The sequence below is a fragment of the Lolium rigidum genome, chromosome 6, assembly GCF_022539505.1.
Source record: "Lolium rigidum isolate FL_2022 chromosome 6, APGP_CSIRO_Lrig_0.1, whole genome shotgun sequence".
NCBI classification, from domain to species: domain Eukaryota; kingdom Viridiplantae; phylum Streptophyta; class Magnoliopsida; order Poales; family Poaceae; genus Lolium; species Lolium rigidum.
This window is the reverse complement of record NC_061513.1, coordinates 258,446,720-258,590,898: the sequence shown is the minus strand read 5'-3', so window position 1 is coordinate 258,590,898 and position 144,179 is coordinate 258,446,720. Positions and strand designations below refer to the sequence as shown.

Sequence of the window (144,179 nt, the reverse complement as noted above, 5' to 3'; positions counted from 1 at the left end):
TTGGTGCAATGCTGGTGATGATGGAGATCATGCTCATGTGCTTTGGAGATGGAGATCAAAAGCACGAGAAGAAAGGCCATATCATATCACATATTATGAATTGCATGTGATGTTAATCCTTTATGCATCTTATATTGCTTAGATCGCGACGGTAGCATTATAAGATGATCCCTCACATTAATATCATGATAATAAAGTGTTCTCCCCTCGTATGCACCATTGCTACAGTTCGTCGTTTTGAAGCATCTCGTGATGATCGGATGTGATAGACTCTACGTTCACATACAACGGGTGTAAGCCATGTTTGCACACGCGGAATACTTGGGTTTGCTTGGCGAGCCTAGCATGTACAGACATGGCCTCGGGACACAGGAAACCGAAAGGTTGAACACGAGTCATATGGATGATATGATCAACATGTTGATGTTCACCATCGAAGCTACATCATCTCACGTGATGATCGGTTTTGGTGTAGTGGATTTGGATCGTGTACCACTTAACAACCATGATGGATATTGTATTAAGTGGGAGTTCATTAGTAATTAGATTAAAACATGAACTAATTATCATGAACATAGTCTGAATAGTATTTTGAATTAAATTTGTAGAATTGGCATCCGTTATCTACCATGCGCTAGTCTTGCAATTGAGATAGAAATACTCGTTAAGTCTGACAAGTAACTTTACGGACTGGTACCGTATTGTTAAAGAATCAAGATATGATTAAGTCCTAATGCAAACTTTTAGTAAACCTCACATTGATGATTCAAAGAGCTATGGTTTCAATTAGTACCTAAAGTCATCTTGTCTCCGTGAAACTTGAAGTTCAAATCTGTTTGAAAAATAAGGAGCTGAAAACTTTGTTTTCAGAAATAAGCGAGGTATGAGATATATGTGATATCTAAGATCTTGTTGCAAGATGATAAAATATAATTTCGTGAGACTACATAAACTCATAAGTTTTATGGGAATGTATGAAGGTTGAAGACGCCAGGCGTCCCAATCCTCCAACTAGTTGGGCACTAACGATATTCGCATATCCATGAAATGATCGTCCTTAGTATGCACCGTTGCTAAGACTCGTCGTTTCAAAGCATCTCGTGATGATCGGATGTGATAGATTCTACGTGTGCATACAACGGGTGCAAGCCAGATTTGCACATGCGAATGCCAAGGTTGAACTTTACGAGCCTAGCATGTACAGACATGGTCTCGGAAAGTCGTCATGATATGATTATGAGTGAAATTGTTCATCATATTACAAAGTTACTAATAGTGAAATCTGGAACACTTGTCATATGATGATCAACTTCAAAGTAAGAACCTCAAGGTTATTGGTATTTGACCAATGGACTTAGAAGTTATTGAAAGTGAAGTGTTTTCTGAGAATGAGGAAAACTAAAAGAGAAACTACAAAAGATATTTTGGCAGAAAGAAAGAAAAGACTAGAAAGTCTAGCTCAGGTGTATATAGATGATATACATGTTATAGATGTATTCCTTGCTTGGTCACATAATAAAATTCTTGGGTATTTGTACCAGATTGGTTGGTATGAGATGTCATACAATATAACGCAATACAAGAATACAATGACCTAGGTGACTAATAAGGAATATGGTAATAATGCACGTCTGGAACATAATAAAGTGTTATTATGTTTGTCGTTGGCATTCTACCTAGCCCTTAGAATTTATAATAAAGAACTTAATAATTGTTATTTTGCTCTGGTCAAATAAAAACGATGAGTTGTTCAAATTATGACATTACTCCATATACGATGGATAAGTTATTATAAATCTTAATGGTGAAACACACATACATAACACTGACGCTAAAATGCCATAAGGCAAATGATTTGAACTCCACTTATTTGTGGAACCGTGATAACCCACAAGTATAGGGGATCGCAGCAGTCTTCGCGGGTAGTAAAACCCAATTTATTGATTCGACACAAGGGGAGACAAAGAATACTTGAAAGCCTTAACAACGAAGTTGTCAATTCAGTTGCACCTGGAAACATACTTGCTCGCAAGAGTTTATCAGTAGTAACAGTTTTATAGCAGTAGCAGTAGTGAAATAACAGCAACAGAGTAACAGAGACAAGCAGTAGTGATTATAGTAAACAGCAGGGTTAAAATATCGTAGGCACGGGGACGGATAACGGGCGTTGCATGGATGAGAGAAACTCATGTAACACTCAAGCAGGGCATTTGCAGATAATAATAAAACGGTGTCTAAGTACAAAGCAATCAATAGGCATGTGTTCCATATATAGTCGTACGTGCTTGCAATGAGAAACTTGCACAACATCTTTTGTCCTACCAGCCGGTGGCAGCCGGGCCTCAAGGGAATCTACTGGATATTAAGGTACTCCTTTTAATAGAGTACCGGAGCAAAGCATTAACACTCCGTGAACACATGTGATCCTCACATCACTACCATCCCCTCCGGTTGTCCCGATTTCTGTCACTTCGGGGCCATTGGTTCCGGACAGCGACATGTGTATACAACTTGCAGGTAAGATCATAAACAACGAATATCTTCATGAATCAATAACATGTTCAGATCTGAGATCATGGCACTCGGGCCCTAGTGACAAGCATTAAGCATAACAAGTTGCAACAATATCATCAAAGTACCAATTACGGACACTAGGCACTATGCTCTAACAATCTTATACTATTACATGACCAATCTCATCCAATCCCTACCATCCCCTTCAGCCTACAGCGGGGGAATTACTCACACATGGATGGGGGAAACATGGCTGGTCGATGGAGAAGCGTCGGTGGTGATGATGGCGATGATCTCCTCCAATTCCCCGTCCCGGCGGAGTGCCGTAACGGAGACTTCGGCTCCCGAGACGGAGTTTCGCGATGTGGCGGCGTTCTGGAGGGTTTCTGGCGACTTCGACTTCTCCCCGTGCGTTTTTAGGTCGAAGGCAATAAGTAGTCCGAAAGAGGGCGTCGGGGGCCAGCCGAGGCCGCCACACACTAGGGCCGCGCGGGTCCCTCCTGGGCCGCGCCGGCCTAGTGTGTGGGGCCCTCGTGCTCCCACCTGGCTTGCCCTTCTGGCTCCGCCAATATTCTGGGAAAATAGGACCTTCTGCATAAATTCCGAGGATTTTCCTGAAAGTTGGATTTCTGCACAAAAACGAGACACCAGAACAGTTCTGCTGAAAACAGCGTTAGTCCGTGTTAGTCGTATCCAAAATACACAAATTAGAGGCAAAACAATAGCAAAAGTGTTCGGGAAAGTAGATACGTTTTGGACGTATCAACTCCCCCAAGCTTAGCTTATTGCTTGTCCTCAAGCAATTCAGTTAACAACTGAGCGATAAAAGAACTTTCACGAACACATTTGTTCATATGGTGTAAATATTTTCATGCTATGGCTAACACTTAGGCAGTTCATAATAAGATACATGCAAATAAGATCATCTAATAGCTATGTCAATCATGGAAAGGTACCAACAATTAATAATAAGCATCATGAATCATGTATATAAGCAGGATTGCAATGTTCATAAAAGAGTATGATAGAGTGGTATCTTGCTTGCCCCTATTTGATCAGCAAAACATAAATGCTCAGGCACCTCTGAAGTTCATAGAAAGACTAGAAATAGTGATTGTCAAAGATAAAAGCATCAAAGTTATACCACAATCAATCATATTTTGAGACAAGCATATTACACTAAGAATGACAGTTGTGCTCTCAAGAAAGTACTCAAAGAAAGGATGGAGACTCAATGTAAAAGTAAAAGATTGACCCTTCGCAGAGGGAAGCAGGGATTAACATGCGCTAGAGCTTTTCATTTTTAAGACAGGAGTAAAATTGTTTTGAGAGGTGTTTGTTGTTGTCAACGAATGGTAATGGGTACTCTAACTACCTCATCAACCAGACTTTCAAGAGCGGCTCCCATGAAATTTTATTTTTGGGTGGCACTCCTTCCAACCTTGCTTTCACAAACCATGGCTAACCGAATCCTCGGGTGCCTGCCAGCAATCTCATACCATGAAGGAGTGCCTTTTTATTTTAGTTTTATTTAGATGACACTCCTCCCCACCTTTGCTTTCTCAAGCCATGGCTAACCGAATCCTCGGGTGCCGACCAACAATCACATACCATGGAGGAGTGTCTATTTGTAAATTTATGAAAGTTAGTTAATTGGGGCTGGGAACCCCGTTGCCAGCTCTTTTTGCAAATTTATTGGATAAGTGAATGTGCCACTAGTCCATTGGTGAAAGTCCGTCCGGAGTAAATGACAAGATCGAAAGATAAACACCACATACTTCCTCATGAGCTATAAAACATTAACACAAATTGAGGAGCATTTTGAAGGTTTAAAGGTAGCACATGAAAATTTACTTGGAATGGTTTGAAATGCCATGCATAGGTATTTATGGTGGACACTTTGGAACAACTTGGTTTTCATGTGTTTGGAGGCACGAGCAGCGTTCCCGCTCAGTACAAGTGAAGGGCAGCAAAAGACTAGGGAGCGACAAATCAAGAGAGCAAGAATCGTCATAATCATGCTTGCGGCAAAATAAATTAACTGAGGCATAAGAGTGATACAAGAACTCTGAAGCAATGTAAATCATTGAGGCTTAATTGACTTTTGTTCAGTCATATGCATACGTGAGCATGTGCCAAGTTAATTCAAACGAATTATTCAGAGGAGGATACCACAATATCATACCTATTTATGAATAAAACAATGCAAGCAAACATCCATGACATCCTACTCATATTAATAAATTGGAGCTTAACATGAGAGATCATGAACTACTAGACTTTCTTAAGTGACATATACCTCACATGAACCAACCAAGCATGCTAACATGGATGAGTATATGTACAAAAATGAAAACAAATAGAGTTCATACCAGCCTCTCACCACAATCAGATTGTCGTAGATCGTCATTATTGCCTTGTCACTTGTGTAGCTTGAATAATATGGAATGAAAACCACGCTCCAGCCACCGAAGACCATTGAACTCATAAAGAACTTTACAAAACCAAAGAAGAACAGCAAATATTTTTGGTGTTTTCGAATTTAAAACAAGAACAAAAGGAAACAAGCAAACAAAGCAAAATCTTTTTGGATTTTCTTATAGCAAACCAACGATAGCAAATAAAGCAAAATGAAAGCAAGAAACCAAAATAAAAAATGGTAAAGAGAAACAACAGAAATATTTTTGGTCTTTTTGTGTTTTAGGAAAGAAACAAAACAAAAACAAGAGAATGAAGACTAGAAGAAACACATAAAAGCAGGATGACAGAAATCTGCCAAAACCTGATAGCAGTACAGAAATCGATTTTTACAAAAATCTTCCGTTGCTCAGATCGAAAAGTGTTCAACTAATGAAAGTTAGATAACAACCTGGGTAACATGCACAAAAATTGGCAGCTCAAAATAACGTTCTGGCTGTGCGCACGAATATTTCTAGTAACAGTCCAGAATCTGTTTTAGGGCAGCACCTCCCCAAATATCATCTCCCTCTCATTAGAAAACCACTCAAAGAAACTAAACAAGTATATACAAGTATCCAGCAACCATAATATGCAAAGAATGAGTGATGCCGGTATACCTCCCCCCAAGCTTAGGCTTTTGGCCTAAGTGGAGATCAACCCCATGGTGCCCATGAAGAAGCACCTTCGTAGTACGAAGATGGATCATATTCCGGGTATGTGCTAGAAGAAGCACCCGGATACGTGACGGTGTAGTCGTAGGAGGGCTCGGCGTCCTCGGAGTCATGCTGCTGGTGGAAGCCTTGTATCTTCAATTGCTCATCCACCTCCTCCTTAGTGCGCGACCATGGTTTCCTGTCAATACTGAACAAATCTGGTTGCGGCAAAAGGATTTCCCTCTCTTCACCGTCGGCAAACAATATTCTATAGACAATCTTATCGAAACTAGAGTCGGTTGTAACAAATTGATGACTCTTCATAGCAGCAATATCGAGCCTCATAGGAGCTATTTTTACATCGTTAGGGTCAAGAGGAAACTCTAAATATGCTAAACGCGCGAAGCAATAATTCCTCCAAATATAGGCCCTTTGTTAGACAAGCGGCGAGCAACAAGAGCACCAAGATGATAAGGCGTGTCCCCAGTGAGTGCAGCAATTAAGAAACCAACGTGATAGCTAGATATGTTGCTAGTATTCTCCCTACGAAGAATGCTAGTACCAATGTAATAAGCAAAATACTTAATGGCGGGGAGTTGAATGTTTCTTATCTTGACACGCTGAATGGTGCGACAATCATCATTGGTGATCCCTCGATAGAGCTCCAACAATTCCCTTGGGTTGTCCTCGATCTTCCTTGCTGTACCTACAGGGACAATACCCAATGCAGCACAAAAGTTTTCTAACTTCATAGTAATAGGTTTACCATAGATCTTGAATGAAACTGTCGGGTGAAAGTGCTTATTGTTGAACTTGAAGCTCTCCACAAAGATCTTAGTGAGCGTGTAGTATTGCTCACTCTCATCTCCCACATAGGTGGTTAAGCCTCGCCTTACCGACGAGGGTCAAGAAATCATCCAACAAACCTGCATTTCTCAAAAAGTCATAACATGGGAAAGATGAAGCATTAGGGACTCCATTGTCCTCCTCGGGTGCGAAGCTTGGTGCGATGAGATCCTCATTATAGGATGGCCTGCATCGGGTGGATGACCTAGAGGGCCTCCCCGAGCTTGTTGTCTCCACTTGGAACACTTCTCCAAAGTTAAAGTTGTCCATCCCCCTTTTATGAAATTTTTCAACAAACAATATAAAATTTGATTTGGTGACATATAATCGAGAGAAACTTCCATAGGAACTTGCTAGAGTACTAAACATGCATCAAAACTAATTTCTACCATTTAGAACAAGCATGCAATCTCACTAAACATGTTACCTACAGCAGCAAAATATTCAATATATAATCCACCAAATAGAATTCTACTTGGATAATCGGAGGAGTCACATACCGGAGAGCAAATGTGCCAAATTTCAGACAGAAATCTGGGCTGAGCAAAGAGATCGAGAAATCTGGAGCTCTTGAGCAAAAACACGAGTGAGAAGAACCTGGTGCGAGTTTTTTCGGGAGAGAGAAGAGAATGGGAGGAAGGGATGATGAAGTGGGGCAAAGGGGGACCCACACACCAGGGTGGCGCGCCCCCCTTGCTGGCCGTGCCGGCCTGTGGGGTGCCACCCTGGGGTGCCCCACTGGTCATCCCCAGGTGTTCCCAGGTGCCTCATCGAAAAATAGGACTACTGGTATAATTTTTGTGAATTTTTGAAAACTTTGAAAAATGCATATTTCTGGGTGTTAAATTTATTATTACTGGGCAGAAAAAGATTTTGAAACCTCTAATTAACTAAAGAACTTTGCAAAACAAAAGTGCTACAGCAAGTAGATCAAGTGGAGGAAGAAAGAAATGTTGTTTAGCTCTCCTATGCATATAAAATGTACTTGTTAACAAGGTTGATCAAGTCTTGCCACCAAATAATTTTACATGTCATAAGAAGAAATAAACCTCAAATCAATCATATTACCTTATATTGTATTGATATGGATCCAATCATAATAGTTTGATATCCCTCTTTGAGATAATATATAGGACAATCAATAACTCCCACTTTGACAGTTCTTGAACTGGAAATTGTATTAACTCCACATATTTTATCAGTCTTCTTGGGGAAATAGACAGTATGTTCCTTGTCATCAATATTAAAAGTGACTTTTCCTTTATTGCAATCAATAACAGCCCCTGCAGTTTTAAGAAAGGGTCTCCCAAGAATAATGGACATATTATCATCTTCAGGCATTTCCAACACAACAAAATCGGTTAATATCAAGCAGTTTTGAGTAACTTGAACAGGAACATCCTCACATACACCAACAGGAATAGCAGTAGATTTATCAGCCATTTGCAAAGATATATCAGTCGGTATCAACTTATCCAAATAAAGTCTCTTATAAAGAGAAAAAGGCATCACACTAACTCCCGCTCCCAAATCACATAGAGCAGTTCTAACATAATTATTCTTAATTGAACAAGGAATAGTTGGAATACCTGGGTCGCCAAGCTTCTTTGGAACCTTACCATTGAAAGAGTAATTAGCAAACATAGTGGAAATCTCCTCATTAGGAATTTTCCTTTTGTTAGTGACAATATCTTTCATATACTTTGAATAAGGAGGCAATTTAATAGCATCAGTCAAAGGGATTTGCAAGAATAAAGGTTTCATCCAATCACAAAATTTATTATAGTGTTCTTCTTCCTTTGATTTTAATTTCTTAGCAGGAAAAGGCATTTGCTTTTGAACCCAAGGTTCTCTTTCATTACCATGTTTCTCAGCAATAAAATCTTCTTTAGTGTACTTTTTATTTTTATCTCGCTTTTCAGGTTCATCTTCAACTCCTTCTTTATCAGAAACATCATTCTTATCATTACCATTATTATTATCATGTTCATTACCACTTTCAGTTTCAGCATCAGAAATAGAAATACTATTAGGATCATTAACAGGTTCAGAGGATTCTACAACATTTTTATGTTTCTTCTTCTTTTTCTTAGATGGAGCACTAGGTTCAATGCGTTGAGAATCTTGTTCAATTCTTTTGGGATTCCCTTCAGGATATAGAGGATCCTGGGTAGAGACACCACCTCTAGTTGTTACTTCATAAGCATGTTTCTCTTTAGAATTATTTTTTAATAAGTCATTTTGCACTTTAGTAAGCTGATCAATTTGAGTTTGAACCATTTGAAAATGTTTAATAAGCATCTTAACATCATTGGAGGTTCTCTCCACAATACCATGCAATTCACCAATAGCTCGAGAATTTTCCATTAGATGATTCTCTACTCTCATATTAAAATTTTCTTGCTTGACAATATAATTATCAAAGTCATCTAAGCATTGCGCATGAGGTTTTGAATACGGAATATCTTCCCTAGTAAAGCGCTGAAGGGAGTTTACCTCAATCATGGATGAAGGGGGAATTATCTCACATATATCTTCTATGGGAGGTAGATTCTTCACATCTTCAGATTTAATACCTTTCTCCTTGAGAGACTTCTTGGCTTCCCTCATATCTTCATCATTTAATTTAATCATACCCCTCTTCTTCAGTATCGGTGTTGGGGTTGGTTCAGGCGTAGTCCAATCATCATGATTCCGGCCTATTTTAGCCAATAATTCTTCAGCTTCGTCTGGAGTTCTTTTCCTGAAAACACAACCAGCACAACTATCCAGGTATGCCCTAGACTCAATGGTTAGGCCACTATAAAATATATCAAGTAAATCATGCTTTTCCAAATCATGTTCAGGCCGAGCTCTAATAAGAGAGCAAAATCTCGCCCAAGCATCAGGCAATTTCTCTCCATCTTCCTGGTCAAAATTATAAATTCTCTGCAAAGCAATATGTTGAGCACTAGCAGGAAAGTATTTCCGGAAGAAAACATCAAGAAATTCTTTCGGACTTTTAATAGAATCAGGTGGCAAACTATTATACCAAGTTTTAGCGTCATCCTTTAATGAGAATGGAAAGATTTTAGCAACAAAGTAAGTACGCTTCTTAACATCATCAGAAAACAAGCTACTCGGAGTAGATAGCTCAATCATGTGTTCAACAGCACTTTCTTTTTGAGTACCACAAAAGGGTGTTTTCTCAACAATAGCTATATGAGATAGATCAAGAGAAAAATCATAATCTTTATCCTTAATGTTTATAGGAGATGTGGCAAATTTAGGATCATGAGACAGTTTATATCTAACAGCATGTTCTGCAAGCAACTTTTTAATTTTTCTTGCATCAGTAGTAGAATTGCATTTTTCAATAAAATCATCATCAAGTTCCACATAATCTTCATCAAGATCATCACTAGAATATTCAACGAGACTCGGGTGAATTAACAGGTGTAGCAGCATTTTCATTAGGAGTTTCAAGTATTTTCAATTTGTCTAGACCTAGCAATTGTAGCATCTAGAAAAGATCCTAACGAACCATCATTATCAAGCACAGCGAGCATCATCAAAATTATAAGAAGAGTTTTCAGATTCAGCGAAGTACCAGCATTTGAAGCTTGTGGTGGTGAAACAAGTTTACTTATCACGGATGGTGAATCAAGAGCAGCAGAGGTACTAAGAGTTGTACCTTTTCTTGTAGTGGATGGTAATATGGCGATCTTAGTATCGCGAGGTTTACCCATGATGGAGAATTTGCAGCGAACAATACCAATCCAAGTGAATTTCCAAATAAAGCTATGCTCCCCGGCAACGGCGCCAGAAAACAGTCTTGATAACCCACAAGTATAGGGGATCGCAGCAGTCTTCGCGGGTAGTAAAACCCAATTTATTGATTCGACACAAGGGGAGACAAAGAATACTTGAAAGCCTTAACAACGGAGTTGTCAATTCAGTTGCACTGGAAACAGACTTGCTCGCAAGAGTTTATCGATAGTAACAGTTTTATAGCGATAGGAGTAGTGAAATAACAAGCAGCATAGTAACGGAGACAGCAGTAGTGATTATAGTAAACAGCAGGGGTTAAAATACCGTAGGCACGGGGACGGATAACGGGCGTTGCATGGATGAGAGAAACTCATGTAACAATCAAGCAGGGCATTTGCGATGATAATAAACGGTGTCTAAGTACAAAGCAATCAATAGGCATGTGTTCCATATATAGTCGTACGTGCTCGCAATGAGAAACTTGCACAACATCTTTTGTCCTACCAGCCGGTGGCAGCCGGGCCTCAAGGGAATCTACTGGATATTAAGGTACTCCTTTTAATAGAGTACCGGAGCAAAGCATTAACACTCCGTGAACACATGAGATCCTCACATCACTACCATCCCCTCCGGTTGTCCCGATTTCTGTCACTTCGGGGCCATTGGTTCCGGACAGCGACATGTGTATACAACTTGCAGGTAAGATCATAAACAACGAATATCTTCATGAATCAATAACATGTTCAGATCTGAGATCATGGCACTCGGGCCCTAGTGACAAGCATTAAGCATAACAAGTTTTAACAATATCATCAAAGTACCAATTACGGACACTAGGCACTATGCCCTAACAATCTTATACTATTACATGACCAATCTCATCCAGTCCCTACCATCCCCTTCAGCCTACAGCGGGGGAATTACTCACACATGGATGGGGGAAACATGGCTGGTCGATGGAGAAGCGTCGGTGGTGATGATGGCGATGATCTCCTCCAATTCCCCATCCCGGCGGAGTGCCAGAACGGAGACTTCTGGCTCCCGAGACGGAGTTTCGCGATGTGGCGGCGTTCTGGAGGGTTTCTGGCGACTTCGACTTCTCCCCGTGCGTTTTTAGATCGAAGGCAATAAGTAGTCCGAAAGAGGGCGTCGGGGGCCAGCCGAGGCCGCCACACACTAGGGCCGCGCGGGCCCCTCTTGGGCCGCGCCGGCCTAGTGTGTGGCGCCCTCGTGCCCCCACCTGGCTTGCCCTTCTGGCTCCGCCAATATTCTGGGAAAATAGGACCTTCTGCATAAATTCCGAGGATTTTCCTGAAAGTTGGATTTCTGCACAAAAACGAGACACCAGAACAGTTCTGCTGAAAACAGCGTTAGTCCGTGTTAGTTGTATCCAAAATACACAAATTAGAGGCAAACCAATAGCAAAAGTGTTCGGGAAAGTAGATACGTTTTGGACGTATCAAACCGCCATTTAGGTCATGTTAGAAAGGAACGCATGAAGGAACTCCATGCAAATGGATTTTTGGAGTCATTTGATTTTTGAATCGTTTGGCACTTGCAAATCTTTTCTAAAGAGAATGACTAAAATACCGTTCATAGGCCAAGAGTTGAACGGGCAACTAACTTAGTGGAAACATACATGATGATATATGTGGTTCACTGGGCATAGTTGTGTGCGGGAGATTCTTCTACTTCATGAAAACTTCCAACAATGAATCGAGTATATATATGTGGATATATTCAATAAGGAAGAAGTTTGAAACATTTGAATGGATTCAAAGATATTTCAGCATGAAGTGGAAATCATCATAATAGAAAAGTCAAATATCTATGATTGGATCATAGTGGAAATATTTGAATTACGAGTTTTAGCGAACATCTAAGAGAGTTATGAAATTTTTCTACAACTCACGTTTCTTGGAGTATCATAGTGATGATGGAGTATCCGAGAGATGTATCCAAACCTTGTTGGGTCAATGATGAGATAAAATATTGATGCCATTATATTTTTGTGGATTATGCTTTAGTGACTACCGCTTTTACACTGAATAGAGCATCATCATGATCCGTTGAAATGACACCATACAAGTTATGGCATGGGTATAAACCCTAATAGTCCTTTCTTTAAATTTTGGTCTAAGAGTTTACAACCAAAATCGGATGAATGTCCTTGTTGGTTATCCCAAAGAATTGATTGGGAATTCTTTCCACTCTGGAGACAAAGACAAAAGTGTTTGTCGATGTTTCTTACTTATTTCCAAGAAATTGTTTCTAGCGAAGTCTTTGAGTGGGAGGACAATAGAACTTGATAAGGTTTATGAACCTGAGCATATTGATCAGAGTAGCGCAGCATCGGAATTGGTTCCGGAAGCAGCCACGACGATCATGGCTCCCATGACTACAAAGTGTTTTAGCCATGGAGATCGAAGTACATATTGAACCTTGTAGGTATGGTTTACTTTGTGATCAAATAAATGATTTGTGGACAAAGGATTGATTTTGAACAATAATAAACCAACTACAAACAAAGAAGTTATGATGGGCCCTGACTCCGTTAAAATGGCTATACGCCATGAAATCCAAGATAGATGAATACTTTTGGAAAGTAAATGGATCTATGAAATTGATGGACTTGGATGTAATATCCTTGAAGAAGCTCGACTTGTCGAAAAGTTGTTTACGACAAAGTTCAAAGAGTTGACTGCGATAAGATTAGATCTTCCGTAGCAATGCTTAAAGTCTATGTGGATTATTCTAGTAATCGCTACGTATTTCTTTTATGAGATATGCTAGTAGGATGGCAAAATACATTGCTTAACAGAAGTGTGTATTAAAGGTGTATACAAGATACAAACCAAGAGTTCTGCTAGTCTGTGGAATACTAGATAGGTATACGAACTTCAATTGGATGAAGTGAGTATCACGGAGTTGGAATCTTCACCGGATGAAATAGTCAAAGAGTTTTTGATTTGATCAGAAACGATGAAGATGCTTGCATTTGCAAGAAATTAAGTGGGAGCGCTAAGACATATTTATAATACTTTATGTAGATGACATATAGTTGGTTATAAATGATGTAATTATATACTTGATTATAAAAGGTTTCATTGAGAATTAACTCCAATGAAAGGATATGGAATGAAACATATTTTGTGTCAAGATCTATGAAGATAGATTGAAACACATAATAAGTTTGAGTCAAAGTACATAGAATAGATATTGAAGTAGTTCAATATAGAAGTATTAAGAAGGTGTTCTTTCCATGTGAAGGTTTAACAAGACTTGAGTGTATTTGACACTCGATGAGTAAAAACACATGAGTGATTTCTGATCACGAATAATATGTACAAAATCAGATGTCCTGTGCTCTAAAAGGTTAGGAGCATATACCAGAATGATTCATGTGATGATCATTGGACAAACAGTAAGAATATCCCTGTGTGCTTTAGAAGAACCAAGGATATATATATAGTTTTATATGGTGTAATGACAAACAAATTGATATAAGGTGTTGCACCGATATTTGTTTGGTCACATATAAAAATTAATTTCAAATCTCAATTAGGCTAAGTGTTGTTTAAAAGGTAGCACAATGCTGGTATTAGAAGAGTTCTAAATATTGTGACGGATTCTACAAAAGAAGGCAGAGTATGTCATTGTTTTGACAATGATTGAGGATGTTAAGTCAAGAAGTTCTTTGAGAACTTGGTGTAGTTCCGATAGTGTCAGAACTTTGAAGCTATATTGTGTGTGACAATATTAGTGACATATTTCAGACCGCGGAATTAAGGTTCCACCAGAAGACCAAACATATTTAATGCCGACTCATTCGGAAAATGAGTGATGCGTGAAGACGCAAATGAATTGCAAAATACATACGTTTCTGAGTGTGTCAGAACCGTTGACTAAAACCTCTCCCGTGAGCAAAACATGATAAAGCACCAGAAGGCCATGGTGTTATATGTTTACAAATGTAAACTAGATTATTGACTCTAGTGCAAGTGGGAGACTGTTGGAGATATGCCCAAGAGGCAATAATAAAATGATTATTATAATATATCTTTGTGTTTATGATAATGTTTGCATACCATGCTATAATTGTATTAACCGAAACATTGATACATGTGTGTTATGTGAACAACAAGGAGTCCCTAGTAAGCCTCTTGTATAACTAGCTTGTTGATTAATGGATGATCATGGTTTCGTGATCATGAACATTGGATGTTATTAATAACAAGGTTATGTCATTGGGTGAATGATATAATGGACACACACCCATATGAGCGTAGCATAAGATCAAGTCATTAAGTTCAATTTGCTATAAGCTTTCGATACATAGTTGCCTAAGTCCTTCGACCATGAGATCATGTAAATCACTTACACCGGAAGGGCACTTTGATTACATCAAACGCCATTGCGTAAATGGGTGGTTATAAAGATGGGATTAAGTATTCGGAAAGTGTGAGTTGAAGCATATGGATCAATAGTGGGATTTGTCCATCCTGATGACGGATAGATATACTCTGGGCCCTCTCGGTGGAATGTCGTCTGATTAGCTTGCAAGCATATGATTGGATCATAAGAGATGACATACCACGGTACGAGTAAAGAGTACTTGTCGGTGACGAGGTTGAAGAAGGTATGGAGATACCGATGATCGAACCTCGGACAAGTAAAATATCGTGTGACAAAGGGAATCGGCATCGTATGTAAATGGTTCAATCGATCACTAAGTCATCGTTGAATATGTGGGAGCCACTATGGATCTCCAGATCCCGCTATTGGTTATTGCTCGGAGAGGAGTCTCGACCATGTCTGCATAGTTCGCGAACCGTAGGGTGACGCGCTTAAGGTTCGATGTCGCATAAGTAGAATTGAATATGGTATGGAGACGAAGTTTTGTTCGGAGTCTCGGATGTGATCCAGGATGTCACGAGGAGGTCCGGAATAGTCCGGAGAATAAGATTCATATAAGGGAAGTTGATTTCTAGGTTTCGGAAAAGTTCGGGATTTTTCCGGTGGATGACCGGGAAGGTTCTAGAAGGTTCCGGGGGTCCCACCAGTGGGCCCACGACCCTAGGAAGCCTAGCATGGGCCGAGGGGGTGCTCCCTAGCCTAATGGGCCAAGGGCACAAGCCCCTCAAGGCCCAGCCGGCCAACCCCTAGGGTTTCCCCAAAAACCCTAGGGGGATCAACTTGGGGGGGAAGAAATCATCTTCCCCCCACTTGGCCGCCGCCCCCTAACCCTAGATGGGAAAGGGGGCCACCCCAGCCGACCTGGCCCCCTATATAAAGAGGGGAGGGGTGGCCGGCCACCACCCCATGATTTGCCCCCTCCTCTGGCCGCCTCTCTCCTCCACCATACGATGTTCCGGCTTGGCGAAGCCCTGCAGCTTTTCTTCCTCCACCACCACCACCACGCCGTCGTGCTGCTGGAACTTGGAGGAGATCTACCACACCTCCGCTGCCCGCTGTAACGGGGAGAGGAAGGGCTTCATCGACACCGTACGCGCGACCGAGTACGGAAGTGCTGCCGGATTGCAGCACTAGGGATGATCGTCTACACCAACAACGAGATCTAATCTCGTAGGCTTTGGAAATCTTCGAGGGTTAGTCTCATATCAATCTCGTTGCTCCGATCTCATAGATTAGATCTTGGCTTTTACATAGATTAGATCTTGGATTTATTCGTCTTGCGGTAGGAAATTTTTTGTTTTCTATGCTACGAACCCCCTCAAAAATTTCCAAGCGCTTGATCAGAAGACACGCGACACTGGCCACACATCCTGCACCGGTGGGCTAGGAAGCCGCCTGCGAAATGTACCGTTGGTCTAGATCATGACGATAATGCAACCATGTAGAAGCGCCGGTTTCCTCTCCGTCCCGGTAGCGTTACTTCCATGGGCCATGTGACCGACCGTATCCGACAGCACCGTTGTATAGTTCATTTACGAACGCACGTACCCCATTCATTTCTGACCCTGTCCTCAATCTCCACGCGGAATACAACAGTCTAGATAAAAGGTTCATCTGAACCCCGGAGCCAAAACTCCACTCCCGTTATGTTTGAAGCAATAAAACAGCAAGGTATGAAAACACACTAGGCTGAGGGTGAACCAAGTAACAGAACTCCATAACCAAAACTATGCAGGCTACACACCAGTCCTATGCATTATTGTTGGCTTGATATTTCTTCGAAGTATACTGATACTGCATTGGTTTGTTGCAGTAACCTAAAAATAGGAAGAACACACTGAACAAATAATTAAGTGACATAATACATGGCATAATAGCAAAAGAAGAGGCTAAACAATTGTGGAGCTGACATCAATATGCATGTAGGAACATCAGCTTACAATATTCACCATTGCTTGAATTTGGTTACTGATGTCATCTCTCGGCTCCTCTTACTTATGACCTTCCCATTTTTGTAGAACTTGTAGTTGTTTTTTATAGATTATTATGCTGTTTGCTAAGTTATGAAGACAGGAGATGCAAAATCAGTAACTGGATTCCCATATTTGTAGAGAATATAAATATAATAGCCAAAACATATGACAAAGATTCTAACCTTATTTTACAAAATTACAAACACAAGATTGGTATGCACACATATTTTCTTATTATGCAAAATTATAAACTCAAGATTGATATGTATATATCTGTAATATGAACCGGACTACATCTAACCTCCTTATATATTATTACTTGCTTCACCGTAAATTGTCAATATTCGGTTGGAACCATACTGACAACTGCGATCAAACATGATTAATGATGTGAAATTTAGGAGCATTTCCGACTTTATGTGGACACACAAAATTTAGCACGCCACCTGAATTTTGGTATGGGATAAGAAATACGGGAACTATGAGACTTCTACAATACTAACTAATTGCATTTGAACATGATATGTGAAATCTAGGAGCAGTTTTGCCTTTTCATGGACATGAAAATACAAAAGAAGGCAACATATCACCTATATTTTTAATACTAAAGAAAGTGAGGCTAGGAACTATCAGACTTGTTAGGGACATTAACAACAGTTAAACCTGACTACAGAATTTTAATGGGTAAACCATGAAATAATAACCACTAAGCTTTCTCGGATCAGAATGAAGTAAACATGCAGCTATTTAATTTTGTCTAAACACATGATGATGTCTGTCACAATCTGATGCAATTATGTAATGGAGATATAATATTGCAAAAAAATCATCCAAATTAACAGAATCATCAAACTTTGAACAAGCAATCAAGAAACTTGAAAATTGTGGAGAAAAAATTAGGCTTGCTTTTGTATAAGCTACACAATCATTTATCTCAAGCCATTAGCAGGTCAACTTATTTGCCTATAACCTACATAATGAAAAACTCTAAAAGAAAACATGCATCAGGGATAAGTGAAACATAATTTCATATACAACAAACCATGGTTTAGCATCAGATATTAGCAAAGTAGAAAGACTAAATGGACCGAGGGAGTACTGAAAAGAAGACGAATCAAGGTTGCATAATTCTATATTGATAGTGTGCATTAATTCAGATGTCATAGCAGAAAAAAGAAACAATTGTATTACTCGTTGGTTTGTTACAGCGTTAAGCAGAGACTTGAAGATTTGTTCATATCCATAGCTTTGTTGGTGAGGACAATGCACACGACCTCCTATATGGCCAACAATATGACCAAACGAATTCAGACACACCTACAACAAATTATGACAGAACAGTAAGCGAAGGATGCATACTAATTGGTTGTCCCATAGGTACCAACACCAGTGGCAGCGCCCGAGGAGGTGGCAACAGCACTAGCAGACATTAAGGCCACACACACAACCATAGTCCCTCCCAACTTATCTCGCCTCCCCCACCTCATGCTCCACGAACATCAGTAACCGCTGCTAGACATTGCGGCATGGTGTGACATTGGAGCAATTCCTGCTCGCCGGGGAGACCTGCGGTTGCAGCAAGTGAAAGAACATGTGGTGTATCAATCCTTTTGAGGTAACAACCTCAAAAAGACATCATGCCAATCCTTATCTCAACTCAAATTGTTTCCTGTAACAAAATTGGACCATATTTCAAACAAAAAAAGTAAGACTACTTGAAGTATAATGTAGAGCTATATACATTTCTTGTCCCACAACTTATCTAGGATGTGCAAATTAGTCCCACATCTTGCAAAATGGGGTACCGAAGTCCCACAACTTGCATTGCCGTGCAAAAGTAGTCCAACTAATCTCAGAAGAGGACATGTGGCGATGTTTATTTTGCAAAATGGCCCTGCATATTTCTATATGGTACATGTATTCTTAGTCTTACCACGTGGGTCCCACCTGTCAGAGGAGATTTTAAAAACTCTGAGCTAGAGGAGAATCGAGCCTGCAAACTTTTGTTTCTTAAAAGGTTGAACAAGCTAGCCACTGTGGCGGAGAAGTCTTCATGATATACACGGTCCTGTTACCCTACCTATATATTATAAACGTAATACACTTAGTGTAAGGATTCGTAGCATAGAAAACAAAAAAATTACTATAGCAAGAACGAATAACAAGCCAAGATCTAATCTAGTAGATGGTAGCAACGAGGCGAAGATCGTCATACCCTTGAGGTTTGCTAAGCGTTAATGAGATTAGATCTCATGGTTGATATAGTCGATCACTTGCCACTTACAAAAGCGCGTAGAAGATCTTGACGGTGCCACAATCGGGCAGCACCTCCGCACTCGGTCACACGTTCGGTGTTGATGACGATGTCCTTCTCCCCGTTCCAGCGGGCAGCAGATGTAGTAGATCCTCCTCGGAATCCCGCCAGCATGACGGCGTGGTGGCGGTGGTGGTGGAGATCTCTGACAGCGCTTCGCCTAAGCACCGCGGGAGAATAGGAGGAGGGGAGTGGCTAGGGTTTGGGGAGAGGGGCACTTGGGGCGCCGGTCTTGGTGCCCTTGGGTGGTGCGGCTGGTGTGGTGGCCGGCCCCCTCCCTCTCCCCCTCTTTATATAGGCGGAACCCCCTAGGGTTTGCCCAAAATCCGAATAAGAGTCCAACTCAAAACCTTCCATATGGGTGGAACCTAGGGGAAGTGGGATTGCTCCCTTTCCTTCCCCTATGGCCGGCCAAGGTGGTGGAGTCCACCATGGACTCCACCTTCCCCTTTGGTCGGCTTTCTAGGGTTGGTGGAGTCCATCCGGGACTCCACCTTCCATGGTGATTTCTTCCGGAAGGTTCTAGAACATTCTAGCGCCTTCCATAAATGCACCTGATCATTTCCAAACTTGGAAAGTGACTTCCTATATATGAATCTTCTTCTCCGGGTCATTCCGGAACTCCTCGTGATGTCCTAGATCCCATCCTAGACTCCGAACAACATTCGAATTCCATTCCTTATTCCATATCTACTTAAAACGACATCAAACCTTAAGTGTGTCAACCTACGGTTCGAGAACTATGCGGACATGATCGAGACTCCTTTTCGATCAATAACTAATAGTGTGACCTGGAGATCCATAATAGCTCACACATATTCAACGATTACTTCATGATCGAAAGAACCATTCACATAAAATAACAATGCCCTTTGTCTCGCGATATTTTACTTATCCGAAGTTTGATCGTCAGTATCTCCATACCTAGTTCAATCTTGTTACCGATAAGTACTCTTTACTCGTACCGTGATATGATATCCCTTGTGAACCAGTCACATGCTTGCAAGCTAATTGGATGTCATTCCACCGAGAGGGCCCAGAGTATATATATCCGTCGTTTGGATGGAAAAATCCCACTATTGATCCAAGTGCCTCAACCCTGTACTTTCTGAACACTTAATGCCACCTTAATTACAACCCATTTACGCAGTAGTGTTTGGTGTCATCGAAGCATCCATCCGGTGTAGGTGATTGATGTCTACGCACGCTTCTATTCCTGTAGACAGTGTTGGGCCTCCAAGAGCAGAGGTTTGTAGAACAGCAGCAAGTTTCCCTTAAGTGGATCACCCAAGGTTTATCGAACTCAGGGAGGTAGAGGTCAAAGATATTCCTCTCAAGCAACCCTGCAATTACGATACAAGAAGTCTCTTGTGTCCCCAAAACACCTAATACACTTGTCAGATGTATAGGCGCACTAGTTCGGCGAAGAGATATTAAAACGCAGGTGGTATAGATGGTGGTAATATTGCAGGAAGTAAACATGCAGTAGAACAGTAAGTAAGCGGTGTTTGCAGTATTGGAAACAAGGCCTAGGGATCCTACTTTCACTAGTGGACACTCTCAACATTGCAATCATAATTGAATATAAATAAGCACTTCATAATGCTATTCTGAATTACTCTCTGGCGGGATAACGAACACTAATTCACCGTGTAGGGCTGCAAAGCAAACCTTAAAGATGTATTCCCAAGTACTAATGAACACCCCACGCTGTCACTTTGAGCATTCATAGGAGGTACTAACACACCACAATTTCATAGAGACATCCAACTCAAATCATAACCCAGTGAACAAGTATTCTCGTGAAATATAGCCTAAGAGACCCACACGGTGCACACACTCGTCACCTTTACACACGTGGGACAAGGAGTCTCCGGAGATCACATAAGTAAAATCCACTTGAATAACATAAGACATCTAGATTGCAAAGCTCACGATCACATAGATGAACACATAAGTATTACTCTCAAACACTCTCTTGTTGGATGAAAAACACCATACATTATGTAGGGCTACAAGAGCTCCCTCAAGCCGGAGTTAACAAGCTCCACAACATACGGAATTCGTATTAAAGTAACCTCTAGAGCATAATAGACAAGAGTAACATCTACACATTCATATAGATCACATCATGGGAGAGAGAGATGAACCACATAGCTACCGGTAGAGCCCTTAGCCTCGGGGGAGAACTACTCCCTCCTCATCATAGGAGACAGCAGCGGCGATGAAGATGGTGGTGGTGTCGATGGAGATGCCTTCCGGGGGCACTTCCCCGTCCCGGCGGCGTGCCGAAACAGAGACTTCTGTCCCCCGAATCTTGGCTTCGCGATGGCGGCGGCTCTGGAACTTTTCTCGTATCGTGGCTTATTCGTGTCGAAGTTTTAGGTCACGACGACTCATATAGGCGAAGAAACGGAGTCGGAAGGGGCTGGGGGTCCCACACACCAGGGGGCGCCCCCCCTCTGGCCGCGCCGCCATACTGTGTGGGGGCCCTGGGCCTCCCCTCTGGTCCCTCTCCGGTGTTCTGGAAGCTTCGTGGAAATATAAGATCGTGGGCCTTGATTTCGTCCAATTCCGAGAATATTTCCTGTGTAAGATTTCTGAAACCAAAAACAGCAGAAAACGGGAACTGGCACTTCGGCATCTTGTTAATAGGTTAGTTCCGGAAAATGCATCAAAACGATATAAAGTATGAATAAAACATGTAGGTATTGTCATAAAACTAGCATGGAACATAAGAAATTATAGATATGTTTGAGACATATCAAGCATCCCCAAGCTTAGTTCCTACTCGCCCTCGAGTAGGTAAACGATAACAAGGATAATTTCTGAAGTGACATGCTACCAACACAATCTTGATCCAATAATGATGTAAAGCATATGAAGTGAATGAAGTGATTCGAAGCAATAGTAAAGATAATGACTAAACAACTGAATCATATAGCAAAGACTTTTCATGAATAGTACTTTCAAGACAAGCATCAATAAGTCTTGCATAAGAGTTAACTCATAAAGCAATAGATTCAAAGTAGAAGGCATTGAAGCAACACAAAGGATGATTAAGTTTCAGCAATTGCTTTCAACTTGTAACATGTATATCTCATGGATAATTGTCAACATAAAGCAATATAACAAGTGCAATAGGTAAACATGTAAGAATCAATGAACACAGTTGACACAAGTGTTTGCTTCTAAGATAGAGAGAATAGGTAAACTGACTCAACAATAAAGTAAAAGATAGGCCCTTCGCAGAGCGAAGCATGGATTACTATTTTTGTGCTAGAGCTTTTACTTTGAAAACATAGAAACAATTTTGTCAACGGTAGTAATAATTCATATGTGTTATGCATAATACATCTTATAAGTTGCAAGTCTCATGCATAGAATACCAATAGTGCCCGCACCTTGTCCTAATTAGCTTGGATTAACATGGATTATCATTGCATAACATATGTTTCAACCAAGTGTCACAAAGGGGTACCTCTATGTCGCCTGTACAAGGGTCTAAGGAGAAAGTTCGCATTGGATTTCTCGCTTTTGATTATTCTCAACTTAGACACCCATACCGGGACAACATAGAAAACAGATAATGGACTCCTCTTTTAATGCATAAGCATTCAGCAACAGATAATATTCTCATAAGATATTGAGGATTTGTGTCCAAACTGAAACTTCCACCATGATTCATGGCTTTAGTTAGCGGCCCAATGTTCTTCTCTAACAATATGCATACTCAAACCATTTGATCATGAAAAATCGCCCTTACTTCAGACAAGACGAACATGCATAGCAACTCACATGATATTCAACAAAGGTGTAAAAGTTGATGGCGTCCCCAGAAACATGGTTACCGCTCAACAAGCAACTTATAAGAAATAAGACACATAGCAACATATTCAATACCACAATAGTTTTTAAGGCTATTTTCCCATGAGCTATGTATTGCAAAGACAAAGAATAGAATTTTAAAGGTAGCACTCAAGTAATTTACTTTGGAATGGCAGAGAAATACTACATAGTAGGTAGGTATGGTGGACACAAATGGCATAGTTTTTGGCTCAAGGATTTGGATGCACGAGAAGAATTCCCTCTCGATACAAGGCTTAGGCTAGCAAGGTTGTTTGAAGCAAACTCAAGTATGAACCGGTACAGCAAAACTTACATAAGAACATATTGCAAGCATTATAAGACTCTACACTGTCTTCCTTGTTGTTCAAACACCTTAACCGAGAAAATATCTAGACTTAGAGAGACCAATCATGCAAACCAAATTTTAACAAGCTCTATGTAGTTCTTCATTAATAGGTGCAAAGTACATGATGCAAGAGCTTAAACATGATCTATATGAGCATAACAATTGCCAAGTATCAAATTATTCAAGACCATATACCAATTACCACATGAAGCATTTTCTGTTTCCAACCATATAACAATGAACGAAGCAGTTTTAACCTTCGCCATGAACATTAAAAGTAGCACTAAGAACACATGTGTTCATATCCAACAGCGGAGCGTGTTTCTCTCCCATACAAAGAATGCTAGGATCCGATTTTATTCAAACAAAAACAAAAATAAAAGCAAACAGACGCTCCAAGTAAAGTGCATAAGATGTGACTGAATAAAAATATAGTTTCACTAGAGGTGACCTGATAAGTTGTCGATGAAGAAGGGGATGCCTTGGGCATCCCCAAGCTTAGATGCTTGAGTCTTCTTGAAATATGCAGGGATGAACCACGGGGGCATCCCCAAGCTTAGACTTTTCACTCTTCTGTATCATAGTATATCATCCTCCTCTCTTGACCCTTGAAAACTTCCTCCACACCAAACTCAAAACAAACTCATTAGAGGGTTAGTGCATAATCAAAAATTCACATGTTCAGAGGTGACACAATAATTCTTAACACTTCTGGACATTGCCCAAAGCTACTAAAAGTTAATGGAACAAAGAAATCCATCAAACATAGCAAAAGAGGCAATGCGAAATAAAAGGCAGAATCTGTCAAAACAGAACAGTCCGTAAAGTCGAATTTTTATGGGGCACTTAACTTGCTCAGATAAAAAAGCTCAAATTTAATGAAAGTTGCGTATATATCTGAGGATCACGCACGTAAATTGGCAGAGTTTTCTGAGTTACCTACAGACGGGGCTGCTCAATTTCGTGACAGTAAGAAATTTGATTCTGCGCAGTAATCCAAATCTAGTATCAACCCTACTATCAAACACTTTACTTGGCACAACAATGCAATAAAATAAAGATAAGGAGAGGTTGCTACAGTAGTAGCAACTTCCAAGACTCAAATATAAAACAAAATTGCTGTAGTAAAATAAAAACATGGGTTATCTCCCAAGAAGTGCTTTCTTTATAGCCATTAAGATGGGCTCAGTAATTTTAATGATGCTCGCAAGAAATAAGAGTTGAAGCAAAAGAGGGCATCAAGAAGCAATTTCAAAACACATTTAAGTCTAACCCACTTCATATGAAAAGGAATCTTGTAAATAAACAAATTCATGAAGAGCAAAGTGACAAGCATAGGAAGATAAAACACGAGTAACTTCAAGATTTTCAGCATGTAGAGAGGTGTTTTAGTAACATGAAAATTTCTACCACCATATTTTCCTCCCTCATAATAATTTCCAGTAGCATCATGAACAAACTCAACAATATAACTATCACATGAAGCATTCTTATTCTTATGCATAAAATAATTACTACTCCCAACATAAGCATAGTCATTCTTATTAATTGTAGTGGGAGCAAATTCAACAAAGTAGCTATCATTATCACCATAATCATCAAATATAGGAGGCATAGTATAATCATAATTAATTTTCTCCTCAATAGTAGGTGGATGATAGTCATCATTATAATCATCATATATAGGAGGTAAAGTATCATCAAAGAAAAAAAATTCCTCAAAACTTGGGGGACTAAAAATATCATGCTCATCAAAATCAGCTTCCCCAAGCTTAGAATTTTCCATAGCATTAGCAACAATGGTGTTCAAAGCATTCATACTAATAACATTCCCATTAGCATGCATATAAAGTTCCATGGGTTTTTTAATTCTCTCTTCAAACACATCATGTCCTAATTCAAGATAAAGTTCATAAAGATCTCTCATTTTGTTGTTGTTGTCCATTAAGCCTTAATAGTGAAAATAAAAACAAGAGACAAAAAGACGCAGTTGCAGAATCTAAAGGAGATAGCTTCGAGCACTCACACACCGGCAACAGTGCTAGGAAATAGCTTAGTAGTCGGAGGATGTGAATACCTTTTACCTTACCTCCCCGGCAACGGCGCCAGAAAATAGCTTAGTTGCCGGGGTCCGGAGTGTGAGTGCCTTTTACCTTACCTCCCCGGCAACGGCGCTAGAAAATAGCTTGATGTCTACGCACGCTTCTATTCCTGTAGACAGTGTTGGGCCTCCAAGAGCAGAGGTTTGTAGGACAGCAGCAAGTTTCCCTTAAGTGGATCACCCAAGGTTTATCGAACTCAGGGAGGTAGAGGTCAAAGATATTCCTCTCAAGCAACCCTGCAATTACGATACAAGAAGTCTCTTGTGTCCCCAACACACCTAATACACTTGTCAGATGTATAGGCGCACTAGTTCGGCGAAGAGATATTAAAACGCAGGTGGTATAGATGGTGGTAATATTGCAGGAAGTAAACATGCAGTAGAACAGTAAGTAAGCGGTGTTTGCAGTATTGGAAACAAGGCCTAGGGATCCTACTTTCACTAGTGGACACTCTCAACATTGCAATCATAATTGAATATAAATAAGCACTTCATTATGCTATTCCAAATTACTCTCTGGCGGGATAACGAACACTAATTCACCGTGTAGGGCTGCAAAGCAAACCTTAAAGATGTATTCTCAAGTACTAATGAACACCCCACGCTGTCACTTTGAGCATTCATAGGAGGTACTAACACACCACAATTTCATAGAGACATCCAACTCAAATCATAACCCAGTGAACAAGTATTCTGTGAAATATAGCCTAAGAGACCCACACGGTGCACACACTCGTCACCTTTACACACGTGGGACAAGGAGTCTCCGGAGATCACATAAGTAAAATCCACTTGAATAACATAAGACATCTAGATTGCAAAGCTCACGATCACATAGATGAACACATAAGTATTACTCTCAAACACTCTCTTGTTGGATGACAAACACCATACATTATGTAGGGCTACAAGAGCTCCCTCAAGCCGGAGTTAACAAGCTCCACAACATACGGAATTCGTATTAAAGTAACCTCTAGAGCATAATAGACAAGGGTAACATCTACACATTCATATAGATCACATCATGGGAGAGAGAGATGAACCACATAGCTACCGGTAGAGCCCTTAGCCTCGGGGGAGAACTACTCCCTCCTCATCATAGGAGACAGCAGCGGCGATGAAGATGGTGGTGGTGTCGATGGAGATGCCTTCCGGGGGCACTTCCCCGTCCCGGCGGCATGCCGGAACAGAGACTTCTGTCCCCCGAATCTTGGCTTCGCGATGGCGGCGGCTCTGGAACTTTTCTCGTATCGTGGCTTATTCGTGTCGAAGTTTTAGGTCACGACGACTTATATAGGCGAAGAAACGGAGTCGGAAGGGGTCTGGGGGTCCCACACACCAGGGGGGCGCGCCCCCCTCTAGCCGCGCCGCCATACTGTGTGGGGGCCCTGGGCCTCCCCTCTGGTCCCTCTCCGGTGTTCTGGAAGCTTCGTGGAAATATAAGATCGTGGGCTTTGATTTCGTCCAATTCCGAGAATATTTCATGAGTAAGATTTCTGAAACCAAAAACAGCAGAAAACAGGAACTGGCACTTCGGCATCTTGTTAATAGGTTAGTTCCGGAAAATGCATCAAAATGATATAAAGTGTGAATAAAACATGTAGGTATTGTCATAAAACTAGCATGGAACATAAGAAATTATAGATACGTTTGAGACGTATCAGTGATTAACATGATCTCATGAGGATTAAGTTACTATGCATATTAAAGCTTTGAAGCATAAAAAACTAACTGACTTGATCATATACTACGCTTACTATGAGTGTATGTACATCACATCATTCACCTAATGATATGATCTTGTTATTAATAACATCCAATGTTCATGATCAGGAAACCATGATCATCTATTAATCAACAAGCTAGTTTAACAAGAGGCTTACTAGGGACTCCTTTATGTTTACAAAACGCACAAGTATTAATGTTTCCGGTTAATACAATTATAGCATGTGATGTAAACATTTATTATGAACACTAAGATATAACAATAAACACTTTTATTATTGCCTCTTGGGAATATCTCCAACACTTAGACACACGCCATGTCCAAGGCTAGCTGTTGGATAGCTTGTCGTGTCCATGACTCCATGTTCAACTGAGTTTGAATAGGACTAGACTAGAAGTTTAGTCCGTGTAGTGCTAAGTATTAGGCCAACTCCAACAGCTACCTACATACGGACATCTCTCGTTCGCTGTGGCCGAAAGCGAGGCCCAACGGCCGACCATATATGGACCGTGCCACGCGAACACATCTGTTTTGGAGCAAACACCCGACCAAAATTTAGGCCATGTTTGCGGTTGCACGGATATGCCATGAGTCCGTGATACGTCTCCGACGTATCGATAATTTCTTATGTTCCATGCCACATTATTGATGATATCTACATGTTTTATACACATTGTATGTCATATTTATGCGTTTTCTGGAACTAACCTATTAACAAGATGCCGAAGTGCCGGTCCTCGTTTTCTGCTGTTTTTGGTTTCAGAAATCCTAGTAAGGAAATATTCTCGGAATCGGACGAAATCAAGACCCAGGTTCCTATTTTTCCCGGAACCATCCAGAACACCCGAGAGCCGCCGGAGGAAGCCCCGGGGGCCCCACACCACACCCGGCGCGGCCGAGAGGGGCCGCGCCGCCCTATGGTGTGGTGGCCCCAGGCCCCCTCCGAGGCTGCCCTTCCGCCTATTTAAAGCCTCCGTCGCGAAAACCCTATTACGAACGACGAAACCCACAAAAACCTTCTAGAGCCGCCGCCATCGCGAAGCCAAGATCTGGGGGACAGGAGTCTCTGTTCCGGCACCCTGCCGGAGCGGGGAAGTGCCCCCGGAAGGCTTCTCCATCGACACCGCTGCCATCTCCACCGCCATCTTCATCACCGCTGCTGCTCCCATGAGGAGGGAGTAGTTCTCCATCGAGGCTCGGGGCTGTACCGGTAGCTATGTGGTTCATCTCTCTCCTATGTACTTCAATACAATAATCTCATGAGCTGGCTTACATGATTGAGATTCATATGATGATGCTTGTAATCTAGATGTCATTGTGCTAGTCAAGTGAGTTTTACTTATGTGATCTCCGGAGACTCCTTGTCCCACGTGTGTAAAGGTGTTATCACCAGAATTTGACCGGATCAGAGGTGGGCCATGATTGGAGATAGGCTTGAAGAGTATACATGGGAGGAATACATGAATCGGCCTTGTGTATCAAGTTTGGGCTAATTGCCCGTGTATCTGTACCATAGTAGGATACGTGTCGGTTAGAAGTTAGAGTTTTACCCGTGCACGGTTAGGTGCACACCTGAATTAGAAAGTCCCCCGGACTATAAATATGTATCTAGGGTTTATGGAATAAACAACAACCAACGTTCAACACAAACAAATCTCGGCGCATCGCCAACTCCTTCGTCTCGAGGGTTTCTATCGGTAAGCATCATGCTGCCTAGATCGCATCTTGCGATCTAGGCAGCAGAAGCTATCCATGTTGTTCATGCGTTGCTCGTGACTGAAGCCTTTTTGATGGCGAGCAACGTAGTTATCTTAGATATGTTAGGGTTAGCATTGTTCTTCGTATCATATGCTATCGTAGTGCGACCCTTGCATGTCTAGCCGCCCTTACACCTATCTCAGGTGTAGGGGCGGCACCCCGCTTGATCATTGTTTAGTAGATCTGATCCGTTACGGTTTCTCCTTGATTCTTCAAGGATTAGTTTAATATCCGCAATAGTTAGGCCTTACAAAGGGTTGGAGGATCCAGCGGCGTGTAGGGTGTAGTTTGCTAGCCCTAGACAGGATGTTCCGAGGATCAACCTCGTGTTGGTTTTTAGGCCCCGTCTAGGATCGGCTTACGATCACCGTACGCGAGCGCGAGGCCCAATCGTGAGTAGGATGATTCGATTATGCGGTGAAAACCCTAAATCGTCGTAGATCATATTAGCTTTATCTTGATCAAGCAGGACCACCATATATTCGGACACCTTGTCCGAATCATGGGTGGATCGGCTCTTTGAGCCGATTCACGAGATAACCCGAGAGCCGATCGAGGCTCGAATTTGACGTTTACGTGTGTGCCCTGCGAGGAAACTAAGCGAGGCATCATCCACACCTTCCTGACCAGGTATAGGTCGGGTGGCACGCCCTTGCGACAGCATCGGGCGTGTGACCAGAAGGCTTTGCGGGCCGTCGCTCAGAGGGACTGGGGCCAGCCGCAGCCCTAGTTGTACCCGGCTCTACGGTGTTGCCAGTCGTTGCTCGACGGTGGGTTTCTGACCGCAACACATTCTGGCACGCCCGGTGGGACGATCTCCGACATCCACCGCATCGCCATCTACATCTGAGATGGCGGAAGGCACTCCGGTCAAGTACGAGGATCTGTCTGACGAGCTCAAGAAGAAGCACGACGAGATCAAGGCAGTCCTCGATGCCGACCTCATCGGCTCTTTCCACAGAGACCCGTTCTCATGGCATCAGGTGGAACGGCTTTACATCCGAGGGTGCCCTCGACCAAGTAGATCTGTCCACCCCTTCAGAAGAACGGACCAGAGCTCTGCGCCGGGAAGTTAACTACATGGTAGCTCAATCTGTTTACCGCCATGGCAAAGACAAAAAAGAGGGCAGTCACTCTGGTGGCAAAGACAAAGAGGAGGCCGGTTCAAGCGATCGGCTTCGATATAATGATAAAAGGTACAACAATGAAGACGGTATAGAGTCTTATAATGCTTTCAATATGTCTTTTATGTGAGTTTTGCTGTACCGGTTCATACTTGTGTTTGCTTTAAACAACCTTGCTAGCCTAAATCTTGTATCGAGAGGGATTACTTCTCATGCATCCAAAATCCTTGAGCCAAACACTATGCCACTTGTGTCCACCATACCTACCTACTACATAGCATTTCTCCGCCATTCCAAAGTAAATTGCTTGAGTGCTACCTTTGAAATTTCTATTCTTTATCTTTGCAATATATAGCTCATGGAGCAAATAGCTTAAAACCTATTGTGGTATTGAATATGTACTTATGCATATTATTTCTTATTAAGTTGCTTGTTGGGCGATAACCATGTTCCTGGGGACGCCATCAACTATTTCTTTGTTGAATATCATGTGAGTCGCTATGCATGTTCGTCTTGTCTGAAGTAAGGGTGATTTATCATGATCAAATGGTTTGAGTATGCATATTGTTAGAGAAGAACATTGGGCCGCTAACTAAAGCCATGATCCATGGTGGAAGTTTCAGTTTGGACAACAAACCTCAATCTCTTATGAGAATTTTATCTCGTTGTTGAATGCTTATGCATTAAAGAGGAGTCCACTATCTGTTGTCTATGTTGTCCCGGTATGGATGTCTAAGTTGAGAATAATCAAAAGCGAGAAATCCAATGCGAGCTTTCTCCTTAGACCTTTGTACGGGCGGCATAGAGGTACCCCTTTGTGACACTTGGTTAAAACGTATGCTATGCTATGATAATCCATGTAAATCCAAGCTAATTAGGACAAGGTGCGGGCACTATTGGTATACTATGCATGAGGCTTGCAACTTGTAGGATGTAATTTACATAACTCATATGCTTTATTACTACCGTTGACAAAGTTGTTTCTTATTTTCAAAATAAAAGCTCTAGCACAAATATAGCAATCCATGCTTCCCTCTGCGAAGGGCCCTTTCTTCTACTTTTATTGTTGAGTCAGTTTACCCATTTCCTTCTATCTAAAAAAGCAAACACTTGTGTTAACTGTGCATTGATTCCTACATACTTGCATATTGCACTTGTTATATTACTTTATGTTGACAATATCCAGAAGATATACACAAAGCTGCATTCGGAGTAACGAGGTTCAGTGGGCTTGTTTGAATATGTAGTCATGACATTTGGACTGAAGAACGCTGGTGCAACGTGCCAAAGAGCCATGAACTACATATTTCATGATCTGATCGGCAAACTGGTTGAGATCTACATTGACGACGTGGTGGTCAAGTCTGTCTCCGTAGAGGGACACTTGGAGGATTTACGACGCATCCGGGACCGAACTAGGAAATTCGGTCTAAGGATGAATCCGAAGAAGTGTGCATTTGGAGTGACGGCCGGTCAATTCTTGGGCTTCTTGGTTCATGAACGAGGAATTGAGATCGGCCTAAAAAGTTAGGAGGAAGTGCGCACAATGAAGCCGCCTACCACGAAAAAGGAACTACAGTGTCAAATCGTGCAGAGAAGTTGAGAAGGCAAGGCATCATGATGAAGGATACTGCGATGGTTCTGCCACGACATGACCCGACGAAGAAAAAGCAGAGTGATTTTGGAATTATCAATTCCAAAACCAGGGGGGCATGTGTTATCACCAGAATTTGACCGGATCAGAGGTGGGCCGTGATTGGAGATAGGCTTGAAGAGTATACATGGGAGGAATACATGAATCGGCCTTGTGTATCAAGTTTGGGCTAATTGCCCGTGTATCTGTACCATAGTAGGATACGTGTCGGTTAGAAGTTAGAGTTTTACCCGTGCACGGTTAGGTGCACGCCTGAATTAGAAAGTCCCCGGACTATAAATATGTATCTAGGGTTTATGGAATAAACAACAACCAACGTTCAACACAAACAAATCTCGGCGCATCGCCAACTCCTTCGTCTCGAGGGTTTCTATCGGTAAGCATCATGCTGCCTAGATCGCATCTTGCGATCTAGGCAGCAGAAGCTATCCATGTTGTTCATGCGTTGCTCGTCTTTGAAGCCTTTTTGATGGCGAGCAACGTAGTTATCTTAGATATGTTAGGGTTAGCATTGTTCTTCGTATCATATGCTATCGTAGTGCGACCCTTGCATGTCTAGCCGCCCTTACACCTATCTCGGGTGTAGGGGCGGCACCCGCTTGATCATTGTTTAGTAGATCTGATCCGTTACGGTTGCTCCTTGATTCTTCAAGGATTAGTTTAATATCCGCAATAGTTAGGCCTTACAAAGGGTTGGAGGATCCAGCGGCATGTAGGGTGTAGTTTGCTAGCCCTAGACAGGATGTTCCGAGGATCAACCTCGTGTTGGTTTTTAGGCCCTGTCTAGGATCGACTTACGATCACCGTACGCGAGCGCGAGGCCCAATCGTGAGTAGGATGATCCGATTATGCGGTGAAAACCCTAAATCGTCGTAGATCATATTAGCTTTATCTTGATCAAGCGGGACCACCATATATTCGGACACCTTGTCCGAATCATGGGTGGATCGGCTCTTTGAGCCGATTCACGAGATAACTGAGAGCCGATCGAGGCTCGTATTTAACGTTTACGTGTGTGCCCTGCAGGAAACTAAGCGAGGCATCATCCACACCTTCACGACCAGGTATAGGTCAGGTGGCACGCCCTTGCGACAGCATCGGGCGTGTGACCAGAAGGCTTTGCGGGCCGTCGCTCAGAGGGACTGGGGCCAGCCGCAGCCCTAGTTGTTCCCGGCTCTACGGTGTTGCCAGTCGTTGCTCGACGGTGGGTTTCTGACCGCAACACATTCTGCTGTCGCAAGGGCGTGCCAGAATGTGTTGCGGTCAGAAACCCACCATCGAGCAACGACTGGCAACACCGTAGAGCCGGGAACAACTAGGGCTGCGGCTGGCCCCAGTCCCTCTGAGCGACGGCCTGCAAAGCCTTCTGGTCACACGCCCGATGCTGTCGCAAGGCGTGCCACCGACCTATACCTGGTCGAGAAGGTGTGGATGATGCCTCGCTAGTTTCCTGCAGGCACACGCGTAAACGTTAAATACGAGCCTCGATCGGCTCTCGAGTTATCCGTGAATCGGCTCAAAGAGCCGATCCACCCATGATTCGGACAAGGTTTCCGAATATATGGTGGTCCTGCTTGATCAAGATAAAGCTAATATGATCTACGACGATTTAGGGTTTTCACCGCATAATCGGATCATCCTACTCACGATTGGGCCTCGCGCTCGCACGGTGATCGTAAGTCGATCCTAGACGGGCCTAAAAACCAACACGAGGTTGATCCTGAACATCTGTCTAGGGCTAGCAAACTACACCCTACACGCAGCTGGATCCTCCAACCCTTGTAAGGCCTAACTATTGCGGATATTAAACTAATCCTTGAAGAATCAAGGAGCAACCGTAACGGATCAGATCTACTAAACAATGATCAAGCGATGCCGCCCTACACCTGAGATAGGTGTAGGGCGGCTAGACATGCAAGGGTCGCACTACGATAGCATATGATACGAAGAACAATGCTAACCCTAACATATCTAAGATAACTACGTTGCTCGCCATCAAAAAGGCTTCAGCACGAGCAACGCATGAACAACATGGATAGCTTCTGCTGCCTAGATCGCAAGATGCGATCTAGGCAGCATGATGCTTACCGATAGAAACCCTCGAGACGAAGGAGTTGGCGATGCGCCGAGATTTGTTTGTGTTGAACGTTGGTTGTTGTTTATTCCATAAACCCTAGATACATATTTATAGTCCGGGGACTTTCTATTCGGCGTGCACCTAACCGCACGGGTAAAACTCTAACTCTAACCGACACGTATCCTACTATGGTACAGATACACGGGCAATTAGCCCAAACTTGATATACAAGGCCGATTCATGTATTCCTCCCATGTATACTCTTCAAGCCTATCTCCAATCACGGCCCACCTCTGATCCGGTCAAATTCTGGTGATAACAAAAGGTGACAGTGTGTGCACCGTGTGGGTCTCTTAGGCTATATTTCACAGAATACTTACTCACTGTTATGAATGGCGTAGTGAAGTGCTTATTTATATCTCTTTATGATTGCAATGTGTTTTGTATCACAATTTATCTATGTGCTACTCTAGCAATGTTATTAAATTAGTTCTATTCCTCCTGCACGGTGTAATGGTGACAGTGTGTGCATCCGTGTTAGTACTTGGCGTATGCTATGATCATGATCTCTTGTAGATTTTGAACTTAACTATTGCTATGATAGTATTGATGTGATCTATTCCTCCTACATAGCGTGAAGGTGACAGTGTGCATGCTGTGTTAGTACTTGGTTTAGTCGTGTTGATCTTTCTTGCACTCTAAGGTTATTTAAATATGAACATTGAATTGTGGAGCTTGTTAACTCCGGCATTGAGGGTTCGTGTAATCCTACGCAATGTGTTCATCATCCAACAAGAGTGTAGAGTATGCATTTATCTATTCCGTTATGTGATCAATGTTGAGAGTGTCCACTAGTGAAAGTCTAATCCCTAGGCCTTGTTCCTAAATATCGCTATCGCTCGCTTGTTTACTTGTTTTACTTGCGTTACTACTGCTGCGCATTACTACTGCTACCATATTACCACCATCAACTACACGCCATTACTACTGCTCATATTCATTCATACCACCTGTATTTCACTATCTCTTCGCCGAACTAGTGCACCTATTAGGTGTGTTGGGGACACAAGAGACTTCTTGCTTTGTGGTTGCAGGGTTGCATGAGAGGGATATCTTTGACCTCTTCCTCCCCGAGATCGATAAACCTTGGGTGATCCACTTAAGGGAAACTTGCTGCTGTTCTACAAACCTCTCGCTCTTGGAGGCCCAACACTCGTCTACAAGAATAGAAGCTCCCGTAGACATCAAGCACTTTTTGGCGCCGTTGCCGAGGAGGAAAGGTAAAAAGGCACTCATACTCCGGTTCCGGGTAGCAGTACTTTTACGGCGCCATTGTGTTTGTGCTCGAAGCTATTTCCTTTAGATCCTGCAATTGCATCTTTTTGTTTCTTGTTTACACTAGTTTGGCATAATGGACAACAATGAGCTTCTTATTCTATTTCCTGATTTAAAACATGGATTGTTTGATGCGAAAATTAAAAAACCTATGGAATCTTATTTGCATGCTTGGTAGTAATATTAGTATGAACGCTTTGAACACCATTGTTGATAATGATATAGAAAGTTCTAAGCTTGGGGAAGCTGGTTTTCATGATCTTTTTAGTCCCCCAAGCATTGAGGAGAAAATTTTCTTTGATGATACTTTGTCTCCTATTTATGATGATTATAATAGTGGTCTTTTGGTACAACCTACTATGGAGAGTAAATTTTATTGTGATTATACTATGCCTCCTACACTTGAAGAGAATAATAATGATAGCTACTTTGTTGAATTTGCTCCCACTATTACTAATAAAATTGACTATGCTTATGTAGAGAGTAATAATTTTATGCATGAGACTCATGATAAGAATGCTTTATGTGATAGTTATATTGTTGAGTTTGCTCATGATGCTACTGAAAGTTATTATGAGAGAGGAAAATATGGTTGTAGAAATTTTCATGTTACTAAAATGCCTCTCTATGTGCTGAAATTTTTGAAGCTACACTTGTTTTATCTTCCTATGCTTGTTACTTTGCTCTTCATGAACTTGTTTATTTACAAGATTCCTATGCATAGGAAGCATGTTAGACTTAAATTTGTTTTGAATTTGCTTCTTGATGCTCTCTTTTGCTTCATACTCTATTTTTCATGTGAGCATCATTAAAGCTGCTTGAGCCCATCTTAACGGCTATAAAGAAAGAACTTCTTGGGAGATAACCCATGTGTTATTTTGCTACAGTACTTTGTTTTATATTTGTGTCTTGGAAGTTGTTTACTACTGTAGCAACCTCTCCTTATCTTAGTTTTGTGTTTTGTTGAGCCAAGTAAAGTCTTTGATAGCAAGGTTGATACTAGATTTGGATTACTGCGCAGTTCCAGATTTCTTTGCTGTCACGAATCTGGGTCTACCTCCCTGTACGTAACTCAGAAAATTAAGCCAATTTACGTGAGTGATCCTCAGATATGTACGCAACTTTCATTAAATTTGAGCATTTTCATTTGAGCAAGTCTGGTGGCCTAATAAAATCCATCTTTACGGACTGTTCTGTTTTGACAGATTCTGCCTTTTATTTCGCATTGCCTCTTTTGCTATGTTGGATGAATTTATTTGATCCATTAATGTCCAGTAGCTTTATGCAATGTCCAGAAGTGTTAAGAATCATTGTGTCACCTCTGAACATGTGAATTTTTATTGTTCACTAACCCTCTAATGAGTTGTTTCGAGTTTGGTGTGGAGGAAGTTTTCAAGGATCAAGAGAGGAGTATGATGCAATATGATCAAGGAGAGTGAAAGCTCTAAGCTTGGGGATGCCCCGGTGGTTCACCCCTGCATATTCTAAGAAGACTCAAGCGTCTAAGCTTGGGGATGCCCAAGGCATCCCCTTCTTCATCGACAACATTATCAGGTTCCTCCCCTGAAACTATATTTTTATTCCGTCACATCTTATGCACTTTGCTTGGAGCGTCGGTTTGTTTTTGTTTTTGTTTTGTTTGAATAAAATGGATCCTAGCATTCACTTTATTGGAGAGAGACACGCTCCGCTGTAGCATATGGACAAGTATGTCCTTAGGCTCTACTCATAGTATTCATGGCGAAGTTTCTTCTTCGTTAATTTGTCATATGGTTGGAATTGGAAAATGCTACATGTAGTAATTCTAAAATGTCTTGGATAAATTGATACTTGGCAATTGTTGTGCTCATGTTTAAGCTCTTGCATCATATACTTTGCACCCATTAATGAAGAAACACTTAGAGCTTGCTAATTTGGTTTGCATATTTGGTTTCTCTAGAGTCTAGATAACATCTAGTATTGAGTTTTGAACAACAAGGAAGACGGTGTGGAGTCTTATAATGTTTACAATATGTCTTTTATGTGAGTTTTGCTGCACCGTTCATCCTTGTGTTTGTTTCAAATAACCTTGCTAGCCTAAACCTTGTATCGAGAGGGAATACTTCTCATGCATCCAAAATCCTTGAGCCAACCACTATGCCACTTGTGTCCACCATACCTACCTACTACATGGTATTTATCCGCCATTCCAAAGTAAATTGCTTGAGTGCTACCTTTAAATTCCATCATTCACCTTTGCAATATATAGCTCATGGGACAAATAGCTTAAAAACTATTGTGGTATTGAATATGTACTTATGCACTTTATCTCTTATTAAGTTGCTTGTTGTGCGATAACCATGTTTCGGGGACGCCATCAACTATTCTTTGTTGAATATCATGTGAGTTGCTATGCATGTCCGTCTTGTCTGAAGTAAGAGAGATCTAGCACCTTAATGGTTGGAGCATGCATATTGTTAGAGAAGAACATTGGGCCGCTAACTAAAGCCATGATTCATGGTGGAAGTTTCGAGTTTTGGACATATATCCTCAATCTCATATGAGAATAATAATTGTTGCCACATGCTTATGCATTAAAGAGGAGTCCATTATCTGTTATCCATGTTGTCCCGGTATGGATGTCTAAGTTGAGAATAATCAAAAGCGAGAAATCCAAAATGCGAGCTTTCTCCTTAGACCTTTGTACGAGGCGGCATGGAGGTACCCCATTGTGACACTTGGTTAAAACATGTGCATTGCAAAGATCCGGTAGTCCAAGCTAATTAGGACAAGGTGCGGGCACTATTAGTATACTATGCATGAGGCTTGCAACTTGTAAGATATAATTTACATAACTCATATGCTTTATTACTACCGTTGACAAAATTGTTTCATGTTTTCAAAATAAAAGCTCTAGCACAAATATAGCAATCGATGCTTTCCTCTTTGAAGGACCATTCTCTTTACTTTTATGTTGAGTCAGTTCACCTATCTCTCTCCACCTCAAGAAGCAAACACTTGTGTGAACTGTGCATTGATTCCTACATACTTGCATATTGCACTTGTTATATTACTATATGTTGACAATTATTCATGAGATATACATGTTACAAGTTGAAAGCAACCGCTGAAACTTAATCTTCCTTTGTGTTGCTTCAATACCTTTACTTTGATTTATTTCTTTATGAGTTAACTCTTATGCAAGACTTATTGATGCTTGTCTTTAAGTACTATTCATGAAAAGTCTTTGCTTTATGATTCAGTTGTTTACTCATGTCATTACCATTGTTTTGATCGCTGCATTCATTACATATGTTTACAATATGATCAAGTTTATGATGGCATGTCACTTCAGAAATTATCTTTGTTATCGTTTTACCTGCTCGGGACGAGCAGAACTAAGCTTGGGGATGCTGATACGTCTCCGACGTATCGATAATTTCTTATGTTCCATGCCACATTATTGATGATATCTACATGTTTTATACACACTTTATGTCATATTTATGCGTTTTACGGAACTAACCTATTAACAAGATGCCGAAGTGCCGGTCCACTGTTTTCTGCTGTTTTTGGTTTCAGAAATCCTAGTAAGGAAATATTCTCGGAATCGGACGAAATCAAGACCCGAGGTTCCTATTTTTCCCGGAACCATCCGGAACACCCGAGAGCCGCCGGAGGGAAGCCACGGGGCCCCACACCACACCCGGCGCGGCCAGAGGGGGGGCCGCGCCGCCCTATGGTGTCGTGGCCCCAGGCCCCCTCCGAGGCTGCCCTTCCGCCTATTTAAAGCCCCCGTCGCGAAAACCCTATTACGAACGACGAAACCCACAAAAACCTTCTAGAGCCGCCGCCATCGCGAAGCCAAGATCTGGGGGACAGGAGTCTCTCGTTCCGGCACCTGCCGGAGCGGGGAAGTGCCCCGGAAGGCTTCTCCATCGACACCGCTGCCATCTCCACCGCCATCTTCATCACCGCTGCTGCTCCCATGAGGAGGAGTAGTTCTCCATCGAGGCTCGGGGCTGTACCGGTAGCTATGTGGTTCATCTCTCTCCTATGTACTTCAATACAATAATCTCATGAGCTGCCTTACATGATTGAGATTCATATGATGATGCTTGTAATCTAGATGTCATTGTGCTAGTCAAGTGAGTTTTACTTATCCGATCTCCGGAGACTCCTTGTCCCACGTGTGTAAAGGTCACAGTGTGTGCACCGTGTGGGTCTCTTAGGCTATATTTCACGAATACTTACTCACTGTTATGAATGGCGTAGTGAAGTGCTTATTTATATCTCTTTATGATTGCAATGTGTTTTGTATCACAATTTATCTATGTGCTACTCTAGCAATGTTATTAAATTAGTTCTATTCCTCCTGCACGGTGTAATGCATGGTGACAGTGTGTGTATCCGTGTTAGTACTTGGCGTATGCTAGGATCATGATCTCTTGTAGATTGTGAAGTTAACTATTGCTATGATAGTATTGATGTGATCTATTCCTCCTACATAGCGTGAAGGTGACAGTGTGCATGCTGTGTTAGTACTTGGTTTAGTCGTGTTGATCTTTCTTGCACTCACTACAAGAAAAGTTGCCATGGCCGACGAAGTTGAAGTCGCGCCGTGGTTGCTGGTGTACCATGGCCGACGATTTTTGGTCCCTCCGTGGTGCATGTCAAAACTTTTTTTTCTCGTTTTTGAGGCCACCTAGCCCGACGAAAGCGGCCAAAACGTCGCGTATGGTGGCCCGGGACGTGGTGCATCTCGAAATCTCGGGTTCGCCGGCCGAGTCAACGCAAATCCGCACCGCCGAGGGATGTAGGGCCCAGATGGCAGCCTCTCTGGCATTGTTTTTTTCTCGATCGCGCCATCTCGTTCAACGTTCTCCGATCGAGCCGTTTACGATGCGGGATCATGGGTCCCGCATGTCATCCTCTATGAACCAAAATTCTTTCTATTCTTGGATTTTTTTGACCCCCGATTTACGGCTACTTCCTTTTTCTTTTGATCCCTTGCCGCCTTGGAAACGTTGAGACCGCTGCTGCTAAATGGGACCCGCATGTCATCCTCTATGTGCAATCAACTTTCTTTTCTTGGAGTTTTTTTGGCACCCCAAATTTGGTCACTTGCCTTTTTCTTTCGATCCCCTGCCGCCTCTCAAACGGTGATACCGCTGCTGCTAAATGGGACCCGCATGTCATCCTCTATGTACTATAAAACTTTCTTTTCTTGAATTATTTTTGGCTCCTGATATTTTTTCACTTGCCTTTTTCTTTCGATCCCCTGCCGCCTCTCAAACGGTGATACCGCTGCTGCTAAATGGGACCCGCATGTCATCCTCTATGTACTATAAAACTTTCTTTTCTTGAATTATTTTTGGCACCTCAAATTTGGTCACTTGCCTTTTTCTTTCGATCCCCTGCCGCCTCTCAAACGGTGATACCGCTGCTCGCTAACTGGGACCCGCATGTCATCCTCTATGTACTATAAAACTTTCTTTTCTTGAATTATTTTTGGCACCTCATATTTGGTCACTTGCCTTTTTCTTTCAATCCCCTGCCGCCTCTCAAACGGTGATACCGCTGCTGCTAACTGGGACCCGCATGTCATCCTCTATGTACTATAAAACTTTCTTTTCTTGAATTATTTTTGGCACCTCATATTTGGTCACTTGCCTTTTCTTTCGATCTCATGCCACGTTTGAAACGTTGAGGAACCTGCAGGCTCATGGGACCCGCATGTCATCCTCTATGTACTATAAAAGTTCATTTTCTTGGTTTTTTTCACCCTCTGATTTTTGGCAATTTCTTTTTTCATTTGATCCCCTGCCGCCTCTCAAACGGTGATACCGCTGCTGCTAACCGGGACCCGCATGTCATCCTCTATGTACTATAAAACTTTCTTTTCTTGAATTATTTTTGGCACCTCATATTTGGTCACTTGCCTTTTTCTTTCGATCCCCTGCCGCCTCTCAAACGGTTCCCAAGTGTTGGTGTCCAAGTCTTCGAATAAGACCCGAAACCAAAACCTTCCATAAGAGGGGAAACCCTAGCCCAACTAGGACTCCCACCCAAAGGGTGGGATTTCCACCTCCCATGTGGGGGGTGGCCGGCCCCCTAAGGGGGAGTCCACTTGGGACTCCTCCCCACTAGGGTTGGCCGGCCATGGAGGTGGAGTCCCATGTGGACTCCACCTTCCTTGGTGGTTTCTTCCGGACTTTTCTAGAACCTTCTAGAACCTTCCATAGAACCTTCCGCGACATTTTATTCACATAAAATGACATCCTATATATGAATCTTATTCTCCGGACCATTCAGGAACTCCTCGTGATGTCTGGGATCACATCCGGGACTTCGAACAAATATTCCAACTCCATTCCATATTCAAGAACTACCATTTCAACATCCAACTTTAAGTGTGTCACCCTACGGTTCGAGAACTATGCGGACATGGTTGAGTACTCACTCCGACCAATAACCAATAGCGGGATCTGGAGATCCATAATGGCTCCCACATATTCAACGATGACTTTAGTGATCGAATGAACCATTCACATATATTACCAATTCCCTTTGTCTCGCGATATTTTACTTGTCCGAGGTTTGATCTTCGGTATCACTCTATACCTTGTTCAACCTCGTCTCCGACAAGTACTCTTTACTCGTACCGTGGTATGTGGTCTCTTATGAACTCATTCATATGCTTGCAAGACATTAGACGACATTCCACCGAGAGGGCCCGGAGTATATCTATCCGTCATCGGGATGGACAAATCCCACTTGTTGATCCATATGCCTCAACTCATACTTTCAGGATACTTAATCCCACCTTTATAGCCACCCATTTACGCAGTGGTGTTTGGTGTAATCAAAGTACCTTTCCAGGTATAAGTGATTTACATGATCTCATGGTCATAAGGACTAGGTAACTATGTATCGAAAGCTTATAGCAAATAACTTAATGACGAGATCTTATGCTACGCTTAATTGGGTGTGTCCATTATATCATTCACACAATGATATAACCTTGTTATTAATAACATCCAATGTTCATGATTATGAAACTAATCATCCATTAATCAACAAGCTAGTTTAAGAGGCATACTAGGGACTTCTTGTTTGTCTACATATCACACATGTACTAATGTTTCGGTTAATACAATTCTAGCATGATATATAAACATTTATCATAAACATAAAGATATAAATAATAACCACTTTATTATTGCCTCTAGGGCATATCTCCTTCGATCTCCCACTTGCACTAGAGTCAATAATCTAGATTACATTGTAATATACCTAACACCCATGGCATTCGGTGTTGGTCATGCTTTGCCCTAGGGAGAGCTTTAGTCAACGGATCTGCTACATTCGGATCGGTGTGTACTTTGCAAATCTTTACTTCTCCATCTTCGATGTACTCGCGAATCGAGTGGTAACGCAGCTTGATATGCTTCAGCCTCTTGTGTGACCTTGGCTCTTGTGCATTGGCGATGGCACCCATGTTATCACGAGTAAATGATTAATGGGTCCAATGCACTAGGAACCACACCGAGCTCTACAATGAACCTCTTCATCCATACCGCTTCGATGAAGCCTCCGAAGCCGCTATGTACTCGATTACTGTTGAAGACTTCGCCACCGTGCACATCGCTTCGAGCTTGCCCGGCTTGCTTGCAGCACCATTCAATATAAACACGTACCCGGATTGTGACTTAGAGTCATCGGGATCGGTGTTCCAACTTGCATCGGTGTAACTTGTTACAACGAGCTCTTGGTCACCTCCATAACAAAGAAACATATCCTTAGTTCTTTTCAAGTACTTCAGGATATTCTTGACCGCTGTCCGAGTGTTCCATTCCTGGATCACTTTGATATCTGCTAGTCAAACTAACGGCATGCGCTATATCCGGTCTTGTACATAGCATGGCATACATAATAGAGCCTATCTGCCGAAGCATAGGGGATCTGATTCATCCTTTCTCTTTCTTCTGCCGTAGCCGGTCCTTGAGTCTTACTCAAGACCTTGCACAGTAACATAGGTAAAAACCCTTTCTTACTTTCGTCCATTCTAAACTTCTTTAGAATCTTGTCCGAGTATGTACTCTGTGATAGCCCTATTAGGCGTCTTGATCTATCTCTATAAATCTTGATGCCTAATATATACGATGCTTCACCAAGGTCTTTCATTGAAAAACTGTTATTCAAATAACCTTTTACCTTTGCTTAATAGTTCTATATCATTCCCGATCAATAATATGTCATCTACATATAATATCGGGAATGCTACGGAGCTCCCACTCACTTTCTTGTAAATACGAGGCCTCTCCATGACACTTGTATAAACCCGAAGTCTTTGATCACCTTATCAAAGCGTCGGTTCCAACTTCTCGATGCTTGCTTCAGTCCATAGATTGAACGCTGAAGTTTGCATACTTTGTCGGCATTTTTAGGATCAACAAAACCTTTGGGTTGTACCATATACAACTCTTCCTCAATGTCTCCATTAAGGAACGCCGTTTTGACATCCATACGCCAAATCTCATAATCGAAAAATGCAGCTATTGCTAACAAAATCCTCACAGATTTTAGCTTCGCTACGGGTGAGAAAGTCTCATCGTAGTCAACTCCTTGAATTTGTCGGAAACCCTTTGCGACAAGTCGAGCTTTATAGACGGTAATATTACCATCGGCATCTGTTTTTCTCTTGAAGATCCATTTATTCTCGACGGCCTTTCGGCTATCGGGTAAGTCTACCAAAGTCCATACTTTGTTATCATACATGGATCCCATTTCGGATTTCATGGCTTCTTGCCATTTGTTGGAATACGGGCTCATCATCGCTTCTTCATACGTCGCGGGGTCCTCATCATTGTTATCCACAATCATGACATTTAGACAAGGATCATACCAATCGGGAGTGGTACGTTCCCTTGTCGATTGCGAGGTTCGATAGTTTCCTCGTTCGAAGTTTCATGATCACTATCATTAGCTTCCTCTGTTGCCGGTGTAGGCGGTACAGGTACATCTTCCGGTCTTCGCGCTACTACGATCACGCAGTATAGATTCATTAATCTCATCGAGTTCTACTTTTCTTCCGGTCACTTCTTTAGTGAGAAATTCTTTCTCAAGAAAGGTTCCGTTCTTAGCAACAAAGATTTTGCCTTCGGATCTGTGATAGAAAGTGTACCCTATAGTTTCCTTAGGGTATCCTATGAAGACGCATTTCTCCGCTTTGGGTTCTAGCTTGTCCGGTTGTAACCTTTTTACATAGGCTTCGCAACCCCAAACTTTAAGGAACGACGACTTAGGTTTCTTATTAAACCATAATTCATACGGTGTCGTTTCTACGGATTTTGATGGTGCTCTATTTAAAGTGAATGCGGCTGTCTCTAATGCATAACTCCAAAATGATAACGGCAAATCAGTAAGAGACATCATAGAACGAACCATATCTAAGAGAGTTCGATTACGACGTTCGGACACACCGTTTCGTTGTGGTGTTCCCGGCGGTGTCAATTGTGAAAGTATTCCGCATTTCTTTAAATGCATGCCAAACTCATAACTTAGATATTCACCTCCGCGATCGGATCGTAGAAATTTAATCTTCTTGTTACGTTGATTTTCTACTTCACTTTGGAATTCCTTAAACTTCTCAAAAGTTTCGGATTTATGTTTCATGAAATAGATATACCCATATCTACTCGGATCATCCGTGAAGGTTAGAACATAACGATAACCACCGCGCGATGCTACACTCATTGGTCCGCACACATCGGTATGTATGATTTCCAATAAGTCGGTAGCTCGCTCCATCATACCGAGAAAATGGAGTCTTAGTCATTTTTCCCATTAGACATGCTTCGCATCTATCAAGTGACTCAAAGTCAAGTGATTCAAGTAATCCATCGGTATGGAGTTTCTTCATGCGTTTCACTCCAATATGACCAAGACGACGAGTGCCACATATAAGTAGAATTATCATTCAATTTAATTCGCTTAGCATCAATGTTATGTATATGCGTATCACTACTATCGAGATCTAATAGAAATAAGCCATTCTTTTGTGGTGCTCGACCATAAAAGATATTATTCATAAAAATAGAACAACCATTATTCTCAGACTTGAATGAATAATCGTCTTGCATTAAACAAGATCCAGATATAATGTTCATGCTCAACGCAGGTACATAATAACAATTATTTAGGCATAAAACTAATCCCGAAGGTAGATGTAGAGGAAGTGTGCCGACTGCGATCACATTGACCTTGGATCCGTTTCCAACGCGCATCGTCACTTCATCTTTCGGCGGTTGTCGTTTATTCTTTAGTTCCTGTTTCGAGTTACAAATATGAGCAACCGAACCGAGTATCAAATACCCAGGTACTAGAACGAGAACTAGTGAGATAAACATCTATAACATGTATATCAGATATACCTTCTTTCTTCTTCTTGACAAGGCCGCTCTTCGGATCCGCCAAATACTTGGAGCAATTACGCTTCCGGTGTCCCTTCTCCTTGCGGTAATAGCACTCGGCATCGGGCTTAGGGCCGTTCTTAGGTTTCATAGGAGGCGTGGCAGCTTTCTTGCCACCCTTCTTGAATTTTCCCTTAGACTTGCCCTGTTTCTTGAAGCTGGTGGTCTTGTTGACCATCAACACTTGGTGCTCTTTCTTGATCTCAATCTCAGCAGCTTTTAGCATGCCAAAGAGTTCGAGTAACTCCTTGTTCATGTTCTGCATATTGTAGTTCATCACAAAGTTCTTATAACTTGGTGGCGGTGATTGAAGGACACGATTAATCCCCGATCTGTTAGGAATCACTATTCCCAAGTCAGCGAGTTTCTTCGCATGCCCGGTCATGGCGAGCATGTGCTCACTAATGGAGCTGCCTTCTTCCATCATACAGCTGAAGAAATGTTTCGATGCTTCATAGCATTCCACGGCCGCATGAGTCTCAAAAATAGCTTTCAGCTCATTCATCAACTCATGAGGATCGTGGTGCTCAAAACGTTTTTGAAGATCGGATTCCGAGACTGCACGAGGATGGCACACCTGAACTTGAGAGTACCGAGTTTTCCGAGTCTCGTAAACAGCTTTTACTTCATCGGTTTCGGTTTCGCAGGAGGGTCACCTAGCGGTGCATCAAGCACATATTGCAGATTTCCGCCGGAGAGGAAGATCATCACATGACGGAACCGATCGGTGAAGTTGCTACCGTTGCTCTTAAGCTTTTCTTTCTCTAGGAAGCTGGTTAAAATTGATTGAGGACGCCATCTCTACAACATATATTTGCAATAGTTTAGACTAAGTTTATGACAAATTGAGTTCAAATTTTAATTCAATATAATTAAAAATCTAGGTGAACTCCCACTCAAAACAATATCCCTCGCATTGTCTTAGTGATCACACGAACCAAATCCATCGCACCTCAAATCGATCATCACGAGAAAAGGTGTAATTTCAACGGCGAACACTCAAAGTGTTCATCATATCAATCATATGATTCATGCTCTACCTTTCGGTATCACGTGTTCCGAGACCATGTCTGTACATGCTAGGCTCGTCAAGGCCACCTTAGTATCCGCATGTGCAAAACTGTCTTGCACCCGTTGTATGTACTTATCGAATCTATCACACCCGATCATCACGAGATGCTTCGAAACGATAAGACTTGATAACGGTGCTACTAAGGATGAACACTTTATTATCTTGAGATTTTAGTGAGGGATCATCTTATAATGCTACCGTCGCGATCTAAGCAAAATAAGATGCATAAAAGGATTAACATCACATGCGAGTTCATATGTGATATGATATGGCCCTTTTTGTCTTTGCGCCTTTGATCTTCATCTCCAAAGCACGGACATGATCTCCATCATCTTCGGGCATGATCTCCATCATCGTCGGCGAAGCACCAAGGTCAATGGCGCCGTCTTCATGATTGTCCTCCATGTAGCAACTATTACAACTACTTTGAAATACTACTCAACATGAAATTTAAAAACAACCATAAGGCTCTGCCGGTTGCCACAATACAATAATGATCATCTCATACATATTCATCATCACATTATGGCCATATCACATCACCAAACCACTGCAAAAACAAGTTAGACGCTCTCTAATTTGGTTTGCATATTTTACGTGGTTTAGGGTTTTCGATATAGATCTAATCTACCTACGAACATGAACCACAACGTTGATACTAATGTTGTCAATAGAAGAGTAAATTGAATCTTTACTATAGTAGGAGAGACAGACACCCGCAAAGCCTCTTATGCAATACAAGTTGCATGTCGAACGAGGAACAAGTCTCATGAACGCGGTCATGTAAAGTTAGTCCGAGCCGCTTCATCCCACTATGCCATAAAGATGTAAAGTACTCAACTAAAGATAACAAGAGCATCAACGCCCACAAACCATTGTGTTCTACTCGTGCAACCATCTATGCATAGACACGGCTCTGATACCACTGTAGGACAACGTTGCATAGAAAACAAAAAATTTCCTACCGCGAACACGCAATCCAAGCCAAGATGCAATCTAGAAGACGGTAGCAACGAGGGGGTATCGAGTCTCACCCTTGAAGAGATTCCAAAGCCTACAAGAGGAGGCTCTTGTTGCTGCGGTAGACGTTCACTTGCCGCTTGCAAAAGCGCATAGAAGATCTTGATCACGATCGGTTCCGGCGCCACGAACGGGCAGCACCTCCGTACTCGGTCACACGTTCGGTTGTTGATGAAGACGACGTCCACCTCCCCGTTCCGGCGGGCAGCGGAAGTAGTAGCTCCTCTTGAATCCGACAGCACGACGGCGTGGTGTCGGTGGCGGTGAAGAAGTCCGGCGGAGCTTCGCTAAGCTATGCGGGCAATATGGAGGAGAGGAGCTTGGCTAGGGTTTGGGAGGGGTGGCCGGCCACTCTATGGGGGGCGGCCAGCTTGTGGTCTTGGGGTGGCCGGCCCCCTCCCTTGGCCCCTCATTATATAGGTGGATCCCAAGTGTTGGTGTCCAAGTCTTCGAATAAGACCCGAAACCAAAACCTTCCATAAGAGGGGAAACCTAGCCCAACTAGGACTCCCACCCAAAGGGTGGGATTTCCACCTCCCATGTGAGGGGTGGCCGGCCCCCTAAGGGGGGTCCACTTGGGACTCCTCCCCACTAGGGTTGGCCGGCCATGGAGGTGGAGTCCCATGTGGACTCCACCTTCCTTGGTGGTTTCTTCCGGACTTTTCTAGAACCTTCTAGAACCTTCCATAGAACCTTCCGCGACATTTTATTCACATAAAATGACATCCTATATATGAATCTTATTCTCCGGACCATTCCGGAACTCCTCGTGATGTCCGGGATCACATCCGGGACTTCGAACAAATATTCCAACTTCATTCCATATTCAAGAACTATCATTTCAACATCCAACTTTAAGTGTGTCACCCTACGGTTCGAGAACTATGCGGACATGGTTGAGTACTCACTCCGACCAATAACCAATAGCGGGATCTGGAGATCCATAATGGCTCCCACATATTCAACGATGACTTTAGTGATCGAATGAACCATTCACATATATTACCAATTCCCTTTGTCTCGCGATATTTTACTTGTCCGAGGTTTGATCTTCGGTATCACTCTATACCTTGTTCAACCTCGTCTCCGACAAGTACTCTTTACTCGTACCGTGGTATGTGGTCTCTTATGAACTCATTCATATGCTTGCAAGACATTAGACGACATTCCACCGAGAGGGCCCGGAGTATATCTATCCGTCATCGGGATGGACAAATCCCATTGTTGATCCATATGCCTCAACTCATACTTTCCGGATACTTAATCCCACCTTTATAGCCACCCATTTACGCAGTGGTGTTTGGTGTAATCAAAGTACCTTTCCGGTATAAGTGATTTACATGATCTCATGGTCATAAGGACTAGGTAACTATGTATCGAAAGCTTATAGAAAATAACTTAATGACGAGATCTTATGCTACGCTTAATTGGGTGTGTCCATTATATCATTCACACAATGATATAACCTTGTTATTAATAACATCCAATGTTCATGATTATGAAACTAATCATCCATTAATCAACAAGCTAGTTTAAGAGGCATACTAGGGACTTCTTGTTTGTCTACATATCACACATGTACTAATGTTTCGGTTAATACAATTCTAGCATGATATATAAACATTTATCATAAACATAAAGATATAAATAATAACCACTTTATTATTGCCTCTAGGGCATATCTCCTTCATCGAGCGACGTCGGTGTCCGTCACGGGTCCGACGGACTTCGTCGTCGATGGCGACGGCTACAGGACGCTCCAGGCCAAACGACCGTGTCTGGGAGGTAGCTGGAACCATGGTGGTTGTGGGTGAGAAAGGGCAGGGTGATGGGAGGTCAACAGCGATGGGGAACGTCGTGCTCTGGCGTGCGCGGTGATCGCGTCCGTGCGCGCGCTGGCGTCCCTAGGTGACGTGGGCGCGTCCTGGCCTGGGCAGAGCTGGTCTCTCCTTGGCCAGGGCGTGTACCGTCGTGCTCAAGAGAGTGAGGGTACCTCCAGGACATGGTGAGGTAAGCCAGGGATAAGAGGAGAGAGGGGTGGCATGGTGAGTGACATGGGCATGGCATTGTCATGATCACTAGGTGAGCAGTGATGCAAATGCATGGCATTATCCAGAGGGTGCAAGGGGACACTAATGATCACAAATGGAGTGATGGTTTAGGCTAAAACCCACTGGTTTTTAGAGTGTATGCACTTCTCTGATTTGTGCACACCAAGTGTTTGACAAAATGTCCGCAAGAGATTTTATTTTGAATTTTGCCAAAATATTTCATGGGTGTGACTCTAATATTATTTGACATCTCTTGGTGGCATTGGTTTGCAAAATGAGGTTGGTTTGATGAAAATCAAATTTGAGGTGATCTTGAATCTGTCTCAATGTTGTCACTTTGGTTGCTTATTATAAGCATTTGAGAATAACTCAGCAAGGTTGGTCAACACCAATGTGATCACCTTGATGTGTTCTTGGATGATGGGCAAAAAGATTTTGGTGCTTGGTTGAGAAAAGAATAACCACAGTGGCTCAAAGTAGGCATCCTGATAATATTTTCAGAAGTGACCATTATCACATGTGCCTTGATTTTTCTTTTTCTTTTTATTTGTTTTGCTTTTCTTTGACTCAAATGTTATTGTTTTGGGTTCAATGAGTACTATGTTGAGTTTATTAATGTTTTCAAACCATCTAAGCAAAGTAAACATGGCATAGGTTAATATTTGCAAATGTGGCCATATGCTCATACATGATTCTATTTTTATATTTTATTTTCTTTTGCTTTGTTTATCTTTGATCCAATAGGCATGGTTTTGGGTTTAGAAACATATCAAACAAACATTTATGGCAACATCAAAACATTCATGTATGAACACTATGCACACAATTTAAAATCAATCCAAGTTTTTGTTGGCTCAAAATTTTGGAATAAGGGAAATTTATTTTTCTTTGTTTTGAAATTTTGGGGTGTTACACACCACCTTGGAGGCGTTGCCGCAAGACTCCTCCTCCTTTGAATCCTCAAGTTCTGCTTGGATGATGGCCCGTCGTCAAGTTCCTCCTCGAGCTGCAGCTTTGGTGCGGTGGACGCTTGTTGGCGCGGACATGGTAATGGTCGCTCTGGTGCAACAGAAGAAAAGTTGAAGCCATTGCATTTCGAAAATTTCATCTACTTCTCTCTAGGTTTTCTGCACGTTCCACTCAAAATAAAAGAAAAAACCCTTTGTAATTCGCAAAAAAGGACCCTTTGTCGCACGTTATTAACTTGTCGGTGTAGAAGGATAGAGGGAGAAGAGATTGGCGGAATATGATGGATGTTGTATTGCACCTCATGGGTGAGTATATATAGAGTACAAGACTTGAAAGCTAAGAAACCTCCTAGGGAGAATATGGAAACAATCCTAATACAATCCCGTGTAATCTATAACTACCAAATATACTCTAACACTCCCCCGCAGTCGTAGCGGTAGCGACGTGAACAACAGTAGCGTCGCGGACGGTCAGACAGGAGAGAAGCCGAAGGTAGGAAGCAACGGGCTGACACTCCCCCGCAGTCATAGCGGGAGCGTCGTGGACGGAGTTGCGTCGCGGATGCTTGGACTGTAGAGGAAGCTGGTGAGGCGCAGGCGAGGTGGTAGCCCTTGTGCCGATGTCGAGGGAGCCGAGAGCGTTGGGTGGTGCAACCTTGGTCGGGGTAGCCGCGCGAGGGATGCCGTGGTCGATGTCGTCGTGGGTGCCGGTGTCGAGGTAGCCGCACATGAAGCCGCAAGCGCATAGTGCGCGAGGAGAGTGACGGAGACGCGTCGAGGCAGTCGTGGAGATGGTCGATGCCGAAGTCGATGCGGTCCGAGCCGTCGAGGACGAGGTGCGGCCCTAGTTTTGCCAGAACCAGGCGCACGTCGGGGACGAAGGCATACTTCGGTTTTGCCAGAACCGAGTACACATAGAAGAAGTCGGTGACGCGGTCGAGGCAGTCGTAGAGGCGATGCCGAAGAAGACGTTGTCGAAGCCGATGAAGGCAAGACGTCCGACGCGAGTTTGCCAGACTCGGGAACGTGTCGGGGACGAAGGCACTTCCGGTGTTGCCAGTACCGGGCATGCGAGGGTAGGGAACATTACAAAGTGCGCGCCATGTCGGAGTAGACTAGTAGAGGAGGTCTCGACGACGGGTGTCGGAGAAGAGGAGCAGGTGGTGTAGTCGGGGAAGAGGCGAGTCTCGACGACGGGTGTCGGAGTAGAGTAGCAGGTGACGTAGTCGGGGAAGAGGCGAGGACGCTGGCGGCGAAGCTGTAGTGTACGAAGACGTAGAAGGCGGCGAACCCAGCGGTGACCAGGGGTGGTCAAGCTGGACGCCTAGATGGGCGTTGCGGTGGTCGGCGAGCCCAGCGCGACCTGAAGAGGTTGGCGAGCCCAGCGGCGACCTGGGGTGGGGGCGCGGCGGCGGTACACGAAGTAGGCGAGGAAGACCCAGCGGCGTGACGAAGACCATGCGCGGATGGAGGCGACCCGCGCCGAAGGGGCGGCGCGCGTGGTGGCCTCGGACATCGACGCGCGGGGGACGGCGAAGGCGACCGCGTGCGGCGACGCCACGGCCTGAGGGGCTGGCGTAGCTGCAGGGCGCGAGTCGGTGCAGCGGTGGGACGCCACCAGCGATGTACGCGCCTCAGAAGGCGCGTCGTTGGCTAGCAGCGTGGACCAAAGGCGGCGGCGCTGCGACCTGAAGGGGCGACGCAGCGGCAGCCCGTAGCTCGATCGGTGGTAGGCGCGTGCTCGGGGACGTGCTTGGCGGAGACGTGCGCGCGGTCGGTTGATCAGACCGACGGCGGCGCTGTACGCGCCATAGCGTGGACGACGTGCCGCAGATTGGAGTCGTTGGCGACGTTGTCGGTGATGTCCCGGGCGATGACGGCAAAGACTGACCGGCGATGGAGACCGCGCGGGCGAGACAGCCTGCTGCGTCGCACGTAGGCGTCCCGTGTGTGACGCGTGCGGCCGTGCCGCGCGGTTGATGAAGATGGCCGGTATAGATCGATGTCGTTGTCGGAGTAGAGGCGCGCGGTGACGGCGGTGGTGGGCGACTCAATCCGATCTATGATCGGTAAACCAAAAAAGAAAACGCCGGTCGAGCGACCGGCGGAGCAAAAAGAAAACCAATCTACGGATTGGAAAAAAAGACTCGAGGGCAGCGGATCAACGGATCGGCGGACGAACCCTCATACGAGTTGCGCGGCCCCCGGAGTAGATCATGGAGATCGACCTCCCCGGGGGCGGCGCGGCGCGGAAACTTTGCGGCGGTTAGGTCAAGGAGCGTGCCGCTCTGATACCATGTAGAAGGATAGAGGGAGAAGAGATTGGCGGAATATGATGGATGTTGTATTGCACCTCATGGGTGAGTATATATAGAGTACAAGACTTGAAAGCTAAGAAACCTCCTAGGGAGAATATGGAAACAATCCTAATACAATCCCGTGTAATCTATAACTACCAAATATACTCTAACAGTCGGTACAAACTCAGACTCGTGACCGATTCGGACTCGAATATGTGTCCATCGACCGCGCTGCCGACTTCCCCTGATTTATACAGTATATATTTGGGCGCGTGCCGCATCTCTAGTATTCTTTGACCCACCGATCGATTCATCCGATTAGTACACGCGATATATCCGATCGATCAAGTTCTATCGGAGTGAGAGCGATCGCAATAATGGTGACTAGCAGCAAAACCGTGATGCTCCGCAGCTCGGACGGCGAGGAGCTCGTGGTCCAGGCAGAGACTATGGCGGCGGCGTCCATGCTGATCCGGGACATGCTGGAGGACGACGGCGCGGGCGCCGGCGTGATCCCGCTGCCTAAGGTGACCGGCCGCATCCTCGCTCGCGTTGTCGACTACTGCACCTGTCACTACGCGGCCGGGCATGCCGTCGTCAACCCCGACCTGGAGCGCTTCGACGCCGACTTCGTCGGCGGAATGGACCATGACACGTTGATGAGCCTCATCCTCGCCGCCAACTACCTCGACGTGCAGGGTCTCTTGGGCCTGGCCTGTAAGACGGTGGCCGATCGGACGAGTCGTCGGAAGACGCCGGAGAAGCAGGTCTCCTCCGCTCTCGCTCCACCCAGAGTGCCAATGGAATTGCACGCTGGCAACCGCGAGCGACTCGTCGCTGCGCTCCGTGCCCATCTCTCCGCCTCCACCCGCCCTCTCCGTGGCCTTGTCCTCCTCCAGGGCGGCGAGGAGCGGACTCGTGACTCTACCGATCACGTCGAGCTTTTCAGGCAGGAGAGCTACTTCGCCTATCTCTTCGGCGTGCGAGAGCCCGGCTTCTATGGCGCAGTCGACATTGCCTCCGGGCAGTCCATCCTATTCGCTCCAAGGTTGCCACCTGCCTACGCTGTCTGGATGGGTCAAATAAAACCATCGTCTTATTTCAAGGATATGTACAAGGTTGACAAGGCCTTCTATGTTGATGAGCTTGCACAGGTTTTGCAAAATCAGTTCAGTGATGAGCGTGGGAAGCCTCTTCTTTTCCTCTTACATGGAAAGAGCACCGACAGTGGAAATTACTCGAAACCTGCTAGCTTTGAAGGCATGGACAAGTACTTCGACACCGACTCGACCACGCTTCATCCTATCATAACTGAGTGTCGTGTTATAAAGTCTGACATGGAGCTTGCCGTCCTTCAGTACGCTAATGATGTTAGCTCGGAAGCACACATTGAGGTTATGAGACAAGCAAAACCAGGAATGAAGGAATTTCAATTAGAAAGCATCTTTCTTCATCACGCTTACATGTACGGAGCCTGCCGACATTGCTCCTACACTTGTATATGTGCTACCGGAGAGAACAGTTCTGTACTACATTATGGACATGCTGCAGCTCCAAATGACCGAACACTAATGGACGGAGACATGGCTCTGATGGACATGGGAGCTGAATACCATTTCTATGGCTCCGACATCACATGTTCATACCCTATAAATGGGAGATTTAACAGACACCAGACGGTAGTATACAATGCTGTCCTTGAGGCTCATAATGCCGTTATATCACACATGCGCCCGGGAGTAAAATGGATTGATATGCACAAGCTGGCAGAGCAAAGAATATTGGAATCTTTAGAGAAAGAAAACATCATCCAAGGTGATATTGGCGATATGATGGCTCGAAGGCTGGGAGCTCTTTTCATGCCTCATGGTCTTGGACACTTACTTGGAATTGACACCCATGATGTTGGAGGCTACCCTGAAGGCTCGGAGAGGCCAAAGGAGCCAGGACTAAGCGCCTTGCGAACCATTAGAGAACTTAAAGAAGGGATGGTTATTACTGTCGAACCAGGCTGTTACTTCATTGATGCTTTGCTGGGGCCCGTTAGAGATGACCCAATTTCCTCAAAGTTCTTCAAGTGGGAAGAGATTGAAAATTATAAAAGGTTTGGTGGCGTTCGTATTGAGAGTAATTTGTATGTGACGGCCCGAGGATGCAAGAACATGACAAATTGCCCAAGAGAGACCTGGGAAATCGAAGCGGTGATGGCTGACGCGCATTGGCCTTTGCGAGCTAAGAACTAGAGATTATGTCGCTGTTTATGTGGGTTTTCGGTTTACCTTTTTTTCAGTTGAATTAGCGATGTCCTTCCTGTATAGCTGTTCCATAGAGGCATAGACAATGTGGTTCGCATTCAGCTAGTTACAAGACGGTTCTCAAGTGCACTTACTTTACCATAATGCATACACCTTGTATTTTACGACAACCAGATCACACATGGCAGTTTTTTACAATGTACATTATTGTATGATATTAACGATATTGTACTGAGCATCTTTCAGCAATACATGTGAGTGTGGTACGTGGACGCAAGATGGTTTTACAGCAAAGGGTTTTTGACAAAAAAAAAATGCAATAAGCTAAACTTCGGATTTAGGAGTCGAAATTATTACCATACCGGGTTTACCATACCAAAACGACAGGGTTCGCGTCCCCGATGAATAAGATTCGATCTAGAGATGCGGATCCTGTTGTTTCCTGTTTTTGCCAGCCTCCAAATCCTGTCCCCCGTTTTTGCCCCCGTTTCTTCTCTACAGGAAACTTGGCAGCTATGGCTCAGACCAGATTATATTTCTAAAACGGGAAACATGTGGAGCACAAATCTTTGCCAAAAACAGCAATAGCTGGCACACGTGGGCCGGCCTGCTACAGTATTATTAATCCTAAGCCCGATGGTTGTACCTGCGCCAGACTGCAACCACGCCAACTTTTTACCGATTTCAACCTGTTCTTCCACGAAAAAATTCACGAGCTTGACCGGAAAAAGCTTGAGCACGTTCCTCTGAAAATAGATTTTGAGAAGGCAAAGGCGTACGGCAAGTTAAACTCGTATTTTTACAACAAGCACTACCAACTTAGGTATGAAAGACTTTGATCCTAAATGGTGCAAGACTAAATGGTGCAAGATTCAATACCCTGCACATACTGCAAATCACTTGCAATATCCAAGCATATATACATGACAATGACATAATTCGACTTTTCTCACTGGACAAATGCAAGTGTACAATCTTCAAACAAGATACTTCTTCTCAGATCCTACTAGTAAGAGGGAAATCATGCGCCATCCATGAAGACTCTCACGTCATCCACTAAAGTCATTGGCCATGAGGGAGACGACCTTTTTGACTGCCGGTCTGGCGAACAGATCCTCCAGCCACGCCCTGACACGAGGGTACGAGTCGAACACCGCCGCGTATGGCATCTCCATGAAGTAGTGCGCCTCGGGGACATGGCTGAGGTCCGCCAGGCTCACGAAATCCCCCGCCAGGTACCTGCGCTTCGTCAGCCGGGCCTCGTACACGTCCAGCACCTTCCTCAGCTTCTCGATGCTCTCGCCGATGATGGTTTCGTCGGGAGTACCGCCCAGCGCCGGCACGACGCGGTGCTGGAAGAAGACCGAGCTCATGGCGGGGTCGTACTGGAGGGCCTCCACGTCCAGCCATACGTCCACGAGCGCGGACTCCTCGGGGTCGCCTTCCCTCAGCAGGTTGACCTCGTTTTTTTAGAAACCAGGCAACACTGCCCGACTTTAACTTAATAAAGCCACACGGTAACAAGGTTATGATTACACACTGCTGGGCTTTACAGCTTGGCCACCATGAAGTTCAGGAAAAACAATGAGAACTAACATAAGACTAGACCCAGAAATCATAGCCTGGAAGCAAGAACGCCTGGAGAGAATCTCGCACGCCCGGACCCGTCCCGAGCCACGTCCTACTTCTTCAGACCACCGGCGGCTTGAGCTGCACGTACAGCTCCCTTAGCTCGCGTGCCATCCAGCTTAGCCCCTCCTTTTCTCTTGCCTTGGCCTTTAGGCTCCACAACTGCAAGAAAATGATGATTTTGTAAAGAATGTCAGCCGGGTTAGAAATAAGTTTCTTTTCAATCGCAAGTTTGTTGCGCACATTCCATAAGGCCCAAGACTGAGCTAAGAAAAACACCCACAGCAACCTCCTAGGGTAACCCGAAAAACCAGAGAGGATAGCATGAAACTGTGCAAAATTGGCCGGGCACCAATTGCACCCAAGCAACTGGCGCAAGGCCGACCAAGAGAACGTCGCCAGAGAGCAGGCGAAGAAAATGTGACTCGTGTCTTCCGGCGCACCACAAAGCGCACAGAGGCCATTGGAAGGGCCGTGTCTGGTCAGGATTTGTTGGCCCGTCGGCAGCTTGTCAAGCGCCAACTGCCACGAGAAGATCTTAATCTTGAGAGGGAGTTTGGCTTCCCACATGTCCTTAGCATGGGCAACCGTCGTGCCCCGGGAAAGTTGGGCGTACATGGATTTGACTGTATAGGAACCAGAAGGGTCAAGGTGCCAGGACACTTGGTCTTGGTCTGTACTAAGAAACACCGAGGTTAGCAACCCCTGTAGCTCCCCCCAAAGGCGCAAACCTTCCTGATCCAGGGATCTCCGGAAGCGGATATGTAGCTCGTCATGGTGGAGGGCTTCTGCAACCGAGATGTCAGGGTTATCACAGATGGCAAAGAGCAAAGGGAATGCATCCATGATGGGGCCCCTCCCAATCCACCAATCCTTCCAGAAATTGGTGCGGATACCATTCCCGACCTCATGTTTTGCACCGACTTTAAATAGATGTTTGATTTTATGCAGACTTTTCCAGAAGGGGGAACCACCGCGGCCTGAACCCGCGAACAAGTCAGAGGCGTCATCGTACTTGGCACGGATGATTCGAGCCCAGATCGTGTCAACTTCCTGATATAGCCTCCAGATCCACTTGAGGAGAAGAGCTAAGTTCATTTTCTTGGTGTTTAGCAGGCCTAGGCCCCCAACCTCTTTGGGGCGGCAGACCGCCGGCCAATTCACCAGGTGATATTTCCTCTTAGGGCCAGCTCCTTCCCAAAAGAACTTGGACCGATGCGAGTCAAACCTGGCATGAATCCCATCATGCAGAAGAAACAATCCCATCGCAAAGATTGGAAGATTGTCAAGGCAGGAGTTGGAGAGGATGAGCCTCCCCCCAGAGGACAGCAGTCTACCCACCCAGGGCTCAATCTTACCAGCAAGCTTCCTAACCAAGAACAGCCATTGCTCAAGCGTAAGTTTCCTGTCTGAAATTGGCATTCCTAAATAGATAAACGGGAAGCTGCCGAGTTTGCAGTTCAGCTTGTTGGCAATGCTGAATCTCTCGCTGGTACGCTGTCCCAGGACGAACACTTCACTTTGTGGTAGTTGATTTTGAGCCCGGACATATCTTCGAAGCACATCAGGAGGAACTTAAGGTTCGCGATATCCTCGTCCGAACCTTGGATGAGGATAAGCGTGTCGTCGGCATATTGTAGGTGGGTGATACCTCCTGGCAGCAAGTGAGAAACTAACCCATGGATGTGGCCTGCCGACGCCGCGGCAGATAAGATCCCAGAGAGCGCTTCTCCGATAAAATTGAAGAGCAATGGGGAGAGGGGATCTCCCTGGCGAACCCCTCTCTTATTCCTAAAAAACGGACCCACCTCACCGTTAATAGAGATCGCAGTTTGTCCCCCGGAGACAAGCTGCAAAATCCTGTGGATGTAACCTGCGTCAAAGCCTTTGCAGCGGAGAACTTCCCCCAGGAAGTCCCAGTTTACCCTGTCATACGCTTTTTCGAAGTCTAGCTTGAGAAGCACCCCGCTGTGCTTCCTTTTCCGGATGTCGTGAATGATTTCCAAGAGAGCGAGAGGGCCGTCGAGGATATTTCTTCCCTTAATAAAGGCAGTTTGGTTCGGGGAGATGATTCTGTGGGCGATAGGGTCAAGCTTGGAGGCATACGCTTTGGAGATGATCTTGAAGATAACATTGATCAGGGCAATCGGTCGGTACTGAGAGATTTGTTCCGCCCCCGGAACTTTCGGGATGAGCGACAGAATGCCAAAGTTTAGTCTGGAAATGTCAATGCGCCCCAGCACAAAGTCATTGAGGATGTGCAGGATGCCATGTTTGGTCTGATGCCAGAAGCGCTTGAAGAAAGCCACAGGGAAGCCATCCGGACCCGGAGCGGTGTCGGTTTTCATCTCTTTGACAATGGCTTCGAGTTCCGATTCAGAGAAGGTACGCACCAAGTCCCTATTTTCCTCCTCTGAAACACGCGCTTCCTCACCCCAGGAGGAAGGCGCCAGCCCACAAACCCTTGGAGCTGAGGAACCCAGGAGGTCCCTATAGAACTCGTAAATGTGTTTTTGGATCTGCTTAGGTTCGGATATGATTCCACCGTCTGTTCGAAGCTTAGAAATATTACATTTTCTTCTTCTCCCATTGGCTACCGCATGGAAGTAGGCCGTGTTTGCATCCCCTTGCAACGCCCACCTCACTCTGCCGCGCTGACGCCAATGTTCCTCCTCCATTCTGTAGATATGCAACAGCTGCTCCTCCAAGTGGTATCTCGAGGCCCAGGCATCCTCGTCAAGGCCTGTGGCGTCGGCCAGCACATCAAGCTCGGCGATCCTGGTCAGCAGTGCGACTTTCTCAGCCTTAGAATCCCTTCGAAGGTTCTGACTCCAACCCCTAAGCAACTGCCTAAGGCCAGAGGACATGAAGTTCCACCAATCAATGATGTCGCGGCCGCCCACCTTGGTCAACAATCTCTCCCAAGATTGCTGGACCAAGGGGATAAACTCCTGGCGCTCGAACCAGCTTGTTTCGAAGAAAAATCTGTTGGAGCGCACTGGGAAACCCTCTCCAGTGTCGAAGACAAGCGGTGTATGATCGGATCCCAGGCTGGTCTCAGCAGACAGGGAACACAGAGGAAAAATCGCTTCAAACGAGGCAGAAACGAACACGCGATCTAGAGCAGAACGGACCGGATTGAGTTGGTGGTTAGACCAAGTAAACCGAGCTCCCGTGCGCGGAATCTCCCTCATAGCCCAGGCCGCAATGGAGTTGTTGAACAAGTCAATCAGTGGCCAGTTAAGGTTGTCATTGCTCTTATCCTCAGCAGCTCTGATCAGATTGAAGTCCCCTCCCATGAGGATGGGCAGAGTGCACGAAGCGATCTTGCCCGAAATCTCGTTCAGGAACCCCCTGGAACGAGCGTGGTCAGCAGGCCCATAGATCCCAATCACCTCCAGCTTCCTGTTGGATACCCGATGAAGGACCGATAAACTAAGGAAGAATTGCCCCTTGTCCATTCTTCCCACTTCGAACAGGCTGTCCCTAACTCCCAGTAGCATGCCCCCCGAGTGGCCGTTAGCTGGAAGCCAGGACCAGAAGAATTTCTCGCCCACCTCTAGACTTGTAAGCTCGGCGTCCGTGAAGTCCTGTTTGATGGTTTCTTGCAGGAGAACTAAGTCAATACGATGCAACCTGAGATATTCCTTTAGCAGGGTTCGCCTCCCCGGACGGCCGAACCCTCTAATGTTCCAGAACAGAGCTCTCATTGGGACACTCTGCTCAAAGCCCGTGCTTGGCGGGTGACAGGTCTGTGACCCACAGGCGTGGGCCTGCGAGCAGCTCGACGTTTAGAGACAGTAGACTTCTTGGCTTTGCCCGAACCCGACAGAGGTTCCCCCACTGAACCCTTGAGAGAAGGAATGCCGGCGTCCGAGGGTGGCTCCCCCTTGGAGCCAGCCTCTGGGCCTCCGCTAGCAGAATCTGGTTGCGGCTCGCCTTGAGCTGCCTCAGCCTTGGACTTGGCCTCTTCTTCTTCAAGTCTTCGCCTTGCTGCCAGGAGCTCCGCTTGCGCGCGTTCACGCGCCTGGAGAAGAGCCACCGCTTGCGCCGGTGACCCTTCTGTGGATTTGAACAGAATACAGCTATCCTTGGCCACCTTGAGCAGATGGGCCAACGAGGAATCTTGAAAAGCAACAAAGTCAGCTGGGGAGGGGAAAGTACCTGGGGCGGGGGTTGACGATGAAGGGGTAGCCGTGTCGAAGACGCTCTTGGTGAGGCTGTTCTTGTCCGCCGTGGCGCGAATGGCCCGCTCCAGGACCGGTCCCTCAAAAGCACCTTTGGAACGCGCACTCTTGCGCACCGCCTCCGCCGGGGAAGCCTTGGAACGAGGGCCTCGAGCCACCGGCGCCCCAAGCGCCGGAATGGGAGCGTCCAGGAGAAGCTGCCCCTCCGCTGGGTAGGCGTCGCAGATGGCCGGGGCCTGGTGGGGAACCAGGGCCGGGGGAGGGGAGGTGATCTCGGCAGCAGCCGCCTCCAGCATGAGCTTCCGTGAAGGGCGGTCGTGGTTCAGCTTGCTCCTCTGTTCGCTGTTGCGCATGTATTCCTGGTCCGAGGCACCCTGTGACGGACTGGACCACCCCACCTCCTCACGTTCCTCCAAGGACAGGTTCAGAGCTTTGCCAGGTGTAGGCGAGACGCGGCCAACCGGAGTGGGGTCTTCTGAGAGTTCCTCACAGATGGAATCGATGCTGAGGTCGCCGACAGGAGAAAGGGAACCAACTGCGGGAGTTGCCGGAAGAGCGGACTTGATGATTTGTGCCACCAGCGGGAAGATATTGCCTGTGGGGGTCAAGTTGGACCCGTACTGACTGCGGGCCGAGGCTGGAATCTGGAGGTTGGGGTCCGAGGCGTTGAGCGGGAGGCAGGCCGACGGCGAGGCAGGGGAGGAACCCAATGGCACAGACTTACGGGGGCCCCCGCCCGCACCTGGGGCAGACGCCGAGCCGCGCGAATCCTTGTGGACGTGTTTACCCCTGCGCCCGTCCCAGCGTTCCTCGTCGGTCTCCTCCAAGTCCTCATCCTTGTCTTCCGTCCCATCTCCAGGGGGAAATTTCGGCAAGTCATGCGGCGGAGAGTCTTGGACTGCTGGGGCTTCACGAATGACTTGTATGCGGTAGCCTTGCATGTTGACGAAGAGGGTAATGTGGTCGGGCAGCAGCTCCCCTTTGCGGCAGCCGAAGGACATACGGACAGGCGCATCTGGGTGCGCCAGCGAGGCCACGTCCACCCCGATAGGGCGTCCCACCTCACGCGTAGCAAGGAGGAGGCGATCGGCATGGCGGAAAGGTGGAGGCACGCCCAGCAGCTTGATCCAGACTTCCTCCAGGGACTCAGCAGCGAGAGGGTCGCCAAGCGGGACCGTGACAATGGCCTTAAGCTTTGTACAGGGCAAGGTAAGGCCGCCTCCACGGATAGCGATACGCAGGCTCTCCTTCGACGGGAAAACCACAGCAAAGTCCGTGGGGCCAAGCTGGCGTACCTGCCAGTCCCAATTCTCATCCACAAGGTCCTTAAACTCATCCTCCACCTGTTCCGCAGAGAGTTGCCCGCCCCCAAGGATAACTGTCGCTGAGTTGGAGATTGGCTTCTGGAGCTCTTCATCAGGCACTTCAAGGCAGCAAAAACCTGGGCGCCCGCCGCTATAGCCAGCCCAGAAGGGGGCCAGCGCCTTGGAGACCGCAGCGCACATGGCGGAGAGATGACCCACCTTCTTACAGTTGACACAGAAAGCTTCATCGACGCAGGCGGCCTGGACGTGTCCTTGCTTGCCACAGTTGTAGCACGTGATGTGAGCCACGTCTTGATTGGGCGCCCCAGACCCCCCCGGGCCGGAAGCCTGCCCCGAGAGAGGGGCCTCCCCAGGAGTCCCTTGCGGCTGACGAGGCTGCCTTCCGCCCGCGTTTCGCCCAGAATCGCGTCCACGAGGTGGCGGCGGCGGTGGAGGAGGTGCACGCGACTCCTGTCGTGGCCGTTCCCCCTCGGAACGCCAGGACGAGGAGCTCGCACGCTCCGCCTCGCGGTCGCGCAGCCGCTGTTGACGTCGGTGTTCTTCCTGCTCCCTGTCCAGCCGTTGACGCAGATCTTGGTCGCGGGATCGGGAGTAGCCCTTGTTGAACTCCTCAAAGGGGCGCTTGCCATGCGAATTCCTATCCCTCTCCATGGCCACGAGACGAGGAACACGAGCGCCGGAGACGGGGTCGAGGTGGGAGGACAAGATCTTGGCGGCGGCGCGGTTGCGAAGAACGTCAGAAGTGGAAGCGGGGAAGCCAAGTGAAGGATCTAGGGTAAGGGGAGGAAGCCAGATCCACTTAAGAACCGGCGGCTGAGGGGTAAAACCGTCCCACCTGGGAACCCTAGAGCCTCCCAACCGGTCATCCTCCGAAGTGGCGACGTGGCGCGCATCCAACGGATCCGACCCAGGGGCACCCGCTGGAACAGGTCCCGTCGCACCCTGGACCGGGCCGGACCCAACAACCGCACCCGAAACAGGCCGCAACTGGGCCGAGGTGGCCCCAGCCACCGAATGGGCCGGCCCAGCAGGCCCCGCAGCACCCAGCGCCAGCGCAGCGGAAGCAGAGGCAAACCCTAGGGGCGGCGGCGTCCCTCTCGCCTCCGGCCGCCCCGGGTCCTGCGGCAGCTCCAGCACCAGCGCTCCGATGCGGACCTGACCAGCACCGAAGGACCCCAGATCAGCAACGGCGAGGTCCCTTCCCCGGGGTGCCTGACCAGGAAGCGGCGGGAAGTGTGACGGCGACTCCAGTGGCGGGGGCGGCTCCGGCGAGAGGCTCCTCTCCCGCGAGGAGCCAAGGGCGGGCCCCGACGGCGCGCCAACCACCAGATCTGGCCAGAACCTCCCGCGGTTCGCCGGCGAGTGGGGCAGCGGCCACGACTCCAGCGCAACAAGATCCCCGGACTCCACCTCCGAGATCTCCTCCTCCGAGCCCTCGGCCTCGGCGACGACGGCGGCGAGGGGGGAGAAACGGTTCCCCTTACGCGCCGGGGAAGCACGCAGTACCCGACGGCCCCCAGGGCGGCGGGCAGCGCGGCGGCGGCGGCGCTCCGGGAGGGCGAGCTCCCAGTCGCCCCCCGAGTCGCCAGAGCAGTAGCGCGTAGTTAGACACATCTCCAGACCAACCCGACAACTCTCGATTTGGCCGCCGCCGGCCACCCCGATCCCAAAATTCCTCCACACCGCCCCGACCTGGAGTCACACATATGAATTATTACTACCGTTGACCCAGGTTGACCTCGTCAGTCCTGTACTTGCTCAGAACGTACCGTGATATTGCGCGAGACTCTGTGGAGGAGATGGAAATGTATAACTAACTAGAAACTGACTTTACTTGAATGCTGATAGTGATTTTGAAGAGAGGTTTGTGAACTCACGGAACAGCATCAGGTCTCCGTCCTGGAACGCCGGAACCTGTCCAAATGGCTGATGATTGGGGAAAAGCAGGGTAAATTAGCATCCAGGGCGCAATACTTCTATGATCCAATACTTCTCCGAGTCTCTCCTATGTCTAGTAGAAGAACTGCAGTTGGTTCTTACGTTTCTGGCGAGGTGTTCAGGGCCTTTGTGCTCCTTGGCGTGGAAGTCGATGTCGACGATCTCGTAGTCGGCGCCGACCTCCTCGAGGCACACCAGCACCCGAGCCACGTTCGTGAACGCCGCCGACCCGAACACCTTCACCGGCGCCATGCTCTGGTGATGGATGAGAGAGCACAAGAGAAAGATGAACTCTGATACTTCACCTCGAGCAAATCCAGCTTGTGCTGCTGCACTGCTGCACCAACAGCCTACAGCCGGCCCACCGGTATATAGCTTGAACACAAGATTAACAGCATACAGAGCGAAATTTAAGGGATCATCTTCGCTCTCCTACTCATCACTCTCAATTTCAGAGAAAACTTGGTATCACAAACCAAGGACTTTAAAGATTTTGGTCGAGATGGGCATGTAGAACGATAGAAAAGGTCAAAAGGAGAGAGGAGATGCGGTTTACCTGACTTTCCTGCGTTGCCACTTTCGCCGTGGGTGCGCCTCTTCCGCTTCTCGTGCGTACCGAGGGGAAGGTGACTGAGAGGAACGGGACTGGAGGCGAGTGGTCTCTGCCTCTGCGTTTTCTTTCTGTCTATCACTCCCGCCGCTTTTTCTGGGAGCTCCTATAGATCGCCTTAAGCGCCGATCGCGCCCGGCTCCGCTTAGGGAATCGGATCTGGTAATCTAAGATGGGTTTGGCCCATGTTACGTACGTGCCCAGCGACAAATGCCACACTTACGACGGGCCAAGCATATCATAGATTTATATATCTTAAAAGGCCCACATATAATCTAGTGGCCCATACCGATCTTCCGTCTTTGGGAGTGCGGAGTGGGATGATACGTCTCAAATGTATCTATAATTTTTTATGTTCCATGCTACTTTTATGATGATACTCACATGTTTTATACACATTATATGTCATATTTATGCATTTTCCGGCACTAACCTATTGACGAGATGTCGAAGAGCCAGTTGCTGTTTTCTGCTGTTTTTGGTTTCAGAAATCCTACAAAGGAAATATTCTCGGAATTTGACGAAATCAACGCCCAGGGTCTTATTTTTCCACGAAGCTTCCGGAAGACCGAAAGGGAAACAAAGTGGGGAGACGAGGCGCCGCCACGCCAGGGCCGCGCGGCCAGGCTAGGGCCCGCGCCGCCCTGGTGTGTGGGGCCCTCGTGCCGCCCCTAAACCTACAATCCGCCTACTTAAAGCTTTCGTCGCGAAAACCCCAGTACCGAGAGCCACGATACGGAAAACCTTCCAGAGACGCCGCCGCCGCTGATGTCTACGGGAGCTTCTATTCTTGTAGACAGTGTTGGGCCTCCAAGAGCAGAGGTTTGTAGAACAGCAGCAAGTTTCCCTTAAGTGGATCACCCAAGGTTTATCGAACTCAGGGAGGAAGAGGTCAAAGATATCCCTCTCATGCAACCCCGCAACCACAAAGCAAGAAGTCTCTTGTGTCCCCAACACACCTAATAGGTGCACTAGTTCGGCGAAGAGATAGTGAAATACAGGTGGTATGAATAAGTAGTAGCAACGGCACCAGTAAAAGTGCTTTGCCCAGGACAAGTAAACAAGCAGTAGTAACGCAGACAGTAGTAACGCATAGAAACAGTAAACAAGCAGCGATAGCAGTATTTAGGAACAAGGCCTAGGGATTACACTTTCACTAGTGGACACTCTCAACATTGATCACATAACAAAACAGATAAATGCATACTCTACACTCTTGTTGGATGATGAACACATTGCGTAGGATTACACGAACCCTCAATGCCGGAGTTAACAAGCTCCACAATAATGCTCATATTTTAGTAACCTTTAGTGCAAGATAGATCAAAAGACTAAACCAAGTACTAACATAGCATGCACACTCGTCACCTTCATGCATATGTAGGAGGAATAGATCACATCAATATTATCATAGCAATAGTTAACTTCGCAATCTACAAGAGATCATGATCATAGCATAAACCAAGTACTAACACGGTGCACACACTGTCACCTTTACACACGTGCAGGAGGAATAAAACTACTTTAATAACACATTGATACGTCCAAAACGTATCTACTTTCCCAAACACTTTTGCTATTGTTTGGCCTCTAATTTGTGTATTTTGGATGCAACTAATACGGACTAACGCTGTTTTCAGCAGAACTGCTCTGGTGTCTCGTTTTTGTGCGGAAATCCAACTTTCGGGAAAAACCTCGGAATTTATGCGGAAGGTCCTATTTTCCCAGGAAACTAACGGAGCCAGAAGGGCAATTGAAGTGGAGGCACGAGGGCCCCACACCATAGGGCGGCGCGGCCCAGGGGGGGCCCGCGCGGCCCTGTGGTGTGGCCCCCTCGGCCGGCCTCCGACGCCCTCCTTCGGACTACTTATTCGCCTCGACCTAAAAACGCCTACAGAGAAGTCGAAGTCGCCAAAGACCCTCCAGAACGCCGCCACATCACGAAACTCCGTCGCGGGAGCCAGAAGTCTCCGTTCTGGCACTCCGTCGGGACGGGGAATTGGAGGAGATCGTCACCGCCATCACCGCCAACGCCTCTCCATCGACCAGCAATGTTTCCCCCATCCATGTGTGAGTAATTCCCCCGCTGTAGGTGAAGGGGATGGTAGGGATTGGATGAGATTTGTCATGTAATAGCATAAGATTGTTAGGGCATAGTGCCTAGTGTCCGTAGATGGTACTTTTATGATATTGTTGCAACTTGTTATGCTTAATGCTTGTCACTAGGGCCCGAGTGCCATGATCTCAGATCTGAACATGTTATTATTTCATCATGATATTCGTTGTTTATGATCTTACCCGCAAGTTGTATACACATGTCGCTGTCCGGAACCAATGGCCCCGAAGTGACGAAATCGGGACAACCGGAGGGGATGGTAGTGACGTGAGGATCACATGTGTTCACGGAGTGTTAATGCTTTGCTCCGGTACTCTATTAAAAGGAGTACCTTAATATCCAGAGAGTTTCCTTGAGGCCCGGCTGCCACCGGCTGGTAGGACAAAAGATGTTGTGCAAGTTTCTCATTGCGAGCACGTACGACTATAATTGGAACACATGCCTATTGATTGATTAGTACTTGGATACCGTTTTATTATTATCTCGCAAATGCCCTGCTATGATTGTTACATGAGTTTCTCTCATCCATGCAACGCCCGTCATCCGTCCCCGTGCCTACGTATTTTTAATCCTGCTGTTTACTAAAATCACTACTCGCTGTCTTTGTTACTCGCTATCGTTATTTCACTACCGCTATCGCTATAAAACTCGTTACTATCGATAAACTCTTGCGAGCAAGTCTGTTTCCATGTGCAGCTGAATTGACAACTCCGTCTGTTAAGGCTTCCAAGTATTCTTTGTCTCCCCTTGTGTCGAATCAATAAATTGGGTAATACTTCCCTCGAAGACCGTTGCGATCCCCTATACTTGTGGGTCATCAAGACTATTTTCTGGCGCCGTTGCCGGGGAGCATAGCTTTATTTGGAAGTTCACTTGGATTGATATTGTTCGCTGCAAATTCTCCATTATGGGTAAAACTCGCGATACTAAGATCGCCATATTACCATCCACTACAAGAAAAGGTACAATTCTGAGTACCTCCGCTACACTTGATTCACCATCTGTGATTGATAAACTTGTTTCACCGCCACATGCTTCGCATGCGGGTACATCTGCTGAATCTGAACACTCTCATAATACTCGATAATATTTCTGCTGTGCTTGATGATAGTGGCTCATTGGGAACTTTTCTAGATGCTTCCATTGCTAGGTCTAGACAAATTGAAAATGCTGAAACTCCCGATGTTACTACACCCGTTAATTCACACTGAACTTGAATACTCTAGTGATGATCTTGATGAAGATTATGTGGAACTTGATGATGATTTTATTGAAAAATGCAATGCTACTACCGATGCAAGAAAAATTAAAAAGTTGCTTGCAGTAACATACCGTTAGATATAAACTGTCTCCTCGATCCTAAATTTGCCACATCTCCTATAAACATTAGGGATAAAGATTATGATTTTTCTCTTGATCTATCTCATATAGCTATTGTTGAGAAAACACCTTTCGTGGTACTGAAAAAGAAAGTGTCGTTGAACACATGACCGAGTTATCCACCTTGAGTAGCTTGTTTTCTGATGATGTTAAGAAGCGTACTTACTTTGTTGCTAAAATATTTCCATTCTCATTGAAAGATGACGCTAAAACTTGGTATAATAATTTGCCACCTGGTTCTATTAAAAGTCCAAAAGAATTGCTTGCTGTTTTCTTTCGGAAATATTTTCCTGCTAGTGCTCAACATGCTGCTTTGCAAAGAGTTTATAGTTTTGATCGTGGAGATGAAGAGAAATTGCCAGAGGCTTGGGCAAGATTTTGCTCTCTTATTAGAGCTTTGCCTGACCATGATTTAGAAAAGCATGAATTACTTGATATATTTTATAGTGGACTAACCATTGATTCTAGGGCATACCTGGATAGTTGTGCTGGTTGTGTTTTCAGGAAAAGAACTCCAGACGACGCTGAAGAATTATTGGCTAAAATAGGCCGGAATTATGATGATTGGAATACGCCCGAACCAACTCCAACGCCAATAGTGAAGAAGAGGGGTTTAATTAAATTGAATGATGAAGATATGAGGGAAGCCAAGAAGTCTCTTAAGGAGAAAGGTATTAAATCTGAAGATGTGAAGAATCTGCCTCCCATAGAAGATATATGTGCGATAATTCCCCCTTCATCCATGATTGAGGTAAACTCCCTTCAACGCTTTACTAGGGAAGATATTCCGTATTCGAAACCTCCTGCACAATGCTTAGATGAGTTTGATAATTATATTGTTAAGCAAGAAAATTTTAATATGAGAGTAGAGAATCATTTAATGGAAAATTCTCAAGCTATTAGTGAATTGCATGGTATTGTGGAGAGAACCTCCAATGATGTTAAGATGCTTGTTAAACATTTTCAAATGATTCAAACTCAAATTGATCAACTCACTAAAGTGCAAAATGACTTGTTAGGGAATAATTCTAAAGAGAAACATGCTTATGAAGTAACAACTAGAGGTGGTGTCTCTACCCAGGATCCTCTATATCCTGAAGGGCATCCCAAAAGAATTGAACAAGATTCTCAACGCATTGAACCTAGTGCTCATTCTAAGAAGAAAAAGAAAAAGAAACATAAAAATGTTGTAGAATCCTCCGAACTCCGTTAATGATCCTAATAGTATTTCTATTTCGATGCTGAAACCGAAAGTGGTAATGAACATGAGAAAGATAATGATAAGAATGATACTCCTGATAAAGAAGAGGTTGAAGAAGAACCCGAAAAGCATGCTAAAAATAAAAAGTATACTAAAGAAGATTTTATTGCTGAGAAACATGGTAATGAAAGAGAACCTTGGGTGCAAAAGCCAATGCCTTTTCCTGCTAAGAAACTAAAATCAAAGGAAGAAGAACACTATAATAAATTCTGTGATTGGATGAAACCTTTATTTTTGCAAATCCCTTTAACTGATGCTATTAAATTGCCTCCTTATTCAAAGTATATGAAAGATATTGTTACTAACAAAAGGAAAATCCCCAATGAGGAAATTTCTACTATGCTTGCTAATTACTCTTTCAATGGCAAAATTCCAAAGAAGTTGGGCGACCCGTGTATACCTACTATTCCTTGTTCTATCAAGAATAATTATGTTAAAACTGCTCTATGTGACTTGGGAGCCGGTGTTAGTGTTATGCCTTTTTCTCTTTATAAGAGACTTTACTTAGATAAGTTGATACCTACCGATATATCTTTGCAAATGGCTGATAAATCTACTGCTATTCCTGTTGGTATATGTGAGAATGTTCCTGTTCAAGTTACTACTAACTCGCTTGATATTAACTGATTTTGTTGTATTGGAAATGCCCGAAGATGATAATATGTCTATTATTCTTGGGAGACCTTTTCTTAACACCGCGAGGGCTGTTATTGATTGCAACAAAGGAAAGGTCACTTTCAATGTTGATGATAAGGAACACACCGTCTATTTCCCCAAGAGGATTGAAAAAGCGTGCGGAGTTAATACTATCTCTCATGTGAGAACTATCAAAGTGGGAACCATCGATTGTCCTATATATGAGCCTAAAGAAGAATATCAAACTCTCGTTATTGGATCCATATCAATACAATTCAAGGTAACATGATTGATTTGAGGTTTATTTCTTCATATGCTATGTAAAATTTATTTGGTGGCAAGACTTGATCAACCTTGTTAACAAATACCTTTTATATGCATAGAGGAGGTAAACAACATCTCTTTCTTTCTCCACTTGCTTTAATTGCTGTAGCACTTTTAATTTGTAAAGTTTCTTAGTTGATTTGAGATTTCAAAAAATTTCCTGGCCAGTAATAATAAACTTAATACCCAGAAAATGTGCATTTTTCAAAGTTTTCAAAAATTCGCGAAAATTATACCGTTGGTCCTATTTTTCGACGAGGCACCTGGGAGCACCAGAGGATGACCTGTGGGGCACCAGAGGGCGCCACACCACTGGGCCGCGCGGCCAAGGAGGTGGCCGCGCCACCATGTGGTGTGGGCTCCCCTCTGCCCCACTTCGTCATCTCTTCCTCCCAGCACACTCTCTCTCCCGAAAAAACTCGTACCAAGTTCATCTCTCTCGCGTTTTTGCTCCAGAGCTCCAGACTTCTCGATCTCTTTGCTCAGCCCAGATTTCCGTCTGAAATTTGGCACATTTGCTCTTCGGTATGTGACTCCTCCACCCATCCAAGTAGAATTTCATTTGGTTGAGTATATCTTGAATATTTTGCTGCTGTAGGTAACATGTTTAGTGAGCTTGCATGCTTGTTCTAATTGGTAGAAATTAGTTTTGATGCATGATTAGTACTCTAGCAAGTTCCTATGGTAGTTTCCCTCAATTATATGTCACCAAATCAAGTTTTATATTGTTTGTTGAAAATTTCAGAAAATGAAGAAGTTCAAATTGGGAGAGTTGTTCAAGAAGGGGACAACCAGCACCGGGAGGCCTTCTAGGGCCGCCACCCGGATTAGACAATCATACAATGAAGACATCCTCGCGCCTAGCTTCGCGCCCGAAGAGGACCACGGTCCCCCTAATGCTTCTACTTTTCCATGTTATGATTTTCTAAGGAATGCAGGGATACTGGAGGATTTCTTGACCCTTATCAACAGGGCAGGGTTAACCACCTATATGAATGATGAAAGGGAGCAATACCACATGCTCACCAAGATTTTTGTCGAGAGTTTCAAGCTCGACAACAAACAATATGAGCCAACGGTTGCATTCAGAATCTATGGTAAGACCGTGACTATGCCATTGAAGGATTTTTGTTGTGCCTTGGACATTTCCCCGTAGGTACAGCAAGTAGGATTGATGACAACCCCGGGACTTGCTGGAGCTCTACCGAGGGATTACCGATGATGATTGTCGCACCATTCAGCGGGGCAAGATAAGGAACATTCAACTCCCCGCCATTAAATATTTTGCATACTACATTGCTACTAGCATTCTTGGTAGGGAGAACACTAGTAATATCTCTAGCTACCATCTTGCTTTCCTGAACATTGCACTTACTGGTCAAACATCCTATCACCTTGGTGCTCTTATTGCTCGCCGCTTCCTATTGATCCTAATGATGTGCCATTGGCCCCTAGGAGACTCGATATTACTGCTATGAAGAGTCATCATTTTGTTACAACTGACTCTACTTTAGATAATATGGTATATAGAATGTTGTTTTCTGACGGGGAGGAGAAGGAAATCCCTCTTCCCCAACCTGGTTTGTTAAGTATTGACAGCAATCATGGTCGTGCACTAAGGAGGAGGTGGATGAGCATATGAAGATACAAGAGTTCCACCAGCAACATGACTCCGAGGACGTCGGGACCTCCTACGACCACACCGTCACATATCCGGGTGCTTCTTCTAGCACATATCCGGAATACGACCCATCTTCATATTACGGAGATACTACTTCATGGGATCGATGGGATTGAACTCCACTTAGGCCAAAAGCCTAAGCTTGGGGGAGGTATACCGGCATCACTCATTCTTTGCATATTATAGTTGCTGGATACTTGCACATACTTGCTTTGTTCGTTTGAGTGGTTTTCTAATGAGAGGAAGATGATATTTGGGGAAGTGCTGCCTGAAAACAGATTCTGGGCTGTTACCGTAAAAATTCGTGTGCCCAGCCAGAACAGTATTTTGAGTTGCAAATTTTTGTGCATGTTCCCCAGGTTGTTATCTAACTTTCGTTAGTTGAACACTTTTCGAACTGAGCAACGTAAGATTTTTGTAAAAATCGATTTCTGTACTGCTGTCAGGTTTTGGCAGATTTCTGCCATCTCGCTTTTCTGTGTTTCTTTTAGTTTGCTATTTCTTGCTTTCACTTTGTTTCTTTCCCAAAACACAAAAAGACCAAAAATATTTCTGTTGTTTCTCTTCACCATTTGTTTGCTTTGGTTTCTTGCATTTGTTTCGCTTTATTTGCTATTGCTAGTTTGCTATAAGAAAACCCAAAAAGATTTTGCTTTGTTTGCTTGTTTCCTTTTGTTCTTATTCTCAAATTCGAAAACACCAAAAATATTTGCTGTTCTTCTTTGGTTTGTAAAGTTCTTTATGAGTTCAATGGTCTTCGGTGGCTGGAGCGTGGTTTTCATTTCATATTATCCAAGCTACACAAGTGAAAAGGCAATAATGACGATCTACGACAATCTGATTGTGGTGAGAGGCTGGTATGAACTCTATTTGTTTTCATTTTTGTACATATACTCATCCATGTGAGCATGCTTAGTTGGTTCATGTGAGGTATATGTTATTTAAGAAAGTCTAGTAGTTCATGGTCTCTCATGTTTAGCTCAAATTGATTAATATGAGTAGCATGTCATGGATGTTTGCTTGCATTGTTTTATTCATAAGTAAGTATGGCATTGTGGTATCCTCCTCTGAATAATTCATTTATATCGACTTGGCACATGCTCACGCATGCATATTACTGAACAAAAGTCAATTAAGCCTCGATGATTTACATTGCTTCAGAGTTCTTGTATCACTTTTATGCCTCCGTTAATTTATTTTGCCGCAAGCATGATTATGACGATTCATCGCTCTCTTGATTTGTCGCTCCCTAGTCTTTTTGCTAGCCTTCATTTGTACTGAGCGGGAACGCTGCTCGTGCTTCCAAACACATGAAAACCAAGTTATTCCGGAGTGTCCACCATAAATACCTATGCATGGCATTTCAAACCATTCCAAGTAAATTCTCATGCGCTACCTTTAAAACCTTCAAAATGCTTCTTAATTTGTGTTAATGTTTCATAGCTCATGAGGAAGTATGTGGTGTTTAGCTTTCAACCTTGTCATTTACTTTTGACGGACTCTCATATGGAATAGTGGCACATCCGCTTATCCAATAATTTTGCAAAAAGAGCTGGCAATGGGATTCCCAGTCCCGAATTAATTAACTTAAATAGACACTCCTCCATGGTTTGTGATTGTTGGACTGCACCCGAAGGATTCGGTTAGCCATGGCTTGTGTAAGCAAAGGTTGGGGGGAGTGTCATCATCATAATAAAACTAAACTAAAAAGGCACTCCTTCATGGTATGTGATTGTTGGCGAGCACCCGAGGATTCGGTTAGCCATGGTTTGTGTAAGAAAGGTTGGAAGGAGTGCCACATAAACATGCAAATAATTCATGGGAGCCGCTCTTGAAAGTCCGGTTGGCGAGGTAGTTAGTGTACCCATTACCATTCGTTGACAACAACAAACACCTCTCAAAATAATTTTACTCCTGATTTATAAAAATGAAAAGCTCTAGCGCATGTTAATCCCTCGCTTCCTCTCGCGAAGGGTCAATCTTTTACTTTTATGTTGTGTCTCCATTATTTCTTTGAGTACTATCTTGAGAGCACAACTGTCATTCTTAGTATAATATGCTTGTCTCAAAATATGATTGATTGTGGTATAACTTTGATGCATTTATCTTTTGACAATCACTACTTCTAGTCTTTCTATGAACTTCAAAGGTGCCCGGGCATTTATGTTTTGCCAATCAAATACAGGCAAGCGAGATACCACTTTATCATACTCTCTTATGAACATTGCAATCCTGGTTTATATACATGATTCATGATGCTTATTATTAATTGTTGGTACCTCTCCATGATTGACATAGCTGTTAGATGATCTTATTTGCATGTGTCTCATTATGAACTGCTTAAGTATTAGCCATATCATGAGAATATATACATCATATGAGCAAAGATGTTCGTGAAAGTTCTTTTATCGCTCAGTTGTTAACTGAATTGCTTGAGGACAAGCAATAAGCTAAGCTTGGGGGGAGTTGATACGTCCAAAACGTATCTACTTTCCCAAACACTTTTGCTATTGTTTGGCCTCTAATTTGTGTATTTTGGATGCAACTAATACGGACTAACGCTGTTTTCGACAGAACCGCTCCGGTGTCTCGTTTTTGTGCAGAAATCCAACTTTCGGGAAAAACCTTGGAATTTATGCGGAAGGTCCTATTTTCCCAGGAAACTAACGGAGCCAGAAGGGCAATTGAAGTGGAGGCACGAGGGCCCCACACCATAGGGCGGCGCGGCCCAGGGGGGGCCCGCGCGGCCCTGTGGTGTGGCCCCCTCGGCCGGCCTCCGACGCCCTCCTTCGGACTACTTATTCGCCTCGACCTAAAAACGCCTACAGAGAAGTCGAAGTCGCCAGAGACCCTCCAGAACGCCGCCACATCGCGAAACTCCGTCGCGGGAGCCAGAAGTCTCCGTTCTGGCACTCCGCCGGGACGGGGAATTGGAGGAGATCGTCACCGCCATCACCGCCAACGCCTCTCCATCGACCAGCAATGTTTCCCCCATCCATGTGTGAGTAATTCCCCGCTGTAGGTGAAGGGGATGGTAGGGATTGGATGAGATTGGTCATGTAATAGCATAAGATTGTTAGGGCATAGTGCCTAGTGTCCGTAGATGGTACTTTTATGATATTGTTGCAACTTGTTATGCTTAATGCTTGTCACTAGGGCCCGAGTGCCATGATCTCAGATCTGAACATGTTATTATTTCATCATGATATTCGTTGTTTATGATCTTACTCGCAAGTTGTATACACATGTCGCTGTCCGGAACCAATGGCCCCGAAGTGACGAAATCGGGACAACCGGAGGGGATGGTAGTGACGTGAGGATCACATGTGTTCACGGAGTGTTAATGCTTTGCTCCAGTACTCTATTAAAAGGAGTACCTTAATATCCAAGTAGTTTCCCTTGAGGCCCTGCTGCCACCGGCTGGTAGGACAAAAGATGTTGTGCAAGTTTCTCATTGCGAGCACGTACGACTATAATTGGAACACATGCCTATTGATTGATTAGTACTTGGATACCGTTTTATTATTATCTGCAAATGCCCTGCTATGATTGTTACATGAGTTTCTCTCATCCATGCAACGCCCGTCATCCGTCCCCGTGCCTACAGTATTTTTAATCCTGCTGTTTACTAAAATCACTACTGCTGTCTTTGTTACTCTGCTACTGTTATTTCACTACTGCTACTGCTATAAAACTCATTACTATCGATAAACTCTTGCGAGCAAGTCTGTCTCCATGTGCAGCTGAATTGACAACTCCGCTGTTAAGGCTTCCAAGTATTCTTTGTCTCCCCTTGTGTCGAATCAATAAATTGGGTAATACTTCCCTCGAAGACTGTTGCGATCCCCTATACTTGTGGGTCATCACACATCACTAGAGTAGCACATAGATAAATTGTGATACAAAACATATTGCAATCATAAAGAGATATAAATAAGCACTTCACTATGCCATTCAACAGTGAATAAGTATTCTGTGAAATATAGCTTAAGAGACCCACACGGTGCACACACTGTCACCTTTACACTCGTGGGACAAGGAGTCTCCGGAAATCACATAAGTAAAACTCACTTGACTAGCATAATGACATCTAGATTACAAGCATCATCATATGAATCTCAATCATGTAAGGCAGCTCATGAGATTATTGTATTGAAGCACATAGGAGAGAGATGAACCACATAGCTACCGGTACAGCCCCGAGCCTCAATGGAGAACTACTCCCTCCTCATGGGAGCAGCAGCGGTGATGAAGATGGCGGTGGAGATGGCAGCGGTGTCGATGGAGAAGCCTTCCGGGGCACTTCCCCGCTCCGGCGGGTGCCGGAACAGAGACTCCTGTCCCCCAGATCTTGGCTTCGCGATGGCGGCGGCTCTGGAAGGTTTTCCGTATCGTGGTTCTTCGCCTCGGGGGTTTCGCGACGGAGGCTTTATATAGGCGAAGAGGCGGCGCAGGAGGGTCGAAGGGGTGGCCACACCATAGGCCGGCGCGGCCGGGCCCGGCCGCGCCACCCTATCATCTCGGGGCCCACGGGCCCCCTCCGGCGGCTCTCGGGTGTTCTGGATGCTTCCGGTGAAAATAGGAACCTGGGTCTTCGTTTCATCCAATTCCGAGAATATTTCGTTACTAGGATTTCGAAACCAAAAACAGCGAGAAAACGAGAACCGGCACTTCGGCATCTTGTTAATAGGTTAGTTCCGGAAAATGCACGAATATGACATAAAGTGTGCATAAAACATGTAGGTATCATCAATAATATGGCATAGAACATAAGAAATTATCGATACGTCGGAGACGTATCAAGCATCCCCAAGCTTAGTTCTCGCTCTTCCCGAGCGGGTAAAACGATAACAAAGATAATTTCTGAAGTGATATGCCATCATAACCTTGATCATACTATTTGTAAACATATGTAGTGGATGCAGCGATCAAAACAATGGTAATGACATGAGTAAACAAGTGAATCATAAAGCAAAGACTTTTCATGAATAGTACTTCAAGACAAGTATTAATAAGTCTTGCATAAGGGTTAACTCATAAAGCAATAAATCAAAGTAAAGGTATTGAAGCAACACAAAGGAAGATTAAGTTTCAGCGATTGCTTTCAACTTGTAACATGTATATCTCATGGATAGTTGTCAACATAGAGTAATATAACAAGTACAATATGCAAATATGTAAGAATCAATGCACAGTTCACACAAGTGTTTGCTTCTTGAGGTGGAGAGAGATAGGTGAACTGACTCAACATAAAAATAAAAAAGAATGGTCCTTCAAAGAGGAAAGCATCGATTGCTATATTTGTGCTAGAGCTTTTATTTTGAAAACATAAAGAGAGAATAAAAGTAAAATTTTGAGAGGTGTTTGTTGTTGTCAACGAATGGTAGTGGGCACTCTAACTACCTCATCAACCAGACTTTCAAGAGCGGCTCCCATGAAGGACGTTATCTCTACCAGGCCAAGGTAGATCATCCCTCTTCTCTTTTGTTTACACATGTACTTTAGTTTAGTTTTTCTTTATTTATGGATGACACTCCTCCCAACCTTTTGCTTACACAAGCCATGGCTAACCGAATCCTCGGGTGCCTTCCAACAATCACATAGCATGAAGGAGTGTCTATTTGCAAAATTAAGTTGCTTACCGATGAATCGTAGCAAAACATGTGAAGAGAATTATTAATGCAAGTTAATTAATCGGGGTAGGAACCCCATTGCCAGCTCTTTTTGCAAAATTATCTGGATAAGCGGATGTGCCACTAGTCCATTGTGAAAGTCTGCTCAAGTAAATGACAAGATCGAAAGATAAAACACCACATACTTCCTCATGAGCTATAAAACATTGACACAAATCAGAGGTGATAAATTTTGAATTATTTAAAGGTAGCACTCAAGCAATTTACTTTGGAATGGCGGAGAAATACCATGTAGTAGGTAGGTATGGTGGACACAAATGGCATAGTAGTTGGCTCAAGGATTTTGGATGCATGAGAAGTATTCCCTCTCGATACAAGGCTTAGGCTAGCAAGGTTATTTGAAACAAACACAAGGATGAACCGGTGCAGCAAAACTCACATAAAAGACATATTGTAAACATTATAAGACTCTACACCGTCTTCCTTGTTGTTCAAAACTCAATACTAGATATTATCTAGACTCTAGAGAAACCAAATATGCAAACCAAATTTAGCAAGCTCTAAGTGTTTCTTCATTAATGGGTGCAAAGTATATGATGCAAGAGCTTAAACATGAGCACAACAATTCCAAGTATCACATTATCCAAGACATTATAGCAATTTACTACATGTATCATTTTCCAATTCCAACCATATAACAAATTAACGAAGAAGAAACTTCGCCATGAAAATTAAAAGCTAAGAACACATGTGTTCATATGAACCAACGGAGCGTGTCTCTCTCCCACACAAGCAATTTATTCAAACAAAAACAAAAACAAAAGCACACAGACGCTCCAAGTAAAGTACATAAGATGTGGCCGAATAAAAATATAGTTTCAAGAGAAGGAACCTGATAATTTGTCGATGAAGAAGGGGATGCCTTGGGCATCCCCAAGCTTAGACGCTTGAGTCTTCTTAGAATATGCAGGGGTGAACCACCGGGGCATCCCCAAGCTTAGAGTTTTCACTCTCCTTGATCATAGTATATCATCCTCCTCTCTTGACCCTTGAAAACTTCCTCCACACCAAACTCGAAACAAACTCATTAGAGGGTTAGTGCATAATCAAAAACTCACATGTTCAGAGGTGACACAATCATTCTTAACACTTCTGGACATTGCTCAAAGCTACTGGAAGGTAATGGAACAAAGAAATCCACCCAACATAGCGAAAGAAGCAATGCGAAATAAAAGGCAGAATCTGTCAAAACATAACAGTCCGTAAAGACGAATTTTAAAAGGGCACCAGACTTGCTCAAATGAAAATGCCCAAATTGAATGAAAGTTGCGTACATATCTGAGGATCACTCACGTAAATTGGCATAATTTTCTGAGTTACCTACAGAGAATTAGACCCAGATTCGTGACAGCAAAGAAATCTGAACTGCGCAGTAATCCAAATCTAGTATTTACTTTACTATTAAAGACTTTACTTGGCACAACAAAACATAAAACTAAGATAAGGAGAGGTTGCTACAGTAGTAAACAACTTCCAAGACACAAATATAAAACAAAGTACTGTAGCAAAATAACACATGGGTTATCTCCCAAGAAGTTCGTTCTTTATAGCCGTTAAGATGGGCTCAGCAGTTTTAATGATGCACTCGCAAGAAATAGTATTTGAAGCAAAAGAGAGCATCAAGAGGCAAATTCTAAACACATTTAAGTCTAACATGCTTCCTATGCATAGGAATCTTGTAAATAAACAAGTTCATGAGGAGCAAAGTAACAAGCATAGGAAGATAAAACAAGTGTAGCTTCAAAAATTTCAGCACATAGAGAGGCATTTTAGTAACATGAAAATTTCTACAACCATATTTTCCTCTCTCATAATAACTTTCAGTAGCAACATGAGCAAACTCAACAATATAACTATCACATAAAGCATTCTTATCATGAGTCTCATGCATAAAATTATTACTCTCCACATAGGCATAGTCAATTTTATTAGTAATAGCGGGAGCAAATTCAACAAAGTAGCTATCATTATTATTCTCATCATCAAATATAGGAGGCATAGTATAATCACAATAAAATTTACTCTCCATAGTAGGTTGTACCAAAAGACCACTATCATTATCATCATCAGAAATAGGAGGCAAAGTTTCATCAAAGAAAATTTTCTCCTCAATGCTTGGGGGACTAAAAATATCATGAAAACCAGCTTCCCCAAGCTTAGAACTTTCTATATTATTATCAACAATGGTGTTCAAAGCGTTCATACTAATATTACTACCAAGCATGCAAATAAGATTTCATAGGTTTTTTAATTTTCGCATCAAACAATCCATGTTTTAAATCAGGAAATAGAATAAGAAGCTCATTGTTGTCCATTATGCCAAACTAGTGTAAACAAGAAACAAAAAGATGCAATTGCAGGATCTAAAGGAAATAGCTTCGAGCACAAACACAATGGCGCCAGAAAAGTACTGTTACCTGGAACCGGAGTATGAGTGCCTTTTACCTTTCCTCCCCGACAACGGCGCCAGAAAAGTGCTTGATGTCTACGGGAGCTTCTATTCTTGTAGACAGTGTTGGGCCTCCAAGAGCAGAGGTTTGTAGAACAGCAGCAAGTTTCCCTTAAGTGGATCACCCAAGGTTTATCGAACTCGGGGAGGAAGAGGTCAAAGATATCCCTCTCATGCAACCCCGCAACCACAAAGCAAGAAGTCTCTTGTGTCCCCAACACACCTAATAGGTGCACTAGTTCGGCGAAGAGATAGTGAAATACAGGTGGTATGAATAAGTAGTAGCAACGGCACCAGTAAAAGTGCTTTGCCCAGGACAAGTAAACAAGCAGTAGTAACACAAGCAGTAGTAACGCAATGAAACAAGTAAACAAGCAGCGATAGCAGTATTTAGGAACAAGGCCTAGGGATTACACTTTCACTAGTGGACACTCTCAACATTGATCACATAACAGAACAGATAGATGCATACTCTACACTCTTGTTGGATGATGAACACATTGCGTAGGATTACACGAACCCTCAATGCCGGAGTTAACAAGCTCCACAATAATGCTCATATTTTAGTAACCTTTAGTGCAAGATAGATCAAAAGACTAAACCAAGTACTAACATAGCATGCACACTGTCACCTTCATGCATATGTAGGAGGAATAGATCACATCAATATTATCATAGCAATAGTTAACTTCGCAATCTACAAGAGATCATGATCATAGCATAAACCAAGTACTAACACGGTGCACACACTGTCACCTTTACACACGTGCAGGAGGAATAAAACTACTTTAATAACACATCACTAGAGTAGCACATAGATAAATTGTGATACAAAACATATTGCAATCATAAAGAGATATATATAAGCACTTCACTATGCCATTCAACAGTGAATAAGTATTCTGTGAAATATAGCCTAAGAGACCCACACGGAGCTGCACCCTCCATTGTGGTTATGGTCGTGGCGACGGGGGAATGTGGGGTGGCGACGGGTGCGAGGGTTTGCTCCGCATCCATGGCGGTGGCTGTGGCGGTGAGGACGTCCATCGCTTCTGGGCAACTCGGCATGGATGATGGATCGAGGGGAAGAAAATTCGAAATCTGACGTCGTGGAAAAGACAAGGAGAGCTAGCCACACAACGACAAATCTGGGGGTTTAGAGCTCTACAATGCTACCAGAGTAATCTAGAAGAGATTCTTGATAGCGTGTGAAGAGATTCCGAGCTGTAGGTTTCGGGCATAGACAATGTGGTTCGCATTCAGCTAGTTACAAGACGGTTCTCAAGTGCACTTACTTTACCATAATGCATACTTTACGAAGAAAACAGAAAAAGAAGCACAAGGCTTGCACGGAGACGCTAAGATGAATTAGATGAATTACCTGCTGCTTGCTGGTGTACGGGAAGGGACGCCGGCAATCTTTTTGGTCGCATCGCGTCGCCCTCCGCACGCTGCCGCCATCTGGCCATACCGCACAGTCTGTTCTCTTCTCTCCTCTCCTCTCCGAGCAAGAGTCAAAGTCTAAGTCGGTCGCACGCGCCAGCCGCACGCGGTGGTTCTGCCCCTCTCCGTATTTATAGACACGAGGCCACGGTCACGGATCAGTTTTCGTTCGAATTATCATAATTGATGCCACTAATATTTTCATCCCCACATCTCCTACTAACTTGCCGCTACTTTTTGTTTTCATGGCCCTCAATTTCAGGGGAGTGGCATAACAGACGGGAGCAGGCAATTAATCGCCCTCCAAACTAGCAACAGCCTTAACTGGGAGACCGTGATTTGTGAGACAATATTTTTTCGATTTTATTTATTCGGGGCGCGTGAAATCAGGAGGGTACGGCGGATCTGATATGTTTTGTTTTCTCTCAACGCAATACATGCCGGAGAAACAATAACACTACACTTACAGGAAATTTCTTACCCAAAATTCTTACGGGTTGAGATGTGGATCTGTGGAGCCATCACCGGCCTGAAATCATGGGGGCCTAACCGATTTGCAACAAACCCACTACAGCCACGTCCTCCCGTAAGCTAATCCCGTAAAAACAATCACGTAGGAAATGCCTTATATTGACTGGTTTGTCACTATTTTTTGTTTCCATGGCCCTCAGTTTCAGGAGAGGCAAAAAAGGACGGAAGCGGGCAGTTACTTTTTTTTAGGTAGGAGCGGGCAATTACTTAATTGCCTCTGAAACTAGCAACAACCTTAATTGGGAGGCCGTGATTTATGGGACAGGTATTTTTCTCTTTCGTTTTTTCCTCTCAACGCAATACAAGGCCCAGAAAGGGAGATGTCTTAATATTCCTATTCTTGTTTCATATACTATGCCATCTTTTTTCTACTCCTTCCATTCCAAAACGTCTCATCTTAGGGAACAAAGGGAAGTAGAGCCGATGGCCGATGCATGTACCAGACCAATCAACGGATCGCTTCCGTCATTCCAGATACCAATGCTAAGCCATTTATTTTCAGAGGAGATAAAATATTAATTATCGAATAGAAACGGTTCAATCTCGCAACAGTTACAGAACATATATCTTATGGTTTTTCAAACAAGATCCCCATGGGAACTATCCAGATTGTCTTAGACACGAGAATGATGCAACAAAAAAGGTTTGCAGAAAGACTATCAACACAAGAAACCAAGAGAATGGTCTCTCTGTCCAATCACACCACGTCGTCATGCACTTATCTCCACTGTGAATGACATGATCGATCCATTGACAGGGGAATGGGACAGGCAATTGATACAATCATTTTTTTTGTAAGCAAGACGCTTATCTGATCATGGCGCTTCCCCTTAAGGACATGAATAATGAATGGGCTTGGCACTAAGAAATAAAAGGGAAGTTTACAGTCAGAACAACTTATAAACTAAGCAGATTGTTGAAAGAAGTAGAAGCAGGCCAGCCAGGCTCAAGCCATCTGTAAAATAAACACTGGTTCAACTGGCCAACCCTATGGAAGCTTCCATGCCCAATGTTTGTACAACAATTTCGCTGACGTATGGCTCATAACAGCCTGTCGTTACGGCAAAATATCAGTAGAAGGGGCATATACCTTCATACAAGATGCCCAGTCTGTCATAGATTGTGCGAGGATGGAGGATATTTGTTTTAAAATGCAAATATGTCAATAAAGTATGGTCAGAACTTAAGCTGGAGGAACACAGGGTCAAATGGGTGGATAGTGCAACACCGAGAGACCGAGAGCATTTATGCCTTAAGAGAGGATGATCAGCTGCTTTGTATTTCTCTGATGAGGAACTAGTGGAAAACACGCAACAAAATCAATGCTGCAGGGCAAAGTTTGTTTCAGATTTGCAACTCAGCAAGATAGTACAAGGAGTTTTTCACCAAAACCAACCAGGTGGAAAACAAGACAATACAGAAGTGGAAGCCTCCTGTCGGAGATACCCTGAAGGTGAATGTGGATGTGCATGGTTGCTTCTACGAGCAAAACTCATCAGGGGGTTGGGGCTTTGTTGTGAGAGATGCAATAGGGAAGGTGCTAGGAACAGGAGCAGGAAGACTAGACTACCTCCAGGATCCGCTGTTGTCAGAAACGGTTCAATCTCGCAACACTTACAGGCCATATATCCTATGGTTTTTCAAACAAGATCCCCAGGGCAACTATCTAGATTGTCTTTATGAACAAAACACAAGATTGATGCAACAAAAAAGGTTTGCAGAAAGACTATCAACACAAGAAATCAAGCATGCAATACAAGTGTAGGTTCAGAATATCAAGTGCTTAGTACATCTACCAAACCTTGAGATGTTCATTTTGTCTTTATGAACCAAACACGCTTCAAGACAAGCATGTACTACTACATAATTTCCTTCATGGGGAAATATCAGGAGTGCACCATGACAGGCGCCCTAAGTAAGAAACCAGGCATCCAACACAAATTAATAAGAAACATTGTCAAAAACTTGTATTTGGATTTAAAATTCTGTATCAATACAACTCATGGACCACGACAACTTGACAGGAGCAAATCTGGCTTGCCAAAGTACATAGAAAAAACATATCTACATGTAACTTATAAACCTAAAATAAAGACAACGCACCAGGTCCACGACATCAATAATCTAGCTCATGTCTCTAGAAAACAAACATCAAATGGTAAAACTGAATAAATAATTGCTCCATCTGTTGAAGATGCTCTAGGCCAGCATTTGAGCTAACCAACGACAAGCAACATCATCGAGGAAAGCATGTCGGCCGGGCGATTCCGACGTACACCTCCAATTCGCACTTTCACAAGCGGCACGCCAACCTGCTGCTCCATCGCCTCCAACTGCCATGGGTTTAACAAGCACACCTCCTTTGTCACCAGCATGACTACGGACAAGAGAAAGTAACACCTCCACATAAGGCAACTGGACATGCATCAGAAAAGATGGCAGACTGAAATAGCATGAAAATAGTACTCCCTCCGATTCAAATTAATTGACTTCACTTTGTGTAGATACGGATGTACCTAGATGCGTTTGTTAACTAGATACATCTGTATCTAGACAAAATGAAGTCAATTAATTTTAATCGGAGGGAGTAGTAGTTCTAGCCAAGAATGACAAAAAGAAAAAGCTATAACTTGTACAGATATAGTTTTGCAGCCACATCGGAGGTACATGTCAGAGTAACCATCTACATGAAAATGCCCATATCTAAAAGGAAAATCATATGCAACTCAGCGATCATATGGTACATTGCCCATGCAGCAAAGATGGCAACTGGACATGTAATGAAACAGCAAGACGGTAGCACTAGTTCTAGGCTACTAGCAAAGAGTGAACCCTGATGATTTTTCAGAAATTCATCTCTTCCAAGGTACAAACATATGGTTCTAATGAATCACATCGACTCCATAGTTTATCCTAACAGTGGAAGATTGATACTTGGTAAAGCAAGAAACTAAACTCAACTGGGATTGTTGCCACTATCAAGTATTTAGTGGAAATATACCATCCAGGCCTACATTTCCTTTCCTCAAACAACTCAAGGCCTATTCAAGCACCCAAAGGATATACAGTATGCTTGTGCTGTATAAAAGAGCAACAAGGCACAAGTACCAAACATATCATCCGAGTTGAGAGAAACGAAACACAAATTAGTGCGTATATGATGTCAAGGATATAACCAAATACGGTGAGTAACAAGCAGATGCAGAACTTCATGAATCTTCAAGATATATATAAAAGGAAGATCAATACAGATGGTGGTATGCTACCAAGATATAACATGGTAATATCACACTGTTGTTACCCAAAAAAAAATGTATTATCAATACATTCCAGACATCTAAAATGATCAAGGAAAAGCATATGAAATTTAAAACAACTCACGCATCTGGTGGGGAATAAATCTCGCTGCTAGGATAAGTTGTGGTAAAAAAAATGCATTACTAGAGCACATTCTAGCAACTCAGTACACGGTGGTTTGAATTACGAGCTGAATCATACCCATAATGACAAAGCCAAATCAGGCATAGAAATGAAGCAACCCCTGGACATGCATCATGTATTGATGTAACTCTCTACCAGGTGTCAAAAGTTAGAACTATAAAGAGGGGACACAACAGCCAACACATAACATATCATTTAAAATAACAAGGGAATTGCACCATAAAGGAAGCGGAAGAACTATTTAAGGGAAATTGTACCCTCTGGAAGAGCCGCAACGACCTCACGGTCACCAAATGCGGACATCGGGATCGGGAGCACCTCCATCTCCATGCATACCACCACCCATTCCTCTAGCGAAGCCATGCATTCCACCTGGCGTGCCTCCTGAGAAGCCCCTCGAAGATGCATCTCTAGATGAGCAACTTGACAACTGCTCCTTATTGGCCTTCTTATAATCGGACTGCTGAAAGCAGATGAAACGAATTCAGATCTGACCATGAAAAACGGTATGCCTAGAATGCTCCTAACAGGAGCGGGAATTTTGGTACGAAAATAACCTCTGCCTCGACATGCCGACGAAGCTGGTCACACTCAAATTTCTTTTCTTCTATCTACTGTAACCTTTCATACTTCCTGCGGTGTTCCACAATCTTTTGTGGATTCGGCTACACCTACAAGATCAGCAACATCACAATCATATAAAAACATGCAATTTACATACATGGAGATATAACATAGCTACTGAATTAATACTCGTCCTTCATAGCTATTGAATCAACATAAAACCGAATTGAAAGTAAGGCAACCGGAATAATTCAACCAAGATAAAGCCAAATGACATGCCAAATCATGCCCACGATAGTCAAATCAGCCATAAAAACGAAACTTGGCAATGCATCAAGTAGTGAGATAAATATGGCACATGTCAACAGGTGTAACTACAAAAGGGCAATCAGTAGGTGGCCAAGCATACCATATTAACAACCTCTTTCGTTCTCTAAAACGAACAACAAAACATAAATCGCCATACAACTATACTGTCATCACATTTTCAAAGGACTGCTATACTATCAACACATTTAGCACGTTGCATTCAAACTTGATTTACATAATCAAAAAGAAATGAGATAAACTTATCAGCATGATATACAAATTACTTGAACACAACCACTGATTTTGTAAGTACTAATATAAAGATAGGACATGAATCACTTGTTCACCAGATACTTCACGCACTATTTGAGTTTATCAAACTGTCATACTGACACTACCAACCTTTTTCAGTTACTCATAGCAATTGCTCGGGAATGTGGTCATCAGAAGACGCCGACAGCAGCTCCAGGTGGAGCAGGGCTCAACAATGCGGATTTGTGGTTGAGACCACAGTTGTTATTGCTGTAGGTGATCATTTACGTCTTGCAGCATGTTCCCTTGGCCTTGACCGCCCAACACACCCTTGGCATCAACAACCTGAAATAGAAAGAGGCCATATAAGGGAAAATATATCTCTACATAGAAATTTCATTGGATGTACAAGGAAATATTTGGATCATACGGTACTAATCAGAATTGTGAAAATCATCTATAGTGCTAGCATAAGGATAATGTCCATTAGCCTCTAGTGATCAGAAATGGTCAAACTGGCAAGTTACCGAAATCCAAGGCACTTCACTAGTAGAAGGAGAATAGTCCAAGTCATGTTCAGAACTCACAATTAACAAGTACATGGGAGAAAGGCAAACATTCAGAGTGTTCCATGTCCAAGTCTTCCTTTACCTAATTTGAAAGAGAAACGAGTCACTTTAAGATTAGAAGTGGGCCTTCTAGTTTCCCTGCCAAGCAACACAAACATATAATGTGGAGGGAGAAACAGTAACCAATAATGCCAGAGACAAACTAAATTGTCTTAGGACCAAGCAAAGGAAAATTTCTAACCAAATTAGAAGTGTCAAACCATAATCAAAAGTAGGACTTAAGGCCAACTAAAATTAGAAGCAGAGGCACTTAGTTTAACAATTTGGAATGTTGTGAGTTTTCCTTCGTATTAGTAAACATCACAGAAGCCACCAAGTACAGTAACAAAGCTCGATCGGAAACAGAGAAGGAACATGTCAGAATTCTTTCTATGCAAGAATAGTAGGAACTGCTCAATTTTATAGTTTCTGAATGGTTTGAGTTCGTCTACATTTTAGTAAGCATTTCTCAGGATAGCAAGAAAAACAACACCACTGCCTCCAAAATTTGAGGAAACAGAAATTAGAAAACTAAAAGGAACTGAACGAACTAGATTTTTTTTCTAAGAACTTGAATCGCTTAGTTCAATATATAGTTAGAACTATAAAGAGGACACCCAACATCCAGAAAATCACATTATTTACAATAACAAGGGAACTATTTGAGGGAAACCATACCGTCTTGAAGAGCCTCCATGGCCTCAGGGTCACCAAATGCTGTCATGTAGTGGCCAAGTGCTTTACATTCAGGATGACATCCATACCGATATTACCTGTATCCAGGTGTACCACCACCAATTCCTCCAGCAAGGCCAGACATTCCAGCAGTTGTGCCTCCTGGGAAGCTCTTGGAAGATGCATCTCAGATGAGTGGCTTGACAATTGCTCCTTCTTGGCTAGTAGCAACACAGTTTTTCCCTTTTGCAGCTACCAACACAATTTGGCTGAAAAAACATACTATCAGCACATTTAGGAAAGACTGAAAAAATATACAGGGCAGTTAAAGTATTCCAACTTGATTTACACATTAAAAAATGAAATAAACTAATAAGCATGATATGAAAATTGTGGATGAAAGACAACCAAATTTGCACTACGCTCCGTCCCTATAATTCAGACTTGGAGTGCACGGAACCAGAACAAAGAATGGAAGACACAATACAATCACTAGATTTTCTCCAATATCAACACACATGCATATGTCATGGGTCAGTTTCTAAAAGGAAATGGCTGAGACATGAGCATGTCAAACTAAGTGGAAAAGTAAACAATTAGATGCAGCAGAAGGTGATGGAGCTAGTTCATTCTGTGTACATAGCTAGCTAGAGAGGTCCTGGATGAGAAACAAATGGAGACCAAATGCCACCAGGATCACACTTGAGCTTGTCAGTCCAAGTGTAAAATTAAACAAGTACTGCTTACATGTGGTGGCTACAGGTAGGGAGGTCCTAGATGTACATAACTATCTAGAGAGGTCCCAGATGAATACAAAATATTATGGATGCAGCAAATGCTTCATAGGCCATCGGGCGCACAAGGTACTTGCTCAAACATATCATCCCCTGATTTATTTGAATTGCACTTTACTGATTCTAACTTTCCCATTAAGTAGCTACAATTTTACAGGCCGCCAAATCAGCCATAAAAATGAAGAAACCCGTGACCATGCATCATGTACTGATGTAACTACACAAGATGTCAAAAGTTAGAACAATAAAGAGGGCATCCAACAGCCATCCTATCATATTTTTTACAATAACAAGGGAATTGCACCATAAAAGAAGCGGGTAACTATTTGAGGGAAGCCATACCATCTTGAAGAGCCGACATGACCACAGGATCACCAAATGCTATCATCAGGTCAGGTTCCTATACAACAACAAAAGGTCAAATTAGTTGCATAAAGGAAGATATGCAGTGGCCAAGCGCTTATATTCAGGATGACATCCATACTGATAGTACCGGGAGAACCTCCACCTCGAGGTATACCACCACACATTCCTCCAGCGAAGCCAGACATTCCACCTTGCGTGAGAAGCCACTGGAAGATGCATCTATAGATGAGCGGCTTGACAGTTTCTCCTTGTTCTTGGTATTCTTATAATCGGACTGTTGAAAACGCATGGCATGAATTCAGATTTGACCATGAAAAACAGTACAGACAGAATGCTACTACCAGGAGTAGGAATTTTAGTACGAAAATAACATGTGCCTCAACACGCAGACAAAGCCGGACAGTTTATTTTCTTCCGCCTAACGTAACCTTTCATACTTCATGTGGTGCTCCAAAATCTATTGGTCATTTGGCTACACATGCAAGATCACAAACATCACAATCATATAAAAACATGCAATTTACATACTTAGAGTCTGAACATAGCTATTTAATCAATACTCCAATTTGGTAGCTACTGAATCAATATAAAACAGAATTAAAAGTAAGACATACAACCAGAATAAAGCAACCAAGATAAAGCCAAATAACATGCTAAATCATGTGCATGATCATGGTTCAAAAAAGCGTTACTAAGCGTACGCTTAAGCGTAGATTAGAGCGAAGCGGAGCCCTTCCGCTCAACTTTTGGCCTGAGCGATAGAAAAAGCGAGGAGGAGTTGTGGAGGCGGGCTCTCGCGCGGTTTCGAGGCAGAAGCAAGAGGGTTAGGGCTAGGAATCCCGTACTCGTCCAATTCCACTCGCGTGTCGAGGCAGAAGCAAGAGGCGGCACCATTGGAGCTCCTCCGCGCCGCTGGTCAATCTCCTCTTCGTCTCCGCCCTCTAGATCTTCCTCAAGGCCGCCTAAACAGGGACCCCGTCCTCCAGCAGCTCGTTCCCCTCATCCACTCCCAGTCCAGATCGAGGGGATTGAAGTGAGAGAGGCGGCATGCGTGAGTGGCGGCTACGACCTGGGAAGGCTGGGAAGCAGGAGGAGATCGACTTATTTGACGTGCGTGAGGTTATTGGGCATGTTGGAGGGGATCAATGTATTTCCTCTTGTTGGGCTTGTGAAGCAAGATGCGTCTTGTTCGGCCTGTGAAGCAAGAGGTATCTTGTTGGGCCTCTTGTTGGACCAAAAACAACATAGAACTATGTGAGGTTATTCCATACTTCCTATTTTAGGCTTACATATGCCTGTTTTGCCCTGCACGCTTAAGCGGCGCTTAAGCTCGCTTAAGCAATAGTTCCTCTAGGCAGAGCCTCACCGCTCACTTAGCGTTCAGCGCTTTTTTGAACCTTGTGCATGATAAAGCCAAATCAGTCATAAAAAAATCAGCCTTAGAAAATGAAACCTGGCTATGCATCAAGTACCAAGATAACTATGCCGCGTGTAAAAATTCATAACTGCAATAGCCATGCAAGCACATTATATTAATAACTTCTTATGTTCTCTAAGAAGAACAACAGAACATAAATCGGCATACAACTACACTATCAACACATTTAGGAAGGACTGAAAAATATATACTTACCAATACAAGGATGTTGCGTTCAAACTTGATTTATGCATTGAAAAAGAAATGAGATAAACTTATAAACACGATATGCAAATTGTAGCTGAAGTATCAGTATGACACCCAAAATGCACTACTGTTCCCCTATAGCTCGGATCAAATTTCCTAAAATTGCTCGCAAACATTCATGCTTTTATACATAGTATATCCTGGTTATCAAACACACCACACATGATAAAGGTCCCAGTGACTAGTATCCATCCAACAACCACCAAACTGCACAAAAAAATAGGAAAATGGGCAATACCCACAGTTTGGGCCACCCATGCTTGCCTTGTTACCAATAAAAGGAAGAGGAAACAAGATGGAATCACTTCTCAGGATACTCGTTACAATCAAGCCCTATCGAACTTGAGCTAATAGTATATAACATGATGGACAAGAAAATGTCATTTTGGCTGCAAACTAGCTTAAGAGTGCTTGCTTGCTTCGATCACACACACACTGGTACACAATACAAGAAATTAATACTTGCATCATGGGGGTACTTCTACTTGCTGCTATATCCATCACACTAGTACTACTAAGCATTTACAAAAATGGCAAGAAACATAAAACAACATCCATTCATCGTCTCAAGAATCACTGAACCTATAAATTGACACAGCTATTTGTGAAAATGAAAGGATGTTGTTTCTCTAGCACGGACCATATATTGACACAACTATTGAATATACAAGTCCATGGGAATTTATCTTTAATATAATGCAGAACTGGCGCACCTCAGCAAAGCAGGCATTTATATATCATTTCTCGCTATATATAGTAATTAGGGAAACTAAACAAAACAACCATGCAATAAAAACAAGAAGTCACAGTGTCATTTCTACCATGTTTAAGTTCCGACAAGAAATTCATTAACCCATCCATAAAACTGTAATGCCAAATTTTATGGAGTATCCATAGAAGGAAGCGATCTTCGGAGATTCCATTAACAAAGTACAAAAAAGGTTGTAAATTGAAAAGCAACAACGTGGCTTTAAATTATATGGTTGTATACAAATATGAGAGGAAACCAAAGAGAAACACCATTAAATTGTGCAATTCACTGTTCACAAATGATGGAGAAACAGGCATACTCCCGAACGGGGCCATTTCCAAAGTATAGAGTAATCATGCACCAAAGCATTGACAGGGCGACACTTGAGCAGCCAAAATGACAGAGTTTTTAAATCACGGAGCACATAGAGGAGACAGAGAGGAGGAGAAGATTCACACCTAAACCATGCATCCAGGGCAGAGGCGAAGCAGGAAGTAGGCGAAGACGAGGTCCATCCATGACTAATGGAATGCTCAGCAGGCCACGACTCGCAACGACGGAGACGTAAGTTACGTCATGGATGTGGGTTCCTCACTGAACCTCTCCATCTTGGCTGTTGGAAAGAGGATCTTCTGAAGAACATCGTGCATCTCCCAACAATGTCGCGTTAGGCATAGGTCCCCTATCAACACAAGCATACATTCTGAAAAAATGGTCCCTGGTCATCCCTTGATGTTTTCCATCAACACGAGCGAGGAGATAGGTCAAAGATTTATGCCTCCAAAGTATGCTTCACGAACAAAGACCCATACCATGTTAATTCCGATGCTAATCTCCTTCCTTGTGTCATCGCCTCAACCTGGAGTGCACCGTGAATATTGTCAAGTCCTCCCCAACGCTTAAAAAAGCTTCTCCATCTTGATGCACAAAGATAGCCTCCCATCCACCATAATTTTGTTGACTGCATGAAAAGAGCCAGCAATGTTGATCTTTACGACAAAAAATAGCGTGCGAATCAACTTGATGAACATAAAAATACTAGAAAGAACTCTACAGATATAAAATTATGGGGAACTTTTTAAAATAACATAGGCAATTGGTCTTCCTTACCATGATAAGTTCAATTTCCATGTGGCTCGGGTAATTGAACCATCTTGCTTTGTTACTTCCAAATGTCTGGGTACTGGTATCACGAATCAGTTTTAATGATTTCTTACAGGACCTGAAATAGCACGCCTATAGTTTAGTTACTTACCTAGGAGGCAAACCAGAAAAAACATAGTAATCTACGAGACACACATGTAGAGAGATGATGAAAGAAGGATATTAGAGAGTAGTAGTTCCCCAACTCTATTATCACAACAAAGAATAGGGTTGGTTACACACACCGGCCAATTCATCTCAAATGACGTTTCGGTAATGAACAGACAAGACACAAGTCAAAAGATATATGGATACTAGCTACAATCTAATGCACACTACAATGCAAACAAAAGGACAAAATCAGTTGCAAATAGATCTCTCGGCAGCATACAACGAAGATAGCTGATACGTAAATGTGTTTGTTGGAATTAAGTAAGAGAAGCAAGTGCAATCGAGGCGAAAGATTTCAACTTATAACTCATCCTAATTTAGCCATGGTATCCAATTTAACAGAAGACTAATACACCCATTGTTGACTGTAATGGACGCCTAATGGTGAGGAACAAAGAAAATCCATCCTTGTAATCACAAAGGGGGATAATTAAGCATATTTCCAACAACACAATTACCAGCAAGAGGGTCTACAAAAAACATATCAACAAAAGTATTATTTGAATGGAGAATTTTTTAGTTGTAAATGGTGTACACAAAACAACAAATCCACTATGAGGGTACTGCTACTTGCTGCTAGATCCATCATATAGCAATTACAAGTATCGGATCATAATGAACAAATATGATAGTACAACTAAGCATTAGAAAAAATCACAAGAAAAAAGTGTCACACCACCTACAGCATTGCCTTACCTAATACTCCCTCCGTCCCCTTTTAATTAACTTGGGGGAGAAAAAACGCTTCAGAAATTGATTTTTACATTCCCGTCCTATACAGTTTCAAATTTTAAAACAGACTCCGTAAGATCTACTGTCCGTGAGATCCATTCCACCAGCTCGCCAATCGATAGATGGAGGCGTAGTCCCCGTTCTTCATCTCCATCTCCGCGTCGGGTAGTACTCGATGCGCCAGAGGTAGCCGCCGACGTCGAAGGTGGCGGACAGCACGTACCTGCCGGCGCCAAGGCCCCTGTGGAGGCTGTAGCCGGCGATCTTGAACGTGTGCGTGCCCCGGACCATGCGCGGGGTGCACATCGACGCCGTCGCAGCTGGGGAAGGGAGGAGCGGCTGGGGAGAATTGGGGATGGAGCGGAGCGGTTGGGCTGGGTCAAGCGGAGTGTCGGTGGCCTGATTCCTGACGACGAGAACGTGCGGGTAGGGAGTAAAAAACGACAGGGATTTTTTGCAAACTTACGGTCAAGTTAATTAAAACGGGACGGAGGGAGTAATAAGTAATAACTCAACATTACGCTCACATTTATAGAAAAGATGAAACAGTCAACACAACAATTTGGTATCTGATCACTAGAGAGGAAAATCCAATCTAGTAAAATAAACTAGGACACCATATATAAAAATAAATTCAATAACTATGATATTTGGTTTCCACCATTACGATGGGGAGTTTTTCTTCCGCCAGACCGTGCTCCGCCAATATTTATTGCTCACTGCACCCATAAATCTAATGTTAATGCAGATGGTTAGATCTAATTAGGTGGGTTAATTTGACGGTGCTAATATGGCAGGGTGCACCAAATGGGATGGACATAAGAACGATTAAGTTTGCTTGTTTACTAGTAGTGTAGATGCATTGAAATGCACACCAATCCTCCATGTTCAGGAACGTCCATTTAAATAGGCCATGGAGTAGCAAATATGTGCTTCACATCTACTTCGAATAGATTTCAATTTGGCCAGGTTATTTCATAATCTTAAATAAGTATATTATACAATACATTTCTGCTCCATTTATGCATCCAATATCCCGTTTTAACTAAACCAAGGTCAAGAAGAAGGTCACAGGTTCCAATCGTACAACACTAAAAGTTATGCAAGATCGCATCATTTTACATATAAGCAGCGTCCTGCAACTCGGTTCAATGTACAGATAGAGAGAATGATGTCTCACCATTCTCGTGGCCTTGTTGTTGGCGAGGAAGGAGCCCGATCATTGTGAAAGTCTTCGTGAGGAGGAGGGTGCCGGGTCACCACCAGATGGATGGCAACCACAAGCTGCATGTGGCGAAGAAGATGATTAACTCAGCAGCATAATAATAACAAATGGCACCACCAACCCAATACCACAAAAATGTTGCAAATTTTAGAAATGAAGCACAGTATACACAAAAATAGCTAGAAAACTACAAATTTATTTACGAATACTTCACTATTTGACAAATATAGACAATTCAAGAAGACACCTAGATACATAACATAGTATCATGTCCATAAATATATAAATAATTTACCATGGACAATTATCAAAACACACAAAACACCAGAGATTCTCCAAGCAAATGAAAACTCATGTAAAGCTGGTCAAATTTGCGTGATATCTTGTGAAATTTACCAGATTCTTCAACACACTTATCTAAACTATATTTACGTGATATCTGGTAAAATTTTCTCTGGCGACATTTAAGAAGACACCTGGATACATAAAACAGTATCATGTCCATAAATAAATAATCAGTTTACCATAGACAATTATCGAACCACAAAACACACCGGAGATCCTCCACGTAGATGAAAATGTTATTCCCAGCAACAAGAAGTAAAATCTGCATATATGCCATCAAGTCCATTGTGCGGCCAAAGACATGACACATTTTATTTTTAAAATTCACAGTGTCGTTTCACACCAGGACTACAAACTTGTCCACTGCTATGAGAACCTATAATAAGCAAACACACAGAGATACCATGTACCCTACTACAGTCTTCCCTGGCTATTAATATCAATTTTAAGGGACAAGTTTCAATCACACAACAGAAGTAAGAGTAGCAAAGTCCATCACCTTCAGACGACCTTGGGTCATCAACTAGGTGGGGGCGGGGTTGAAAGCAGGAGGGCACATGGCGGAGAGCGCCAAGAGCATGGCTGTGGTTGGCACCTTCCGATGAGTTGTGCATGCTCAATCTATCTTTCTCCCACCAACAAAACACCCATACAACTGTTGCCATCAAACTCGAGGTTGGCAGTGGAAGCCGACTTGGAGACGGGGAATGCGGCCGGAGCGGGAGACATCCACGATACCTAGATGCGCTTGCGGGCGGTGCAGGCTCCAAGAGCGCCGCAGCTTATTGGCCAGCTACATCTGACGAAAATAAACATGGCCACGAGTATGTTTATAACATAAATGAAGATGTTCATGGTTGTGTCTAGTCCACCGAAAGGTAGAAAAACAAACAAGCAGACCTACTGTGGGGCAAGGGTAATTTGCATGCCTCCCGGCTTTCAGTCCGGGCGGCGGAGAGGCCCTGAGCAGTAAGGGCGTGTGGTGTGGCGTCAACACTAGCTTGAGCGCCATTTGTGGTCGCCAGTCGCCACCAGCCGACGAGCTGCTCCTGCTCAATCTGTTTACAGCAAAATGTAAATATGGCTTAATCAAACAATGTATTGTGCAACTCTAGATCACACCAGAAAAGGCAACGTTACACAGTAGCTAGAAACTTAAGTATACACAAAGCTAGCTAGAAGACTGCAAGTTTATCTGCGAAAACTTAAGTATAAAACATATATAGTTTGAGAAGATACCTACATACATAACATAGTATGATGTCCATAAATTATAAGCAGTATACCATGGACAATTATCAAAACACAAAAACACACTGGAGATTCTCAAAGTAGGTGAAAACCAATGTAAAGCTCACACCCTAATAAAACGTAGAGTTGTAACTAAGTAGAACCATATAATGCAGTTACTATACAAGTTTCATTTCTGAAGACTACTCAGTTTTAGTTACAGATTCAATGAGACATGGTTATCTGAATTCACATTCTTCAACACCAGAAGTGTATGAGAGTGCAGCGTTCTTCAACAACATCTGTTATCCATCTCCCAAATTTTCTGAAGCTTAACCCATAGTATGGACATCAGAGTTACTGCACTTAACCCACAGAGATAAACCAATAAAACTTGTCACCAAGTATCCCGTTGAAATGCTGGAAACTTATGAATATATCACCAACGTTCTACACTGCAGCAAGGGGCAATTCACCTGTTTTCAGGTTGAACTCGTGGCGCTTGCAGATGGTCCAGGCCCCGAGGACACCGGGGTCCATCAAGGTCCCAGGGCCAGGGCTAGTTGGCGGCCACATTGGCTCCGTCATGGTCCAGCCGCCATGCCGCGGTGCTCCCTGGTTGATATGCAGTACATGTGGATCAAATGAATTTCCAGGTGAACATCCCTCTGCGATCAAAACAGAAATTCAGGGCCACACAAGAACACACAAAAAAGGACACTGATCTATTGAAGAGACAAAATTTTGAGAGATGAATTCAGCGATACAATAAACTTGCAGTTATATACAAGCAGCAATAACACATACGGAGTACCATGTTATGCACACCGCGGCCTGAAATCTCGCATTTTTAGGTCTGGACAGGGAGAGAGATTCGCATGGGGAGCTTACAGCGGACACGGGTGAGGAGCTTGAGGCGGATGGATCGGAGCCATGGATGAGGGCATCCATCTCCCGCGCCGGCCGCTGCTGCGTGTCCATGTCAGCTAGTCCATCCCAAGACAGGGAGGCCAGGTCGCGCGTGGTCGTCGGAGAAGCGGAGGATGCCGGCATGCGGCGGGTCGGCCAGAAGCAGGCTGTCGTCGTCGTTGACGTCGGAGGTGAGCAGCAGGTCGGCCTCCATTTCCCCGGACCGGACCACCGACGAGGGGGGCCATACTTGCACATATGAGGTCGAGGTCGGGGAGAAGAAGCAGAAGCCAAGCGAGGGCATTCTGCTTCATCGTCGACGCCGGCCGGCAGGGGAGCGCTAGGGTTTGCGACTGGAGGCGCGGGAGTGCGGCGGCTGTAGGGGAATCGACCTGTGAGAAGGAAGCTGCGCAGGGGTAGCCGGCGAGCAGCGAGGATGGGCTCTGATGAGCGGCGAGGCTGAGTTGGGTGGCGGTGGCGGCGGCGGCGAGATAGCGCACTACTGGGAAGAAAATTTTCAGAAAAATGAAAGAGATACGATCTGATTCGGGCTGATCCCATCTGGTGCCCAATTTTAGCCGTCCATTTAAACCGTCTCCGCGATCTCAGCCACAAACAGCTCCATCATTCAGCCCAATTTTTACTCCGAAATAGGCAAAACTTTGACGGTCTGCATACTCCTTCGTCCTAGCATTTTGGTTTGGCGCCATCTCTCTTGGCTTTGATTGAGTAACTAACCTCGCCGGGTACATCTATAAGCCCGTCGAGTTCATCTTCTCAGTCTTGTACAATCTTGTGATCATACTGGTAATAAAGAAGTCTGAGAGAAACTCTTCATCATTATCATTGTGTCTTTGATCCCGTTGACCCGAGCTTATAATAGAGTGTAATTATTTAAGAACCAATTTATTTGGGATAGCAAGGTGGAGGTCATCCGTGTTGGAAGTTCCCTCACGGTCAAATCCAGTACTATTCGACAAGCGTCATGCCTAGAGAAAACCTAGACATCCTTGGCTTTTGTCGTTGCCATAAACATGGTTGTACCATTTATAATTACTGTTGCCGCCACCATTGCCATCTAGCATAACCAATCTGACTATCTTCTTGCCACCAACACTTCTATTCCACCTCCCTAGCCACCACCACCCTGACATGTGGAATGATACGTGATCTTGAACCCCTGACATAAAATAAGGGTGTGTGACGACACATGGAATGTTATGTGTTCTTAGACATGCCCAGATGGTTCTATCAGCTTCTACCAGTCATCTACGACATTGTCTACCACGTCTTCGGCAATGTTGCCATCGTCTTTCCGGACTGCACTCTCTACGGTCCGCTCTAGATGGCTAGCCAAAGCAACACCCGTGATGATGCAAGGATGCACCTACCAAATCTAGTACATGGCACCACTATGCAGGGATGCTCCATCGTGGTCGCACTAGAGCTCGATGTCAACATGTCCTTTGCCACGACTAACTACCTCGGGGCAACTGTGGAAGCTATACTCACACACAGTGGTCATCGGTCCTCACGCTGCCAACTCCTATGACATTATAGATTATAGTAGAGTGTAATTATTGTAAGAACGGCGGTCATCCGTGTAGAAAGTTCCATCGAGGTCAATTCCGCTACTATTCTACAAGTGTCATGCCTAGATTAAACCTAGCCATTCTTGGCCTTTGTCGTCGCCACAATCATGCTTGAACCATTTACAATTACCGTTGTTGCCACCATTGCCATCCGGCCTAACCTATCCGACTATTTTCTTGCCATCGACACTTCTATTCCACCTCATTGGCCTAACCCACCCAAACCGTCACCACCCTAACACATGGAATGACAGGTGATCTCGGACCCTAGCATAAAATGAGGGTGTGCGAGGTCACATAGCTAGGTGATCTCGGACCCTAGCATAAAATGAGGGTGTGCATGGTCACATGGCTAGGTGATCTCGGACCCTAGCATAAAATGAGGGTGTGCGAGGTCACGTGGCTAGGTGATCTCGGATGCGCACGGATGGCTCTATCAGTTTCTGATGGTGGGCGTATAAATAACAAGAACTATGGTTTAGAGTTTTGTTTGAATTCCATGACCCTCCAAAATCAAGGAAACCTCATAAATTATCTCAAAGTTATTCTATCCTCATAAAATATTTCAAAGTTATTCTATCGTTTTTAAAAATAAATTTAAATGGATTCTGACCAGATTTATACTACTCCCTCCGACTAGATTTAGATGTCGGACCGGTAGTTAAAATCAATATTTACATTTCCACCCTAGGTCCTTCAAAAGTTGAACAAAGAACTACCTCCACGATCGATCTGGAACCGCGATTCCTCGCCAGCTCCTGGCGAGCCGGCGGCTGGCGGAGACACCTAAATCTAGTCGGAGGGAGTAGCTTGGAATTTCATCTGAAAGTTGTCTAGAAAATCCAAGATAATTGTGTTTCCTAACTCAACGTAGTTGTTAGTCCAAAATTCTGTACCACGTCTGGCTAGTAATCGCTGTGAATAATCGTGGAGTAAAATCCATCAACGGTACTTGAACTTGTTGACCAAAATCACATTGGTCATCGTACATAGGAAATACAATTTTACGGTCACTCAATACAAGTTGTTGTGTCACAGACGATCACTGGTTCTGTTTGGCCTGTGTATTCGATGACATGGTGAATTACTGGGCACATGTGCCATCCCCAACCTCTGCCTCTAGCTACCTCCGTCGACTTCACGGGCCCATCCAGGCACCCAACAGCTCTGCCTTGCTCTTCACCGGCGCTTGCATGCAGGGGCGGTACAGTGGTGCACCGGTTGTGTGGGTCGCCAAGGAAGGTGTTGGTGGTGCACAGGTGTCAGGAGAGCGCCGCCGGTGGTGCTGGGGCCTGGTAGGGCGCGGCGAGTGAGGAGGGAAGGGGCATCCGCCTGCGAGAGAGATTTAAGGAAGGGGTGGTGGGCTGCGCGCGGGAGGATGGTGAGTACGATCAAGGGCGGCGAGGTGGCTGCTACGGTGGTTGACTGGTTGGAATCTACGCGGAGGTCCTTGCATGGTCGCTGAGGAAGGGGTGGTCGAGAAGGTCCAGGGAGTTGCGATAGGTCGAGGAGCACGAGCTTGAGCTTGTCGTGGAACGCGTGGAGAGGGGACATGCCGCAACCGGCGGCCATGAAGTCGGTGATGCTTGCGGACCACTACCCCGTCTCAGCCATGATCTTTGTCGGCCCTGCAAACTTATGTCTTAAGAAGACGCGACCGAGCCTCGGCGGAGGCACGGGCGCACGGCGGCCGACAAGCCAAGCGCGACCTACTACTTGGTCGAGAAGGTGCAATACCTGTATCTGCACGTGGTGTGCGGGCGCGGCCTGGCGGCCAGATCTTCGAGCGTGCCTGCGCCAGTAACGACCACCTCGGTCTGTCGGTCGCGTCTGGTTCGACCTCTCCAAGGTCACGGGTGCCAAAGCCGGCGAGTGGCACGGTGGACGGCGTGGACGAGCGTGTGCGAGTCCGCGACAAGGCCCCTACAGGCGCATACGCCCCCGGCGGCGACAGACGGGACAGTGGTGTTGGTGACGGCCGGGGCGTGCTAGACGTCGCCCACCTCCAGCAGGCTCCTCATCCTCCCGGCGAGCCGGAACTGGGGCAAGCCGAAGGCGTCTACCACTCGTCCGTTAATTTTTGGGGAAGATTATTTACACTGAGTGTTGACTAGGTGAATTTTGACCGGTGCCCCATTTGTCATGGACACTGGGTAGCTGGTCCTTTATGTATAGACGGTTTCTAGTATATTTGGGGTCTATTTGCAAAAACAAAGTGTGACAGTGGATCGTGCAAGTTGCCACATCATCAAATACACCGCATCAACATCACCAGTGACCGTCAATGACACACCAACTCGTACAGAATGACCGTAAAACTGTATTCTCTATGTACGATGGCCAAAATGATTTCGGTAGAAGTTCAGGTACTACTGATAGATTTTACTCAATAATCGTAGGTCGGAGTCCATGTCCATTAACAAATTAACCCGTAGGCCTTGATCGGGTCAGACGTTGGGTAATCAAGAAACCTAGTAATAATCCCCATTCTCCGCTCTAAGCCGGCCTCCGACGCAATCCCCTCCCAAACCGGTGCGCTAAGGGCATCTCCAACCGCGCGACCCAAACGGACGCGCTGGGCCGTCCGTTTTGGGCCGTTTGCGTGGCCGAACGGACACCCGGACAGCGGCCCGCGTCCGCGTGTCCGTTTGGGTCGCACGCTGCGCCCAACGCGCGGACGCAGCGCATTGGTAATAAAATAAAACAGAAATGAAAATAAAAAAGGAAAAGAACAAAACATAAATTTAAACTAGTTGGTCATTAAACTTAGCCCTATTTTGGGCAAATTTTACACAAAAGAAAGCCATATATGGCTTTAAACTAAAAAAAGCAAACCCTAGCCAGGGGTTTGCGAGCACGCGGTGGCCGCCGGCGATACTACCCCCGGTAGTACTCGTCATCGTCGGCGTCGATGACGACGACGTCGCCCGGCGGCGACGCGCCGTTCCGGCTCGACACGCCGGAGGGCACCGGGGACTCCGGCCGGGGGTCCCACCGCGCCCTTTCCCGGGCGGAGTGCGCGTTCGGCGGGCTCGCGGGCCTGCGCGGCCGTGCCCTCCGCGCGGACTCCTGTCGGAGCTGCTCCTCCGCCTGCGTGGCCGGGCGCTCCTCCTCCGCCGGGCGCGCGGCCCGGCGCTCCTCCTCCCGGAGCGCCGCCTGACGCGTAGCCTCCTCCTGACGGCGCGCCAGCTCGAGGAAGGCCCACGCGTCCGCCCGGGCGTCCTCCCGGGCCTTCCCGGCCGCCTCCTCCGGCGCGGAGGTGCGCAGCGTCTCGGCGAGGAGCGGCCATTTGGCCAGCTCGTCGAGGTCCTGCTGCTCGCGGGACGCCGCGAGCGCCGCCTGCAGCTCCGGGTCGTTCTCCTCCTCCTGGGGCTGCGGCTGCGGCTGCGGCTAGGGCTGGGGCTGGGGCGCGGGCTCGTTGATGTAGAGGCGGCGGCCAGCCCGCCTAGCAGCTGTGCCTGGCTGCGCGCGAGGCCGCGCCGTCGCGGATGTGAAGCACGTGCGCCGCCGCGCATCGTGCTCCACCTCGAACCACAAGTCCCAGTTGGGACTTGCGTCGCCGTACGCGGGGTCCTGCCGGAGGTCCGCCGGCGGCCGAGCGCGGCGCCTCCGGATCTCGGCGTAGCGGGCGCGGCTCGACGCCGGGATGGGCGGCACCGGAACCCGATGCGGGCTCGGGTGCCGGCCGTGGGGAGGTGCACGTCCCCACGGCATTGGGACGCCGGCGTCCCGGAACATCTGCGCCACCGCTACGGTGACGTAGATCCGGTCGCGTCCGGGCGTCGTCGGCGGCCCCATGGCGAACGGCGCCGGCGCGGACCGGCCGGCTGCTGCCGGCCTCGTGGTCGTTGGCGGATGGCGAGAACTCGCGCTTCGGGGCCATGGCGGCGCGGAAGCTTCGAGCTCGCGCGTGCGGCCGGAGTGGAAAGTGGGAGCTGGATAGGGACAGGTCCCCTTCCCCGGTCCACATTTAATAGGGACCGGGGCACCGACGAGTGGGCCAGCCACGCGGACGGGCGGACACGCGAGGACGCCGCGTGCCATCCGCAGCCACGCAAACCCGGCCCAGATTTGGGCCGGGTTTGCGTCGTCCGGACGCCGCGGCCGTCCGCTTTTGCGGTGCGTCCCCGCGTTGGGCCGGGTTTTTGTCCGGCTGGACCCATCCGGACGCGCGGGCGCGGGATGGGTCGCCCCGTTGGAGATGCCCTAACCACCAATTCACTCAAACCTCGCCGGCTGCGCCATCCGCCGCAATCCGCCGCCGCCGCCCTGTCTCCTCCATCCCCAAGCCTCCCTAGTCCATGGCGTCATCCGCTCCCGTAATAGATCGACCACCACCGCCCCATCGTTTGGAAGGGGAGAGGCGTCGCAGCCCGGACCATGGCGTCGCGTCCTGCCTGCTCGCCGGTGAAAGCCGTTGTCCTCCACGCGCTGCAAGGAGGTCGTCTCCTCGGAGGAGGGGAACGGCGCTGCACGGTGGTCTTCCCCAGGCCCGCCATTACGGCAGCAGCTGCTTGCCGGACTCCTCCGCCGGTGAAGTCCCCGACGGACGGCGTCTTGGCAGGAGTCCGTGGACCAGATCGTGTACGATCAAAGGTTGATCTTTTTCTGTATGTCAGCTTAAGCGCTCCATTAGAGTCCTCTGCAATTAGGATGCACACCTGTGTTTAGCAGCATTAGGCATGTTTTTTTTTAGATAGAAGGCACGAGGTGCCCGACTTTAAATTAATAAAGCCCTCAGGTTCGGTAACAACAGGTTATTACATGCTGCGGCATACAGCTTCGCCAAGATAAACCTGCTGCGGCATACAGCTTCGCCAACACGGAAATTAAACAGCCGGACGCGGAGATCTTCCCCCGGAGGAGTTCCCGATGATGTCGCCTCGGACCTTCTTGACGGCGCACTTGGTGCGTGGGCGGCGTGAAGAAGCCTGAGTTTGGTGGCCACCGTCACGAGTCCCGGTCTGTCCGGAGGTTTGGCGAGCGGCGTCCGGAGAGCTGCGGGAAGAGCATAGATTTGAAAATAATGTTAGCTGGATGTTTCATCAGCTTGGATTCAATGGTTAGCTTATTTCTGAAGTGCCATAAAGCCCAAGATTGGGCCAAGAACAACAGCCAAACTAAGCGTCTAAAGCTACCCGAGAGACTAGACACAATGGCATAGAGCTGTTGAAAGTTTGCCGGACACCAACTACACCCTAGTAATTGGCGAAAGGCACTCCAGGCAAACTTGGCAGGGGAGCAGGTAAAGAATATGTGGGTGGCGTCTTCCTCCACACCGCACGGCGAGCACCGGCCATTCCCTGGCCCATGCCTCGTCGCAATATTAAGGCTAGAGGGGAGTCCGTCCAGGATAAGCTGCCGGGAGAAGATCCTAACTTTGAGAGGGATTTTGGCTGCCCGGACGTCTTTGAAGTGAGCAATGGAGGCCCCAGCCGAGAGCTTCCTGTACATCGAGTTAACCGAGAACTTTCCAGATTGTTCCAACTTCCAACTGATCCTATCCTGCCCCTCGGGTAGAACAGCATCCTCAATAATCTCTCGGAGGCTGTGCCATTCCTGCAGGGCTTCCGCATCCAAGGCCCTGCGGAACCCCATTTGGGTGGAACCACCGCAAACCTGGAACACCGAGCAGCCCTGATTCAAAGCGATGCTGAACAGCCTAGGGAACTTGTCTTTGAGGGCTCTGTCGCCGTGCCAAACATCCAGCCAAAAAAGCGTTCTCTGACCATCTTTGACGTGGTAAGAAGCTCCCAGCTTAAAGAAGTGTTTGATCTTATGCAGGCTACGCCAGAGCTGCGAGCCCCCTGGCCCGAGCCCGCAAAAATGTTGTCAGCAGAGGTATATTTTGCTCGCAAGATCTGGGCCCAGATGGGATTGTCCTCTTGAAACAGCTTCCACACCCACTTGAGCAAAAGGGCGATGTTCATCTTCTTGGAGTTAATAAGCCCTAAGCCTCCGCAAGCTTTTGGTCGACAGATCGCCGGCCAGTTGACCAAGTGATATTTTCTTTTAGGCCCCGCGCCTTCCCGGTAGAATCGGCTCTGTGGGTATCAAAATTGGCGTGAACCCCATCCTGGAGCAGGAACATGCCCATAGCAAACATGGGGAGGCTACCCAAGCAGGAATTTGAGAGGATAAGTCGTCCCCCTGACGACATGAACTTTCCCCACCAAGGTTCTACCCTCCGAGCGAGCTTTTGCACCAAAAACAACCATTGTTCTCTGGTGAGCTTACGGTCCGAAATAGGGAGACCGAGGTAAGTAAAAGGGAAAGCACCAAGCTTGCAATTCAAAGCATCGGCCACCCTCTGCTTTCTCTCGTTGCTTGCCCCCAGCACAATGACTTCCGACTTGTGGTAATTGATTTTCAGCCCAGACATGTCTTCGAAGCACATGAGGAGGAACTTGAGATTTGCGATATGCTCATCATTGTCTTGGATCATGATCAAAGTGTCATCGGCGTATTGGAGGTGGGAGATCCCTCCTGGGATAAGATGCGGAATGAAGCCAGACAGGTGACCCGCTGCACACGCTCTGGTGAGAATTAAAGAGAGGGCTTCAGCCATGAAATTGAACAGCAACGGCGAGAGAGGGTCCCCTTGACGCACTCCCCGCTTGTTTCTAAAGAAGGGACCGATCTCCCCATTGATCGAGATCGCGGTTTGGCCACCAGTGACCAGTTGGCTAAGCCGGTGGACCACCCACGGGTCGAAACCTTTACACCTGAGAACCTCAAAGAGGAAATCCCGATTGACCCTGTCATAGGCTTTCTCGAAGTCGAGCTTGAGCAGGATACCACCAAGCTTCTTGGTTTTTAACTCATGGACAATCTCGTGGAGGGCCAGAATGCCATCGAGAATGAATCTGCCCTTGATGAACGCTGTCTGGTTTGGACTGATGATCCTATTGGCGATGGGGTCCAGCTTTGTGGCAAAGGCTTTGGAAATGATCTTGAAGATAACATTGATAAGCGCAATGGGCCTGAACTGGGTGATCTTGTCCGCACCAGGAATCTTTGGGATGAGCGAGAGAACCCCAAAGTTGAGTCTCGCCACATCGATCCTCCCCAGGATGAAGTCGTTCAGAATGTGGAGCACCCCGTGCTTGACCAAGTGCCAAAACTTCTTGAAAAAATGAACCGGGAACCCATCCGGCCCCGGAGCTGTATCCGATTTCATGTCCAAGACAATCTCCTCCAACTCTTTCTCTGTAAAGGTGCGCATCAACAAGTTGTTTTCTTCTGCGGATACCCTCTGCTGGTCGTTCCAAGAGTTGGGGTGCAACCCACACACCCTCTGAGCCTCCGAGCCAAGCAGCTCTCTGTAGAAATCGTAAATGTGTCTCTGAATAAGGTGCTTGTCAGAGATTTGCCCTTGAGGCGTGATCAGGGAATGGATGTAGCATTTCCGGCGGCGCCCATTCGCCACGGCGTGAAAGTAAGCCGTGTTGGCATCCCCTTGGAGGGACCATCTAACCCTGCCTCTCTGCCGCCAATATTCTTCCTCCGAACGAAAAACGGCTAACAGCTGCTCTTCCAAGTGGTAGCGGAAGGCCCATTCCTCTTCCGAGATGCCCACCGCATCTGCTTTCTCATCCAGGGTCTTGATCCCATCGACGAGCCGCTGTTTGTGGTCACGGTTCTCCCTCCCTCTGTTTGCGTTCCACCCTTTGAGTTTTTGCCTGAGCCCCGTGCTCATAAACTTCCACCAATCGACAATGTCTCTCCCTTGCACCCTAGACAAGAGGCTATCCCAGCAATCTTGTAAGATCTGTTGGAAGCCCTCCACTTCCAACCAGCCGGATTCGAAGAAAAATCTGTTGCTCTTTGGCGGCACCCCGTCGCCCGAGTCAAAGATGAGAGGAGTGTGATCCGAGCCCAGGCTCGTTTCGGCACTCAGAGTGCAGAGGGGAAAAAGAGGTTCCAACATCGGCGAGAAGAACACCCTGTCCAAGACACATCTAACCGGATTCAGTTGCTTATTCGTCCAGGTATACCGCGCCCCAGTGCGCGGTATTTCTCGCAGCTCCCAGTCCGCGATATGATTGTTGAAAAGATCTAATCTTGGCCAGTTGATCCTGTCATTGTTCTTGTCCTGCTCCGTTCTGAGGAGATTGAAGTCCCCTCCCATGATAATGGGCAAAGGGGTGTTCAGCACTTTGGTCGAAAGCTCCTGGAGGAAGGCAGCCGAGAGCGCATGGTCAGCCGGACCGCATTAGGCATGTTTAGTGTTCAGTAATTAAACCAAGAAGCATGATGAAGAAAAGAAGAAAACAAAGTAGCTACATCAGCAGTGTTGATGTTGATTTCCAGTGCATTGCCGTGTATTTTATTACTGTGCTGATATGTAGGCTCATTTTAATTTTCAGGTTGCTGGGAATCTTGCAAGGAACTGAAGGAGGGTGTCCACGGCGTGCAGGAGCTTGCCCGAATCCTCATTCTCCTCTGTGTCAGCCCCCGACGCAATCAGCCAATTCATTCAATGACAGCAGCCGCTCCTCCGTCGCTGCGCCCCGTCTCCTCCAGCCCTGAGCCTCCTCCCCTGCGCCATCCCTGCCTCCATGCGACCCCCTTCCTCCTGTCTTCTGCTCCCGCAATAGATCGACCACCGCTCTAGCGTCGACCACGAGAGAGGCAGCGCAGCCCGGACCATGGCGCCGCAGTCATGCCTGTTTGCCGGCGCCCACGTGCACCTATGCGCGCGGCTCCATCGAGATGGCCGGACATCGTTGCAGCTTGGCCAATGCAGTTCTCCACGCCAGCGAGGTGTCTCCGGCCACCAGCACGCGTCGGCCGCCAAGTCGCGAGCTGCGGAAGGCCGTCGTCTTCCACGCGCGCTGCAAGGAGATTGAGGTCGTACCCGTACCTTTGTTCTGCCCATTCATAATTCATTGCATATAGAAATAGAATGTTTAACATGCTTTGCTATTCAGCTAAATGGGTCTGTCTGGCCACTTACTGCATTTGTTGAAATGCAAATTAGTGCAATTGTTTGTTGCATATAGCGCAGAAATTTGTAGAGGCGAGAATCTCTGCATTTTTAAGATTAGCATTGAAACTTGATGAAGTTTTATGTTTCTGCAAGTGTTGTTGATCTATCCTGGCCATAACATTCAGCACTATACCCTGCTTCATTTTTTATTTTGAAATGGGATAAACGCAACTACTCTTTGGTGATGCACATGTGGTTCTGGGACTCAAGTTCCTGCCTATGATTAAAATCATATGCATGATCTTGTTCTGTTTATATTAATGCAATGCGATTTCAACTACTAACTAGCACATTCAGTGATAACTTGAATGATTTGGTGCAACCGTTAAGCGTTTTTGTGGTAGTGATATTGCTGTTATTAATGGCAGGAGGCATCTCTTGATTAATACTCTGAACTTTTTTTTTTTTGACAGAAATGGCTGTTGGTGTTGCTTATTACCTGGCTATTAAGAATTCATACTTGTTCGGTACTACCCTCAACATATACGCAAGTTCTTTTTTTCTGCCATTTTCAGATTGGTCGGCTACATCTTTCTTCGAGTTGCTGATGCTGCAAGTTATCGATTTTGTTTGACATGTTTAAGTCGAAGGAGTTTTATTGAAGCTGTGTTTGTTGCTTTGGTACCACCAATCAATCAGAGAAGGAGAGCTGTTGCTAGGATTCGATGAAACTGGAGGAATTTTTTTGGGGTTAGGATTTGTGGCTGTAGTATTCATGCTCCAGATGACATGAGATAGGAGAGTTTGTTGTAATACAATACAAGTGAAGCAAGTGAAGTAGTTGTCCTGGGAGTTGCGTGGTATCTGTAATCTTGAGTTCTTGGATCAGACTTGTTTTTGTGTGTGTGTGTGTGGGGTGGGGGGGGTATAGATAGGCGAGCAATTTGCGTAGCGAGCCTGGAACGCGCTGGGATCGTTCTTTCCTTTGGATGAAGCGGAGCTTCTTTTTCACGGTGGCTCATATGGTGGTAATTAATTCAGCTTCGTCGGTACCTAGGGAAATTCCAGGTCAACGATGATCGGTGCGAGTTAGTCACGCACGTACGGCCACGCGGGCGGTAACGAGGCCTTCCGCGCGCGCGATCACCGCCTCCTGGATCGGGTCATCCTCACTTCCGTTCCAAGGAGGTTTGCCTTTGCCTGGCTGGCTCCAGCTACCGATCCACCGAGCCTGGCTGGCTTAATTCACTACGCGCGCGGCAGCGTATGTCGTCAACCCCGACCTGGAGCGCTTCGACGCCGACTTGGTCCGCGCGCGGAATTGATGGACCATGACACGTTGATTTGATGAGCCTCATCCTCGCCGCCAACTACCTCGACGTGCAGGGTCTCTTGGGCCTGGCCTGTAACACGGTGGCCGATCGGACGAGTCGTCGGAAGACGCCGGAGAAGCAGGTCTCCTCCGCTCTCGCTCCACCCAGAGTGCCTATGGAATTGCACGCCGGCAACCGCGAGCGACTCGTCGCTGCGCTCCGTACCCATCTCTCCGCCTCCACCCGCCCTCTCCGTGGCCTCGTCCTCCTCCAGGGCGGCGAGGAGCGGACTCGTGACTCTACCGATCACGTCGAGCTTTTCAGGCAGGAGAGCTACTTTGCCTATCTCTTCGGCGTGCGAGAGCCCGGCTTCTATGGCGCAGTCGACATTGCCTCCGGACAGTCCATCCTATTCGCTCCAAGGTTGCCACCTGCCTACGCTGTCTGGATGGGTGAAATAAAACCATCGTCTTATTTCAAGGATATGTACAAGGTTGACAAGGTCTTCTATGTTGATGAGCTTGCACAGGTTTTGCAAAATCAGTTCAGTGATGAGCATGGGAAGCCTCTTCTTTTCCTCTTACATGGAAAGAGCACCGACAGTGGAAATTACTCGAAACCTGCTAGCTTTAGAGGTATGGACAAGTACTTTGACACCGACTCGAGCACGCTTCATCCTATCATAACCGAATGCCGTGTTATAAAGTCTGACATGGAGCTTGCCGTCTTTCAGTACGCTAATGATGTTAGCTCGGAAGCACACATTGAGGTTATGAGACGAGCGAAACCAGGAATGAAGGAATTTCAGTTAGAAAGCATCTTTCTTCATCACGCTTACATGTACGGAGCCTGCCGACATTGCTCCTACACTTGTATATGTGCTACCGGAGAGAACAGTTCTGTACTGCATTATGGACATGCTGCAGCTCCAAATGACCGGACACTAGTGGACGGAGACATGGCTCTAATGGACATGGGAGCTGAATACCATTTTTATGGCTCCGACATCACATGTTCATACCCTGTAAATGGGAGATTTAATAGACACCAGACGGCAATATACAATGCTGTCCTTGAGGCTCATAATGCCGTTATATCACACATGCGCCCGGGAGTAAAATGGATTGATATGCACAAGCTTGCAGAGCAAAGAATATTGGAATCTTTAGAGAAAGAAAACATTATCCAAGGTGATATTGGCGATATGATGGCTCGAAGGCTGGGAGCTCTTTTCATGCCTCATGGTCTTGGGCACTTACTTGGAATTGACACCCATGATGTCGGAGGCTACCCTGAAGGCTCAGAGAGGCCAAAGGAGCCAGGACTAAGCGCCTTGCGAACCATTAGAGAACTTAAAGAAGGAATGGTTATTACTGTCGAACCAGGCTGTTACTTCATTGATGCTTTGTTGGGGCCTGTTAGAGATGACCCAATTTCCTCAAAGTTCTTCAAGTGGGAAGTGATTGAAAATTATAAAAGGTTTGGTGGTGTTCGTATTGAGAGTAACTTGTATGTGACCGCCCAAGGATGCAAGAACATGACAAATTGCCCAAGAGAGACCTGGGAAATCGAAGCGGTGATGGCCGGTGCACATTGGCCTTTGCGTGCTAAGAACTAGAGATTATGTTCGTTGTTTATGTGAGCTTTGGGTTTACCTTTTTTTCAATTGAATTAGCGCTGTCCTTCCAGTATAGCCGTTCCATATACAATGTGGTTTGCATTCAGCTAGTTACAAGACGGTTCTCAAGTGCACTTACTTTACCATAATGCATACACCCTTGTATTTTACGACAACCAGATCACACATGGCAGTATTTTACAATGTAGATTGTATGATTTTAACGATATTGTACTGAGCATCTTTCAGCAATACATGTGAGTGTGGTGCGTGGACGCAAGATGGTTTTACATCAAAGGGTTTTTAACAAAAAGAATTAAAGAAATGCAAAAGGCTGAACTCAGGAGCCGGGATCATTAGCGTACCGTGTTCACCGTACGGAAATGACCGGGTTCGCATCCCTGATAAATAAGATCCAATGTAGAGATGTGTACCCTTGTTGGGTCCTATTTTTACTAGCCTCCGACTCCCGTCTCCCGTTTTCGTTCACTGTTCCCTTCGTACCGGAACTTGGCAGCTATGACTCCGACCAGATTATATTTCTAAAACGGAAAATGTGTGGACCACAAATATTTGCCAAAAACGGCAATAGCTGGCACACGTGCCCTGCTAGGGTGTTATTAATCCCGAGCCCGCTGGTTGTACCTGCCCTTGACCGCTGTTGTGAAATGTATATGTGGATTGCCTAGCCCTTTCCATCAGTTCGGACTTTTGGTTCAAGTGGCTAGATACGTGAAAGCAACGTGGTATAGAGCCCCAGGTCGCGAGTTCAAATCCTGGCTTTCACATGGTTTTCGCAATTAAGCCTAAAAATTGCTGTTGTCCCCCTCTTTAGCCACCGCTGATGCCCTGTTTCGGTGTGCTCTTCTTCTTTCTCCCTTTCCATCAGTTCGGACTTTTGGTTCAAGTGGCTAATGCATGAAGCTTAACAACCACGCCAAGCTAACTTTTTACCGATTTCAACCCATTCTTCCATGAAACAATTCATGAGCTTGACCGGAAAAAGCTAGAGGGTGTTTTTTCTGAAAATAGATTTTGAGAAGGCAAAGGCGTACTACAAGTTCAACTCATCTTTTTTACAACAATCACTTACCAACTTAAGTATGAAAGTGGCTTTGATCCTAAATAATGCAAGATTTAACACCCTGCATATACTGCAAATCACACGCAATATCCAAGCATATATACATGACAATGACATAATTCGACTTTTCTCACTGGACAAAGGCAAGTGTACAATCTTCAAACAAGATATACTTCTTCTCAGATCCTACTAGTAAGAGGGAAATCATGCGCCATCCATGAAGAGACTCTCACGTCATCCACTAAAGTCATTGGCCATGAGGGAGACGACCTTTTTGACTGCCGGTCTGGCGAACAGATCCTCCAGCCACGCCCTGACGCGAGGGTACGAGTCGAACACCGCCGTGTACGGCATCTCCATGAAGTAGTGCGCCTCGGGGACATGGCTGAGGTCCGCCAGGCTCACGAAATCCCCCGCCAGGTACCTGTGCTTCGTCAGCCGGGCCTCGTACACGTCCAGCACCTTCCTCAGCTTCTCGACGCTCTCGCCGATGATGGTTTCGTCGGGCGTCCCGCCCAGCGCCGGGACGACGCGGTGCTGGAAGAAGACCGAGCTCATGGCGGGGTCGTACTGGAGGGCCTCCACGTCCAGCCAGACGTCGACGAGCGCGGACTCCTCGGGGTCGCCCTCCCTCAGTAGGTTGACCTCGTCGGTCTTGTACTTCCTCAGAACGTACCGCGATATTGCTCGGGACTCTGTGGAGGAGATAGAGATGTATAACTAACTAGAAACTGACTTTACTTGAATGCTGATAGTGATTTTGAAGAGAGGTTAGTGAGGCTCACGGAACAGCATCAAGTCGCCGTCCTGGAACGCCGGAACCTGTCCAAATGGCTGATGATTGGGGAAAAGCAGGGTAAATTAGCATTCAGGGCGCAATACTTCTATGATCCAATACTTCGCCGAGTCTCTCCTATGTCTAGTAGAAGAACTGCATTTGGTTCTTACGTTTCTGGCGAGGTGTTCAGGGCTTTTGTGCTCCTTGACGTGGAAGTCGATGTCGACGATCTCGTAGTCGGCGCTGATCTCCTCCAGGCACACCAGCACCCGAGCCACGTTCGTGAACGCCGCCGACCCGAACACCTTCACCGGCGCCATGCCCTGGTGATGGATGAGAGAGCACAAGCGAAAGATGAACTATACTTCACCTCGAGCAAATTCAGCTTGTGCTGCTGCACCAACAGCCTACAGCCGGCCCACCGGTATAGAGCTTGAACACAAGATCAACAGCATACAGAGCGAAATTCAAGGGATCATCTTCGCTCTCCTACTCATCCCTCTCAATTTCAGAGAAAACTTGGTATCACAAACCAAGGATTTTAAAGATTTTGGTCGAGATGGGTATGTAGAACGAGAGAGGAGATGCGGTTTACCTGACTTTCCTGCCTTGCCACTTTCGCCGTGGGTGCGCCTCTTCCTCTTCTCGTGCGTACCGGAGGGGGAGGTGACCGAGATGAACGGGACTGGAGGCGAGTGGTCTCTGCCTTTGCGTTTTCTTTCTCTCTATCACTCCCGCCGCTCTTTTAGATTTTTTTTTTTTTTTTTGAGAAACGCGCCGCTCTTTTAGATTGTCCGGTGCTTGCCGAGCATGGGAAAATGCCCATGATTGCACACTTGCATCAATGGAAGTTGAGTCCATAGGATGGTCCGTGTAAAATTGTTCTTACGACGGGCCAAGCCTATCATAGATTCATATATCTAAAAGGCCCACATATAATCTAGTGGACCATACCAATCTTTCGATTTTCGGAGTGCGGAGTGGGAAATCCTATTCATCGGGAAATTCTATTTGACGCTTATTGCGTCCGTTAGCCAGCCTCCGCGTACCCCTTTCCTTCCTTAGCGATTCAAACTGGGCCGGCCCAGTACACACCGTGTGTTCTGGGTTCTTTCGGTTTTGCGAATATTCTACACCTTTTCGGTTTGGTTTTCTCTGTTTTTAGGTTTCTCGTCGGTTTTCCCTGGTTTCTCAGGTTTTTTTCTGTTTCTGTTTTCTTTTTCTATCCTTTTTAAATCTGAAAATTTTCAAATTATGAAAAAATTTAAATTTGATTTTTTTATATTTGAATATTTTCAAATATGAACCTTATTAAATGTGAACATTTTCAAATTTGAAAATTTTTTAAACTCGTGTATTTAGAAATCTGAGCATTTCCCAAATCCGAACCATTTAAAATGTGAACATTTTTAAAATTTGAATAAATTTGAATTTTGAGCATTTTTGGATTTGTATATTTCCTGAATCTGAACTTTTTTAAAAATTTGAACATTTTCGAATTTTTTTTAAAAAAATTTTGAACATTTTTTGAATTTGAACATTTTCCGAATCTGATCTTTTTCAAATTTTGAACATTTTTCGGATTTGAACAATTTTCGTACCTAAACTTTTTCACGTTTGAACTTTTCCAAATTTTATTTGTTCAGATTTGAATATAAGCACATCTGGCTGCCTTGTACATGAAAAGAACAACAAAAAAACCGAACGAACAAGCGGCCGGATTCGCTCGATACAATTTATGTTCCCCATATATGGGCCGGCCCATGCGGGAACCTCTTCAGGCATCGACGCGCCAGCTTTCACGTCGAGCGCTGAATAGGGGGAGCTGCTATATGCCGACCGGGTCGGTAGGTACGGGGGGCAAAACCTATACACCGACCAGGTCGGTGGCTACCGGCCACCGCACACCCCCTGGTCGGTTATGGGCCAGGCCCATTAGTGTCTATTTAGCCTGTAGCAGTTCGTTTTTCCTTTTTCTTTTTTCTTTTCTAGTTTCTTTTTCTGTTTTCTGTTTTCTTTTTTCTTTTTTCGGTTTTGTTTATATTTTTTCAGATTCAAAAATTTCAATTTTTAAAAATTGTTCAAATTGAAAAATGTTTAAATTCAAAAATGTTCAAAATTGAAAACCGTTCAAATCCGAAAATCGTTCAAATTCGAAAACCATTCAAATTTGACATTTGTTCAAATTTGAAATTTGTTCAAATTCGAAAATTGTTCTAATATGAAAATCGTTCAGATTCGAAAATTGTTCAAATATAAATTTTGTTCAAATTCGGAAATTGTTCATAGAGTAAACTACATTTTTGTTCAAATTTAAAAATGTTCAAATCTGAAAAATGTTCAGATATTTAAAAAGTTATTTATTTTTAATTTGAATTTTTTAATTTTGAAAAATGTTTAGATTTTAAAAAATTCTTTTAAAAAAGAAAACAAACAACAGAAAACAAAAAGAAACGAAAAAGAAAAAACGAATTACCTGATGTTGGGCCGCGGCCCAGCTAGCTACCCAGGAGCGCGAGGGTGTGCGGCATCCTCCCGGCGCCGGCCAGGTCGGTGTCGAGAGCTCCGTGCACGGGCGCCGCACACCCTCCGACCCGGCGGTATGAACGGGCCGCGGCCCATTAGGTAACCTCTCCTTTTCTTTTTCGTTTTCTTTTTTTCTTTTCTGTTTATAGTTTTATTTTTAAAAACTAATATTTTACAGGTTCTTTTTCTGTCTACAGATTTTAAAAATGTTCCATTTTAAATTCGTTCAAAATTTGAAAATCGTCCAAAATGTAAAAATAGTTCAAAATTCAGAAAACGTTCAAAATGTAAATTTGTTCAAATTTCGAAATTCATCCAAAATTTGGAAATTCGTTCAAGATTAAAATTTTGTTCCAATAACGAAATTCGTTCAAATTTAAAATTCATTTAAAATTTAAAATTTATTCAAATTTTAAAATTCGTTCAAATTTGAAAAATCGTTCAAGAATGAAAATTTGTTCAAAGTTCGAAATTCGTTCAAATTTTATCAAACTTGAACATTTTTCAAATTAAAAAATTTCGAAAATTATTTTTAAACGAAAAAAAAGAAAACAGGAAAAAACAGAAAAAGGAAAAAAAGAAAACAGAAAACGGATAAGAAAAAGGAAAAGAAAAAAAAAGAAATAGGGAAAATCGCCTAACCGGGCCGGCCCACACCGCGCGCGGGGGTGTGCGGCGCGGTGCAGGCGCCGACTTGGTCGGCATATAGGAAACGCCCTGAATAGGAGCTCCCCTATTCATCCCCCGTTGCGGGCGCCGTGGCCCAATAGCGCGGGCTGGCTATGGTTCACGCGGTTTAGAAAGTTTTGGTGTGGTTTTTTCGCTGTTTTTCTATTTCTATGGTTTTTGCCCGGTTCAGTTGTTTTTTCTTTTCTATTTTTGAATTTTAGCAAATTTCAAATTCGAGCAAATTTTGCTCAGATTTGAAATTTGTTCAAAATTAATTTTGCTTTGATTCAAAATTTGTTTAAAATATTTTTTTGCTTAGATGAAATTTGTTCAAAATTAGTTTTTGCTCAGATTCAAATTTTGTTTAAATTCAAATTTTGCTCATATTTAAAATTTGTTCAAAAATAAATTTTGCTCAGATTTAAAATTTGTACAAAATTATTTTTGCTCAGTTTCGGAGTTTATTCACAAAAAAATTTGCTCTGATTCACAATTTAAAATTTTCAATCAGATTCGAAAAATTCAAAAAATGGTTCGGAAAGTAGTTGTGGATTCGAGCTTGGGTCTCCACGATAGTGGACTAAGTTGAAACATGTGGGTTATTACTCGGCTCACATGCATCTGAGCAAATGTCTGCTCCGTCCCAAACCAAATGGGTCAAGCCCATTGACCGTTTCTCCTTAGCAATTTCTCCTATAAATGTTCAAAAGGGGCAAAAGGATCTCGTTCGTTCAATCCCGCCCACACAGTAAAAATGCAATCCCGCTTCTACCTGCAGCCGTCGGATGCGGTTGTTTCTTTCTCACCCACGGCTTGTCTGAACGGGTCAATGACGTCGCGGGACCGATCGTGTGTGGGGTCGGCGAGCAGAGGCAGCAAGCGTCGCCCGTTCACGTGTCCTTTCTCCTCTCATTTTCGCGTGCGCGTGGTGGTGGGTGAAAACCCTAGATCGATCGCGCCATTCTTAGCCCCGCCCCTGCTCTCTCCCGCCCCTCGACTCCACCAGCCGCCGCGTCGCCGCCGCATCGCCGCCGCGGAGGAGGGCGGCCCCGAGCCATCGCCGTCGCGCCCCTCCCCTCGACCTACCCAACGTTTCCCACCCAATCCGCTGCCTCCTCTCCTCCCCAATCCCCTGCTCTCTTCCTCATCCAATCCCCAATCCCCTTCTCTCTTCCTCACCCAAATTCGCCCGAACGGCGAGCAGGCGGAGCCGTAGGTGATGGCAACGGTGGCGTGCGTGAGGAGGCGCCGCAGGAGCGCGTCCTGGAGGAGGCCGGCCGCGCAGAGGGTGCCCAGCGGTGCGGGAGGCGAGATAAATTTCCCCTCTCCCTCCGCCTCTCCTCTGTTCGTCCTCTTGCTCCTCGTCCTCCTCTAACCTCTACATGGTTTGCTTCATCTCTTGTGCTTTCTCCTGTCTAACCTCTACTTTGTTTGATTCGAGCAGAGAAAGCAGAGAGGGGCGATTGATTCAGCTAGCAGCAGCACGGGACCGGCCAGCAACCTGTTTTTTTGGAGAAGGTCGAGTCACACCGGAGGTGAGAGTCGAATTTGGCGAGGCGTGGCGAGATACGTGTGCCTAGATGCGGTAGGAGCCTTGAAGTAGGAGGCGATTTGGTCGCCGCTGAGGGCATTGGTGCCGGCGTGACGACCTCGCGGTGAAGAGCTCCATGCGGCTCCTCCATCTGCTACCATGGAAACTATGGCTTATGTGCTTCAGCTCACCCCTTGCTTGTTCGCCTTTTGTGTTGTCCACTTCCAGAACGATGGCGACACGACGAACGGACCGGCAATTTGGTGAACATGAAGGTATGATCAGCTTCTCCACTCCTATTTGTTAATTGTATGCATTTTTTCATCTCGATTAATCCTTGCCCAGTTTATTTGTAGAGGTGTGTGCAGGTTGTCTTTCTGGGGGATTGGGTTAGTTAAATAGCCGGTGATCTTTATTGTGGTACCCACTCAAAACCTCTCCGTAAAGTCGATAACAAAGTAGACAATATCCATCTGTATTTACTTAGCTACGTTTGGCCGAGAGTTGATTTTCCATGTCTCATGAAATTGTCAAATAATAATACATTTGGTTTAAGCTCTTTAATTGGCAATATAATGATATGGACAACCTTTTCCAAATCTTGGAGAATATGTGGGTTTTAATTTTAGCGCTATTATAAAATTTCAGTTTGTTTACCGATGACTCATTGGATTAAACACAATGCTAGCGATGATAAATTCTATGTTGTTTTCAGATATGTTCAGAAAGTAGGGTTGTTTCACTCATGCAATGATAAATTGTCAGTGTGCTAGCGATTTACAGGTTTATACTTCGCTTTGCCATCATGCAAGCGATGATAGTTCATCTTTTGATCGACTACAGCTGATCCATAGTTCCTATATGCCTTTGATTCTAAATACTGCTATCGCAACAAAAGATGATTGCAACTTGCTCTATTCTAAGATACATTTTCTACTGAAAGCTGCAGAAGAAGTTCTAATACTATATTTTGTGTTGTCCGATGAAATACATGTAACTTCGCTAGCACTCGACAAATGGTAGTTTGAAGACTATATTTTATGGAAGGGATGTACAATACAACCGATTAATCAATGGTCGTCAAATTGTACCACATAAGACATATACCTATTTCATGCAACTTCTTGCTGAAACTATTAGGTGACTGAATTTACATTATGTTTTCCGTGGTGGCTCCTGTGGTGAAGTTCCTGATCGTGTTCTCTATGTGTTCCTTTGTAGAGATGAAATACCTGATTGCAGTGGCCACTGGTCAGGCACATGATCACTTTCCAGTGAACGATGCCGTACAAATGTTGATGTTCACCTCTGACCAACAATTTCTCAAGTACATATCAGTGTAAAGATTCTTTTATCTTGTCTTCTGTCTCAATCATTCTTTCTAAATTGGGTTTCCTTGGTAAATAAGAACAATCAAGGACCTATCTTCTCCATGATGAAAAGCCTATTTTAGCACCTCTTGATTAGTGTTTTATTTCTTCTGGAGAATTTTACACATTGTTGTAAAAAAATATCTAAAATATAAAGATGAATATTTATGGAACATTTTATTAGTAATGATGGACTTCCATTGCTTTATTATATGTCATATGGGTCTGGCTCATGCGGCCCTTCAGCCTCACCTAACACATGACCCTCTTCGTTCCGTGTGGCGCCATGTGGTAACGATATTAGTTAAGTTAACTCTCATAGTTAAAATAGAGTTCTTTTCTTCCGATTGATGAACATGTGACTGCCGTTGTTTTGCTTTACATGCTTCTTAGGTCGCTGACAACATGCTTGTTATGTGCAGGTACATGCTTAGTTTTTTTTGCCGCTTTCTATTTACCTTGGTAAATATGGTAACGATATTAGTTTGCTCTCTTTTATTGTAACCCTGAAGATGAGAACATGCTTCTTATGAACAACCCTAAAGATGTTTTTCGTATTCTGAATTTCTCATTTCTAGAGGCTAACTTGCTGTCTTACTCACACTACCTCGTGCAGAAGCTGTTGTGGCCAGCGGATGGCCAGCAGTAGCCACCGCTGCAGTCCCGCTACCGCCGAGAGTAAGTTGCTAGGTTTGCACAATTTTTTAAATCCCAACTACTATGACGGCATGCTAATATTAGTTAATTTTTAAAATTCTTAAATAGGCTCAATTCTTCTTGTTTTCTAATGTTCCAAGAATGAAAAAATTGACGTTAGTATGTTCTCAATTCTCATTTTGACCATATCTAATAAAGAATTGAAGACATGCGTTTGGTAAAGTTTATGATATTCTAGGTATGGTTGACTGTCCTAGCTGTGGCTTGCTCACATTGATACTCGCATAGTGTTACAATCTGTGTCAAAAACACTTGGTTGCACTTGAATGTGCTAATTCTAGGGTGAAAATACTGAAATTGCTAAGCATGAGGTAGCAGCAGGTAGTAGTAGCCATATTCACCGGATAGTGGTTATTTTCCAGGTAAAGTGTAGATACTAGAGATATGGGATGCCCTATTTTTATCATCGTTATAGTCACTTCATGCTGCCGGGAATTTGTTTCTCTTATTGTAAGGGGTAAGATTTTAAAGAGCAGTTAGGGCATTATTAGTAACCACATGGTGTTTTCGTGTTCAGGAAAAACAACTGCCATATACTATCACAGTTAAATTTAAAAATGCTATGATGATAATGGACCCCATATATGGTGATTTAGTGTTCAGGAAAAACAATTGCCACTGTAATTAATAGAAAGCACGTACTTCTTAGGTTTTTCATTGCTCGGGGTTACCAGCTTGTTGCTGCCTTGGTGCTGTTGTTGTTCCCAGTACTTTCTATAAACTTACAGTATATATTTATTTTGGACTATTGGTTGTATTTTTATTTTGTTGGCAATAAATTATCTGTTTACATGTCACATGACCATGTCACTACCTTCTAAACATTTTCCCACTCCCAAGCAAACTTCCCTATTTATTGATATCTGATCCCTTTTTCTACCAGGAAAACCAAAAAGAGATCCAGTACTGCATATAGTTCTCAATACCACCAAAAAATTCAGCTGCCAATGTTTAGGTTCTCAGGGTCAATTGAGTTACTCATCTTGCAGTTGAGACAAACTACAGGCTGTAGCAGAATGAAAACTATGAGGTGAATCACTTTTCTATTGTCTCTAGCATTTTTCTTGTTTACTGTAGATCCATTTTTTTGGTACGGTTAGCTAAGGTAGCGCCCCCTTGACCCATCAAGTAAAGAGCGGCTGAATTATTTTTCATCACATAATACATGCCTTCAAAAGTTGTCTGTGCAATCCCAGAAAGTATTCTGAAAGAGAGCCATAGTTTCCAATGGAACTTCAGGAGTTGTACTGGTTACTTTCTACAGGCTCCGTATTAGAAAAGCTTTTGGTTCACAGTGATCTTCAACATAGAATTTATTTCAGTTTTCGTGGTTTTGGATGTTCAGGTTACGCAGGTCATATTTTTTTCTATATGCTGATGGAAAACGGAGTACCGTTGTGCTTCTCTGTTTGGAATCTTTTCCTCTCCGTTTTCAGCTGTATAGTTTTTTTTTGCAACCTAAATCAAGTTTTGCTGCTATAGAATGTTTATTAGCTTTTTCTTGAAGGAAATCGTTTCATTGTCCGAGTTACGTGTTCTATACAACATGATCTACATTTTATTTGTGCCTACGTTGATGGGATATCTAATATCTGAAACCGGCACGATGGATCCTTGGGGCGAAGTCCTGACCAGTGACTACCGCAGGAAAGCTGGGGAGCCATCAGAAGATTTTGCTACATACATCCAGCAGATATGCTATGACCTTTCATGATGTGAATACCTAGGGAAAGGTTTTCTTATACTTCTGCAGTAAAATTTGCGTGACACCTGGACAGATTTTTTTTCTGAAGGGGTGAACCATTCTGACATCTATTTGCACTTGATCCCAGATGCTCGAGGATGCCGGTTTCCATAATGTCATCGCCGAAGACCGCACTGACCAGGTTATCCATATTCTGTTCATATTCTTGAAAATTGCTTGGACAAATGTAACAATTTCTTCAGAGGCTAACATGATCATCACTGTCTACGTTGTTTGAGTTCCCGAGGGTCCTGGAGAGGTAGCTGTCTGTAACCGTACTTATGATGCAGAGAATGCCCATGTGGTGTGCTTATGGTGTGCTTACTGGTCCCATGGTACGGCGGTGTTGAGAAATATGTATACTTTGAAGGACTCTCCTCAGTCTTGTTAATTCATAGTGATGCCAATTACATTGATTGCGAGGCTCGAGTCGGGAGAGGAAATCCATTGAGTATGTTCGCACCGAGTAAAAGGTAATATAATCAATCTTTGTTTTGGTATATTTCTTGCATTCTCAAGATTTTTTAAAATGCGAGGACTTTATAGTTCATTGTGTCTAGGCAATATCTTGTGTAGGTGCACATACGCATCCCTGTTCAATGTACCATGGACATGCTACGATGTTGCCCCAACTGATACCATTGAAGCTTTACCCAGAATGCAACATTATGTTTGTTAGGTTAATGAAACTCCACTCTATAGATTGGTTTTAGTGGGTTGCTTTGTTTTGATTAGGTGTTTTCTACACTACTATTTGTTCTTCTAACACAAACATGGTATATGCCAACTAATTGCAAACATGAGCTATATGTTCCAAATAATGATTTTTTTCCACAGATCTGACAAAAAAGGGAGAACACCGGGAAGAGTGTGTTGAGGGAAAGAGGAGGGCCGAGGAATCATCTAGCTTACTGAAGCAAAGGTAGTTATCTTGAATAAGCTATGCATTTTCCTGCTTAATTATTTTTATTTTCTCTTATAAATCATGTTGAATGAATGTGGTCCAATTATTTAATCCTACAATTTTTAGGGTTGATTCCTTAAAAAGTGCAACGGCGGTGCCTTATGTTCAAGTATTCCTAGCTACATCGCTTCGGTTGGTCTATTTGTTCACTTGAATGAGGTCTCTTCGGATTGAGGTAATAAGTACCATGTTTAGCAATTTCGGTTTGTCCCCGGTCATTTCGGACAATGTTTCCTAAATCAAAATATATACTGGCCTTGGAGTGTCCAGTGTAAAGACCATTGTGCTGCATGACCATTGTCACTGTGGATTTTTTTCTTGACTTTTGGTAAAATATTTCATGAAACAAGTGTGCCTCATGTATTTTGTTCTTCTACAGTTTGGGGCCATGACTATTTTCTTTGCATTCGCTTAGTAGCCTCCATTAAATCCCTTTTCAATCGTGAGCTCCTTGGCGGCAGAGGCAGCCGACGTTGCTTGATGGCCCCATTCTATCCCCTTTCCGATGCATATGCAAATTCTATTGTGCATCGTCTTTAGTTAAAATCATGAGCTCTTACGCTCAGCTTTATTCTGTTGCCCAATTTACATTACTGATTTCATTATGAAAGCATGCGAGAGGGAGGCTTGAGCATGAGCAAAGAAATTATTACCTACTAACTTAAAATATTCACTGCAAAAAAAATTGCACACGTGCCTTTTTTATCCTATTGGGAAATGGATTGGATAGTTTTTTTTGGTGAAAGCAATATTTTTTCTTGTTGAGAGCCTCCATGCACGGGAATGATCAAATTTCAGTGCTTGTAGTTTAATTACCTGATTAGGTAGGTAAAAGCTTGATGGTTAATAAACAAACGTATTAGTAGCTAAAATTCTGTTTGAAGTTTTTTTATTTACTACTCGTGGTCCAGCTGTATGATGCCGCTTGAATTTGGATGGCCATTTTCTTGTTTTGAATTTTCTGTTTGTAATGTATTGTTTCATTTTCCTCTATTATCGTGTGCCTGTTATCACATATATTAGATGTCTCTGTTAGTGCGTCTCTCCAGTAAAAGATTCAGATATGTTCTAGCAGAATATCTTTCCATATGGCATCTGCGCTTCTATGTAGCTTTGTCTTATTGAGGTTTAATTTTTTCAACACCAATGTATATTTTGTTTGATGCGTTGGTCTCGGAGAACCTAATGAATTTACTTAATATCAAAGGTATTTAGGATAGAAGAATAGTCTGTATATACCCCTTCATGCTTATTATTGAGTGGGTTTAAAATGCATTTACAATGCGTGCCTTTTCATGTATATAGACACTACTGACATGGATATATGTACCTGATCTGTATTGTTTCCAAAGTTAGGTTGGCCCAATTTATTTGTTCATTTTCAATAAAAGTTTAGCTACTTATTTCTAAATTTTCCTTTTTATTTAGACTGCTAATGCTTTGCTCTAGCCTACCCTAACTTGTTTGGAAATAAAGCCTTTGTTGTTGTTGTTAATGCTTCGCTCTGCTTGCTATGGAGATGTCTATGGTCTAGATACTTGTGTTTTTTGCAGTTTCGTTGTCATGTTCTCTTTGGCACAGAGAGTACGCTGAAATCAAGCTCTCTATTTCTTTGGCTCTTCACGTGGAAAGCATGATGTCAATATAGTGATTATATTTTATGCTGATCTTTTATGTTCTCAATTTTATATCATGCAGATAATTCAGACATAATCACTGTCAGGAATCGATCAAGACGAGCATCGCAGTTATCGAGATCAAGTGAAGCTGCGTTAGAGCGATGGTGCATGTCTCACCATGCACGGTCGCTCTCGGGAGCATGCGCCATCGACTCCTCTCAATGAGTACACGATTGGCAGACTGGCATCACTTCTCCCAACCGTGTTGTTGGTACAACAACTACAACTTAATACTCCTTCTTTGAGGTCAAATTGCCTCCCCGTATAATGTTCTGAACTTTTTTTGAAATTATTGTTTTAGATGAGTAAAAAGGAAGATTACAATGTTCATGCAAATACATTTAAACTTACATTATACTTGTCAAAACCTTAAAATGTGCTTGCTTCTAACACCGCCGTAACCAACATGTGTCGCCACTACAATCAGATAAAACTTATGGATTTAATTTCAGCCACCACATGCGCCGTATATTTAGGTTGCTCTGAATATTTTGTGAACTTTGGAGACCAGTCATTAAACAAGTATTATTATACTGTCTCCGTTCTTTGGAGACCATGTGACGGATGGGTTTTGCGACTAAACTCTTCTGCATTATTTATCTGATGTTGTCTATATCACATCCGTTGTCACTTCTCCCGTGTTTTTATTTGTTAGTCACTGCCGTTGTTATTTTATTTCCCTTGTTTCTGTAGCTTGCAAAGAAGGTCACCCATGGTGGTCGTTTGCTCTGCTACTTAACGATGCCCTTGCTGGGTTGTTTTCTTCAGGTGTGATGGTGTTCTCTTATCAGGTAATTCACTTTATATTCTCCTACATTTCCATTATCGGTTGAAATACCATAATTGAGTATGAGACTCAGTGCGGTCTGGTCCTGCACACCTCTATTAGACTTCTGGTTTTGAGTTAGCTATTCTGGTGTTGTTACCAATATAGGTGCCCTGCGGTTAATTAAACACTTGGGTTTGATGTCTTTCATGTTGTCTGCTATTAACTAGGTCACTTACATGTAGTACATTTATTGCAAAAGTCCATGTATAGTTGATTTTGCATTTCTCTAATGGCCTGATGTTGATAAATGGAGCGAGAGAATGGAAAGGAGTGGTGATGGCCTTGCGACAGTTGCCGCTTGATGTGTTTCCAATTCCTAAATCTGCAGTGTTGGGTGTTTTGATGGGTTAGCAAGCTAGGACTTTTGGATCTTTCTTCCCATCTGCTCTGATCTCTCTCATATACAGTCAAGGTGAGCATTTCCCAATCTTTTTTCCCATCTCTGATCTTTCTGCATATCGATGTTTTCTTTGTGCCTGCTTAGTGAAAGCTCTATGCCGCTCATGTCTTGTGTATGCAGTTTGACAGCGTGAGCAAAATCTTTTAATACAATCTAAATATCCACTTCAAAATTAGTAAACCGAGCTGTATGGCTAAAACCTGAAAAAGTATGTGCGTAAAATGGGGTGTCCTGGAGCAGTATTTTAGATTTTTATAATATGTATGTTTAGTTGGAGTGGTATAGTTTCTTCATAGAAGCCTGAGCATGCTCTGGTTGCAGTGACTTGATGAAGGTAAGGGATTTTTGATGTAATTAGATCCAAAATGTATAAATAACATGAATAGAGAAACTGACCACTTACGGTCCTGTATTTGAGAATGTAAGATGCACCTCTTATTCCATTTATCCAAATTCTTTGGCTTGCGCATATTGTTAGAATATATTAATCATAGTTACAAATACTCCAGAGAAAGGTGGCACAGATGCAACTTGGTTTTATCCGATTACTATTTCTTATAATTAACTTAGGCGTTATAGTAATATTTTGCATTTTACTCACTACATCCACCTATGTTCTGTCACCGGGAGGACTACGATGACACCGTAAACAGATGGCGCTCGAAGCTGAAGCAGAGCTCCGCCGGCGAGCATACATGGGGTTGTCCATCGCGACCAAGTGATTCGGACAGCGATGCCCACCCGATGCGATGATCCAGAAGGTCCGGAAGCATAGCAAGAAAATATTTACACGTTCATAGAAATTATATTGATGCATCTATACAAAAAAAATCCAGATTTTTTACCTTTTAAATATGATTTTTTGATTTTTTAGAAGTGCTGAGCTCACTAGATCTCGAGCACCATATGTTTGCACTCAGATATACACTCCCTCCATCCAGGAATATATGGTGTACTTCCATTTGTTGGGACAAGGCTTTGGCCCACAATTATTCTGTTAACAAGTAATTTACATGACCTAAACTGATATTGATAGATTTGTATAAAAAGAAATACTTACTCATGTTTCTAATTTTGTACTATATAAAGGATGTGCAATTTTTCAGCTGAAGATTTTATTGTTCAAATGGGAGTACAGGAAATTACAAGCACCAGCAACTTTTAATTGGTTTTTTGTGCTATTAAACATGGTCAACGGACTATACTGCGAAAACAGTCTTTTACCGTGAGCGCCCTGAATACACACTGATTGCATCTCCTCCAGGTGGTCATCTTGCCATGGGCAGCGCCCCGCACTGCCACGTGCTAGCCAGCAAGAGGGGAATATGGCATCAGAATGCCCTGGATTGCTGCACTAGGCACCAACGGCGAGTGGAAGCACAGCAAGGAGCGGCTGCCGTAGCTTTGGACCGCACGGCGCTGGCGACAGGTTTGCTCCCATTAAAACCTCGTTCTTCGCAGATGTTGGATGCTCTTTTCATGCCTATAGTACTTGTATGGATACAAGAAGGTGCAAAACAGGGGCAACTGTTCTGAAATTGCCGCATTTTCTTGGCTTATCTTGTTTTCTTTAAATACTTCAGATTGTAAATCTTAGGTACTACTTATTTATATATCTTTTCCTTTTTATTCTTTATCTTTGCCATCATGAAAATGTTGGCAAGAATTCAGTTGTATATATCTTTAGACATGTGAGGTCTGCTTTTGGGCTTATACAGTGAAATGCGCCTATCATGGAGGAAGTGGTTACAATATTTGTTTGAAAGATGCAGCGGGTACAAAATAAGTTGCTGTTAAGCCATATTTCTACGTCTCATCCCTCTCTAATTCTGACCAATCAAGTCCCTGTGGTTTTTCTCATTTGATCCTCTGTGCAGCAGCAAAGGCTTGGTCCACGTGTCTTCTGCAAGGTACCCAAAGTAATAACTGCAGTATTGACTTGTCTAAAATTGACATGCTTTGATCTCCGTATGTGTCAATACTTAATTTACGAGAGGTTGACTATGGAGATAATCCTTGTGGTTCCCAGGGTTGCTTTATGTGTTATTTTATGCTGCATAATAATCCTAAAGAAAATCCATGTGAGCGAATTTATTGTGTTCCTTTAATTATGTGTTATTTACTTCGATTAGAATTCTTTCTCTTTTAGAATTTTCTCTTTTGTGTGATTATAATTCTCGTTGAATTGAAGTGTAAATAATAGTATTGATCTGCTTGCTTCGGCCATCTTTTTCCATGTTTTGCTTGGTTGATATGCTTCTGGCGATTATTTTTTGAAATGAGGTTTGTTTAATTGGACTTTCTGCTGCATAATAATCCTAAATAAAATTCATGTGAGTGCCTTTATTGTGTTCCTTTTATGTTTTGCTTACTTTGACAATGATGCTTTCTTTTAAAGATTTGTCTCTTTTATGTGATTATGGGTTTTTTGGGTTTCAGATGTGGAATGATGTTTTCTTGGCCCAAGCAGGTGACGAAATATGATTTGGAGGCCGACTACTTCAGTTATCCTTATGATGATGTGAACAAAAGGAAGCTTGCCTATAGCCATCTTGGTATTGGAGACAAGTATGCAAAGGTGTCACAATAATTACTTGATCTTACTTTATTTCCTCTAACATTTATTACATGACATTAAGTTGATCTGTTGCATTTAAGAGCGAACCTTCTAAATATGGTGATGCCCATTCCTTTTTTAAAAACTATAATCGACATTTCATGTCATGAGAATGAGTGGGCAGCCCATATAACCTCATAAGAGAGTTCATGTAGCAGTAGTCTGCTTTCTCTAGCAATAACTTCTTTTGTGGTGTTTGGTCTTTAATTCTTATTTATCATATACGATGGCTTGAGGTTTGCTAATCCATGATTTGATCCTGAAATTTACTTACATATACCTATGGGATGCTGCAGACGAGGGGCAAGGAGGTGAGCAAGGGCGATGAGGGAGGAGCAGACTCACCGGCTCGGACTCCTGGGCGATTTTCAATGGGGGCAGGTGAGCAGGCCAACATCGGAATGATGATAGTCTTGGGAGGGAGGGGTTAGAGCTAGGTGTTTATTTAATCTTGGGCTGGAATCGATGACTGCTACAGACAGATACCGACATACAAACCTATTTAATCACTACCAAAGTCATTTTCTAGTGATTTTGACCTATTAAGATACAACCATCAGTGGAAGGGGCATAAGAAACAGAAACCTACAACTGATCCTGAGACCATGGAATAGACATGCACAAGCTTAATGTCACTAAATATTACACATTCAGCTAACGAAACATAACTTAACTCAAAACTATGATTTACTCATGCTAACATCAAGCAAATGGCTGAAAATGGCAGGCTGCAATCTCTCGTAACCAAACTGCTTCAAGGTACATTTTTTCCAACCTGTAACATCTTTTTTGCTTCACCGTGTGTATCTACCTTAGTTATTTCTATTTCTCAAACTTTATGATACAAATGGTCCTTTGTAACCGCAAAGAGAAAATCTAAAAATAACATGAATCTGTTAAGTGCTCAAAGTGAATATGTAATTTGAGTAAATTTGTGGTATTTTTTGAGTGATTTGTGGTATTAAGTAGGAGCTTCTTATATAACTAACTAAATGCAGTCGTGCCGGAGGTGCAGGTGACGAAAGTTGAGTACCTGAGTGAGCTTGTTTTGGCTCATGTCATGAAGAGACTGGTCCGAGGGAGGTGACACTGAATGCGCTGAGCTGATGTCATCTAAAGAATAAAGTACCAAGATATTGCTGCTCTAGGCTGGCATCCTGCCACTACTCGCTGTGTTGCTGCTCCATGGCCAGGTACGGCAGCGATGTGCTTGGTCCAGTGGAGGAAAGCGTCGTGGGAGAAGAGGAACATCGGGAGCGGTTGAGGTTGAGCAGGAGATGAAGGGTGTTGCCGTGCGCAGCACCGTGCCTGGTTTACCGTTGTCTCATCATCAAGTACGATGGCAGCAGTCGGGTCTAATTCGGCGGCGGTGTGGTTAGCGAGTCCTTTGTTCTTTTTAAGTATTAGCAAACTTTTGGTGACATCATGCCACATGTGGATGAATCAAAATGGAAACCTTAGGGCCAAACCCGTGTCTCAATTTTGGGAATTGCGCCAGCGACGCAATGGGTTATTTAAGTAGAACTACAACAATGCGTATTGCTCAACCTTATTCTTCTCAAAGAGAATCTAATGCCTTGAATCCTACCTATTGTTTATATCATTAATATATCACTTATTTGATACTGGAGACTACACTTAATTTTCTTTTGAAAATTACTTCTTCCATTGTATTTAATTTTGTTTGGTTATATGCTACAACATAAATATTTTTCATAAGGCCTGCAAGTGTTTGATTCAAATATCCTTTTTTTGTCTTAAAGTAGATATACATTTTTTTCTTGGAATTAGTAATTGTTCTTTTTAGCTTTTTTTCATAATGCTACATCTCTTTCCATACAATAACGATAATTTGGTGGAGAAGCTTATGCAAAAGCATAAAGCTGAAAAATTAGTGTGAAATTGTACTAAATTGTTATATCTTATTGCATCACCTCGATGGAATTGAGTGTTTGGATGATACTAAAGCAGTTAAATTCCAGATTAATTCTTAATACTAAAATAAGCTAATACTTATGATTTAAATTTTAACTTGATTTTGCCATTTGCGCGATAGCGCAACGGGTCATCTAGTGCATACAAACCATCGCGATGTGTAGCCGCTCCTCAGTGTCCACCGTGGCCGCTATATCTCAGCTCATTGTCAGGTGTACTAGACCATGATAGCGCGCTTTGCCGCGCCCTTCCCTTTTAGCAATACAATGATAGAATTTCACAATGTGGAGACGTGAAACAAACAAGTTGAATTTCTACCAATTTACCATATGTTGGTCACTGAAGGTGGAGTTTTAATTAGTTTAATTAGTTGGCAGACAAGTATTGAGTTAGCTCGGGAGGATGCGCAAATAGTTCAACATGAAGGCGTTGCTACTCATGTCGATCTTCGTCTGAAACCAGACACATTAGTTTAACGGTGTGGTGTTGAAGGTACAAAATTATATAAATGGAGATGTTCACATTCTCTAAGGAGAGCTGACAAATATGTTGCATCATTTCCTTAGTAATATTTTTGCTGGAGTTTCCTTGGTAATGTAGGAGGATGGTGTGGTATCCGAAGATCCAATGTATATGAGTACCTAGAGATAGAACTAACTCAGCGTCAGCAAAGTACCAACAATTTATGCAGAATTACTGGGTATGCGTTGTATAATCTAAGTTTTAAATGGTGCAATGATGAAAAAGAAGATGACCAGTGAGTGGTCTGTGCAGGAGGTGTGTTATGTTGGTATATTATTATCCAAGTACAAAACTGAACTTCTTGACTTCACAACCTATCTCTTAAAGCATGAATTTGACAACCTGTCTAAATATACGGATAGTTCTGAAAAAGTTGTACATATATTTGGTCCATTTAAATATAATTAGTATGAGACTGCAGCCTAATCGACCAAGCATGACATTCTTTTTTAAAATTATTTAGGGAGATAACATTACATACACGTGAACCTAACGTGTGTAAATTGGCAATGTTCTATAAATCAGTCATGAAAGCATGCGTTCGAGAGCTATTGGAGTTCAGATCAATCACTTTAAAGCAAGATGCAAATATAATCACAAAACACCAGTTTAAATTATATGATAATTTCAATAGCATGTGAAAGGGACTTTTAGACTGACATAGTTCATATATCAAACCCAAACTCCAGAGCCTCACTAAAGGGAGGCGAGCTTGTTGGCCTGGAATATGCCACAACTTTTAATCTCAGAAATAATCTAAATTAACCAAATGATTCAGTGTGAAAATTAATCTAACAAAATTAAAAATCATGCCTTTACAAAGGAAAGATGGTACTTACGTGTCTAGATCAGACAGAAAGCACACAGGCCATTTAGGATGAATCAACGCACAACATGGAGAGTCATTTCACTTGAAAAAAATATTATTGCATTTTTGGAAGGTTCTAGTAATCGTAGCAAATTCTGATGGCTATTTGGTTTAATCAATTTCTCAACCTTGTTGGCTGTAGAAAGTAGGGGTTAAACTTTAGACCAATCATGGAATGTGATATATATTTACCTATTAATTTACAAATACGATAAAAAGTGAGGAAACAATTAAATAAGACGGTTAAACGTACAAATATGGCAAGTCATCACAACGTTTTAATGTAGGGCACTTATAGGACTTGATAAATACATGTCATCCATAGCTACACATCATAGGAATCACAGTCACAAACTAAGATTTCTTTTGACTTAGAACACAAGTAACCATGTAGCAGTAAAATAATTCCACAAAAGGTATATCTAAGATTATGTTATAAATAGTGATAGATCTTTTAGGAAAACAGAATACGATCATCACAGAAATTATACAGTCTACTGGTCAGTTCCCTTATAGCAAAAGTTTATCCCACATCGGAACGAAGAAACCATAAGCCTAGACCTCATATCCCCACCAGCATCTTATGTACAATTCTCACAGAAATTGCATGAACCAATTGCAAGAGCTAATCTACTATATTCTGAAGCAAATTCAGCCGCAGAGCCTTAGAGATACCAAACTAAACTTACCTTTCTTTGTTTCAGCAATACATGTATGTTAATTGTTGAAGTGACACGAACTTACCAGCTCTATATTGTTGAAAACACTGTGTCTTACCATAAGAAGGCTCAGGTACTGTAAGTCATGAAACTCATGTAATTTGTGTGAGTTAGTAAATCATATGTTTTTCACAATGGTAGATGTTGTATCTTCAACAACAATAACCAGTGGGAAAATATGAACCATACATAAAGCCAGTATAATCAAATTTTATAAATCACACACACATAGAATAATATGAAATCTGAGAATACGTGTAAACTAACCTAGCCAACATCCATTGCAAATCGTGAGCTTCAGGATTACCCATATCAAACCACCAAAATTAGTCTCCATTCTCCAATACCTTGATTGGGAGCACCTACAACATACTAAAACAAAACATTAATAAGAAGGACTTTGAACCAAATGCTAGTGGAAAACGGCTGGATCTCATGAGCTTGAGGGTTCCCCGGACTAACGCATAAACCAGTGTATAATAGTTGGACCGACATTACCTACAACAAATTGGTACAAAAACGCAGCATGGATCATAAGGAATCCGAACCCAGATTTTTGTGGAACGAACATCTCCATGGGACTACCTACATCAGCAATACCAATGATCAGGGGGTAAATTTAGAAGTAGTGACTAATTTTCATGCTAGACAAATTGTATCGTATTGCGTACCTATTGGAGCAACAAAATTGATTTTACAACAGCTAGCAATCATATAAACTATTAAATAACAGAGATATATAATTTTTCATGCCAAGGTAACCAAGTATGAGTTAAACAACAGTTGTTACAACAATTAATTAATTAATTAATTAACTAATTAGAGAAAAGTGGAACTAATCCAGCAAGTTTCCGCGCTAAAAATACTAAGCCATCATTACAACACCACTACTACAAAAAGCTTATGTAAAGAATTTTTGCGTTCAGCCAAGCCCCCAGAATATCCTCCTTTTCAGGTTAATCAGGAACCTAGCAAACATCACTCCAACGATCAAATACACTACTTCGATTCATCTGAAACCATGCAAATGATCATCTACTGTAATGACCTTTGTTGTGTCAGTAGTACATGGTCGCTACAATTGACTATTAAGTGTACATTGTTTTATCCTCACATATGAATATTGTTCTGACCGCCAGACAACTGAATTTGGAAATCTCGAAGAAAAGCTACGGACAGTAAAAAATTACCTATAAACTCAGAAAGGTTTAGGTGAGAACGGTGACCAATGTGTTGCCTTCATGTCCTTTCCTACTACACGCTTAAGCTCTTCGGGGACACGTACGCTGGTACAATACACATCTTCTGCAGAAAAATGCAAAATTTTAACATAAACTATTCTGAATGAATTTGAAGATTAAAAGTCCCATCCTGTTGGATTCAGCACACAAGCCACACAGAACCATACTGGCAAGTTAGGAATACAACCGTAGACATCGACTAAGTGAAGCCATAGCAAATTGAAGGCGTACCTGAGTGTTGAACCAAACATGATACTGTACATCAAAGACTGCAATCTCCAACGGGTAGGGAGATCCTACTCCAAGAATTCTTGATTCTAGAGGTAGTTATGCAGGGGAGTGGGGTAGCACGAAGAATTCCGTGGCTGCCATAGTGCTCGCTGTCAACAACAGACTGTGCGGGACAGGACGGCTGCAGCTCCGCCGCCGCCGTGCAAGAGCCTAGGCCGTGGCAGGTCGCAGGAAGCATCCCTCTGTATCCCTCTCTCGGCGGCCGCGGAGCCAGGCGCCCTTCATTCGCGTGGGAGGTGAAGGGGAAACGGCGGCTCGAAGAGGAGAGAGGAAACGACATGACGGCTCCGGTGTAGAAGAAAATAGAGGGCCTCAAGCAGGTGCACGGCCCGTATGGAATTTTCGCGGCCCGAACAACAAGAAATCGCCTAATTCAACCTTTGGAGTTGCAGCCCCTTGATTCGGAACGTAGGCCGGCCCATTCGGCGTGAATTAACGAACAAAACAAGTTCGGCCATTGCTGCGGGAATGCAAAGACGATCTGCAGCGTTGGTTTGTACGATCGGACGGCAGGGAGACTGAAATCTCTGTGATGCCTCCTAGGTAGTTCCATTATACTGATACTTAATTAGCACTGGCCCGCAGCAGGCTGCAACGCAGTTAGAATCGTTTGTTTTTTTTCTTTTTTCCAATTTTATTATATCTTTTTCCCCTAGTATTTGTTACTTTTTGCTTTTTTCTCTTTAATTTATACTAGAAAAATTGCCTGTGCGTTGCACCAGGTTAATATTTCAGATACATAAAGGGTGTGTTTGGTAGACGGATGAACTCAGATTTTCCTATCTCATTACAAAATTTTCCCACATTTTGCTGTTTGGTAAGTCGGCTCGGGCCAAATGAGGCACTGCCCACCTCGCCCTCAAAAAGGCCTTTCAGCCAGGCTGAGGAGAGAAGCTCAAATCAAGCTTCATACCTAAACCCCGCTGGCCTCACTCCAAAAATCGCCCTGGCCGTCACGCTCCATGCTCCTCCCTCCCTCTCTTTAGCAGAAGCAGACCCCCCCCCCCCCAATAGCAGAAGCTTGGCCACCCTGCCCCGCTGGTAGCAGAAGCTCGGCAGCCCCGCCGGTAGCAGGTGACCCCATACCGTTTCCACCCCATCAGTAGCAAAAGCTCGGCAGCCCCGCCATCGCTGGCAGCAGGTCACCCCGTCCCGTCCTGCCCCGCACCGCCGGTAGCAGAAGCTCGGTCGCCCCGCCCATTGCTGGCAGCAGCTCACCTCGTCCCGTCCCACCCCGCCAGTAGCAGAAGCTCGGCCGCCCCAACCATCGCCGGCAGTAGGTCACCCCGTCCCATCCCGCCCAACCGGTAGCAGAAGAAGGCCGCCCCGCCGGTAGAAGAAGCTCGGTCTCCCCGCTGGTAGCAAAAGCATGCCACCCCGCCGATCACCGGCAGCAAACCCAATCCCGTCTCTCCCCGGCCATCGCGACCATGGACCACGGCCTCCACGGCTGCGACCTCATGCTTCGGCGAGCTCGGTCTCCTCCAAGGACGGGCCGACGACTGCACTCCAATGGAGTGTCACGCCGCCACAGACGAGACCACCTGCGCCGCCACGTACGAGACCACCTGCGCCACCATGGATGGGCCAACGACCGCGCCTCCCCGTAGTCAAACCTTCGATGGAGTGCTTAGGACCTGATTGCTTTTTGATTTTTATTCAATGTTCTTTGGGTAATAATTTGGACCTCCTTGTAATTTTTTAATTTATGTAAATCTCATCGAGTTGGACTACCAACCAAACTCTTAGCTAAGCATGTGTCAATAGAGCCAGGCTATCAAACAAGTGACAAAATCTCAGCACAACTTAGCTAGTGTTTGCATGTACGTATGAGGAGGGATAGACTTTCTCGGTTAACCCGATCTACCAAACACACCCTAAATACAATTGGTAAAAGTCCAAAGTTAGCGGTTATCATAAGTTACATATAATTTTTTTATAGAATATATCAGTTCCACTTGATTGTCCAAGGAGGTGAATATGGGACTATGTTGGGGGGATAACCCCCGGTATGCCAAAGGCATGCCAAACCGGAAGGTTTGAGCCGTCAAGATACCGGTTTAATGTTCTTACCGGAAGCAAGGTAGGAATTTAGGATAAGTGAGGCTAAGCCGGTATCCCCAAAGGGGTATGCCGGAGCCCGGTAAAGAAGATACCGGAAGGGTGGGCCTGTCGGCAGGACTGGTCAAAGATTCTCCTCAGAGCAAGAAGACAAGGATGAGCTAAGCAAAGTGACTTTAATCGGAGCCCTAGCGCCAAAGAGAGAGGTGACGCTGAAAGAAGCCGGAGGACGTCAGCATTTCTGATTAAAGAAGACTCCGGCGTCACCTATGATTAAAGTAGCTTTGTAAAGTAGCTTTGTAAAGTAGTTTGTCCAGTCAAAGATGCCGTTAGGGTTTCTTCCAATGTAAGCCACCCTCTCCCCTATATAAGGAGAGGGGGCAGCCCTCTATACGGGCGCGATCCAGAGCGAGACCACTGAGAGATCAGTGAATAGAGCTTGTAACCATGTTGAGATCAATGAAGCTAGCGATCTAGTAAAGAGTTCTTCCTCTTGTCTCTCTTCTTGTTTACCGGCCTTTGGTCGTGTTCTTGAGGAAAGCATCCGGAAGTTCTTCCCATCTAATCGCAAACCCTCCCCCGAATCCTCTAGCGTCCATTCGGCCCCAATCTAAGCCATCCTATGGCATCTGTCTGTTCACCACGACGACAGTTGGCGCCCACCGTGGGGCATGAAGTGGCGCTTGAAGGAGTTCACATTCGGGCGGGCATCCTCGAGGTCGCCGGCGAGCGTACGGTGTCCGCGCTCGTGCAGCGCATCTACGCCATGGACTTCATCAACGACAACGCGGGCTGCTTCGCCAACGGCGGCATCTTCCCCAAGAACGGCCGCATCATCGAGTTCGGCAGCCACCGCGTCTACTTCGGCACCGTCCCCGTGCGCCGGCGCCTCTCGCCGGTGCTGGTGGCACCGGACCCGCCAAGGTGGCTCGTGCAGGGCCGCGCCGCCGGCAGCGTCGAGGTGATGATGGCCGGCGTGGTCGGCGCGGGCAAGGAGGCGGCGGACGAAGTTGCCGGTCGTGCGGCCGCGACCCGTGCGGCCAAGCCACCGCCGGAGCGCGACACCGGCGCGCCGGGAGCGTCTTCCGCACCACCGGCAACACCTCTCCAAGCGGCGATGAACGTGCCGGCGACGCCCATCGCGCAGAACATCGACCCGGCAACGGCTCAGGCGGAGCTGGAGGCGCAGCGCCAGAAGATACTCGAGAGCGGCAAAGACGTCGTCAGGGCGCAACGCGAGCTGAACCTAACCGTACGTGAGTATAACGATGCCCATGGCTTTGCTTCTGTTAGCGCTCATGCTGCTAGGATACCGGAAAACCGGCTAAAAGCTCGCAATCTAGATCAGGATCTGCGTAAGGAAGTTCTTACCGGCAAGAGTGCCTCGCGTCTCGCTAGCATTGTTGAGAAACCTAAGTACGAGTAGTCCGGATAAAACCATAAAAGCTGCTAAGGCTGCTGTAGATCTGTGTGACTCGCTTACCGGAGAAGCTCTGGCAAAACAACAAGAGCGTGTCAGGGAGCTGCTAGATACTGTAGAGCAGCAGAATGCTGAGCAGCTGGCAAAGATGAACAAGGCTATAGCCTCGAAATCCGCGCGTTCAACAAGGAATGCCGGAAGCAAGTCCCATGGGCAGGCCTCGTCCCCCCATCCGGACAGACGAAGAGAAAAAGAAGTGAACGCACGGCAGATGACTGTGTACGATCCGGTCCTTGCCGGTAAACAACAAGCCGGGCTACACGATGCCGGTAGAAAAAGCCAAGGGGCAGAACGAGGCTACGCCAAGGAAGGCTATGCCGGAAACAATCATGCCGGTAGACATGAAACCGGGCAAACCTATCCGGCTGCAAGGGCAGCGTATGATGATGAGGAGATGCCTCCACCAAGGTACCGGCAGGCAAGGGCCGCGGCACTAGAACATTACGATGAAGCTGATTCAACAAGACTCACCGCTTACCGGAAACCTTTGGGAGAGCGGTTGGGAGAAAGAAACTTGCCGAAACGGGATGCGAGGCACCGTCTGGACAGAGTATACCTGTCGGAAATGATTGAGGCAGAGGGTCCTCCGGGTCCAAAGTGCTTTGGCCCAAGGATCATGAAAGAACCACCTCCAGTTCGCAACTTTCAGTTGCCCCGTGACACCAAAACATACGATGGCACCACTAAGCCGGAAGACTGGCTCGCGGATTACGTGACCGCGGTATACGTTGCTCGGTGGCGGAGGAGTCATAGCCGGAGGAGGAAACCGGCGTTGGGCCGTGAGAATTGTGCCGACGTTCCTAGTAGGACCGGCAAGAATCCGGCTGAACAACTTGCCGGAAGGAAGCATAAATGGCTGGTTAGATTTTGAGGAAGCTTTTGTGAGTAACTTCAAGCAGCACCTACGAAGGCCCAACGAGCCTCAAGCAACTCGCTTTGTGCGTGCAGCGCCCGCAAGAAACAGATCGGGATTACCTGACCCGGTGGAACTCCACCAGAAACTCCTGTGAAGGAGTGATAGAGGCACAAGCCATCGCTTGGTTTAGCCAAGGATGCCGGCGAGGTTCGCCTTTGTGGCAAAGGCTGCAGAGGAACATGCCAACAACGTTGGCGGAGATGATGCGTGTCGCGGATAACTACGCGTTGGGAGACCCAATGCAACCGGCGATACAAGCTGAGCCGGAACAATCAAACCCGCCTCAACAGCAGTATCGGGACAACCGGAACAACAAAAGGAGGGAAGATTTTCCGGATCGAAGGTATGGCTCGCAGCAAGTTGCTGCCGTGCAGGAGAACTCTGATGCCAGCGGCAGCCAGAGGCAAAGAACCGGATCGCAGCCATGGGCTGGTCCTAAGAAACAGTGGGTCGAAAAGAAACCCTGGGGCCAGAAAAAGAACTGGCAAGAACCCGCGAAGTACATCATGGAAGCTGCCATGGATCAACCTTGCCGGTGGCACACACCGAATCCGGCTCACCCGTCGAACCACTTGACAAAAGATTGTACCTGGACCAAGTACTTGATGCAAAAGGGGGCGGTAAAAGACTCCCAAGGGCAAGGAGGCAATGCAATGATGCCACCACCGGACATGCCGCGTCAGCAGCAGCTACCACCACCACCGCTTACCGGGGCAAACGCCTTACCGGTACACCCTCAGCAAAACAGGCAGCAATATCAGCAAGTCAATCAGGTGGGAGAAGGCTACGACCAACCACCTCCACCGACACCCTTGGGCCGGAACGTTTATAAGGACCCTGATGTGTGCTGTGTCGTGTTCAGTAATCGAGCCGACGGACAAGCAAAGCCTGCGCCGTCGTTCCATGGAGGTGAACGCAAGTGATGCCGGCAGTGCCAAAATACATGCCGTGGTCAGAGCAGGAACTCTCATGGTCATACCGGGATCATCCTAAAATCATGCCGAACCCGGGTGGCTACGCTCTCGTGGTGGACCCAATCATGAAAGGGCCCACGACTCGCGTCAAGTTCAGCAAGGTGCTGATAGACAATGGGAGCAGCATAAACATAATGTACAAGCACACCATGCATACGCCGGGCATAACGAAAAACATGCTTCAGCCAACGCACACGACGTTCCATGGAATCGTTCCGGGCTTGTCCCGCGCACCGGTTGGAAAAGTCCGGGTGGATGTGTCGTTTGGAGGACGTGACAATTGCCGGGTTGAAAACCTTGAGTTTGAGGTGGTGGACTTAGATAGTCCATACCATGCATTGCTGGGAAGACCGGCACTAGCGGCCTTCATGGCCTCGACCCACACGGCGTATCTCAAGATGAAGATGCCGGCACCTCGTGGACCTCTGACTGTGGTGGGGAACTACAAGATCTCACTGGAAACAGCATCTCGCCGGGTCAAACCTAGCGGAATCGCCGGTGATCGCGAGAGGAAAAAGAAGAATGCAAACCGCAGTTGCGCCGGCTCAGTCCTCACGGCTGAGTTTAGCGGCAATGAGTGCAAGTCCGAGCGCTCCAGCGTTCAAACCGACAAAGGAAACAAAGGACATCGTGCTCGGACCCGGCTTTTCCGCGAGCGTACCGTTCGTATCGGTGCCGGTCTCGGTGAGGCATAGGAAAGCGCGCTCGTCGGCTTCCTCCATGAGAATCGGAATATCTTTGCCTGGTCTATCGATGACTTGGTAGGTGTTCCGAGGGAGCTGGCTGAGCACTCTCTAAACGTTCGGAAAGATGCCAAGCCGGTGCGACAACCATTGCGCCGGTTCGCTGAAGATAGGAGGAAGATTATCGGAGAAGAGGTGACGAAGATGCTGGTTGCCGGTTTCATCGTGGAGGTCACGCATACTGAGTGGCTGGCCAATCCGGTGATGGTCGAAAAGAAGAAGGATGAGAACCTGGAGGCAAAAGCTCCAAAGGTGTGGCGCATGTGCATCGACTACACTAACCTCAACAAGGCTTGCCCAAGAGACCCATTTCCTTTACCGTGGATCGATCAAGTGATTGATTCCACTGCTGGGTGTGAGTTGTTGTCTTTCCTGGATGCGTACTCCGGTTTCCACCAAATCCCCTTGAAAAAGGAAGATCAAATAAAAACTGCGTTCATTACCCCGCACGGGGCTTACTGCTATATCACTATGCCTTTCGGTTTGCGCAACGCTGGTGCAACGTACCAGCGCTGTATGCAAAAATGCTTGTTTGATCAAATAGGAAAGAATGTGCAGGTGTATGTGGATGATATCGTGATAAAAACTAAGGTAAAAGATACCCTAATTGACGATATCCGGCAAACATTCGATAACCTAAGAAGGTTCCGGATGAAACTCAATCCGGCAAAATGTACTTTCGGTGTCCCTGCCGGCAAGCTGCTGGGTTTCCTCGTCTCAAGCCGAGGCATTGAGGTCAATCCGGTAAAGATCCGGGCAATCGAGAGAATGACGGTACCGCAGGATCTGAAGGACATACAAAAGTTCACCGGAAGCTTAGCATCGCTAAGCCGGTTCATAAGCAGGTTAGGAGAAAAGGCCCTGCCGCTATATGCTCTAATGAGAAAATCCGATAAGTTCGTCTGGACCCCTCAGGCGGACGCAGCATTCAAGGAGCTGAAAACGATGTTAGCTACCGCGCCAATATTGGCTTCGCCATTGGAAAGAGAACCGATGTTGCTATACATAGCAGCAACCAACCGGGTCGTAAGTGTTGTTGTGGTAGTAGAAAGAGAAGAGGAAGGAAAAACCGTCCAGAGGCCGGTATACTACCTGAGCGAGGTGCTCTCCCTCTCAAAGCAAAACTACCCGCACTTCCAGAAAATGACCTATGGCGTGTTTATGGCCGCCACAAAGCTCAAGCACTACTTCGAGGAACATCCTATGAAAGTGGTGAGTGAAGCACCCATCTCTGATATCATGTGCAACAAGGACGCCAGCGGCAGGATTGCTAAATGGGCAATACAGATATCACCGTATGTTCCGGTGTACGAAAGAAGGGACGCCATCAAGTCGCAAGCTTTAGCTGATTTTTTGGTCGATTGGGCGGAAATGCAATACAAGCCCCCGGATCAGAGACTGGAGTACTGGAAGATGCACTTTGATGGATCCAAGCTCAAGGAGGGTCTGGGTGCCGGTGTGGTGCTAACTTCACCAAGGGGAGATCATCTCCGGTATGTTTTACAAGTGCATTTCAGGGCATCAAACAATGTCGCTGAATATGAGGCCTTGATCCATGGGCTTAAAGTCGCAAAAGAAATCGGTGCACACCGGATCATTTGCTATGGAGATTCAGACCTTGTGGTACAGCAGTGTTCTGGGGACTGGGACGCAAAAGATGCCAACATGGCCTCGTACCGGTTTCACGTGCAAAAGATTGCCGGCTTCTTCGAAGGCTGTGAATTTCACCATGTACCGCGTGCGTGAAAATGAAGCCGCGGATGCTTTGTCCAAGCTAGGCTCATCCCGACAAGAAATTCCTCCCGGAATAGCCTTGGCACACCTGAGAGTACCATCAATCAAGCCAAGTCCAGAGTCGGAATCAATTTTCGTACCGGAGTCACACATTGTACCAATGGATATTGACGAAGGAAACCCGGGGACAGTTCCGGTGAGATCGAACGCTGCCGCGCCGGTACCGGAAGAAACAATGCGGGTAGATAGCATGGAGATAGACGTACCGGTGTTTCTAGTTCGAGAGACACCGTCGTGGGTTAAACCTATTAAGGAATTCCTGATCAACGGCAACTTGCCGGCTGACGAAAATGAATCAAGGAGAATCCAAAGAAGGCCCAAGGCATATACGTTCATCAATGGTGAAGTGTACAAGAGAAGCGTTACCGGTGTCCTTCAAAGATGTGTGGAACCGGAAGAAGGGAAAGAAATGCTCGAGGAGATTCACCAAGGAGAATGTGGGCATCATGCTTCGTCAAGGGCGCTGGTAGCAAAAGTATTCCGGCATGGGTTTTACTGGCCCACGGCATTGGAGAACGCTGAGGATTTGGTAAGAAAATGCAACGGGTGCCAGAGGTACGCCAAGCAAAATCATACCCCAGCGTCCGGTTTAAAGACAATACCATTAACATGGCCGTTCGCCGTTTGGTGCCTCGACATGGTTGGCCCATTCAAGACTGCAAGAAGCAGCATGACCCACATCTTGGTTATGGTGGATAAATTCACCAAATGGGTAGAAGTGAAACCTGTCGCAAAATGTGATGGGCACACAGCAGTAAAATTCTTAAAAGATGTCATTTTGCGGTATGGATACCCGCACAGCATTATTACTGACAATGGAACCAACTTTGCTCAAGGTGAGTTCAAAAGATTCTGTGAGGATAAGAACATCCGGTTGGATCTGTGCTCGGTGGCACACCCACAAGGCAATGGCCAGGTGGAAAGAATGAATGCTTTGGTACTTTCCGGTATCAAACCCAGACTCATTGATGCAGTGGAAAAATCACCGGGTTGTTGGCTTGATGAGATACCATCGGTGCTCGTGGAGTATAAGAACAACTCCAAACCGGTCTACCGGATACACTCCGTTCTTCATGGTTTATGGAGCGAAGCGGTCATACCAACCGACATCATCCATGATTCACCAAGAGTACAGCTCTATACCGAGCAAGAGGTCAAAGAGGCCAGAGAAAATGATGTGGACTTGCTAGAAGAAGCAAGAGAGCTGGCTTTGGCAAGAACAGCCATTTACCAACAGAAACCTCGGACGCTATCATGACCGGAAAGTTAATCCAAGAGTTTTCCGGGAAGGAGATCTTGTGCTTCGCCTAGTGCAGCGCACTGAAGGCCGGCATAAGCTCTTGCCACCTTGGGAAGGTCCCTTCATTGTAAGCAAGGTGCTTCACAATGATGCATACTACCTAATTGATGCGCAGGAGTGGAAAGAAGGAAAGGCGGACAAGTCCGGAGAGGAGAGCAAGCGTCCATGGAACGTAGCTCTGTTGCGTCCTTTCTACTCTTGAAGTGGTGGTGTAAGAAGTTCCTTTTTTGTACCTTATATGCTATGAATAAAAGATGCCGAAACATTGAATGAGTCTCGGGGACTACCCCAATAAGATTGCATGTAACTTGTCTATTTTTTCAGCTTCATCGGTTGCTTATTGAACGTTTTTTCTTTCCGGTTTAATAGTGTGCTAAACCCTACCGGAGTCTTCGACTCTGCTGCTGTCCGCAACCCGGCTTCATGGCAAGCAAGATAAACCGGTAGGGGATAAGCACATGAACTGCGGAGAGGGAGAGCAGGAAAGAACAATCCGAAAAATTTAACTAACCCCGGTTAACCCGGTTTTTTGCAAAATTTCGAAGTTATTTCTAAGTTCAAGAAAATGCTTGTTTGGTGAAAGAACCTTGTGCTCATACGCCAAAGAACGCCCAGAGAAGGCAGGCAGAGCCAAGGCAAAAGAACCAAGTGTGCATCGAATTGGATGAGAAACAATTTGGAAATCTTTGCAGTGCAGGATAAAAGCAGAACCAAACGCAAAAATGCTAAGGCAAACTCAAGATAATTAGCTACCGGTATAACTTACCGGCATAAAATGTTGTACGGCAACCACAAGCAGACTTAAGTTTTACATCATAAGCCCCAGCATACCGGGGCAGAATTTAACAGAACATTGTTCTAAGCCGCGCAGGGCCAAACATCACGGCAAGGCAAATGGTAAGACAGGTAATCAGGCAGCAGGGGCTTCCGGAGGAGCGTCGCCAGTACCAGCATCATCTTGAGGATCCTCCTCGGCTTCATCCTCCTCCTCATCAAGATAATTTTTGACGTCAGGAGGGGGAGGGATGAAGGTGCGCATTTCGGCGTACTCCGCGATATGGTACGCACGATCCTGCCGCTTCGCGGTAAGAATCGGGTCCAGATCGGTTTCCGCGCCTTCGCGCACTCCGGTGAGGGCATCCAGGTCGAGCTCCGGGTACCAGGAACAAGCAACGCGGAGGGCAGAATCTGCTCCAGCGCGGGCAGCAGAGCACTGCCACTCGCGGATCCTCCTGCTGGCGCCCTTGAGACGGTCGCTGATGAGGGAGAAAGTATCCGACACCTCCTCGCCAGGCCAAAGGGTCCTGAAGAGCTGGGTAGCTACATCAGGAATGTCAGATAAATTACGATCTATAGCCCGCATGTGAGACACCCGCGCGTTAAGCGCGACCAGATGGTCATTGGGCGTCCATGGCACGGCAAGATTCGCTTGGCCCTGGGCAGTGCGGCGCGCGTCAACCTTCTTGACAGCGTACGTCTGAGAGTCCGGAAAGAGGCCTGTGCAAAGAAAGAAAAAGGCTAAGGAAAAGAATCCGGGAGAAAAACGAAACCGGA

The 144,179-nt window shown here is 44.8% G+C and overlaps 4 protein-coding genes and 3 long non-coding RNA genes across 11 annotated transcripts; 3 read left to right on the top strand and 4 right to left on the bottom strand.

Moving 5' to 3' along the window:
• Positions 1-53,138: 53,138 nt before the first annotated feature.
• On the top strand, positions 53,139-53,534 carry LOC124664009 (SKP1-like protein 4; the record flags this gene model as incomplete). Its single annotated transcript, XM_047201623.1, has 1 exon — positions 53,139-53,534. A coding segment is annotated over exon 1 (396 nt), but the record flags the coding sequence as incomplete, so codon positions are not given.
• Positions 53,535-53,537: 3 nt separating this feature from the next.
• Positions 53,538-59,474, top strand: LOC124664008 (xaa-Pro dipeptidase-like). Its single transcript, XM_047201622.1, has 2 exons — positions 53,538-54,992; positions 59,373-59,474. The coding sequence occupies exons 1-2, from the start codon at positions 53,562-53,564 to the stop codon at positions 59,472-59,474; spliced, it is 1,533 nt and encodes a 510-aa protein (XP_047057578.1). The 5' UTR covers positions 53,538-53,561.
• Positions 59,475-86,079: 26,605 nt separating this feature from the next.
• Positions 86,080-89,506, bottom strand: LOC124660911. 4 transcript variants are annotated; one of them, XR_006990022.1, is made up of 7 exons: positions 89,347-89,506; positions 89,205-89,262; positions 88,072-88,337; positions 87,373-87,436; positions 86,936-87,130; positions 86,218-86,331; positions 86,080-86,120 (listed from the first exon to the last, which is right to left on the bottom strand). It is a non-coding gene; the product is annotated as an uncharacterized LOC124660911 (long non-coding RNA). The 4 variants fall into 4 exon arrangements; XR_006990023.1 differs by having other exon boundaries at positions 88,072-88,320; XR_006990024.1 differs by having other exon boundaries at positions 88,072-88,320; positions 89,356-89,506.
• A 2,866-nt stretch (positions 89,507-92,372) lies between these two features.
• LOC124660910 lies at positions 92,373-96,248 on the bottom strand. 2 transcript variants are annotated; one of them, XR_006990020.1, is made up of 5 exons: positions 96,184-96,248; positions 95,779-96,078; positions 94,890-94,993; positions 92,774-92,885; positions 92,373-92,624 (listed from the first exon to the last, which is right to left on the bottom strand). It is a non-coding gene; the product is annotated as an uncharacterized LOC124660910 (long non-coding RNA). The 2 variants fall into 2 exon arrangements; XR_006990021.1 differs by having other exon boundaries at positions 96,180-96,228.
• Positions 96,244-97,471, bottom strand: LOC124660912. The gene is made up of 3 exons (XR_006990026.1): positions 97,401-97,471; positions 96,986-97,177; positions 96,244-96,337 (listed from the first exon to the last, which is right to left on the bottom strand). It is a non-coding gene; the product is annotated as an uncharacterized LOC124660912 (long non-coding RNA).
• An 11,935-nt stretch (positions 97,472-109,406) lies between these two features.
• LOC124664006 (xaa-Pro dipeptidase-like) lies at positions 109,407-110,873 on the top strand. Its single transcript, XM_047201621.1, has one exon. It carries the CDS (start codon positions 109,431-109,433, stop codon positions 110,871-110,873), a length of 1,443 nt encoding a protein of 480 aa, XP_047057577.1. The 5' UTR covers positions 109,407-109,430.
• Positions 110,874-112,034: 1,161 nt separating this feature from the next.
• LOC124660909 (probable glutathione S-transferase GSTF1) lies at positions 112,035-113,274 on the bottom strand. Its single transcript, XM_047198754.1, has 3 exons — positions 112,906-113,274; positions 112,743-112,791; positions 112,035-112,652 (listed from the first exon to the last, which is right to left on the bottom strand). The coding sequence occupies exons 1-3, from the start codon at positions 113,053-113,055 to the stop codon at positions 112,192-112,194; spliced, it is 660 nt and encodes a 219-aa protein (XP_047054710.1). The 5' UTR covers positions 113,056-113,274; the 3' UTR covers positions 112,035-112,191.
• Positions 113,275-144,179: the final 30,905 nt, after the last annotated feature.

Excerpts from the sequence above, each read along its gene's own strand:
- LOC124664008 (XM_047201622.1), top strand. The coding sequence starts at position 53,562 with ATGGAATTGCACGCTGGCAACCGCGAGCGACTCGTCGCTGCGCTCCGT. Across the intron at positions 54,993-59,372 it reads ACGCGCATTGGCCTTTGCGA|GCATCCTCGTCAAGGCCTGT; the intron begins GCTAAGAACTAG and ends CTCGAGGCCCAG.
- LOC124664006 (XM_047201621.1), top strand. The coding sequence starts at position 109,431 with ATGGAATTGCACGCCGGCAACCGCGAGCGACTCGTCGCTGCGCTCCGT.
- LOC124660909 (XM_047198754.1), bottom strand. The coding sequence starts at position 113,055 with ATGGCGCCGGTGAAGGTGTTCGGGTCGGCGGCGTTCACGAACGTGGCT. Across the intron at positions 112,792-112,905 it reads CTGAACACCTCGCCAGAAAC|CCATTTGGACAGGTTCCGGC; the intron begins GTAAGAACCAAA and ends CCCAATCATCAG. Across the intron at positions 112,653-112,742 it reads CGGCGACTTGATGCTGTTCC|AGTCCCGAGCAATATCGCGG; the intron begins GTGAGCCTCACT and ends TCTCCTCCACAG.